Source organism: Populus nigra, chromosome 8 (genome assembly GCF_951802175.1).
Source record: "Populus nigra chromosome 8, ddPopNigr1.1, whole genome shotgun sequence".
Classification (NCBI taxonomy): Eukaryota; Viridiplantae; Streptophyta; class Magnoliopsida; order Malpighiales; family Salicaceae; genus Populus; species Populus nigra.
The window spans coordinates 17471499-17605947 of record NC_084859.1 but is presented as its reverse complement, the minus strand read 5'-3'; the positions used below and the strand labels follow the sequence as shown (position 1 = coordinate 17605947).

At 34.0% G+C, this 134449-nt stretch overlaps 12 protein-coding genes and 2 pseudogenes across 19 annotated transcripts; 6 read left to right on the top strand and 8 right to left on the bottom strand.

Moving 5' to 3' along the window:
- The first annotated feature begins 2839 nt into the window (after nucleotides 1–2839).
- LOC133701475 (RNA polymerase II C-terminal domain phosphatase-like 3) lies at nucleotides 2840–9461 on the top strand. Its single transcript, XM_062125403.1, has 12 exons — nucleotides 2840–3817; nucleotides 3938–4076; nucleotides 4226–4281; nucleotides 4374–4434; nucleotides 4564–6060; nucleotides 6462–7049; nucleotides 7153–7299; nucleotides 7381–7649; nucleotides 7757–7868; nucleotides 7951–8208; nucleotides 8464–8510; nucleotides 8617–9461. The coding sequence occupies exons 1-12, from the start codon at nucleotides 3231–3233 to the stop codon at nucleotides 8678–8680; spliced, it is 3825 nt and encodes a 1274-aa protein (XP_061981387.1). The 5' UTR covers nucleotides 2840–3230; the 3' UTR covers nucleotides 8681–9461.
- A 1547-nt stretch (nucleotides 9462–11008) lies between these two features.
- LOC133701290 (protein NETWORKED 3C-like) lies at nucleotides 11009–12609 on the top strand. The gene is made up of 2 exons (XM_062125155.1): nucleotides 11009–11178; nucleotides 11530–12609. Exons 1-2 carry the CDS (start codon nucleotides 11076–11078, stop codon nucleotides 12291–12293), a joined length of 867 nt encoding a protein of 288 aa, XP_061981139.1. The 5' UTR covers nucleotides 11009–11075; the 3' UTR covers nucleotides 12294–12609.
- A 7520-nt stretch (nucleotides 12610–20129) lies between these two features.
- Nucleotides 20130–26196, top strand: LOC133700490 (coiled-coil domain-containing protein SCD2). Its single transcript, XM_062124028.1, has 17 exons — nucleotides 20130–20693; nucleotides 21056–21234; nucleotides 21820–21895; nucleotides 22035–22076; nucleotides 22160–22222; nucleotides 22830–22879; nucleotides 22954–22981; nucleotides 23206–23277; nucleotides 23384–23494; nucleotides 23569–23629; nucleotides 23892–24008; nucleotides 24152–24273; nucleotides 24478–24547; nucleotides 24667–24708; nucleotides 24907–24947; nucleotides 25485–25611; nucleotides 25831–26196. Exons 1-17 carry the CDS (start codon nucleotides 20310–20312, stop codon nucleotides 25917–25919), a joined length of 1674 nt encoding a protein of 557 aa, XP_061980012.1. The 5' UTR covers nucleotides 20130–20309; the 3' UTR covers nucleotides 25920–26196.
- Nucleotides 26197–35610: 9414 nt separating this feature from the next.
- On the top strand, nucleotides 35611–38555 carry LOC133701188 (serine carboxypeptidase-like 45). The gene is made up of 10 exons (XM_062125018.1): nucleotides 35611–36071; nucleotides 36168–36269; nucleotides 36377–36472; nucleotides 36695–36787; nucleotides 36888–36967; nucleotides 37142–37423; nucleotides 37505–37632; nucleotides 37791–37883; nucleotides 37996–38113; nucleotides 38203–38555. The coding sequence occupies exons 1-10, from the start codon at nucleotides 35822–35824 to the stop codon at nucleotides 38350–38352; spliced, it is 1392 nt and encodes a 463-aa protein (XP_061981002.1). The 5' UTR covers nucleotides 35611–35821; the 3' UTR covers nucleotides 38353–38555.
- A 3272-nt stretch (nucleotides 38556–41827) lies between these two features.
- LOC133702325 (protein NEOXANTHIN-DEFICIENT 1-like) lies at nucleotides 41828–48752 on the bottom strand. 4 transcript variants are annotated; one of them, XM_062126649.1, is made up of 12 exons: nucleotides 48483–48741; nucleotides 47846–47965; nucleotides 47646–47729; nucleotides 47481–47544; nucleotides 47243–47289; nucleotides 46668–46722; nucleotides 44277–44315; nucleotides 43660–43828; nucleotides 42839–42902; nucleotides 42695–42751; nucleotides 42112–42312; nucleotides 41828–41995 (listed from the first exon to the last, which is right to left on the bottom strand). In XM_062126649.1, the coding sequence occupies exons 2-12, from the start codon at nucleotides 47908–47910 to the stop codon at nucleotides 41992–41994; spliced, it is 849 nt and encodes a 282-aa protein (XP_061982633.1). In that variant the 5' UTR covers nucleotides 47911–47965; nucleotides 48483–48741; the 3' UTR covers nucleotides 41828–41991. The 4 variants fall into 4 exon arrangements, with proteins under 4 accessions (XP_061982633.1, XP_061982632.1, XP_061982630.1 ...); XM_062126648.1 differs by having other exon boundaries at nucleotides 41888–42312; nucleotides 42839–42896; nucleotides 48483–48752; XM_062126646.1 differs by having other exon boundaries at nucleotides 41888–42312; nucleotides 48483–48738.
- A 680-nt stretch (nucleotides 48753–49432) lies between these two features.
- On the bottom strand, nucleotides 49433–51802 carry LOC133701985 (pentatricopeptide repeat-containing protein At5g13270, chloroplastic-like; annotated as a pseudogene).
- Nucleotides 51803–55362: 3560 nt separating this feature from the next.
- On the bottom strand, nucleotides 55363–60875 carry LOC133700327 (auxin response factor 2-like). The gene is made up of 16 exons (XM_062123823.1): nucleotides 60360–60875; nucleotides 60150–60262; nucleotides 59925–60023; nucleotides 59793–59849; nucleotides 59544–59699; nucleotides 59374–59458; nucleotides 58755–58845; nucleotides 58402–58566; nucleotides 58105–58224; nucleotides 57894–57969; nucleotides 57640–57808; nucleotides 57442–57555; nucleotides 56747–57345; nucleotides 56443–56633; nucleotides 56089–56293; nucleotides 55363–55791 (listed from the first exon to the last, which is right to left on the bottom strand). The coding sequence occupies exons 1-16, from the start codon at nucleotides 60439–60441 to the stop codon at nucleotides 55771–55773; spliced, it is 2343 nt and encodes a 780-aa protein (XP_061979807.1). The 5' UTR covers nucleotides 60442–60875; the 3' UTR covers nucleotides 55363–55770.
- Nucleotides 60876–69472: 8597 nt separating this feature from the next.
- On the top strand, nucleotides 69473–71052 carry LOC133701204 (uncharacterized). 2 transcript variants are annotated; one of them, XM_062125040.1, is made up of 7 exons: nucleotides 69473–69654; nucleotides 69727–69850; nucleotides 69937–69980; nucleotides 70070–70180; nucleotides 70290–70382; nucleotides 70486–70592; nucleotides 70683–70822. In XM_062125040.1, exons 1-7 carry the CDS (start codon nucleotides 69542–69544, stop codon nucleotides 70685–70687), a joined length of 597 nt encoding a protein of 198 aa, XP_061981024.1. In that variant the 5' UTR covers nucleotides 69473–69541; the 3' UTR covers nucleotides 70688–70822. The 2 variants fall into 2 exon arrangements, with proteins under 2 accessions (XP_061981024.1, XP_061981023.1); XM_062125039.1 differs by having other exon boundaries at nucleotides 69476–69654; nucleotides 70711–71052.
- A 279-nt stretch (nucleotides 71053–71331) lies between these two features.
- Nucleotides 71332–72472, bottom strand: LOC133701205 (light-regulated protein 1, chloroplastic-like; annotated as a pseudogene).
- A 568-nt stretch (nucleotides 72473–73040) lies between these two features.
- Nucleotides 73041–76944, bottom strand: LOC133700380 (inactive leucine-rich repeat receptor-like protein kinase CORYNE). Of its 3 annotated transcripts, none has more exons than XM_062123889.1 (4): nucleotides 76816–76944; nucleotides 75253–76734; nucleotides 74345–74661; nucleotides 73041–73538 (listed from the first exon to the last, which is right to left on the bottom strand). In XM_062123889.1, exons 2-3 carry the CDS (start codon nucleotides 76125–76127, stop codon nucleotides 74352–74354), a joined length of 1185 nt encoding a protein of 394 aa, XP_061979873.1. In that variant the 5' UTR covers nucleotides 76128–76734; nucleotides 76816–76944; the 3' UTR covers nucleotides 73041–73538; nucleotides 74345–74351. The 3 variants fall into 3 exon arrangements, with proteins under 3 accessions (XP_061979873.1, XP_061979872.1, XP_061979871.1); XM_062123888.1 differs by lacking the exon at nucleotides 73041–73538 and adding an exon at nucleotides 73738–74256; XM_062123887.1 differs by lacking the exon at nucleotides 73041–73538 and having other exon boundaries at nucleotides 73738–74661.
- Nucleotides 76945–79614: 2670 nt separating this feature from the next.
- Nucleotides 79615–88695, bottom strand: LOC133700379 (ADP-ribosylation factor GTPase-activating protein AGD3). Its single transcript, XM_062123886.1, has 19 exons — nucleotides 88133–88695; nucleotides 87544–87620; nucleotides 86806–86906; nucleotides 86487–86557; nucleotides 85866–85928; nucleotides 85413–85457; nucleotides 84623–84688; nucleotides 84485–84532; nucleotides 84259–84354; nucleotides 84128–84169; nucleotides 83044–83259; nucleotides 82821–82952; nucleotides 82493–82717; nucleotides 82236–82322; nucleotides 81830–82162; nucleotides 81121–81266; nucleotides 80925–81018; nucleotides 80279–80769; nucleotides 79615–80105 (listed from the first exon to the last, which is right to left on the bottom strand). Exons 1-19 carry the CDS (start codon nucleotides 88175–88177, stop codon nucleotides 79991–79993), a joined length of 2493 nt encoding a protein of 830 aa, XP_061979870.1. The 5' UTR covers nucleotides 88178–88695; the 3' UTR covers nucleotides 79615–79990.
- Nucleotides 88696–101645: 12950 nt separating this feature from the next.
- LOC133701703 (uncharacterized) lies at nucleotides 101646–104568 on the top strand. The gene is made up of 2 exons (XM_062125734.1): nucleotides 101646–102254; nucleotides 103201–104568. Exons 1-2 carry the CDS (start codon nucleotides 101862–101864, stop codon nucleotides 104116–104118), a joined length of 1311 nt encoding a protein of 436 aa, XP_061981718.1. The 5' UTR covers nucleotides 101646–101861; the 3' UTR covers nucleotides 104119–104568.
- A 585-nt stretch (nucleotides 104569–105153) lies between these two features.
- On the bottom strand, nucleotides 105154–107990 carry LOC133701704 (trihelix transcription factor ASR3-like). The gene is made up of 3 exons (XM_062125735.1): nucleotides 107007–107990; nucleotides 106634–106675; nucleotides 105154–105771 (listed from the first exon to the last, which is right to left on the bottom strand). Exons 1-3 carry the CDS (start codon nucleotides 107707–107709, stop codon nucleotides 105482–105484), a joined length of 1035 nt encoding a protein of 344 aa, XP_061981719.1. The 5' UTR covers nucleotides 107710–107990; the 3' UTR covers nucleotides 105154–105481.
- Nucleotides 107991–114275: 6285 nt separating this feature from the next.
- Nucleotides 114276–127899, bottom strand: LOC133700481 (histone-lysine N-methyltransferase, H3 lysine-9 specific SUVH4-like). 2 transcript variants are annotated; one of them, XM_062124020.1, is made up of 17 exons: nucleotides 127674–127899; nucleotides 126457–127157; nucleotides 125552–125617; nucleotides 124872–124934; nucleotides 124461–124515; nucleotides 124255–124364; nucleotides 122666–122845; nucleotides 121800–121898; nucleotides 120636–120734; nucleotides 120057–120097; nucleotides 119871–119959; nucleotides 117364–117523; nucleotides 116808–116913; nucleotides 116549–116731; nucleotides 115923–116159; nucleotides 115572–115685; nucleotides 114276–115088 (listed from the first exon to the last, which is right to left on the bottom strand). In XM_062124020.1, exons 2-16 carry the CDS (start codon nucleotides 127132–127134, stop codon nucleotides 115572–115574), a joined length of 2280 nt encoding a protein of 759 aa, XP_061980004.1. In that variant the 5' UTR covers nucleotides 127135–127157; nucleotides 127674–127899; the 3' UTR covers nucleotides 114276–115088. The 2 variants fall into 2 exon arrangements, with proteins under 2 accessions (XP_061980004.1, XP_061980005.1); XM_062124021.1 differs by lacking the exons at nucleotides 114276–115088; nucleotides 116549–116731 and having other exon boundaries at nucleotides 115429–115685.
- Between the last annotated feature and the right edge of the window lie 6550 nt (nucleotides 127900–134449).

The window sequence follows — 134449 nt, the reverse complement described above, 5'->3', positions numbered from 1 at the left end:
ACAACATTACAACACACGAATTCTTTTCATCTAATGTTTTGAAAACGCAACAACTACTGGCACAAAAACAACCCTTAAATTTAATTGTTTTATTTAAGGGAATTGCTTATTGTGTTTGTCTTGCTCTATTTCAAGTAAGTTAGGGCAGTTAGGCTATTGGTTTTTTTTATTTTATTTTATAACCCGGGGTATCTGGGTTAGCTTACGTGCACCACGACTAATCTCTGGATCCACTAAACACCCTGCAAGTCCAATAAGTAGGTAAGACATCGCGAGATGACATGCATACACATAGAAAATCGAACCCAAGTGTATAGGAAATGAACAAGATCCTTTTCCTGCTAGGCCACAATCTTAAATGCAGTGATTGTTATTAGAGCAATAAGGTGATTTATCCTAATACTATAACCATACATTTCTTATTTCAATGTTCTAAACGTTAAACATTCTTATCAAGTTTATTTTCAACTAAACACTTTCATCTTTATATAATGTTTAAACACTTGCGGAGATTTAATCCAAATGAAAGTTATCCATGAACTTCATCCACTCATGATTAACATTTATGACAGGTTGACAGTAACCTGATACTAATACCGTTTAGATTAGGTTTATTTTCTTACAAAATTAAATATTTTGTAATTTTTTTCAATGTTTATTTTCTTGTAGTTTATGTGGTTTTAAATTAGGTTGTAGTCAAGATTTCTTTTGGATTTATGATGAATTACATGATAATTACAAATTTTGCTACGTTTTAATTCCTTGTAATTATTTTTTTATCAAGTATTTTATAATTAAGTTTTCATTTGAATTTAAGGTGAATTGCATAATAACTCCAATTCTTTGGTTAATGACACTTATTTAACTACTATTTAGTTTATTAATCTTACAATTATTTGCTTAAATTAAGGGTGGGGCAAAACAAGAAAATAAGTTAAATTGCATGATTTGTTATCATTTTAAAAAATAACATCCAATACATGTTATGATTTAAAATTATAATAACTTACTATATTATAATTTAAAATCACAAAATGTATAAACTATACTATTTCATCAATATTTTTAATTTACTATGCTATTTTTTTTTTTAAATTCCAATTTTTCTATCGATGAAATTACAATGAATCAATCCTACATGTATATCTCATCATCGAGACGGCATTGACTAGTGCAAGGTTTCGCATTCAAACAAGGAAGCTACTTTTGTTTTTGCTATAACAGAAACCAAAAAAGAAGACAAAAATGTTGATATTTGGAGTTTTTGGAGTTTTTAATGTTGATATTTGGAATTTTGATTTTTTTTTTCAAATTTCAGAATTTCTATCGCGTAGAAATTGAATATTCCTTTCTTTCACCGGTAAAAAGGTGGATTGCGCGTCTTAACTCTTTATCGAATAGGGATTTTAAAGGATCAATGCCATCCATCCATGTATGTTCTCATGATTAAAAATTGAACTCCATCCGCCACCGCCGCCGACCACTGTTACTGGTCAGTGGCACCATTCATTACGCTCTAATTTTCTCACTTTATGTGTAATTAACTACAAATTAATCCCTCCTTGCAAATTAATTTTCTCACCGTGCACAGGTTTTTACTAATATAACCATTGACAATAGTTTTACTATTGTCAATGGTTATATTAGTAAAAACCTATGCAGGCATGGGTGAGTGAGAGCTAGTCACGACTCACGAGTTCAATAAATTTATTGCTATCTAAACTAGAGTGGTAACAAGAAATTTATTATCATCAGTATATCTAAAAGAGAGTGTTCCATTCCATGTAACTGGTATTTAGTAAGAAGAAAAATAATACACTTTGGTCCCTTGAGTTTTTTATTTTTACATATTTTGTTTCTGTAATTTTAATTGCTTACATTTCAGTTTTAAAACTTCACTTTTATCATGTGTTAGGCTATGCACGTTTATAGATGAGAGAAAAAATTGTCTAAGAGAAAAGGAAGATTAAAAAATTTTAGTCGGCCACAAAAATGCTAATTTTACTGCAATAATTAACACTCCCATCAATTTTCATTAAATTTACACTATCTAGCATAAATATTCTACAGCAATAATCAAGAAATTATTGCTGTAGAATATTTATGTTAGATAGGTTGAGAGTTTGATTTCATATACAAGGTACTAAGCTTAATTACCCATGTGTTGTTAAATTTTTATCTTATAGTTGAGTTCAAATGAGTTTTTATGGATGTATAGCTGAATTGATTTTTTTTTATTAATAAGTTTGTTGAATATGATTTGTTATATATATATATATATATATATATATAGTTGAATAGATCTTATCTTATTAAATAAGTTTATTAAATATGATTTGTTGAGTTGATTATTCTTTTAGTAAAGAGTTGAGAGGTTGAAAAAATTACCTCTGCCAAATTTTTTTAAATAAGTCTTAAGTGATTTTTCTAAATAAATTTTTTAATATGCTATTTTTTATAAAAAAATATGTATACTGTGCCACTATGAATTTTATTTCTAGAAAAAAATTCAATTAAAATTTTAGAACCTGATTTGATATAAAATTAAAATAAAAAAGAGAGTTTTTAGAAATATGATAGTGATTGTTTTTTAAAATATTTTTTATTTGAAATTTTTTTAATTTATTTTTAATACTAATATATATATATTTTTTAAAAAATTAATTTAAAAAATAAAATTTAAATTTTAATAAAAAACAAGTTTAAAATTCATCCCGGAGTTACTTTTGTACTTGAAAGATGACCTACCTTTTCCAGATCGATGACGTGTAGGGTCCAGATCTAAAACCCATGATTCGCATTGCATTTCCTCCTTACAATAAACCCTCTCCTCGTTCATCTTTCTTCCAACATCGTCGTCACCTATTCTACATTAATCCAAGTCATTGTTTTCTCTCCCTCTCCCCTGCTTGCTCTCTAAAAATAAAAAAGAACAGAAAAAATAAAACTTTTAACTTCACATCTCTATTTTTATTTACAACAACAAACAGATCTGAAATCTAAGATAAGAATTTTGAAAAGTTAGAAAGTTTGAACTGCAATTTGTTGATCTTCAGATCTTTGAAAAAAAGAAAAGAAAACGAAATCGAACCATTCTGTTTGTCTTTGTATTCAAGATTCATGAAATCTGTTAGATTCTTATCGATTATTTTTTCTTGATTGTGGAGTAGATGTTTAGATCCTGTTGAATTTTAGTATATTGAAAAGAAGAAAACCCTAGATAGGTAGCGATGGGTAAAAATGAGACCGCTTCCGCCGCCGCCAACGGTAGTGGTAAAATGGAAGACGTGGAAGAAGGGGAAATATCGGATACAGCGTCAGTGGAAGAGATCAGTGAAGATGATTTTAATAAGCAAGAAGTTGTTGTAGTGAAAGAAACACCATCATCCACTACCAACAACAACAACAACAGCAAACAGAAAGTTTGGACGGTGAGAGATCTGTACAAGTATCAAGTTGGAGGTGGATACATGTCTGGCTTGTATAATCTTGCTTGGGCACAAGCTGTTCAAAATAAGCCATTAAATGAGCTGTTTGTTGAGGTGGAAGTTGATGATAGTTCCCAGAAATCATCGGTGTCTTCTGTGAATAGTAGTAAAGAAGATAAGAGAACTGTTGTGATCGATGATAGTGGTGATGAGATGGACGTGGTTAAAGTTATTGATATCGAGAAAGAGGAAGGGGAGTTAGAGGAAGGGGAGATTGATTTGGATTCGGAGGGGAAGAGTGAGGGAGGAATGGTGAGCGTTGATACTGAGAAGAGGGTGAAGTCCATTCGTGAAGATTTGGAGAGTGTTAGTGTGATTAAAGATGACAAGTAAGTGTGTGATTTTGCTACTGAAAGTATGTGAATTTTTGTAGAAATGAAGACTGTGAAATACTTGGTGAAGGTAATTGGTTTAATGGGATTGATTGTTTTGTTGGGATCTTTTTGTAGGTCATTTGAGGCAGTTTGTTTGAAACTGCATAACGCATTGGAGAGCTTGAAGGAACTGGTTAGGGTAAATGAAAATGGTTTTCCCTCAAAAGATAGTCTTGTTCGGTTGCTGTTCACTGCAATTGGAGCTGTTAATTCGGTGAGGCACTTAAAGAATATTTTTTCTACTCAATTTCATCCTTTAAGGAGTATTTATCGTTTTGTACATTTTGGTAAAGCTGTTCTATTTAATGTTAATTTGTGATGCTGTTGGAAACTTTTTGGAAACTGAATTGTTGTTCATCGCAGTTTTTTAGCTCGATGAACCAAAAATTAAAGGAGCAGAATAAGGGCGTGTTCATGAGGTTTGGACTTTGTCATGTTCGTTATTTTGTTTCATCAGATTTTTCATACGTCAATTTTTTAGATGTCTCATCATTGGATCTTCTGGTTACAGGTTTCTTTCCCTTGTAAATAGCCATGATCCTTCGTTTTTCTCTCCTGAGCATACCAAAGAGGTGTGTGATTTCTGTAACTTCGACTTTAGGATTGGTAGTCTTTGTTTTCCTTCAAAGTGGCATGCTGCTAATTATGGGGGGATTGTTTGTATCTCCAAGGAAACATAAATAATATGTCTTTTTTCACAGATTGAGCTCATGGTTTCCTCACTGGATTCTCATGATATTTTGTCAAGTTCAAGTGCTGGTGAAGAGAGAGAAACACAGGTTTCTGGTAAAGTGAATGAGAGGGATAATGATTCCTTATCGAAAACTGCAGGTTACGATTTGACTACTATGAATAGATTACCTTCTGCTGCTGAATCTTTTGTTCATAATAAGCCCAACTTTTCAATAGAACCTCCTAAACCAGGTGTACCTAGTTTTAAGAGTAGAGGAGTTTTGCTTCCTTTGCTCGACCTCAAAAAATTTCATGATGAAGACAGTCTTCCTTCACCAACACGGGAAACAGCACCTTCTTTTCCTGTTCAAAGATTATTGCCTATTGGGGATGGAATGATTAGTTCTGGGTTGCCTGTGCCTAAGGTGGCCTCTTTCACAGAAGAGCCTAGAGTGCATCCCTATGAAACTGATGCACTCAAAGCTGTTTCAAGCTATCAACAAAAATTCAATCTTAATTCTTTTTTCACTAATGAACTTCCAAGCCCAACACCTTCGGAAGAATCTGGCAATGGGGATGGTGATACTGCTGGGGAAGTTTCTAGTTCATCAACTGTTAACTACAGAACTGTAAATCCACCTGTTTCAGATAGAAAAAGTGCTTCTCCTTCTCCACCACCACCACCACCACCACCTCCTCCTCCTCCTCCCCACCTCAACAATTCGTGCATTCGTGTTGTTATCCCCACTAGGAATTCTGCACCAGTGAGTTCTGGGACTAGTTCAACCGTGAAAGCATCAGCAAAGAGCAGGGACCCTAGGCTTCGATATGTTAATACCGATGCCAGTGCTTTGGACCAGAACCAGTGTACCTTGCTGATGGTGAATAACCCACCTAGAGCGGAACCTTCTGGAGCAATAGCAGGTTCAAGGAAGCAGAAGATAGAGGAGGATGTTTTGGATGGTACTTTGTTGAAAAGGCAAAGAAATTCATTTGATAATTTTGGTGTTGTTAGGGATATTAGAAGTATGACTGGAACTGGTGGCTGGTTAGAGGACACTGATATGGCTGAACCTCAAACTGTGAACAAAAATCAGTGGGCAGAGAATGCAGAACCTGGTCAAAGAATAAATAATGGAGTTGTTTGTCCTAGTACTGGTAGTGTTATGTCCAATGTGAGTTGTAGTGGCAATGTGCAGGTGCCAGTTATGGGAATTAACACCATTGCTGGAAGTGAACAGGCACCAGTGACAAGCACTACTACAGCATCCCTACCCGATTTATTAAAGGACATCACTGTGAATCCGACAATGTTGATAAATATACTTAAGATGGGACAACAACAGAGATTAGCATTAGATGGGCAGCAGAAGCTTGCTGATCCTGCAAAAAGTACATCACATCCTCCAAGTTCAAACTCGGTACTTGGAGCAATTCCTGAGGTGAATGCTGTTTCCTCACTGCCCTCAGGGATTTTGCCAAGATCTGCAGGAAAGGCCCAGGTTCCTTCTCAAATAGCTACAACGGTATGTACTTAATTGTATGCTTGAGCATCGTGAAATGATGATTATTTTTTCCAAGAATGTGCTTAGTTGGGAATGGAGCTAAGTTGAGTGGAACCACGTGCCTCTTTGGAGTGCCTATTCAGTTGGATTTTGTTTGATCTTGAAATTAGTTTCATATTATATATATATGTTTTTTTTTGTGTGTGTGTGCTGGAACAAGATCTTTACAAGTACAAAAAATTTGTTAAATTTTATTGACTTGGTCTTGATTGCTTTTCTTTCTCTGGTATAATACAATAAGTAAATATAAGTAAATAAAATAAAACCTGTTGTGATTAGTATTAAACAGTTAAAAGATTTTCAAAATAACTTTCCTAGTATGTTGAAGACTTCTTAATGATATCTGGACTTGGACCCTGCAGGACGAGTCAGGAAAAATTCGAATGAAACCACGAGATCCTCGTCGTGTTCTCCATAATAATGCACTCCAGAGGGCTGGGAGCTTGGGATCCGAACAATTCAAAACAACAACCCTTACATCCACCACCCAAGGGACTAAAGATAATCAAAACTTGCAAAAACAAGAGGGGCTAGCAGAATTGAAGCCAGTTGTGCCACCTGATATTTCCTCGCCATTTACAAAGAGCTTGAAAAATATTGCTGATATTGTATCTGTTTCTCAAACATGTACAACTCCACCTTTTGTTTCTCAGAATGTTGCATCCCAACCTGTTCAAATTAAGTCAGACAGAGTGGATGGCAAAACTGGAATTTCAAATTCTGACCAGAAAATGGGACCTGCTTCATCTCCTGAAGTGGTTGCAGCAAGTTCTCTTTCACAGAACACTTGGGAAGATGTTGAGCATCTTTTTGAAGGGTATGATGACCAGCAAAAAGCTGCTATACAGAGAGAGAGAGCAAGAAGGATAGAAGAACAGAAGAAACTATTTGCTGCACGCAAGCTCTGCCTTGTTTTGGATCTGGATCATACACTTCTCAATTCAGCCAAGGCAATTATCCTTTTGTTGTGTAAATATGGCCTTTTTTCCCTTCAGGATAACAGCTGACAAACAAGTTCTTTTGTATTAATTCAGCAATTTGTCACCCTTTCAGTTTGTCGAAGTAGACCCTGTGCATGATGAGATTTTGAGGAAAAAAGAAGAACAAGATCGTGAAAAGCCATACAGACATCTCTTTCGCTTTCCTCATATGGGGATGTGGACGAAATTGCGCCCTGGGATCTGGAATTTCTTAGAAAAGGTAACTTCAGTCAGGTTCAAGAACTGATTTGGGGCTTGATGTATTTTATGCAAACTAATGCAATTCTTGTTCTGCAATTAGGCTAGTAAACTGTATGAGCTACATCTTTACACAATGGGAAACAAGTTATATGCTACAGAGATGGCTAAAGTGCTTGATCCAAAAGGGGTTTTGTTTGCTGGACGAGTTGTCTCCAGGGGTGATGATGGAGATCTGTTGGATGGTGATGAAAGGGTTCCCAAGAGCAAGGATCTTGAAGGGGTGTTGGGTATGGAGTCAGGTGTCGTTATCATAGATGATTCGTTGAGAGTGTGGCCCCATAACAAATTGAACTTGATAGTTGTAGAAAGGCAAGTATCATGAATCTCATTGGAGACCATCATTTCTATGAAAGAATTTATTTCTATTGGTTGCATCATTTTTTCTCCCTTTACCCATTTACCCATCGGTGCTGTAGGTATATTTATTTCCCTTGCAGTAGACGGCAGTTTGGGCTTCCTGGTCCTTCTCTTTTGGAGATTGACCATGATGAGAGACCAGAAGATGGAACTTTGGCATGCTCTTTAGCGGTGAGGCAAATCTTGTACTTGCTCTGAGATTCTTGCTACTGAACTTACAAACCCTATATCTTTTGTTTTTTGTTTGAAATAGGTTATTGAGAGAATACATCAAAACTTTTTCACCCATCATTCATTAGATGAAGCAGATGTAAGAAATATCCTTGCCTCAGAGCAGAGAAAAATTTTGGCTGGCTGTCGTATAGTTTTTAGTAGGGTGTTTCCAGTTGGTGAAGTCAACCCCCACCTTCATCCACTGTGGCAGTCAGCTGAACAGTTTGGTGCTGTCTGCACGAACCAGATAGATGAACAGGTTACTCATGTAGTTGCCAATTCCCTTGGGACTGATAAGGTAACGCAACTGATTTTGCTCCGCTTTTCAGCAAGGATTGAAATCTAAATCAGAATTACTTCTAACCGGTTTAAAATTTTGAAAAATGCAAGATACTGCAGGCCCTTCTCAGGGAAAAAAGAGAAATGAAAATAAACTGGGTGATTTAATTCAGTCTTGTGCATTGCTTCTCCTTGACATTTGAAATGTCTTTTGGAAGGGTAAATGTTTAGTTGTGTTTTAAGTCAGAGGCATGATTTCTATTGTTTTGAACAGGTGAATTGGGCTCTTTCCACGGGAAGATTCGTTGTCCATCCTGGCTGGTGAGAGTGTTCTCTATTGTTGAATTTGGTTATGCAGCTTTGTACTGTTTTTCACATTTGACCAATGCCTTCACTTTTTCACCATCGACCCTCTTAATTATCACAGGGTGGAAGCATCAGCTTTGCTTTATCGAAGAGCAAATGAGCAAGATTTTGCCATTAAACCATAACAATCACCAACATGACCCCCCAATCTGTTAAAAACAAAACCTGATTAACATGAAATCAAGATTTCATTAAGTGGAGATGCATTATCGGGATGTGAAGGTGAAGTTTCGGGCCAGACAGTTTGACGTAATTTTGACTTTGGGAATCCGCCCATTTTGTTGCCAATAATCTGAAGAGTTCAAATGGGAAATGACTGAGTGTCGTTGACCCTTGTAAACTGTGGTGGCGACGTTGAAGGAAATTTACCTTCGGGGCAAGTCATGAAATTTGCCCTGGCAGGTGCTCATGATGGCTTAAAAAGTCGTGTGCGGTAATGGGAAATTGCTGGCAAGCCATCAATATACTATGGGAGAGTGATTTAAGGTCAGGAGACCAAAATCTAAAATTAACAAAGAAAATGACAGCTAAAGAGCGAGAAGTCATTTACAGTGAGGAGTGGGGTGAGGGGGCGGGGGGAATGGAGCTGCGAGGGATAAATGATAAATGGGCTGGAAACGCACCCTGCTCGTGCTATGTATAGGAATGAGATTGTTTTTAAATTATTTTTTTAAAGTTGCAGATACGAAATTCCGAGTGGGTAGTGGTTGTCACTTGTCAGTTCCATTTAGCGTATGTGGCCCGTATGCTTTCCGTATTTGGAGGTGGCAAAGTGTGTGAATCGCCTATGCCTTACCTTGTGGCAGTAGCCTCTATACGTTATCCTTTTTGTTGCTTTAATATCTTTTCAAATGCCTGGGGTAAAAATAAAAATAAAAATAGGTAAAGAAAGTGGAGATTGATATATTCTTGAATTGTAAATGGTTGATGGTAGTTCGCCGATATCAATTTAAGGTAAAGGGGGTCATGTAAAATAAAATTATGGATGATTTGTATAATAGCTTCATCACGATATTGTAAAACGAGTGCTCCTGCCAACTGGTACTTTGCTTCTGGTGAAGCCATGGCCTTTCTTCCTTGTCTTCTCGGCACAATCTATCAGGAGGTGCTATAAATAGGTTGGTTGCCGAAACTGGCAAGAGGACCCCGGGAACTTGAATCAATCGATGTTCCATATCAGGCGGCTGTTACTGTAGATGGTGGTTTCCCTTGCTTCCTCTGATGGTGGGAGATATTTAGAGCAAGCTGCCTGCAGTTTTTCGTTTTGTTGGGAGAATTGACTCCCCTTCTCCTCCGAGGCATACGATCTGGTTCTGTAAGAACTTGCTTTTCATGGCAAATTGGAATCTGCTTGCAATGGCTTTCACATTGTCAATCAGCCAATTAGGCAGACTTTTTAATATTAAAAGGCTAGAAAATGAATTTTATGTTACAATAACGATATAAATGCTCCAAGATATCGCATTCTGCATGCCGCCCGCACACAAGCTACCAGACATCTTACATGATATCAACTCCAGCTAGAGACTTTAAAATGAAAGCATGATAATTCTAAGAGAAATGTGGATTAAACATGGTATCAGGAAACTTTCGTGGTCTCACGTACCTTGTGTTCTCTAAGGAAAGTATTATCTATGAGAATTGTGACGTTTGTTAGTAAGTAAATGCCATAAAAGTTGTCACTAATAAATCTTCAGTTAATGATAAAATTCTTTTTTAGACGACTAAAAAATCGATCCGAAAGGCTGTAAAATTCTCTCTTTTGTATTCTGTCTTGTAGGAGAGAAATATGACCATCCATCAGTGTGCCCTAAAATATTGCTTATACAATAGGTAAAAGGGATTGAAGTAGAAGTAGAGCCCCCGTCAATGGACCTACTCGTGAATGAAAAAGCAGTGTTCTATTGGTTTTTTTTTTTGAATCGAAGCTTTTCTTCCCCCAAACTATTCCACATAAAAAAAAACATCTGATATGGGCTAAACCCACACAAAAGGCTTTCAGTCTAATCAAGCATAAGCAGGCTCCAACTCCAAGGCTTCAGAGTGAAAAAAAAAATAGAGAAAATACTTCAAACATATTGGGCGAGGATTTTCGTATCCCTGCCAATTAGGAATTCTCTCTTAAGGCGTGTTTTCCGTGGTTCAAACGGAGTTTTCAAAAGATTTTGATTTTAAATTATTTTTTTAATATTTTAAATTGTTTTAATATACTAATATTAAAAATAAATTTTACAAAATAAAAAAAATTATTTTAATACATTTTTAAATAAAAAAACACCTTAAAAAAATTTCTTTAATATTTTCCAAACATCCCAGGAGGGTTATTGGTCAAGTTGAAATTTAAAGAAATGGGGGTCCCTTGTTGTTGGAGTGTGAAAGAGTTCTAGAAGAGGTTGGTGTCCTTGAAGGTTTAACGCTCGTTATCAAATCTACCAATCTGCCTGCTTTGGTCTTATATCCAAGCTTTCACTTGACGAGGTTTCTTGGGACGGACCTTTCTCTGAGAAACAACTGTATTCAATGGAGGAGCAGGACAAAGATGACAATTCCGCTTCTTTTTCATGGTGGTCTGATAGCCATAAGCGTCCTCAACAATCCCAATGGCTTCAAGCTACCCTCTCAGGTTTTTCTCCCTGTTTCTCTAGGCTTTCATTCCTGATTCTTGAATAAATGTTTTATTCATTATAATGGTTATTTATCATGCTTTTTCTTTATGCAAATATTATTGCCATCTTCTCTCTGGATTACTAGCAATTCTTCACTTCTTTGCCAAGCTAAGATTAAAACAATTCCGCCTCTGCTTTTAATGACCCGTCTTGCTGCAAATTATATCCTTCAATGCACAAAAGGATTGCTATTCGCTAGGAGATACATCTCTTACCTCTCTAATGCTATCTTTATGGCTTCATTGGCTGGGATATCTTATTTTTAGGACAGTAGGCTAATCAATTGTGAAGTTTGTGACAAAATGCAGATTTGGATAACAAGACTAAAACGATCCTAAATATTATACAAGACGATGGGGATTCATTTGCAAAGAGAGCTGAGATGTTTTATCAGAGAAGACCGGAGCTTATAAACCTGGTGCACGACTTGCACAAATCCTACCGTTCTTTAGCAGAAAAGTACGATCAACTTAGATCTGAATGCGTTTATGTTTCCCATTTGAGATCAATATCATCCTCTTCGTCATTAAACTCCTCCAAACAAGTTCAACTCTTCCAGGCACGTAACGAAGAAAATGCTGGAAGCACCAAATCGGAAGCACGGACTTCCCTTCCTGACTCGGTTGCGGAGGAAAAATATAGCATTAGACGGGAAAATGAGTCCATGTCAAGTGAACAATACAAGATCCTGAAGACCGATCGTGATGATGACAGGAACGTTAATGGAAGTGGGCTGGAAAAGATCATTAATGGTATTGGATTGAATGGAAACATTGATGGCGGTGATTTCCAAATGAAAAGCCTCGAAAAGGAGAAACTGCGGAACGAATTAAGGCTTCAGGTCTCAGAACTTATAGATGATAGTTTGCAGCAGCAGAGTGAGCTAATAAGGAGAAATGACGAGAAGAGAGAAGTGATCAAGCATCTTCGTGCCCAAATCAGCAGGCTAATGGAAGAGAGCAGGGTCCTGAAGAGTTATCTACCAAGCTACAAGGTGGATATGAAGCGGAACACCAAATCTCATGTATCAAAGCTGAAGGGGCTAAATTGCATTGGCAATTTTGAGGGCTAAATGGCATTTCGTACGAGTTTCGGTTGATAACCTAATAATGCAATCAAATATCAGTTTAAAACGCCACCATTTCCTTAAGCTTTTTCGAATTGGCAGCCCTTCATTGCATTCCATTATAAAATGCCGAACTTCCTCTTCATCTTTTTGTCTCTTGTTTTCCTATTTTGTTGCAAAGTGATGCAACTTCCATGGTGTTCATTGGCTTTCATTTTATTTTTTATTTTTTACGAGATAACAATAATAGTTGTATGCAAGAAAGGATGTGCAAATAATTTCTTATCAATGATTTATTCGCATTGGATTTTATTTTATTAAATTTTTTTCTCTTGATTCGAGCATTGGATATTTGGATTTTATTTGACTGTTTAACATATATCTCTCTATCTTTCGTTTTTTGTCCCCTGAATTGCTTCACTTTTAATTCATGGATCCCTACGTGGAAATGGCGATTTCTAATAATGAAACAATTAAAAAAATAATAATTTTAGATAGTCACCTACCAATCAATTGGAATGGAGCTTTTATGCTATGTATTGATCCGAATTTCTTGCTGGTTGCAAGTCTAGTTTACGAGATGCACATTAACACAGCTGACACCAGTAGATAATAGGGTTTGTTAAATTTCAAAATCCTCAATATTTAAAGGTAGACTCTAAAAATATTTCATTTTATTCATCCATCTCTTCTTAAGAAAATTACAGTCTTTTATATATAAAAAACTAGAAAATTCTAATAATATTGAATAAAAAATAAATTAGGCAATCTATTCCCTCTAAATAGAAAAAGAAATTAAAATGCATGATAATATTGAATAAAAAATAAAAAATTAGGTAAGAAAGTATCATTTTTTCTAAAAAGTCTTTGCATTAATCTTTCCGAGATGAAAGGAACTCATACACAAGTTCAAATCTCAATCAACAAATGTTATCCACTATAGATATCTTTTTATATGTGATCCATTTCATTGTGGGTGTTCATTTTATTATGGATTCCTAACACAATATATTTGTACGGCTCGTCCCGTCATGGATTCCTTAACACAACATGCTCTGATACACATCCTCCAACCAAAACCACTAGGAATTTTTGGGCTATAATACCAATTAACGCAGCCGAGAGTGAGAGATAATAAAGTTTGTTACATGTCAAAACTTTTAAACACCATAATTACATGGAGACTCTCAAAATATTTAATTTTATTCACTCATGTCTCTATTTACCAAAAAACAGTTACAATCATTTATACCGAATACAAAAAAATAAACTAGAAAAAAATTCCCTTTAAATAATTAAATAAAATATGCATAATAATATTAAATTAAAAAACCATAAAACTAACTTAAAAAAATATTTATTTTCTAAAAAAATCTTGCATTAAACATGGATATTGAGTGAACTTTTGTGGTCCACTAAACAGCAAATTAACAATATTATATAAACATAGGGGTAAAGCTATATGTTCTTACTGTTGAGCAAGATAGACCCCCCCCTTTTCAAGCTTAAAAAATCATCACGGTATTATGAAGGAAATACATTTCTAAATCATTAGAAGAAGTATAGACGTGCGTGAAATCTTTAAAAAGGTAATAATTTGTGGGCATAGTCACGTGTGAGAATGATAAAATCAAATGAAAACAACATTTTCTAGTAGTAGTGTTTATAACCATCGATCTAGGGATAAATAAAATGAATGAAGGGTCAAGATGCAGCTATTGCCTATTAGAATTTAGAAACACCAAACCATCCCAATCTGAACGTTAAAATAAGGCCTTCCCATTCTATGGCTGCATTCTGGAAAGATATAGCAGATCTTTTTTTTTTGCAACATAAGCAATGCTGGTGTTTTAAAGAACTAAAAAGAAACTAAGATCTTGATCATTAATTTGATAAGTTCAATAAACTTATTTAATTTAATGATTTAATTAAAAAAAAGTATTGAAAAAAATAAAACAAATAAAAAAAACAATAATCACCTATAAAAAATAAAATGTTAATGTCACAAGTAAAGAATAAAGGAAAGCCCGTTGGAAACTCACGATTTCTTCATCGTAGGCATTACCATATCATCAGTGATGGTTCTAACATTAATGTTAAAGGCCGCATAATGGTATTAAAAAAAAACCATCCATGTGGAGCAACAACTCTTAAAATAAATAAAATAAAATAAAATAAAATATCATAAAATAAACATCTCATCAAATAAACGAGCCGTTATAAGAACTGTACAACCTTTGGCTCCACAACTCAATGTATCTTTCAATTTGCGGCAGTTATCATGTCATCGTCCCACACATCATCTAATATGAGCAAAAACTTCTTACCACCTAACTTGTCTATTTTGTGTATGTGTTGATTATGAAATTGTTGAACGTTTGGAGAAGTTCCCAGAATGGACTCAATGATGACTATTGTCAACCCTTTTATGTTGAAATCAACACACACACACACTCCCAAATCCGCAAATCAAACTGCCCTTCTATTCTTCCATCGTCGTAGACTAATTGAGCAAGCGTCGTAGACTAATTGAGATTTTAAACAAAAAGGCAGCATGAAATTTAGAGTGAAGTAAAGAGATATTTTAATACTAGGTATTCGGTTGTTTTTTATTTTTTTTATTTAAAAATACATCAAAATAATATTTTTTATTTTTTAAAAATAATTTTTGATATTATCATATCAAAACAATATTAAAACACCAAAATAAAATTAAAACAAAAATAAAAAAACAATTTTTTTTAAAATATTTTAAAATATAAAAATAAACAGATTAAAAAAAAATCTGCAATGCTTGGAACCTGATAAAGGATGGGATATGAAGATTCAGGAGATTTTGAACGCTGCATATTTGAATTTGGAGGGAAATATTGATTTTAATGAGTTCGAATTAATGATGCGATGAACTCATAAACATTAAAATTTTGTCTTTGAATATTGTCAATTATATATTCTTTAATCTCATTATTGTCTCTCAATGCTCTTCGATTCAAGATGCAGGATATCGTCATAAACCAAATTTACAGCAGCTGGTGGCTAGGGATGGGAAAGAGAGAGAATGGGAATCTTGCTATAATTAATATATATGAGGTAGTTTTGTTCTTTAATCAATTTTCAAATTTTATCATCTAAAACATATTACTATTCATTACATTAGTTTAATTACTATATTACCTCTTAATCATTTTATCTTTTGTTTTTGTTTTGGGGTAAGGTGTACTTTTTACTATGATATAAATATTTTTTTAAGGATTATGCAAGGTTATTTTGGTAATTATATTTTTTACTACACAATAAAATTAGTAATGAAACAATTGAATAAAATAATCTAAAGTCCTCTGCACAATGGTGTTTTTGTATTTGTATTTGATAGAATAATATAATTATTACATTACCCTTACCATGCAAACTTTTTAGCAGTTTGGTTGTAATTTAGCATTGGTTTGTTTGTTGTTATTGTTTAGTCCTGAGAGCATTTTTAGTTTTGTAAAAATAATAATAAAAAATAAATAAGTTGTTGACACGTGCTTCACGCCTATTAGACACTATGTTGCCTTCTAGTGGTGTGAGCAGCTGGTATGAGTGGCTGTAACCATGATTTTGCTGCATCATTTGATTCGTCTCAATGTCTTCTTTCTTTTTAGGTGGCGCATGTATGATGGTTTGCCGATATTTGACCCAAAATTGCTTTTCTTTCTTTCTTTCTTTCTTTTCCTTCTTTTTCTTCCTCGAGATGTATGCTAACCATTCAAGAAATTATACTAGCCCTTTATTTATTTTTTCTTTTGGTTCGGCCCCTCTTTTTTTTATTTACGATTGTTTTATTTATATTGATTATTTCTAATTGAATTTTATTTTCGATTTCATCTCTGGTTATTTGATTTTTTTAATTTGTTTTCAAATTTGTTCATCATTCTTTTAATTGCTATTTATTTTATTTTGAATCATTTTCTTAATTGATTTGTTTTTTTTCCTCCAATTCCACCCCTAGATGTTTATTTTCATTTAATTTTTATGTTAAATTTGGTCGTAATTCTTTTAATTTCTATTTTAAATCATTTTCTTAATGGATTTTTTTTTTACAATTCCATCCCTGAACATTTAATTTCATTTATTTTTTTATGTTGAATTTAGTCTTGATTATTTTAATTGCTATTTTTTTTGTTTTGCATTGTTTTTTTATTGATTTTTTTCTCAATTTCATCCCTTGATATTTGTTTAATTAAGAATCTTGTTTCTTTTTTTTTCGGGCTTGCTTTTAATGGGATCACCCTGATCTCATGACTTGAGTTATAAATCTGAAGAATTAGCCAAAATTGATTTTTATTTTTTTGAATATTTTTTTGCTGGTACTTTTTTTTGCTTTCTTATTTATAGGACCATCCCAATTTTATGTCCTAAGTCTTGTGCTTGATTTGTTAAATCAAGTTGGTTGCTGGGTTGACTCAAAGTTTTTTTGTTGGGCTTATAATAAACTTCTTGATAAGATTCGGATTCGGAGTTTCATATGTTGTAAGCTTTTTAAGATTTGACTTAAGATGTTTGTCCGAGTTTACTTGGTTATTACAAATATTTTTAATTTTATTCCGTATTATTTTTTAATTTTTGAAATTTGATCATTATTCTTTTAATTGATATTTATTTTATTTATGATTAATTTTTTTAATTTTTTTATTAAATTGCATCCTCCTTGGGTTTTTTCTAACAAGTTTTATCCTTTTTTTTTTGCTTTAGTAGGTTTTTTTATTAATATTTTTCTATTGATCTCATCATTTCAAATTAAATTGATTGAGAATTATGGTTATTAATTGAATATGGATAAAAATTTCATGGGATACAATTTTTAAAAAATAGACCAGGTTTAAGAGATTTACAAGGTTTGCTTTTTTTTTTTCTCTTTTTCTAAATTGATGTTTTCTTATTTTTTTATCCTTTTTTTTTTAACTTTTATTTTGTTATCTTTTTCTGTTTGATTCTATCGGGTTAGCCCTCAACAATATTTTTTTATTTCACCCTTATCATTTTTTAATCTATAAATAATCTATCATATTACAAATAATTTTTAATTTAACCTCCTTATGATTTTTTAATCTTTAAAGTTTGGTCCTATTTCTTTTAATTGTGATTTTTTTTGGATAATTATTTTTAGGTTTCATCCTAATCGGGTTTTTTCTTGTTAGATTTTAGCCCCATTCGTTTTTTTGTTGTTCCTTTTCTTTTGTAATTTTTTTTATTAATAGTTTTTTTTAACAATACTATCATTCAAAATTAAATTGGATGATATTTAAGTTTCTTGATTGAATTCGAGTCTATAATTTAATAAGTTGCAAGTTTTTTAAATTAGATCAAGTATAGAAGGTTTGCATAGGTTTACTTACCCTTCCTTTTTGTAAGTTGATATTTGTTGTTTTTTTTAATAAAATTTGACTATCTTTGTTTCCATTTTTCCTTAAGTTAGGTTAACATTGAGTTGTTTGATGATCTGAATAGGTCCAAGTGCGATTATTTTTTTTTCAGTTTATTTTTTGTTATTATTTTTTATATGTTATTTAAATTGTCAATTTAACAGACTTGGGACTTGAATTGTTTTTTTATCAATCACTTTTTTCATATTAAGAAAAAATTTGTTCAGCCCGCGACGATGTGCGACAACATATCTAGTATTGATCTAAGATGCAAAAAGTAATTTTATAAAATTTGAAAGGCAAGTGCAATTTTAAAATAGCAATAAAAAAATAAATGTCTAATATGATAAGGAAAAAAACTTAAAGAGGACGAAATTGTAAACAAAAATCAATTTTAAAAATTATCTCAAGTGAAATAAATAACAATTAAAAAAAAATAGACCACAATTGAAAGATAAAAAAATTGAAAGGGGATGAAATAATTTTTCTTCTTCGACGATGTGCGACAACATATCTAGTATTGATCTAAGATGCAAAAAGTAATTTTATAAAATTTGAAAGGCAAGTGCAATTTTAAAATAGCAATAAAAAAATAAATGTCTAATATGATAAGAAAAAAAACTTAAAGAGGACGAAATTGTAAACAAAAATCAATTTTAAAAATTATCTCAAGTGAAATAAATAACAATTAAAAAAAATAGACCACAATTGAAAGATAAAAAAATTGAAAGGGGATGGAATAATTTTTCTTCTTCTAATTTTATAAATTATTTCAAATAAAATAAATAGTAATTAAAAGAACATGGACCAAATTTAAAGAAAAAATAAATTGAAGAGCTGTTTTGAAATTTTAAAGGTTTAAGCATGAAAATCAAAAAGTGAGGAAAAAAAGAGACTATCAGCACTAAATCAAAGGGGCATTGACCACACACGTTGCTTATATCATGAAGGGGACGTCAAAACAATTTAAATGTCGCCACAAAATGAGATGTTTAGTTACCAAACAGTGATAACAAGTTTTTAAAATAATATTGATTTTTTTTTATTAAAATACCCATAAGTCAACTTAATACTAATAAAAAAAAACATGATAAAGATGAGAAATCTATGGAAGATAGTTTAATAGGTTTTGCTTTTAATGTTAATTAACTTATTTTACCATGTAAAAAATATTGAAAAGACTAAAAAATCTTGTTTGTAAGTTTAAATTTTATGATTTAAAAAGATAATTAAATTATTTTATTGGATAAAAAAATAAAAATAATAATCTATCCTCGTGTAATTTGAAAATAACAATTATATCATAGTAAAAATAAGAATTAAGAATAAATTTATCATTACAAACAAATCTGTCATCCATGAGTAGATGCAGAATAATTTAATGTTACGACAGCGGTCACGACCAGACTATACAGCTTAAAATATCAACCTAATGAAAAAAAATCTTTTTTTTTTTTTGATAAAATTTAAATAAATGTTGCCGAACACTGATTGTGGGAAGGCACCCACTCTCTGAAAATGATATGTTTCGGAAGTCTAAATGTATTTGTAGAATGTATTGCCGGCATTAACCCGCTGTTCTTTACGCTCAACCACTTCCACCTCTTGTATTTTATGGCATAGCATTTGCTGCTTGTATCTCAATTGAGTGCACTATAGATATAATTAACCATTTTGCGTTTAAATATTTTGAATATTTTAATGTATCAATGTTAAAAATAAATTAAAAAATATTATTTTAATATATTTTAAAACAAAAATCATTTTAAAAAATAACATTTATCCATGCCCCAACCAACCAACTATTTAGCTTAACATACCTTGATTAAATAAATCATATATATTAAGCATAAAAATCACTTAGTATGATCATAAAAACATTCTAACATGGGATGGAGATTCATCCCAATAGATCATCTGAATATATATAAATGTGAAAAATACAATATTTTGTGTTTTTGTACTTGAGATATATTTTGAATAGACAACACTAATCTCATGCCAATGCAATGGACCGACACATAGGACTGATCTTTTTTTATCCGAGGGAGCTCCACCATCCTAAAAAAAACAAAAAGAATGAAATCATTAGAGAATTTTCCAACAAATCACAGCCAAGCTTCAAGTACTTTCTTTAACCCCCAAAATAAATCAATTTTTTTAAAAAAGAAATTTATGAAATAATAAAACACTTAGGCCGACAAATACCTCATTAATGTGTTTCCTCGTTTTTGCTTTTTAAAGCTTGTTTTTATTTAAAAAAATTATTAAATTAATATTTTAATGAATTAATATTAAAAATAAAAATAATTTTTTTAAAATATTATTTTAATTAAAAAATATTTTTAAAAACGTTTTTACAACACTTAAAAAAAAAAACACGTTGCTATAAACAGTATTAAAGTTAGCAGTTGAGTTGAGACAAAGCTTACAACATCCAACATACCACCTCCACTTCTCTCTCCACAAACAGTGCAGCATTGCATTTCTCCACAAAGATCTAGGCAGCAAGCCAGCGCCTAGAAAAGAGTGTGTGGGCGCGCGCGCGCGTGTATATATATATATAACAAAGATCCTTGTATTTTTCTCACTCCAACTTCTACTACTCTGTTTATTCATGGACCGGCAAAGAACTGAAAGTCCGCTCTACACGCGCCAATGGACCAGCGACTCAGGCGCTTCTCCGACGGCGGCAATGCTGCCAAATGCGCGTCACGGTCACCACGCGCGATCCTCTTCCGCTTCCGGATTCTCCACCATCAAGCGAAACCAGAATGTAGCGGCTAAAGCTGCGGCTCAGCGGCTAGCTCAAGTCATGGCTTCTCAAACGGCTGACGACGACGACGACGACGAAGGCGATGATCTAGGGTTTCGTTACAGTGCTCCTCCGCCTCTGTCTCTCTCGAGGAATGCTAATAGTAACAGTAATAATGTTATTACTACTAGTAAAGCTTCGGTTACCACTGCGTCTTCAAGGATCAATAGATCTCCTTCACCTGCGGTAACTTCCTTTTCTTACTTTTTGTTTTTTTGGTTCATTTCTTTTTCACTGCAGCGAATATGTTTCGATTCTGATTGAAAGAAAATGAAGTGTTGATTTTAAACGAATTGAGGAATGATTTAATTGTTTGCTTAAGTAAAGGTGGCATTTAGCGGCGGGAGTTAAGTCGAGAATTATGGATTTTAGATTTGTATTAACTTCAACTTTCTGTAATTAGAGCTCTATAACTGGGAAATTAAGGTGATACTTAATTCTTTTTTGATATTGTGGTTCTTTCTTATACAAGAATGCATGATGTGTAAAAATGTGTAGGAAAAGTATATGCTAATTGGATTTTTTTTTATGGTGGGTTCTGAATTTAGTTAGCTAGGAATTTTGAAGAGACTGCGGCGGGTCGGTCGACATCAGCTGGAAGGCCAGCAATGTCCCTTAGAACTGCAGCAGCAGCAGCACCAGTGCCATTGAGCAAAGGATCATTGGGGACTGCGGTTTCTTTACCGCCGATAGATCCTCCGAGAAATGGGCATAGAGATGGTAAAAGGTAAAATGAGAGAACTAAAACATTCATTCTGCTTTAACAGTGGATGTTCAAATTCTATCCGAATGACCTTTTTCTTTTTTGGAAAAGAATTATGGAATTCGTTGTATCAATTATCAACTATGTGATGCTAGTAAGCTTTTTTCCATGTTTTTTTACCTAACCTGTAACTTAAGTTGTGGGAGTTTCTCGTAATTATGAAAACATGATGCCATTAATGGAAATGCAACACTTTTGTATGGGTTAAGTAGAGATATAAGGTCGTGGTTTCATGTAGTCTAGTCATGCAGCTTCCTGGTCTGGCTCTGAATTAAAGGAATATCTTGGTCTTGAGGCGTAGCTAAGGAACTGGACTCGTTTAGTCTCTTCAAGGCCTAGCTTTGAAGAGGGGTTGCCAACGAAAAGACAATGTCTTTTTCCCCCCCTAACAACCAAGCTCTATCTAGCTTGAGTAATGCCCTCCTTGGTTCTGAAACATGCATCACCTAGCAGGACCAATATTTAGATAAACTAGTCTTTGGCTTTTCACTAAAGGATGCATGATTTTATGATATGACAATTTGGAGGTGTGAATTGTCATGATTGCAGATTCTTGTCAGAAGTGGTAAATTTTAACTCAAAAGACACAGGAGATCAACACAAGGCTTCTGCACTCCGTGATGAAGTATGTACTTACACCAGATTCTTGCTATTTGTTTTTTTCCCCTTTATGTGCAACAATCAATAAGTATTCTCTTAGAGACATAAAATGGATTTTGTTTGCTATAGTGAAGATTCCATGATAAGATTGATTCATTTTGCAGCTTGATATGCTACAAGAAGAGAATGGAAATATCCTCGAGAAGGTACAGTTATTTTGATATTTTTCTTTTTCCAAACTAGTAATGAAGCCACATATGGTACAATTAAACCTGTATTCATTGTACAGCTCAGGCTTGAGGAAGAGAGATGCAAGGAAGCGGATGCCAGAGTCAAGGAGCTTGAGAAACAGGTGCTAATTAGTTTCCATATTTTTAAGCACGTCTTAAAGCCTCAGCATATTGGTATCTTGTTGCTTGACTTGCATATAGCCTAAGGGTGCATTTCTTACAAGGTTTGAAGATAAAAATATACTGTTGTGTTAATAATTATAAGAGTTTTCCCAATGTGTGCTTGAGGGCACACACATTGAAGGTTTTAAATCTCATTCCTGGTAAAAATGTCAATAAACAATGTGTTGTTGTTGATTTTGACAATTTTTCATTACAGAGAAAGAGTGACCTATAACTTCTAAGCCCGTGGAAGATAGAAAAAGAAAGAAGACGACCTTCTCTCCTCTGCAACCAATTCACCACTGCCCATTTTCAACCAAAAAAATTTAAATAACCAACCGCCACTAAAAAACTACCCTTTTTTACCCATATGAAACCCACCCTTAAAGCAGCACTCCTCATTCTAAACTTCATGCTGAACAGTGTTTTTCTTCTCTTGCTCTTTTACTTGATATTGGGTTTTTCAGGTGTTGCTTTGAATTTGAAAGCCTCACAGGTAATTCTTTCAGGTTCCCAACCTCCAATTTCATTAACACATGCACTTTGCTGCTTGTCCTGGGTCCGCAGGTTGCTGCTCTTGGAGAAGGAGTATCTTTAGAAGCTAAGTTGCTGAGCAGGTTAGTTGACAACTCTGGTGGTTCTTTATCTTTGTTAATATTCATGTAATGACATCTTGTGCTGTCATCTGCAGAAAGGAAGCTGCATTGCGGCAAAGAGAGGTAATGGGGACGTATTCTTATGCTAGACTTGTCAATTTAGGTCGCTGTCGCTATTTTAGCTTGCTGAGTAGGACAGACTAAGACTTTTATTTGGACCATTAAATCACTGGAACTCCCATGTTTAGACTTTTGATTCTGAGGTTCGAATGGTAGTAGGGAGGGGTATTTTGTCCATTTGTTTTAGGACCATGATGGTTTTCTTTAAATTTTGTTCTGTTCTTCAGGCTGCACTTAAGGATGCAAAACAAAATAATATGGTGGATAAGGAAATTGCATCTATTCGATCTGAAATAGAGGTGAGTATGTCATCATGTGGTCCTTTAATGCCTCATAGATATTTTTCTGTGTTGGTAGGTTCCTAACTCATCATAACTTTATGTGAACATTTCTTGCTTAAATCAGAATGCAAAAGATGAGGCAACAGTCATTGTGCGACAGCTGCGGGGAGCTGAATCTGAAGTAAAGGCCCTTCGTTCAATGACACAAAGAATGATATTGACCCAGAAAGAAATGGTTTGTATTGGAATAGATTCAAATGGCTCCTTAATAATATATTAGAAACCATTAATTGTGTATCTGCATTTTAGGAAGAGGTTGTCCTTAAGAGGTGTTGGCTTGCTCGATACTGGGGCTTAGCTGCAAAATATGGTAATCTACTGGTCAATGTTTTGTTTTCTTATGTCGTATTGGAAATGACCTTTTGTTTTTAAATTTTTATTGGTCTTTTTTTTTCTGCATGAATTATGAGGCAATATTGTAGTTTAACGAACTTTTCCCACAGTTTTCTGATGTGCCATGACTTATTTTAATTTACTATATACAATGGCTTGTTTAATATACTCGGTGCCTGACACCAAGCAGTTCATCCATCACATCTACCCATTTCATGTAATTCTTTTCATATTTATAGGTATCTGTGGGGATGTTGCTGTGTCAAAGCATGAATACTGGTCATCCTTAGCACCACTTCCATTTGAGGTTGTTGTCTCTGCTGGACAAAAGGCTAAGGAGGAATGTTGGGAAAAAGGCTAGTACTTGCTATTTGGCTTTTGCAGTTGCTACTGTGTTTTCACTGGATAACAGTTTTAATGGGATCAATGCGTTGGCTTGAACTGCTCTATTGTTTGTATCAAACTTTCTTTGGTATCTAATACTAGTAACTTTGAGTAGGTGACGAGGACAGTGAGAAGAGAAGCACACTTGCTCATGACTTGAGTGATCTAACTGGTGAAGGAAATATTGAGAGTATGCTTTCAGTTGAAATGGGTTTGAAGGAGCTTGCTTCCTTGAAGGTTTATGTTATTCATTACTTGTCTTTCAACCATATGCTTCCATCTTATGTTTATTTTTGAGTTTCAATATGATGCACAACAAGCATTGTTTTTCATTCAGCCCCCTTCCATCTTTATTAACTGTTATCTTTGAACTATTTAAGGTTTCTGGTTTTGCAAAGTGTTTTTGTGTTCTGATATTATATGTATTGTGTCACTTTCAAGGTTGAGGGTGCTATTGTGCTTGCACTGGCCCAACAGCGGCGAGCAAACGCTCTTAGACTGTCCATCTTAGGTATGAGTTGGCCTGTTGACATACTGCTGATGCTGGTTTAAATTGTTAGATTTTATTCCTTATCACAGTGTTGTTTATGCTATTGTATCTTGCTGACATGCCTTTTCTGTTTCTTTCAGATGTCAAATCATCTGGTGATCAGAAGTATATGGAAGCATTCGGTGAGTAGTATTTGGGCTACTTCTTGCATTTACCTTATAATCTACTTGGTTGAAATAAGTAGTGCTATTGCCACACTTAATGTTCACGAGCACTACCTTTCAATTGCTTTTTTTTTTCTTTCTTTTTTGGTCAGACCTATCATTTACTGTTTCGTGATCACAGTTGTATATAATTCAAATCTATCATTTTTCTTGCAGAATTGAGTCCAGAGGAGTCTGAAGACGTTCTTTTCAAGGAGGTCTGGCTTTATTATCATTTAACCACTGTTGTAATTTATTTTCTAGAATTATATACTTTATTTGGTTGATGGAACTGCATGGTGAAATATGCAAGTTTCCAATATTTCTGCGATTGATTCAGTTTCCTGATGTTGCGATTAAATCTTTTGGTGTATTGCTGTTGTTACTGGCCTATTTAGTCTAAACAGTGTTATATTATAGAGTTTGGTGTCTGGTTGACAATCTCAATTGGTGATTGACATTCTTCAGGTGCAGATCTGCAGAGAGAATTGATTAGTATCTATGTGCCCTTTTGGAATCTTAACAAATAAGCTGGTGTATTTCTTTATTCTTTCTTATCTGTTCCGTTTTTTCCTGTGAAAAAACCTACCTGTGAATGGCCCATGGTATCGAATCATTGACAGCTTCAAAAATTGTTAGTTTCTGCACAGTAATGTCCATGCATTTTCTGTCCTGATTTAACACCAACACAGATAAGGGAGGAGCAAATCTATGTGTCATGCTGAATCTGATTAAGTTACAATATACCTGCACAGGCATGGCTTACATATTTTTGGAGAAGAGCCAAAGCCCATGGTATAGAGGAAGACACTGCAAAAGAACGACTTCAGTTTTGGATTAGCCGCAGCGCACACTCGCCGAGTTCACATGATGCTGTTGATGGTAAGCTTCCCCTGTCCTTGATAGTTTGATGCTCGCATGTAGTTGCTGTACAGTTCTATGATAAGCACACACAGAAGATTGTATAACCGTGGCACTTTTACTGGTCTCACTAGAAGGCATTGTAAAATTACCAGCTGCCAAATCCTTTCATTTTACCATATCATTGACTCAGTGCTCTGATCTTGCGTATGATAACTTATCTTGAGTATTCCATCTCAGTGGAGCAAGGCCTAACGGAGCTCAGGAAGTTGGGAATAGAGCATCGACTGTGGGAAGCATCTCGTAAAGAAATAGATCAGGGCTCATAACACAGAAATCTTCCGGGTAACTGAAGGGCTCTGGTTGATGATGGCAAAACCTCACGCCATCAATTTTCTTCTCAATTTGTTTTACTGAGTTTTTCTTCTGTTTGTTGAAGCATCTACACATGTTGCAAAGAATTTACATATGTTGCGTGGCTCTGGTCCTCACCTGCTAAATGCTATATAAAGTGGTTCATCTGTTTAGATGTTGTATATATACACGCATACATCTACATACAGAGATGATATTTACATGAAAAAGTGAAATACAGTTTGGTTCAAATTGTAGCGAGCTTGCCATGGAAGCTTTGGAATTTTCAATCTTGTTTGTGTAACCTAATAATGCACACGGCTTAATTAAAGCTGAAAGGAACTAGCTATGCTCATTTTGATCAATCATCTTCATGTCACAAGACTAACAGAAATAACAAGAGTTGAAATTTTCTTTTTGCTTTGGCTTTCCTCGTCAGCAACCAAAAGGAGAACCTTCATGAAATAGAATTGTTAAGGTTCGGACAAATATTTGTCTGCACTGCAGTGGGGTCTCAAAAGTTTTGCTGGGTTCTGGCACAAAATCTGACAATTTAAGAGACAAGTTTAAATTTCGGAGGAAACTTGTGTCGGAGAGGGGAGGAGTCAAACTAGAAGGGAGCTGCGCTGTTTGGTTTGAGGACAGCTGAAACAATGGGGTTTTTAACGGAGGGTTGAGTCCCCGGTTATAGTTCCAAGTATCAGATGAGTGGGTTGGGATTCTATTCCTAAGAAGGGGCGGAGTTATTTGCATTGAATCATTCTGAGATCTAAAAACGGCAAGAAAATAACTCATCTTAGTTGCTCTTCCTGGTCAAAATTTGTTGAAGAAAAAAAAAAAAAGAGAGAGAAATGCGAAGCTGATATGACGCTTGGGTGATGAACAAGCTGATGCACGTAAATTGATTTTGTGACAAAATGGTGGTGGTGATTGTGACTTGAAAAAATAAAAATAAAAAAACTAGAAAGTGAATAGCAGAATGAGTCTCCTTTATGAAGGGGGCTGAGCATGAATAAAGCCATATGCTGCAGATTGGATCAATTTTAATAGTGAATGATATTTTTTTTTAAAGTATTGATATGGTCTGAATGAGGTTTTTTTTTTTTAAATAATATTGAGATGATGATTTATTGAATTGATTTGGGTTAACTTGTTAAATTTATTACCTGAGTTATAAGGCTGTGATAACTCTATAGAAAATAAATTAAATAAATTACGAAGATTATTTTTTAATCAACTCAATATTGAAGAATAAAATTGAAAAATAAAATAAAATAAAAAAAACAAGAAGAACTACTTGATTCAACTCAAGGTAACCTGCCAAACTTGTAACTCAGGTTATGAAATCAAGATAATTCCATAAAAAAAAATTACAAAGCCAATTTCTAACCTATCTAATGTTGGATGTGAAATTGAAAAAGAATCGATTAAAAAAATGATAAAAAGACAACTTAGGTCAATCTGGATTAATATGTTAAATCCACTATCTGGATCATGAGACCAAGATAAATTCAAAAAAAAATTGTAGAGTCCATTTCTAACATATCCAATGTCGAAAGTTGAAATTGGAAAAATAAACCTAATCCATGAAATCAAGATAACTTCATATAAAACAAATTGAAAAAACATTATGAAATCCAATTCCCAAAACAACCTAATATTGAAAGTTAAAATTAAAAAAAAACATTAAATAAAAAAAGATCATTGAGTTATTGGAGGGTGAAATTAAAAAAAAATATTAAGTTAAAAAACCAAAGAAATGAACAAAGTTAACTTGTAAAACCCGTGATTAGAGTCAGCTTAATTGAGGATAACCACATGGAAAGAAAATGAAAAAAATTATTAAGCCAAATTAAAAAAAATATTCAATTAAAAAAGAAGAAAAATGAATAGATTCAACGCTGGTCAATCTGCCAAACCCATAATCTAGATCATGAGATCAGGATAACCCCATAACAAAATCAAAAAAAATTATGAAGCTCAATTTCTAACCAGCTCAATATTAAAAGGTAAAATAAAAAAAATCAATTAGAAAAATAGTAAAAAAAAAAGAGTATAAGTCTATCTAAGTTAACATGTTAAATCTATAATCTAGATCATGAGATTATAAGATTATGAAGATTTACCTTTAATATATTTATTTATTGTTGTTGGTTGAAATAATAATTAAAATAAATTAAATTTATGGGGCGGTTATATAATCCAACAGAAAAAAACATTAGTTAAGTACAGTCTAATATTCAAGAAAAACATTAAAAGAAAAAAAAAATCCTTTCAGTGAACAATGTTTGGTGAGTACAGTGATGTTTTGTTAATAGACGGCCTTGATCCTTTTGACGATGCACTTCAGCTGTTGGTTATGTAAATAGGTTTTAAACTAACCTGTTGATATAGATAAGAAGAGAGAAAGAGCATAATGATCATGCTCTCCATCGAGAGCTCCTTTTTGTAGCCCCAGATGTGAATATTTTGTAAGATCAACTTAGATTAAATCCCAAAAAGCAAGTTTATGTGGAGCCACTTGGGTTTTGTCACTTCTCTTGTGTACCGTTATAAAATGGCAGTCTGGGTGGCTTGGAATCGTTTCGATTTGGAATTCGATAATGAGCCTTTTTATTATTATATTTTATAATCAACCTTTTAATATAATTTCTCACGCTCTATATTTCTCTCGCGCGAGTCTCTCTCCACTCCTTCTCTGCCCCTGTAGCTAAAGTATAGAGCAAGCTCACACCATACCCTAACCTTATACTAAAAAGTGTAGAGGCAGATTGATGTTTCGAGATGGTCATGTGCGCCTCAATATAATATAGGCATTACCTTCTTGATGGACACTTTAGGCAGAGAAAAATAAGCTTTTTTGGGTTAAAAGGTGCGCATGGGGAAAGAAGCGAGAAAGACTAACAATTCTAAAAAAGGTTAATTTGACCTAATCCTCTCCTATCTACCATTTCTTCGCTTTCTACCTAGTGACATGGTTAATCCCTTTTGTTTCCATTAAAATCTTTTTCCATTGGCCGAAGTTTACCGACTCCATGTTCAATTTGATGTGAAGCAAATCAGCTAGAAACATCCCACTAAGTTGTTTTCCCCCCACATTTCTTAGAGTGAATGATTGCAAGAGATTATTCTAAATGCACTTTAACGTCGAGAAAGTTTGTATGGAATTTAGTTCAGGCGGAGATGGGCCATCATAATGGACAAATGGAGCTTGGTTGAGGAGGTTCCAAGAGATGAATGTGAGGTCTGTGCCATACCTTTCCTTCCGAGGGTTTTGCCTTTTGTCTCTATAAATGGCTGGTCTCTGGCTAGGTGGAAAATTGTCATATACGTAAGCATGCGTGGCATGGATGGAAACAACTTCTCCACCAAGCTCAAGTGGAAATCACCCTGACCTCATCATCACCTCAGACATAGAGAGGCAAGGTGAGTTATATATATATATATATATATATATATATATATAACTCACCTTGCCTCTCTATGTCTGAGGTGATGATGAGGTCAAGGTGTGTGTGTGTGTGTATATATATATGAATTCAGTGTATCCTGGACATATTTATTGAAGTTATCGTCTTGTCCTTCCAGACAAAATATTGCATGGACTAATAAGGGTTATATAGTCTTTTTATTAAATTCTATCAGTGATTGTCAGATTAATTTGAAATAATTTTTTTTATATTTTAAAAGCAAAATAAAATAATTAAATTATTATTTAAAACACAATTTATTAAACTAAAATCTAGGGTCTTTTTTTAAGTTTTACTTTTTTAAGCACAATAAAATGACTCAATTACCCTTAAAATAAAAAATTTTAACTTGCATTCAATTGTTTTTTTATTTTTATCATGTTTTTTTTAATTATAATCAAGTTTACTTAAGGACAAGTAGGTCTTTTAATAAATATATAATATAAATAAAAAAAATGGCCAGCCTTTGGGATGCCTTTATGCTCTTCAAACAGTGTATGAGGAGGCTTCGGATGATTAAACACTGTCTTTTATGGTGGCATTTGAATAGTCTTGGCAGCCTTTCATTGCCAAGCCGAGCGTGTGGTTAACACATCTCTAATTTGACATCGATGACATTTTTTTTCAATTATTTTCTCTCTTTTTCTTAATTTCCATGTATGACCATTTAAATTCTTAAAACAACTATTCAATTTGTTTTTTCTTCGAATATGGTCCATGTTCTTTTGCTTGTTATTTTTTTTATTTAAAATAATTTATAAAATTAGATCTTTTTTTAACTTCACCATCCTTCAATTTTTTTATCTGTCAAATTTAGTTTCTATTTTTTTATTACTATTTATTTTGTTTTGAATTCTTTTCTTAATTGAATTTGTTTTTCATTTCCATCCCTCAAAACTTGATTTCAATTTATCTTTGTGTCAAATATTGTTCTTATTTTTTTTAATTGATATTTGTTTTGTTGTAAATCATTTTTTTATCAATTTCATCTCTTAATATTTTTCTGATCATAATTTTATTAAACGTAAATTTGGCTTCATAATTTTTTTAAATTTACCTTATATGAGGGGGTAATTCTGACTTCAAGACCTGAGCCACGAGTTTGAAAATGTAGCCCATGTTGACTTAGAATTTTTTTATATCCTTTTTTGCAATTATTTTTTTTTTCAATTAAATCTTTCAATATTAGTTTTGTTGAAGATTATGTTTTGTTATTTTCTCTCTCCTTCATTTCTATGTTGTGGGTTTGATAGATTAATCCATGTTAACTTGATGTATTTTTTTTATTTGATTTATCTATTATTTTTGTCTATTTCTTTTTTATTATATTATTAAATTAATCAAGTTTATTGGATTTAGTCAAAGTCAATGGCGTAACTCTCATATTTTTCTTTTTTTTTTTATAAAAAAAAACCAGTACCATTTCCTACTATTTTCTGAGTATTTCTTTTAATATTAGAAAAAATTTGTTCCGGCTCACAACATAACACGTAACATGGATCACCAATCTAATTACCTATAGTTCACCTTGTAAAATTAGTTTCAATAAAAATCCTTTATTTGCATTATCCTCCCCGATGTTTTGAGGAGTTCTTAGCTTCAACAAATGCTTAAAAGAAAGAAGTAAGTGGAGGTGCAAATTTTAGAATTCTCAAAAGGCTGAGAGTTTTCTCAACTTTTAGAGAAAAATACCTTTCTCGTACTCACAACCACGATAAAACTTATGGGACATTACAAACTCATGATTTTGAATTGATGCCACGATATTCTATGCTCGCAAACAAATGTCTGATACGTGATAAACTTCGAATATTTTTCACTTTTGACCAGATGGGCAAATTATAAATGATAGTTGCATTGATTTTTGGCTCATTTCTGAAACTTTTATAACTTTTACGTACCAATCATGTCTGTGGAGCTAAGTTTAATTGCATTCTGGAGGAATTTATAGACTTGAGTTCGCGCATCGTCCCTTTGAAAAGCAGAGGCATGTGCTTGTCATCTGCGGTTGTAGATAGAAAAGAGTAGAAAAAAAGGTATGGCATATCAGCCATAATTATGATCCGAAGATTGAAGTCTCAGATATCTTTGTTGCAGCACTCCAAGTATGCCTGTACGAGGGGAAAAGAAATATAGGAAAGGAGAGTTACAATATTCATTAAGAAAGTAACTTGGCTTTCTCCCTGTATGAAATTACAATAGAATCATCGAAAGGCCATGCATCGCCATGAGGAAAATATAAAAAAGTTGGAAAAAAATAAATAAAAGTGAAACCACGCTTATATTACAAGCCTCTCAAAAGCTTACTCGAAGCACATTTCCCAACCATGCCTGCCAGCCGACCACTTCTCATTTCTCCCTTTATTTTTCTCATTTTCTTTTTAAAAAAGTTAAAACGGCCACCAAAAACAAGTTACTAGGTACAAGATCACCTACGCCCCATAAGAGAAAGGGTGTAGAATTCATGTGTATGCACGTTGACAACTTTTCTTTTTCCTCTTCAATTTCCTCGATGTATTTTTTAGATTTGGGGGGAAAAATTGTTTAATTGCCTTGAGAAGACGGGAATTCAGTAAAGAGATCTTAGCTCGCATTGCTTTTTATATACGAGTAAGAAGATCAAATTAATTATTTTAGAGGGGGGAAGAAGAAAGCACTTAATAATTGCTTTGAAATAATTGATTTTGTTTTTTAATTGGCTGTAAACAATAGCTTGGTGAAAGCAAGCAACCAAAACAGGCAGTCAATGGATTTCTAGCTCATTGTGGTGAGCATAATATTTAATTAATTAAGTTCTTAATAGACGTGGTATGATGGTAAAGGGATTGAGATCTGCACAACAGGTCTCGAGTTCGAGTTAGGGTGTGTATCTTTTGTAAGAACATGGGACACTCGAGGTTTTACTCGCTCATCTGGGCCCATAAAATAATGTGCTTTCCAGGGGTAGGGTTTCCTGGAATCTAAAAAAAATAATATTTAATTAATTATATATTGTAATCTTTTTTATTTGAAAAAACCCATATAAGATTTATAACTAGACTTCGCAGAGAACATTATATAGTAGCTATACCAAACAATTCCGATAGAGCACTCGTTTTATCCTTAAGTATGGTTAATTATAGTGATTAGTATAAGGTTAAACAATTTGGATGATTTTATCTCACTTGTCAAGATCTTTACTTGGACTGTAAGTTCGGCTTTTCGTATTAAATATTCAATCTACCAGGCTTTACCATATCTAATGAAATCCTTTTTTCTCTCTCTCATTGATTGATTTAATTTAATTTTTAAATTAAATTAAAAATTAAAAAAAAAACTAAATGAGAATGACCATTCACTATGCTGGGATAAGTGGATTGCACTGTTCACCAATAATGCAATTTTTACCTTTCTTAAAGCACATAAATATACACTTAGGCCCTATACTCTTTTTTTTCTCATCTATGGCTCTGGTAGTTTTTATGTTTATATTTCGTTCATCAAACTTTATTTTTTTTATATTTTATTTTTTGACAATTAAGAAAATAGAAAACAAACCATAAAAAATAAAGAGAATATAAAAAGTTTTTCACTAGTCACACTCCAATCATAAAAAAAAAGTTTTTATGTTTAACATAGGTGTTTTTGGACCTTTATTCATAATAAGAAAAAAGTAGATAAACATTTAAAAAATTTGTTTTAATATGATTTAATTTTGAGTTTTTATACTCGTTAAAGCCTGTTATGGGGTTAAGAATTAATGAGGTTATTTAAATTTTTAATTTATTTTTTGTATGTTTTCGGATTAAGACAAGTTAAAGTTTGGATTTTGGAATCTTAAAACTCAAATATCTAAATTTTCAATTATAAAGATGAAAATAAAATCATGAAATCATATGATGGGTTTGACTACGGTGGCTCTTCCCTATTCTTTTTAATTTTTTAATATTGAAAAAAATAACATTTTCAATTAAAATAACTACTATGAAATTTTAAAATTCATGAGTTGATACATATATTTCAAATAAGATTAGAGATTTTTAATAATAATGATAGTAATTATTTTATAAATAATTATATATGAACTTGATATGCACATTTAAAAAAAATCATGAAATATTCAACGAAAAAAAATATTTAATTTTTTATTGCAAAGTTTTTATTAAATTTTTACAAATGAATTATTCCTTTATTTTCACATACGAAATAAAAATTATCAATGCATAATTTGTCTGTTTTTTTATAAAAAAAATCAAGCTATGAACAAAAATATATTTTTATATATGTAAAAAAATAAATATATAAACAAAAAAAGCTATTTGCTCGACATAGTTGTGTCTCAAAAAGTTTGTTGAAAATCTTTTTCATGTCAAAGATGCATTGAATTCCCTATGTTGGTATGAAAATAATTTTATCTTCATATATCATAACGAATGTTCTATACAAATCAAGTAAAATGCCTGAAACACATCCAGTCAAGTTTTTTAACGAATCTTCTATTCAATCAAGTAAAATCTAATTTATTTTCCAAGAGAAAAAGAATGATTGTTAATTTCTTCTGCCACGCAATGAATAAGAGATTGACCTAGATGAACCCTTCTGATCGGCAACCCGGGTCTTTTTCAGGTAGGGTTTTATATCCATTCTTATAACAAGGTGACGTAGCTGAAGTAGCTCCAGGGAGGAATAAAGATATATAGGGGCAAAAAAAAAAAAAAGGTTTGTCATAATGCTATCTGCTAGCGATCTACTACTCCTCCACTTTTCCTCCTCAGGGAAGCAATGCTTTATGTTTCGATGGCCCATGTACAGGTCCCATTAATGCCAGAAGCAGAGAGAAAGAAGTCTGGTGAATGAATGGGGTTTGTTGAGTGCCAAGAAAAGACTCTTTTACCTGTACAGAGATCAGACAAAATGAAAGGTTTTAAGACAGGTCAAACAAAGTAAAACACCCCCAAAAGATTCTTCTTTACTATGCAGAGAAAATATAAAGTTAGAATATTATTATAGCTTCAATTGCTTGTCCAGTACTATAGATGTGGTTTAACTTTCGTTGGATTTTATGTCTCCAGAAAAGGCTCGGACTCGCCAACAGTATCAGAGAAATATATATGTAGAGATCTGGGCTTGTACTTTGTTTGCATATGATGCAGGCTTGATGACTGAAGCCATTGTTTCTGGGAAAACCAATCTCATGAATAATGATTCTGTCCATCTCTGTTTTTGAATTTAAAAACCATTCTCTTGAGATCGAGCAGATTTGGTTGTATATGAGATATAATCACAGGTGCTGTCATGTTCATCAAAAAATGGTTGCCTGATCTGAGAAAAGAAAAAGAAAAAGATGGTGTGCCAGTGCCAGAAAAAGCTCCTTTATGTTGGAAGCATACTGTATGGTACCAAAACTGATACTATAATTTATGGTGTTTACATTGTAATTACTGGATATTTAAATGAGATAGACACAAATAACATTTTAAATGAGATGGACAGAGAAATTGATGGTTTTTTTTAAATAATAATAAAAAAGAGTGGGAATTCATATAATTTTTATTTTTCTATTTTTGTTTATTTCTCACCTATGCTGTAAATGTTAAGTAATTATAGCTTGAGCATCAATACTTTTGGTAAGGGTTTTTTGGGGTCATTTCTGGGTTTATAAACCCTAAATATAGTTTTGGTTATAGTTATGATTCATGATTTGGGTTTTGGTGGGGTGATATGATGAATTCAAATTTTAATTTTTTTTTAATTTCTAAAACAGTTGTTTCAACCTCTTTTGTTAGGATAATTGATCTAAATAATATTATTTTTATAAAAAAACATTATTTATTTGTTTCGGTAATTTAATTTAAATTTAAGTTGGTGAATTATCTGATTGATCCACTGTATTAATTTAGATTTATAATAATGTTTTTTATAATTGTAGCTTCTGTGATTAAATTCAGGTTTTAAATGAGTTATTTGAGAATATGTTTGAAAAAGGTTTTTTTTAAAATTTAATTTTTTTAATTATTTATATTATTTTGATATGATAATATTAAAAAAAATATATTTTTTTAATATATTTATAAATAAATTTTTAAAAGAACAAACACCACTTTTATATCTCCTCTGTCTTCCAGAGCGCATTCTCTCATTTCATTTTCACTTGACAGTCACACATCATTTGCTGACTGAAACATCAAGTCAGCACACATCTGTTTCTGCTCCAGCCCTCTCCTCTCAAAGGGACAAAACTTAATGAGTACATCTTAAAATTAAAAATAAGAAGAAGAAAAACCCCCAAAAACACACACTCCCTTTCTTCTCCCTCTCTACTCTTTTTATATAATGCCCCCCACTGAGCAATGTCTTAGCTGCCTCTCTCTCTTCTCTTTGTGCACTCTCTCTCTCCTTCTAGGTTCTTTGCAATCAAGTGTGAAGCCATGCCTCATGTGTCAAGAGAAATAATGGCATTGCCTCTAGCTTTACTTGTATGTTTTTTCATAGGAGTAGAGTCTAGTTTTTCACAGTTTGACAGAATCACTCAGTTACCTGGTCAACCTCCAGTCTGGTTCCAGCAGTATTCAGGTTATGTGACCGTTGATGAGAAAAAACAAAAAGCTCTCTTTTACTACTTTGCTGAAGCTGAACTAGACTGTGTTTCTAAGCCTCTTGTTCTCTGGCTAAATGGAGGTAAAAAATTCCAGCTTCTATCCCACTAATTCCATGCAAAAGATAAGAGTTTTCTGTTGGGCTTTGGTTCTCAATTTGTTTCATTGTTGTTTGCAGGGCCAGGTTGCTCTTCCTTGGGAGTTGGGGCATTTTCTGAGAATGGACCGTTTAGGCCTAGTGGGGAAGTGTTGGTCAAGAACCAGTATAGCTGGAATAGAGGTAAACAAAGTGCAAATGTTTATATTACAATATGATATTGATTTTGTTCTTTGCATTAAACAATACACAACGTGCTGATCTTTGAGTAAATAATCATTTTATCGCAGAAGCCAATATGTTGTATTTGGAGACACCAATTGGAGTTGGGTTCTCTTACTCTACTAATGCTTCTTTATATGAAGGTGTCAATGACAAGATCACTGGTATGTTTCCACCAAGTTCTTGATTCTTCTTTTTTTGTCTGTTAAGTGTAATGTAAGAATTTTATTCTCATCTCACTATGCCATAGCACTGTATAATTTCTTTTTTTGTTTTACAGATATGCCTATTTTTTAGTCGTTTACATTCTGAGTTGACAAAGGGTCACCTTTATAGACATTTTACCTCTCATTTTGAAGCTATTTTTGTTTTTGTTACCTATATAGCTAGGGACAATCTTGTGTTCCTGCAGAAATGGTTTGTCAATTTTCCACATTACAGAAACAGAAGTTTGTTCATTACAGGAGAAAGCTATGCTGGTATTATTTTCATGCTCAAGGCAAACTTTTTTTTTTTCAGTCAAAACAGGTTAGAAATAAATGGGGTTTAATCTTATACTTCAATCCTGTTCATGATTAGGTCACTATGTGCCCCAGCTGGCAGATCTCATGCTTCAATTCAACAGAAAGGAGAAACTGTTCAATTTGAAAGGAATTGCTGTGAGTAGTAATAAGAAAAATTTCTCCCTCCATTCTGTCAGTAATTCTGTTTTTTTTTTTTCGTTTGTATTTGTCAAACCAAATCTCCTTTTCTGTTAAAAGAGTTATTTTTTTTTTTTGATAATTCTATTATTCTTTTTTATTTTCAATTAATCAAGACCTATAAAATTGCAGATGGGGAATCCAGTTTTAGAGTACTCCACAGACTTCAATTCGAGGGCCGAGTTCTTCTGGTCTCATGGATTGATCTCAGATACAACATACAAAATGTTCACTACAGTTTGTAACTACTCGCGATATGTAAGCGAATACTACAGAGGTTCAGTTTCTCCTCAATGTTCAAGAGTGATGAGTCAAGTGACAAGAGAAACCAGTAGATTTGTTGACAAGTATGATGTTACCCTCGATGTCTGTATATCATCAGCTCTCTCACAGTCAAAAATCCTTAGCCCCCAGGTCAGCAAAATCTATCATTTTTCAACTGCAAAAATTGTTTGAGTTGACTCGCTAACTGTTCTATTTGTTCAATCTGACCAGCAACAACTTGGAGACAATATAGATGTATGTGTGGAAGATGAAACAGTTAATTATCTCAACAGGCCAGATGTGCAGAAGGCTCTCCATGCTCGTCTTGTTGGAGTCCGTCGATGGGCTGTCTGCAGCAAGTAATTCTCTATCACAGAAATGAATTTCATTATGTTGTGTGAAAGCAGCCAACAAGAAACTTCCAATTTTAGAATTTCATGGAAAAATCAATGAGATGACAGAAGCATTTCTCGTTTATTTTTCTAAGGTGTTTGATAATTTTGCTCTCACTGTTCAGCATTCTTGATTACGAGCTCCTTGACTTGGAGATACCAACAATCACTATTGTAGGCAGACTCATTAAGGCAGGAATCCCGGTCTTGGTTTATAGGTAACTCACCTTTTACCTTGTCAGTCTGCTGTATTCTGCTTGTGAAGTTGGAGAATGGAATTTAGTCAAGGTTGATCATAGAAATCATGAGACATTTGTTCCTAAAATACAGTGGAGACCAAGATTCTGTCATCCCACTTACTGGAAGCCGAACACTAGTTCACGGACTGGCAGAGGAATTGGGACTGCAAACCACAGTGCCTTACCGAGTTTGGTTTGAAGGGCAGCAGGTAACTGTCACATTGAAGATTACAATTTAAGAATTTGGTATGTTATTTGTTTTAACTGGATAGTATTTGATTGGTTTTCTTACCTTCAGGTTGGTGGGTGGACTCAAGTTTATGGTAATATCCTATCCTTCGCCACCATCAGAGGAGCATCCCATGAAGCTCCATTTTCACAGCCTGAAAGATCGCTAGTTCTGTTCAAGGCATTCTTGGGAGGCCAGCCTCTACCAGAAGCATTCTGATCTGCAGATCACTTCATTACAGGAAATACGTATTCAATTGTAAGTAGACAAGGGATTGCTATTGCAAAAGGCAGTTCTCAATTGCCCGAGAATGAGAATTGCACTGTACTGTTTGTTTCTTTGGTTTTTTCCATGCTTTGGAAAGTGAGATTTTTGTAAAGAACTCGAGTAAAGAAAGAACCTGCCTTGTTTTGTGTTTTGAACTTGACTCGGCTAGCTTGTCAACCCAAAAATTTATCGAAGTTACTCTGAAACAATGGTTTACTTGCACATAAAAGTGCTTCCCTGCAGAATGAATATCCACAGAATTTACATAGAACGGCATGATAAAGCAGTACACAATCCACAGATCAGGACCATACTACATGAAACTAGTCCAAAATGTTGACCATGGAGGCTGTTTGATATTTTATTCAACACTACACGCATGGTCAAGAGGAAACTCCAAGAGGTTTTGCAAGGGAGTCTTTAGACTGCTGGGGATCATCTACACGCATGGTCAAGAGGAAACTCCAAGAGGTTTTGCAAGGGAGTCTTTAGACTGCTGGGGATCATCTACAGCAGGGGGGCGTCGAGCTGCATTTTCATACAAGCTGCAATGCAAAGCTAGTAACTTCCTTTGAGCATTTTAATTAATAATTAACCGCACTTATATTGATGTTCCTTTCATAAATGACTTTGCTATGAGGTATGGACTCTCTGTTCAGACTTCAGAGAGAGGCCCCATGCATTTAATTATGAAAAACAAGGATTTCTTTCAAATAATTGAAACATGCCCTACAGTCTGGTGGCTGCTATAAAAGCTTCAATTTCTTACGAAAAAGCAAATAAAATATTTTTATATACATAATTCAGTGAAAGATAATAAAAATTTGATCCAATAGAGTTACGTAAAGAAAAAATCTTACAGCTAGCATGTAAGAAAAGATTAAAAACAAGTTGCGGATGTAGAAACATGATAATCTAAACACTGAATTTATCCATGAGAAGGGCGGTGATTCTGCTACATGAATAAATTACATGCTTCAAGTCGGGATAGGATCTTGAATCTGGACCATTGGATCATGGGCGAGTAGGTTGATAATCAACTATGCTAATAATTATATATGTATATTACTAAAACTTAATGCTTTCATGAGCGTATTGATCTTGGTATGCTCACAAAAATATTTTAGTTAATAAAAGAATATAAATGTTTGAATCCCATTATTTCTAAACAATTTCTTCTTTTTTTTAAGTTAACCTTTAATTTAACTTAGATTTGATCAAGTTAATTAAATTTTTTCAAATTAATTTTTATTCGGTTCAATTTTAATTTTAAATAGGGGTGATTATTTTTGGTTTGGTTCAGTTTTTATAAAAAAAAAATAACCAAACCGAAATTATTATTTTTTAAAAAATCAAAACCAGTTCAAATCAACCGGTTTCGGTTTGGTTTAGTTTTTAGAACAAAAACAGGTTCAAACCGGTTTTGTCTTGGTTTTTTGATTTGGCTCGATTTTTTTTCCGGTTTTTTCTGTTTTTGTTCGGTTCGGTTTTTTCGTTTTCAGGCTTATAAAACCGAAACCGAACCAAACCAGTCAATTTTTTTTTAATTTTAATATGTTTAATCGGTTTATTTTATGATTTAATTTTTTCAATTATTTTTTTCTAATTTTCTTAATTTAATCAATTTTTTAGTTTTTTTTCACATTTAATTCAAACATGTGAATGAAGTCGTTGCTCGATGCCTTTATAGCGGCGAACACAAATGTCACGCTGCGAAAACTCATTGTCAGCAAGCAAGCATTCATTCAATTCGGGAGCTGCTCCTCGATTCAAGGTGTATCGAGACCCCGTAACTCGACGCATAAAAAACTATCTATACTTTTAGGGGAAAACTCATTCTCAGCAAGCATTCATACTTTCAGCTATACTTTTTAGATACAGACTAGCTAAGCTGAAGTTCTGAACCGTGGGTTGTTTTTTTTCAATAAATTTTTTTTGATACGTAGGTTCCTCGATATCTTTTTTTTTCCATAAAAAATTATATTATAAATAAATTTTTTTATATAAATATCTAATTAAACAAAACGATAAATATATATAAAAATAAATGTAAAAAAAAAGTAATGATAATTAAAAATGAAACTGAAAAAAATAAATCAAGAGATCAATGTAAATTAAGATATTTGATCTTATAATATGAGATATTTACCGATTGTGTTTAATGAATTTATTTATTAAAATTAATTTTTTATTCAATCAAACAATAATAAAAATAGACATATACATAAAATTGATTGAATAAAATAAAATAAAATATTATACAAGACTGCACATATTATAAATATTATCTAATTTTTTTTTTTGAAACCACCGTCGACACATGTTGCATCAGGAGGAAGAGGATATGAAGGCTCTTTCAAAGGCACGACGAAATGGTAGGTTTGGCCATTGAAAAACGTCGCACGTGTCATCCAAAAAGCACATGTACTGGCATGTGGAGAGTACGCGCCAACAACTTTTTGAATATTTATATTAATTATTCAAAATAAAAAGACCAAAATTTCATCTATTAGTATGAAATTATATATAAAAAAACCACTATGAAAGGATGAAAAAGCTCTTAAACACATGACTTATTTTTTCTTGAATCCAAGAACAGAAATATCTTTTTACTATTTAAAAAAATAAAAAGATAGAAACACCCTTGGTCAACAGTTTTAGATTTTTTTCTTATTTGAAGGACTATTTAGTTATTTTACTATTTTTAAAAAGTTAAAAAGATATATATACCTTTAACCAATTTCTTAATGATAGATGAGCAATTTGAAAAGACTAAATTACCCTTACACCAAAGACTTCTTAATAAGAATAAAAATATAATTTTACTATAGCAATAAATAGTTTTGTGGACGATGATTTTTTAAAGTTTTGGTAATGCAATATCAAACATTTAATATAATTATTGTGGAAAATCTAATTAGTAGTATTTTGATCTATCTAAATAACAAAACTAGATTATATATAGAATAGAATTGACAATTTATGGAATAAGAATAACATTATTGAATTATATCACTTTTATTGCATGATGCACGTTGATAGTTCGTCCAAGATTTTGCTATCTCATTTCTTTCTAGAAAAAGCATTTCGAGGCAATGCCTCTAGAGAAAGCAAAGCACTTGGATAGTTTGGCCAAGTGCAGTCGTACGTGGGGCATCACCTTTTTTTCTTCCTACTCTTTGGTCTCACTTTCAAACTCCCATTTGAGAGGGTAAAAAGGGTCCCAAGTAACTACTGCGTGAAGAGTTGGAATCGGCACAATTTACCTTTTCTTTGCTCTTCCTTTTATTTCTTTATTTTCTTTTCTCATTAACTCATAGCTTGATTTCTTAAATAGGGCAAATAACTCTCCTAGTAAAGATATAGTCTATCAAGAAGAGAATATGGCAAAAGCATCCTCATTTAGTTTGCATTGTGCATCCTTCACTAATGAGAATTCCAATCTACTTGTGATCTTCTTTTTTATTATACCATCACACTAAGATAGTTCTTCGGAAAAGCAATCATGGATTTGGCCTCATAAGTAAACATCCTAGCTCTGCCAGACTTCCATTGTTTACAGTAATGACTATTTGCCACTTCCACTACTGATCATCTACCAACAACAACAAAAAAAGAGTAAAAACCAATACAAATTTGGCATTGATTACAAATATCAACGATTTTTTCGAACAATAATAGTGCCCTTAATCCGTGACTGTAGTTGCAAACCTGATTGTAGGATGCTGGGAAACTACAACAGGGGCTTCAACCTGCATTTTTAAGCAACTGAACTCTAAAGCTAGTATTGGCTTTGACAACATCACAGATATGGTCAAGTTCTGCCTCTCATGCTCACTCAATGACTCTTCAGCGTCTTGCTTTGATGTTAGAGATGGCCTTGATACTTTTGCTGCCCGCACTGCTCGTACTCTATCAGAAAAATAGTGCAATCAAAATGTGTCCATTCAAAATCAAAACCACTGGTGTCATCTTCACAGATTTTTTGCTGTGAACTTTTTCTACAGGTGAAGTGATCGTTTTTTTTATACTCAAAGGAGCTGTGTGAGAAAATCTCGTATTCAACATAGGCCAATCAATGTATGGAACAAGATGCTCTGGAGTTCTCCATTCTTTTAAAGCAACCATGAGTGATTACTTTTTAGGATGATCAGAGCAACTGGAATCCAGTTGTGTTCGATTACAAGTATGCTTTTGTTGTTACTAGACGAGGACCTACTCAGCCAAATTCTGTTCTCTCTCCAAAGCATATCCAATATATAAGTTTAACAAGTGCAAGAGTATAAAGGTATACCTGCATTCAATATTGCAAGAATATTTCAAAAGGCTTGGGTTATACTCTGTACGTCCACTGCAATTTCACAGCATATAGAGGCTATCAGATGACATGCTCATAGCGTATGGAGATTTTTAAACGCCAATTCAGATGAATATTTACCTGAAACTTGGTAGCGACATTTTTATTGCTGGCCCCTTCCATTTGTCGAATTTCATCCCTGGAACTACCATCAACAAGTCCATCAAGACAAGAAATAATCAATCACAAAAATCATAGTAAAAACTAAAATATAAGAAAACCAAAGAACGGGGATATCAGTTATGCGAGGACAGTGAATCCCCTTTCGTATTGGGTCAAGCTCTGGGAGCAAGTAAGCTTCCAAGAGGACATACAAGCTCTTATACATAGAACTCCACAGCCAACCAGAGAGAAATGATGTTATTTATGAGCTTTCCTAGGAGGAACTCAAAACCTTGTGATGAGAACAAGGTTGCCTGACAAGAAGTGGTTAATATCCTAGTTGTGTCATTGTCTACATTGATGCTTTTATAAGCCAGGGCCATTTTCCTGAACCTCTTAATGTGAGCAGAAGCTATCCTCTTAATGGATAGGGTCAAACTAACAAGTTAGCAAAACGACTGAACAGAGAAAACCAGCCTATGCCAAGATTACATCACTTAGAAGAAGCCTCCAAGCTTACAACAGGCACCAGATTCAATCTACGTAGGTCAGAAACAGTCACTTGTGTGATACATCCACGTGAACACAACTGAAAGATAAACAATTCTTCACGCTACAGCAAAGATCGAGCAAGTGCCTCCAACTTGACAAGAAAAATTGAGAAGGTTTTAGAAACTTATGGCATTGACAGGAACTTCGAGCAAAAAGGGTTGTTTATGGAAAAATACCTACTTGTACTAACAACAGCCAATTATAATTTTGGCTGTAGCTAGAAATAATTATTACTGTAGCATACTCACCAACAGCCGTAAGGTTGATGTTGCAGATATCAGTTGTGGAACGACCATTAGTTTCAGTTACTAGAACATCCATGCAGCTCTTTGAACTAAAACTTGCCGTGCCCAAACCAATCTTGTCAAGAAAGCCACTAAATTTGCTCTTTCTTTGCCTTGGAATTGCTGTGATTTTCTGTTTCAAAAGAGCAAATTATAAACATAAAACAAGTTTCGCATTTGCTGAAACATTGATGTAAACTTCTCATGGAATTTGCAGTGGTTCTTGCATTACTTTGATTAAAGTGAAGGTATAACCATGATCCATCGTAGAAGATAATGTATGGCACAACTGAATGCTTTCCTACATTGGGGGATAGCACCATCCTAATCAATATGATCTAACGAGGCATTATTTCAAGTATAATTCACTGTCATCAACTAGCACACACACCGGATGATTAGCACAGAGCTATCAACTGTACAAAATTATGAAATTTTCTGCATACTAAGAAGGATTTTTTAAAATTAAATAAAATTCACTAGAGCAAGGAGCAATTTTTTTTCCTTCTAATTTTCTTTATTCTTTTACATTGAAAATGAAAGTATAACTGCAGAAAATATGTACACAGAACAAGAATCACCTTGGAAAATTTGGCAACTTGACTGGGAAGCCCTACCTCCTGCAAGAGAACGTGAAAGAAAGATTAGAGATATGACAAAACTTTCTTTCAATTGCCAGCAGCTAAGTGGCAAAGAAGCACCATGATCGTGCATAATGTCCCAACATCAACTCACCAGGGCTGCGTCAGTTATAGCTTTAGGGAATATGCAAGCAGCCGAGTTTTATCTTCTACTTGCTCACAAAAACTAAAGACTTTTTTTTTCAAAAACCATGCAAATCAAACAATAACAACTTTGCTAGCAAATATTGGAGATTATATCCACTAATCCAGCACACACAAATATCTCACTATACAAAACTCGGTTACACCCAAGAAAATTCTCACAAAAAATATGCCATTCTTATTGATTTCTTCACAGCCTACACAAAAACAACACCGCTAGGACTACATAAATAATCTCGTGACTTCCTCATTTTCAGCATGCACACACACACACACACACACGCACAGAGAGAGAGAGAGAGAGAGAGAGAGAGAGGTTGCTACAAAATCAATAATAACTAGAAAAAGTTGTACTTTCCAAATTAGAACAATTGTTTATTTCCTCTTTCTACAAAGATTCCATTGTTCAGTTTAAGCCATATTTTAACAAATCTACACCTTCGCTTGTATCTTGCAAGTTTCTTCACGTGAAAATCTTCTCTAGTACCATTAACCATCAAAGCAAAACTAACTCTCTTCTTGGATGCAATTGAACACAAGCACCTATAACCACGAGAATCAAGTTGTTTAATTGGAATTTAACTCTTTTAAGTTTTGGTACGTGCAAGCATCTTCATTGTACCATCATGCATCTTAATTTTAACACTGCCAATCCCAGTAACTTCACTTTCATTACCATCTACTAGTGCTACAAAATCTCCATCATATTCTTTAATTATAGATATCAAACCATTCTTTCTTCGAACAAATATGAACGATGCATGCAGAATCTAAAATTCATGAATTTTTAAAAACTTCCGCACCTTTATGAACCATGAGAACATCATCATTGATCATTGCTCTCATCTTTCATGGCAATCGCAGCATCTCTTACTTCTTGTGACCTAGCTTCAATTCTCATAGGTCAGCTTTCATCTTCTCACCGTGATACTGAATATATTCATGACAATAAAGGAATTCCTACGATCTATTATTGATCTTGACCTCAATCTAAGTTTCCTCTATTAAAATTGTTCCTTCGAGATGTATCTCTACTATGATCAGAATGTGCTACAAGAGCACCACCTTCATTGTCACCACCACCATTAGTATGCTTGTCAGTTTTTTCTTTGAACGACAAAGCTACTTTTACTTCCTCGACTGAAAAGATATCTCAACCAAATAAAAAAAGCGTCTCTAAGATACTTGTTTGAATCTGGCAGGGAACACAACAATACAAGGACTTCATCTTCCCTTTCAACCGTAACATCAATTGACCTCAAATCCACAACAATTGAATTAAATTCATCAAGATGAGTCTTAATTGATGCACCTTCTTCCATTCATAACATAAACAAACAGTGTTTCAAATACAGATTATTTGTAAGGGATTTCATCATGCATAAAGACTCCAACTTAAGCCATAAACTAGCAGCAATCTTTTCACCAAGCATCAGATAAACAAATATGGATAGATGGCTAAGCTCTTTCGTCCATATCTATCCTTTGGTCATCCATCATCTTTGTAGGCATTTTCTCCATACCTAGCAATGACTTTTGCAACCTTTGTTGTGTCACACGCATCTACATTTGTCATAATTCAAAAGTTTTCCTTCCTTAATTAGGACACTTGTTTTTTTTCCCTTTAATTTCAACAAGAATCTCATCATTCAATTTGAACTGTATTTTTACTAAAAGAAAGAGCAATTTGCATCCAAATGTCTATCTTGCATTTAATTATTTTTGGTTCCTTTTGGCCTCAAAGATGTGTCAATGCTCTTAATGCATTGACAAGAATCTCATCGTTCAATTTGAACTGTATTTTTACTAAAAGAAAGAGCAATTTGCATCCAAATGTCTATCTTGCATTTAATTATTTTTGGTTCCTTTTGGCCTCAAAGATGTGTCAATGCTCTTAATGCATTGACAAGAATCTCATCATTCAATTTGAACTGTATTTTTACTAAAAGAAAGAGCAATTTGCATCCAAATGTCTATCTTGCATTTAATTATTTTTGGTTCCTTTTGGCCTTAAAGATGTGTCAATGCTCTTAATGCAATTTCTTTCAAATTACATATCATCTCACCCTAGCAAATAGAGACCAGCATCTTCAATCTATTCAAACAGTAAGGCCATAAGTTAACGGAATTCATTTATATTAAAATATTAAAATTCATAATTCCACAAGAAATTTGTTGACCTCCCACCTTTCGTCCATGATCACAAGCATCACCACTGTTTACAAGCACCCTGGCTGCCCATCTGTCGAGACAAGAAAAAAAAGGGCTTCTAAAATAGTTTAAATTGCGTTGATAGCTTCTAATATATGATGTCAAAGACTTGAAACAATCTTAGAAATGTGAAAAAGCAAACTGCTAATATCTTGAATCGTCTTTAGACCCACTGTATCGAAAACCAGGTGCTTCGGTTCAGCTTGAAAAACATGTCTTTGGGATGCTATCTGAACAGAGTACAGCAACTTGACCAGTTGCTCAGGCCACTTGACGAAAAAATATACAAAAATTATGATGCCTTTAGTTGATTCCTCTAATAATAATATTGTTAAGACACTGCAGGGGACATGCATGTTTCAAAGTTGACCGGCCCAATATAGCTCAAAAGGTTGTTATGATTGCCTTTATGGAACTGAGATGGAAAAACCAAAATCAAGATTCATCTGCTCTGGGCCTTGCTACTTTTTTACAAGCACAAAAAGATTCCTTGTCCACAATCACTTACAGTATATTATTAAGAACAAGAAGGGATGGGATGCTGAACTTACGCACAAGATGTTGGGGGGTTCCACACTGTTCCTGCAATCACCACAAGCTGCAGAAAGGGGGGAAACCAAAAGAAAAGAAAATCAAAACTTTCTTTCATTTCTGCCGGTGCTCAATGAATCAACCAAGTGCCTACAACTTTTCCCTTCTAGCTCATTGAGTCATGCCCTAGAAGAAATGTATGACCATAAAACCGAATCAATAAGTTTCTTAAGCAAACAGTTGTGAAGATCATAGAACCTCATCAAAAACCCCAGCTGGACTGTCTTCATAGCTAGCAAGAAAAAAACCTCCAAGAGTGTATCTGCAGTGCAGAAATGTGAATTAACAGTGAAAATTGGAAATCTTGCAACCCAACACTTTCCCTTTAAAGTTCAAACAACATTTACAACAAACAAACATTACCCAAATGCTTCAACTAATCTGAACTCTTTCGGAATGAATGCTCGAGCAGTTTCGGATTTAACAAGATGAAGCTGGTATAAGGCACTGAAATGGGAATCAGACCTTCATTAAACAATATTTATAAATGGGAATGATGTAAATCATACCAGTCACAGAAATATACCAAAAAAAAAAAAAGTTAAGACTTGCTGGATACGTGCCTGCCTTTAAATATCCAAGGAGGCTTGCCATAGCCTGAGGAACATTTTGTTTCTGCAACTTCCATGATTCAGTTAGGCTCAAAACAGCCAAGATTTGGAGATGCCAATAGTCTAATTGAACTGCATGAAAAATACGGCTAATGAAATTTAACGAAGTTGTATTGTTTAATTTTATTGAAATGAAATTCTAAAAACCGTAAAAAATCTGAATTGGAATAGGACTACATTTCCCTGAGTATCATAGCATACAATGATTGAAGACAAGTCATTAGATACATGGAAGACACAGAAATGCAAACTGTCGAAATGTTAAGCAGAAAACACACTTGTTTCCTTAGTCTACTTTGCTTTTTGGACAAAACAGGTCTCAGTGAGCATACTAAAGCAGCTAAATCTTTCCACCACCTTTAAATGGCATTTGTTTTTTTATGTTCATTTTTTATCAACCTCCATATTACATGAAAATTCACGGAACTATTCGAATTTGAGAGATACCTGATGTTTCAACATTAGCAATTCAGTAAAAGAACATGCATACATGCTAAAAAAGAAAACTGAAATCACCCAAAACAAATAAGCATACTAAATAAATAAAGGGAAGAAAAAAATGAAGAGACGCAGAGTAAGTAAAACCCACCTTCCCTGTACTTGATGAAGTGTCAAGAGTGGAGAAGAGAAACAGAGAGTCTAGCTTAGTGCTTACAGGCAGCTAGCTAGGATTTCAGTGCAAATAGCGTGCGAGAGTGTGAGAAGGACAGGGTATGGGGTAAGCAATCAGCAGTAGGAGCAGAGGTGGATAGGATTTTATCCATTCATTAATAATGAGCTTTAAGGCGCCAACTGAATTTAACAATACCATGCCATCATCTGTCTGTGTTTTAACTCGACCACTACTTTCTTTTGTTTGTTTCTTTCGTTAAATTTATGGTGTATTCTTCTTCTTCTTTTCTTCATCCAATAACTGTTTCTTCGATTGCTTTCACGGTATAATAATGACGCCACGCAGCCATGTGGGTTCATGTCTTTTATGCATAAAAAGGCTGCTTAAACATCTAACTACAAAACATCTTGCAACTCTGAATATCTTCACGAATTGAGATTAATTGTACCGAAGATATTGGACGTGCGTGTATTGTGCTGACAGAATATCTCGACTAAATGAATAATCTATCATGTTTCACTCAACGAAACACTCCTATGATGCAGCATAATCTCAGCAACAGTCTATTAATTTTATTGACATGTGAATTTTGGTGAATGGATCGTTTCCGAAGTGAATGAGCTACATGGGACTCGATTGCAAAAAAACAAAAAATAGCCTTCCTGTGTTGCAAAAGTAGGTTAATTTTTCTCAGGTGAATTCCTATTGTATCATCCAACCATAAAAAGAGGAGGAAAAAACCTACCTGCTATACATGTGATGATATTAAAGTGGTTAAAAATATGTTTTTTTTTTTAATAAATAAATACATAAGATAAAGCCCTTTTGATTATGTAATTGAGAACTCTTTATCTAAAGTTTCATTATCGAAAAATATTCAAAAATATATTAATCTTAACTTAAATATGTTCTAAAAGTATAAATAATTTAGTAGAAAGAATAAATAATTGTACCACTTATCGCGTTTTATCCAATATTGAAAAAATAACCAATCAAGTTGCCAAAGCAACCATGCGGAAGTTTCCTATGAACAGCAGCATCACACGGTGCCATGGACCCCCAAAAAAGCATAATCACACATTAATATAATCCAATCTATCGCAGTCATGCACAGAAAATCCCTAAGATTTGCAGCTTGCTTGTATTTGATACCCTCAAACGTGGCAGCTCACAAAGCCTCACCTTTACACTGTACATTCGTACTTTATAGCCCCACCAAAATATAATAGCATAGTATAGGTAATTTCGTATCATCATTTGCAAGGGCACCAATCTGTCACAGATGACCTTGTATAAACTATTCTCATACCATGATTGGTTCATAATGCACTTGCGAGGAATGACGGGGCTGCAATATCAAAACCCATGTGGTAACAGATCTTGTCAAGCAAGTCATGCGTGCACTCGTGTCAACAGTGGAGAGCACACAACTCTGTTCCACTTTCCTACTCTCCATGCATTATACTCTCAGATATTCAGTATCTATAATCCATATTGTTCCAAGGGCACCATATTTAGGAACTGTTACCAGTCAAGATTGATTTATGAGACGAATGAATCTGTTGTGATGCAACGTTGTGCAGGATCACCAGTAGTAACAGTCCCCTAACTTGAAGTGATGGAAACTGAAAGAATCTCTAACGATGATTTCACGTCGTGTGATCAACGGCACTTGTTTGCCAAAATCATGGCAGTCCTTGCAAGCCCTGAGGTTCTTGTAAAAAAAAAAAAAACAGGAGCATTTCTTGGTGTAGATATGAGACCAAATGCTATTGCAAATCTCTCACTATGGACTAGAGGCTGTTCTTTCCTCCCAGGCAAACCATCTGTTACACCTCTCAAAAAGTCAGTTTCATCTTTTATAACAGAATCATTCAATGCTTCCAGCTTCCAATTTTGAATAGGTATCTTCCGTCTGAGGGTGGTGCTTATCGCCCACTATAAACTGGTGCACTTTACCCTTGACAGGAATCCAGCTGCAGCTAACCTCCTTCCTCAAACTTCTTTGTGTCATCATCTTCCTAACACCAGCTGCTTCTTTCCATTTCCTAAATGAAGCATACAGGTTAAACACAAGAATATATAACCTGAAGTATCCTCTAGTTACAGTTGAAAGAGGTTTTCAGCTGCAAGTTCCCCAATCTCAAGATTCCTATTGGTTCAGCACCCACCCAACAAACATTTCCAACTCTCAAGATTCCAACCCAAGTTTAAGAATATGACCATGAATTTGCCTCCCAAAAACTCAACTCCCTAGGCCAGCACACGCTTTTAGAATAATCGAGAACACATACTCCTCCAATTCAACACCTTGATTGACCATCTTAGCAAACAAAGCCAAAGCATCCATTTGCCTCTCAGCTTGAGTGTACCCCACCATTAACCCAGTCCAAGTTAATGCATTCTTTTCACTCATTTTGTTGAAAACAAGCTCAGCTCCCTCTGACCAACCACATTTCACGTGCGCATCACTGCATAACCTACTTCTTACAGCATGAGAATGTATCATCTATTTACCAATCTCCAAATTGAAAGGATTTAGCAAAGACCGTAAAAGCCCATTATAAGTGGACCCGTTCGGTTAGCTTTAGCTTTATCAAAAACATCGTTTTCAGCATAAGCTGATATAATGGCATTCCAAGAAACCAGATTCCTTTCACTCATTTCATCAAACACGTTTTGTGCGTCAACTAAGCTTCCACACTCAGAAACATTGACAGCACTGGATTCTCGGCTAACCCAAATGGGACTTTCACTGTTCCTTGTATTACTTCAGGAATCAATCTCCCATCCAATAAAGATTTAAACTTTCCACACGCTTCCAACAAGCATCGATAAGAACGAGGGCTGACAGAAATACCAGCCTCCTCCATTTGTTTGAGAAATTCACGAGCTTCCTTGAGCTTTCCCTCTTTAGATAGAGAAATCAAGTGGACACTCTCAATTTGGGCTTTGTTATTATTTTCATGGGTTTTAAGTGAAGGAGGAATTGATTTTAGAGACATGAAGGCATTTGAGTAAATTTTGCTGCAGCTTTTATTTTTAGTGGAATCTTGTCATGAGCTATGATTAGTGGCTAAGGATTGAGAAATGGCGCTGCGAAACATTAGTGGACAATCATTGAATACAGGAATGTTCAGAAACTTTGATTTTTTGGACAATAAAAATATGTGAAGAACTCTTGTTAAAATAAGTTGTTATCGCTATACGGGAGCTGAAGAAGAAGTGTTGACGAAAGAAAGACAAAACAGCCGTAGCTTGTGTAATAACAATGCGATGAACGGCAAGTTGCTCATACGGGGATTTTTCTTTTTTCTTTTTTTTTCTTAATGGCCGTTTAATTTCATACCAGTTTCTATTTTTTATTGTTTTTTTTTTTGAACTAGAAATAGAAATATAAAGTTTTTTTAAAAAAGGAATATGCAATCACAATCTGTATCCACTATAACAACTTTTGAAAATCATTCTGCTCTGGCATGAATCAAGAGGGCTAGGCTTGGGTGCCCTAGCCCCAAGGTTACAAATTTCTGCCCCTCCCTGTTCTTGATTATAGCATATTTCGTCCATTTTTTTCCAAAAATTTTATTTAACCCCTAAAAAATGAAAAATCGATTCTTTTGTTTCAGAAGATTTTTACTTTTATTGAGATTTTCTCTTGTTAGTTCAAAAAAAGAAGAGGAAGAAGACATATTTTTTCTTAATAAGTTTAACATATAAAAACCTAGCTCTCCTCTTGATTGATTGACTACCAATTTAGTCCTTTTTTTCTAGCAAAAAAATGTTTGATCCTTCAAAAAGTAAAAATAACATTTATTTATGCCCGTGTATTAAAAATCATATATATATATATATATATATATATAAATTTTTAGGCAAAACAACAAACCTATTTGTATTTCTAGACACTCGTTGAAAGAAAAATATAGTTTTGTATATATTTTTTTACAATGCGTTTGATATTGGTTTCATTACATCAAATGACTTCACAGGTTTCATAGCTCAATATAAGTAAAACTATGCGTGCTTATTAAAGAATTCATTTGATAGCTTGAAGTAGGAGACAATGTTATAAAAAGTTTGATATTTTATACTTGAACATGATTACTTTAAGAGTGACTTTGATAGATGTATGTATTTGAAAAAGCTCTTAAATGGTTCATTTGTGTATTTGTTGTATATTAATGACATGTTAATTACTTTCAAAAACATGTTTGAGATCAACGATTTGAAGGATTGATTGAGTAGTGAGTTTGAGATAAAGGATTTGAGCACAACAAAGAAGATTTTAGTTATAGATATACACATTTAACAAAGCATTGAAAAGTTATACTTGTCACAAAAGAAGTATCTTGAGAAGATACTTGAGTATTTTGGTATGCAAGACTGCAAGTCAGTGAGTACCCGACTTGCAGCCTATTTCAGGTTATCTTTAGCTTTATCACAAAAAAATAAAAAGGAGAAGGAGCACATGCCTAGTCTTCCATATGCTAACGTAATCAAGATTACTATGTATGCTATGATGTGCACTCATTCAGATATTTTGACACGTTGTTAGTTGTTTCGACAAGTTTATAGAAAATCTTTATAAAGTTCACTAGCAAGCCATTAAATGGATACTCTATTATTTTAGAGGCGCTATAAATGTTGATTTGGTATATGAAAAGAGTAGTAACACTAGAAATGGTGTTGAAAGCTTTGTAAATTCATATTATGTTGATGATTTGGATAAGAGGAAGTCATTTACAGGTTATGTCTCACTCTTTTAGGGTGTGCCATCAGTTGAAAAGCAAGTTTTCAATCCATTGTTTCCTTGTCTACAATAGAGGTTGGGTATATGGTATTAACAGATGCGATGAAAGAAACTTTATGCCATTAGAAATAGTGTTAAGGGCATTGTAAATTCATATTATGCTAGTGATTTGTATAAGAGAAGGTTATTGACAGATGATGTTTCACTCTTTCAAGGTATGTCATTAGCTGGAAAGCAATCTTGCAATCCATTGTTGCCTTGTTTACAATATAGGCTAAGCATATATCATTGACATAGGTAATGAAATAAGCTTTATGGCTTAGAGGTTTAGTTTGTAATTTTGATTTGTCACATCAGTTGACTATTATATAGTGTGATAGCTAGATTGTTATTCATCTTGTCAAGAATCGAATATATCATAAAAGAACAAAACATATTGATATCATGTATCACTATATAGATATCATGTCATATGATATTGTATTAGTGAAGAAGATTGGTACATTTGAGAACTTTACAGATATATTGACACAAGTTTTCTATGTAATCAAGTTCAAATATTGCTTGTACTTGATTTGTGTAATACTTGAAAGATGTTTAGTGAAGGCAATTAAAAAAGAGTTCAAGTTTTGTAAATACTAAATAGGCTCAATTTAATTCAAGGTAAAGATTTATTGGGGTTGTCTTAAATTATAGATCCAAGTGAGAAAATAAATACTTACATATTTTTTTTTATATATAAAAACTTATGTGATTAGTTAATATTTAAAAGCCTAAAGTTTTTATATTTAATATTAAAGTTTATTTGTGAGCGCTCACATTTTCTACACTTCGCTAAAGAGGGGATAGAAAAATGAGTTTTGGGTTATTTTTGAATAAAAGTAATTTTATGGAAATTTTTATAATCTCATACTTTCTAATTGTAAATTTCTATGATTGTCTTCTCCATGAGTAAGTAAATCCAAGTTGTTAAACATCATAAATTAATTGTTAGTTGATTTGAAATTCTAGAACCCTTTCCGCTACAGAGTCACTTGGATTATATGATTCGAATCATTTCACATGATAAATCTTCTTTTTTCCCTGGACGCTTCACATTATTAGCTTCTTCTATGGCAGGCTCTCCATGGTCTTCGAACGAATGGAGTCAATGTGCAGATGATCTCACAAGGAGTATCCAAGGTCTTTCAAATGAACAATTTGTCCAGCATGTATGCATCGATGTCTTGGTTTTAACAAATTTTTTCTTTGTATCAGGTGAACATCTCTTTGATAGTAAATGACAGTGAAGCTGAAAAATGTGCGAAGGCCCTTCATCAATCCTTTTTTGAGAGCGGTGATCTACTCGAGTTAACACAGTCTGCAGGTTTGGGAATGGCTCTCCTTCACCGTTGCAAGTAGATAGTCGATGACCACTTAATTTAGTTAGTTGCTATAAGAATTATAGTGTCTTCTTGGCTGTTTTGATTATGTTAAAATGCCTTTATTTGGATGTTGCAACTGAGCATGGCCATTGAATCCTGCTCCTCTCGGGAATGCTTCTATTCGATCATGTTCCCCGAATTTATCTGAAATGGAAAAATTCCTAGCCCTGATTAATTGTTTTACACCTCTATTCTCTTTATTACAATTTCTCCTGTGTCCTTCCTTGTCTGTGAAACGATTTAAAGATAAAAACGAACCTCCTCTTTCAGGGAGAAGTGCTGCCGCCTATCAGATAAAACTATGCTCTGGCTATATCAAATTTATTCCCTGTAAGTTCTGGCAGGTTACCGACTTAATAATCACCTCTACAACTTTGCTCGTTCTAATCTACAAGCAATTTGTCTCTTTTCTTTTTCAATGACTGAAGCAAGCAAGGCCATCAAACCATCAACAGCGATCTCCACTCATGCACTTTGTTTTTTTTTTTTTTATCGTGGAGATCAATTTGAACACTGGTTAAACAACACCGAGCTTAGATTTGTGGCTTGCCTAATCTTTTTGTGCCACTGAATTACACAAATACAACAGAAGCAGGAAGGAAAGAAAAAAGCCCAGCCATTGTTGGTTGTTGCTTGAAGCACGGAAGGTGGCCAGTAAGAGGTAAGAGAAGGGCAACGATAATTAGTGAAATAATACAAACTGGTATAGGAAAAATATTTTTTAACAAAAAAAAAGACAGTGATAGGGCATTGCCGCCACCACCATCCAAAAACTGACGGGTACAGACAGACGAGAGCTTGTATCTAGCAATTCTTTTTCCGGGCATATATAACAGAGGAAAGGGTGGACAGCGTGCCCTGGTCTGCCCCTAGTATACATACATATCCAAGCATTCTAAGTGGACAGAAACAGCTGGTGCTGTTTTTCCACACCTCCCCCAAAAGTGACAATAAAAAAATGAACATTACATAGGCAGCGTTATCTATCTACCAAACAGACCATGCTGCATAAGATGAAAAGCCTAGAAGAGAGGCATCGCAACTGCCTCAAAACTGACATCTTGGCCATGATGCAACAACTTCGCTTGTATCACCTTCCCGGCCTCATTACCTGAAAAAACATTAGGGAATAAAAAGATTTCCTAGCCTGCTTGGTCTTTCCAAAAAGGAAAAAAAGAGGATGCCGCTGAAGTTGGAAAAGGTGTGGGAAAATCATTTGACCACAAAATGCAAAACGAAATTAGAAGTTTAAATCTAAAAGAAAATAGAAATACTTTTGAGTTTAAGGTGGTTCAACAAGATCTTGGTCGTTGATTAGCCATTAAAAATGTACATGCCATTCCCTGCACCAAATTTTCAGATGTTTCTCAAATTATGGTTTGGGTATCCAAGTAGATGCATCTCTAACCTTGCTGCCAGTCATGTAGCACAAGCCTTGGCACTCCGAGGGACTCACAGCTGGAAGATGCTTCGAAATTCGATTTTCCAAATCAACCATTTGGTCTGTACTTCGTGAATTTCCCTCGGCTTCAAGATTCAGGGAATGTGGCTCCATCCTGTTTATCTCCTCTTTAGTATAGATAAAGATCCTGCGGACCATGCTACAGAATTCCCTACATCATACAGAAAACAGCGACTTGGTTCAAGTTGCAAAAGTCTGGCAGGCTACATAGCATGATCATAAGATTAACACCGTGAAGAAGTGATTTGCTGATCAATTCATGTTCAAACAGAAAAATAGGACCCAGGTTTGAGTTCTTACTGCCAGGGATCATCTCCTACAAGCATCATATCATCCTCATCATCAGTAAAAACAATCAGCCAATCTTTGTTAGGAGCAACTAATTCACCATTGAATTCAAAAATCTGATCCAGTTCTGCTGTCAATTCATTGTAGCCATTAAACTTTGCCAGGTCCAGAGACCTCCCTACAGCAGTCCCCTGCTTGTGAACCTAAACCAATAAAGGCCAGACATACAGATTGCAGTTTCTTATCCAAAGTAAAGAACAAAATATTCTCAATAAAAGGAGTTTTACTCAATCACTGCATTAAAATAGGTAACAACCTTTACACATCTTCTTGCTGAACCACCCTCAGGCTTGCCCTGGACATCTTTTGAATATAAAGAAGAGGCTTGAAAAATGTTCTCTTGTTCCTCACATCTAGCATGCTTTGGATGCTTTAATTGCTCCAAATATCTATCAGAACCCAACAATTGTAGATAATCTGATGCAACATTGATTTGATGTTGTGGTTTATCCTCAGAGTGCCTGTGAATAGTGGCTGGTTCCAGTGCCTTAGAATTCCCAAAAAGGGAGACACCAAAAAGTTTGTAATTATCATCTTTAGCTGTTCTCTCATTACATTGTTGAAAAGGAAGATGCTGTGGTTTAGATCTCGATGGATGAGGAGAACTGTCCGCATATGGAAAAGGCAAGAACTGGCTTCCATGCTGTTGTTGTGTATCTTTATCTTTTGCCACCTGAACTTCCATGCTAGATGCCAACATGTTAAATGGGTGGCCTGTGTACATCATGGGAGCTGAATGCCAGTTGAACATGCTTTTTTCATCTGAAGTAAGCTTACTGGGTTGGTCAACATCATCAGAGTACAGCCCAAAGAAAGGGCGACTGGATTCATAAGATTTAAGCTGGGTTCCAGTTCCTGTTGTTGGGTTCATGAGTTTTGCACCATGCATTAATTAAGGAATCCTGTCATCTGGTTCAAATCTCCTATTATCAAAAGTGCTCTGGTCCTTACCTTGAGATAGAACCCATGGAGGATTGTGATTATTGTCCGAGTAATTCTTCCCAGTAGGCGTGTTTCTCAAGGTCAAGATTTCTTGTTGTCGCATGTGTCTTGAAGGACCGTTATCTAGTTGACATTAGTATAACCAGAGATATTCATAACCAGAAAATGACAAATGAAGTGTACAGACTTGTAGATTGCTAGTTATACCTTTCTTGGTAAGAGCAGAGGAGTCTGCAGATGATCTCACCGTGTTTGGACGGTGCCTTTTCAATCGGCACCCAGAAACGGGATCCATAGAAGGAGCCAAAGCAGGTTCTACTTTCCAAGGGGAAACCCTGTCTGGACGGTGAACAGGAGAAGTTTCATCCCAATGAACCTAAAGCAAGTGTAAGGACGTTTTAGCAAACACAAAGCAAAAGAAAAATAATCAACATTCCAATAAGCTATAGATATGCCACCACCTTGAGGCATCTCCAATTTGAGCGAGGCCACTTCTTTGGATCTGCCTCTTCGACTCCAATCACAGTGCCAGAGAACCTGGCCACAGGTGATGAAAAGACATATTAATGCCTCCCCATCCCCCTTCTACAACTGACTTTTTTTTATCTTTCCTTTTGCAGGTGGAAGTTCAAGTCCAAGTCATTTAAAAATGGGAAGGTTTCAAAATCATACCTTTGTTCGGGAGCGTCGTCTGCTTCAAATCTCATTTTGAATCTCATCCCTATAGTGTAGTTGATCTTGACAGACTCCATATATTTGTCAACTGGAATAATAAACTCAGCAGGACTAGTCCTGAAACAGATCGAATGCACGATGTAAACCATGGACACCGGACGAGCAAAATGCATATCATCCAGAACCCTACTCAATTTTAAAATATGTAACAATCTCACCAGTTTATATAAAGGGATACAAGGAAACATCTTTTGCCGATGTCAATAAATTGCAAATAAAGAACAAGTCACAAACCTTGGTTTATAATAGACGGTGAACATTGATCCTGTTGAAACAGCATGCCATGCAGTTGCAAGGATACCAATATGCATGCTGTGACTAGATATTACAGAAGAAGGGATTTTGCTTGGCTGTCTCAGGGCACGTCTTACCCCTACACGAAGCTCTTCAGTTTCACCCCTGGAAATAATAACCCAGAAATCAATGATGCTCTATTGATTTGCCATAGAATCAACTCTGACAGGTAAACCTACTAAAATTGTTTCAAAAAGGTGCCAAAACTATTCCTGGGTTGCAATGTGAAAATTCTTGAGGCAAGCTAGGGCTGGCAAGCTTCGAAGAGATTGGAAATGAAGATTATAGCAAACCTAAGAAAAATAAAAGCATCTCCTGCCACGAGCTTTTTGGCACTGACAAAGAGACTCCAACCACTTTGAAGAAGGTGCCTTCGTGGTTGACCTGCAATTTGGAATTCACAATAATGCATTACCAACTCAATTACATCAGATGAGAACTATTCCACATGGCAACTATAGCATGTAAATAAGCATGTACATTACCAAGGAATAGGTAATATCTTATCTAACAAATCAGGATCAACAAGCTGTAAAAATGAGACAATCAACTAGAACTCGACAGAAGATCAAAGCGAAAGACTTCTTGAATCACTTCTCAAGAGAAAATCTACTCATTTATTAAAAAGGAAAGTCAACAATTGACTAATTTTAGAGGAGCAGAGCAGAGCCAAACTGTTAGAGGGTAGAACCAAGAGTCCTAGATAACCAATCATTGATCCAAGGTTTTGAAAACATGCACAGAAGGGATAATCAATCCTTAAAATTGACAGTATCAACACAAATGAAGATAGAGCAAGCAAACTTCAACATGTACAGCGATGGTTGCTTAACTAGAGAAACCGGTAACAAGATGATCCGTAAAAGCACAAATCATATTCAAAGAAATCAATTCCAACCTGATAACAATTACCTCGAAATATATGGCGGAAACGCCACTCATTTCCATGCAAATCTTTGGCTGCCAACTCTTGCACTGGAGGTTGTAGGGACATGTCCTGTTAGAGAAACAATAAAGCCATTAATAACATAAACCCAAAAGAGACGAAACATCCGACATTGGAGTAGGAAAAAGAACCCGACCAATGGAGGTAGGCATTCATCAGCATGCCGTTTCAATACTGAAAATCCACCATGAGTGCTTGTATCCGACGCTGTAAGCATCTTACAGAAGGAATGCACCCGAGGACGTGCAGGCAGAGGCGGCAAATCCTCCTCCTCCACCAACTCCACATCTTGCTGGCAAGTTTGCATAATTTTAACAGCATTTAGATATTTTCAATTAACATCAGAAGATTTTAAATATCCAAGTAATACAAGAACAAATCATACTTGAGTTTCAGGAAGCAAAATGACTTGAGCAAACACTTCATCTGTATCCAGTTCAGCCTGCAATTAAAAAACGAGCGCATAAAATCCTAACTCAGTGAACCCTAATTCTACAGATAGTATCATTTATATTACCTTCAATTGAACATTAACGACACGACAGAGGATTTTCGGAGAGAGATTATAAGCTGGCATTTGCTGATCATCAGCAACCTGATTCGTCGATGCTTCAACCTACGATACACACCACAAAAAATAACATACAAAATATGCAAAAAAAAAAAAACACAGAGAAAGAGAGAGAGAGAGAGAGAATTATGGGTGTAAAATGACAGGTGAAGGAAGCAAATGAAAGCGAACCTGCTCAATATGACCTTGAGGAAAGTAGTAAACAAGCTCTCCTTGGCGAGGGACTGTCACTAACGGACCTGCACACGCGTGCCATAGCTCCTTGTACAGTGCATCTTCTGATCCTACTCATGCCGAAACAACAACAACAGCAATAATCCAGTAAAACCTAAAAAAATCAAAAGAAAAGGAAAGGAAATCATTGTGAATTATCATAGGTACCTTCACAAGCCACCGGAAAACTCCAGCTCCTGCTCGCAATTCCATTGCGGTTAATATCCACAGAATTACTTCCGTTAATCATTATTTTAACCAAAACTAATAGTATTCGTCTGTTTTTGAACTAGAAACTAATAATTAATTATTCCAGGGAATGATTCTACGGAAAGTGTAGCGGCAACAGCAGCAGCAATCAAAATGAACTTCCGCTTCACTTGAAGCAACAACAAGAGCCAGAACTTTAACGATCCGTTTGGCTTTACAAGAAGAAAAGGAAAAGAAATAGTAGTAAAATTCTGATCTAATAATAATAATAATAGTGTCCTGTCTTTGCTTCTCTGCTTCACTTTCTCTCTCTTCTGCAACCGTCTCAGCAATAGTCGCTGCCATTACCACTCGTACACTGTTTCTGTGTCTCTCTTTCTCTGTAAGCCTCACAAATAGTACTGCGCTTTTATTTTCGAAAAAATGAAATGAAATTTCTCTCTCTACGTCTGTGCCTTCAGTGAAGTCAGATTCTGCAATTATTTCAAACCTGTGGAATTATTGTCCGTTTCTAGGCTACCGGTACCTCAGGTTATCGCACCCTTCTTTGCGTGTATTATGGTACAGTATTTTTAATTAAAAATATATTAAAACAATATTTTTATTTTTACAGCATCCCATAAAAACATTTTTTTAAGAATAAATTTAATTTTCTCAGAAAAAAAATATTTTAAAAAACATATTATAACAAAAAAACACAAAAGCTAACGAATCACTGTAATCAGCACTGTCCTCTGCTTAACAGGCAATGTAATTAACAACCGGGGGAATCACCGCTTACGTTAGCGGCGCTGTTTATTACGTTTTGCGTGTCTATGTTTGATTGGTTGACACCGGACGACGTTTGTCCTTGGAAACGGAAAGTTGTTCTGATTTTGGGGAGAGAAAATTTGTCTCGTTATTAACATGCAGATAAGCGGATTTAAATAAGGGAAAAAATGTAGATGTCAGTGTACAGTGAATCACCTGCCACTGCTGAAAAAAACATGCAAAACTGAAGACACGTTTCAGGAAATTAGATGGAGACGACGACATTACAGTGGTGGGGATGGCACAAACGTGAAAAATGTAAGAGCAGAATTCATGCGACGAGATTAGATCAGACGTTATAATCATCATGAACCTCCAGGTTTTCAGTCGTCTGTTTTTTTTTTCAAATGCAAGCAACCAAAGAAATGGCCTTTAGCTTTTACTTGTGGTCCACTATTCATGTAGTGCATTGTGATGGAGAATGGAAGAGTTTTTTTTGTTTTAAAATATCTTACAATAAATTTTTTATTTTTTTTATTTTAATATTAATATATCAAAATTATCAAAAACAAATATAAAAAAACAATAATTTAAAATTTTTTTATATCAAAAACATTTTTAAAATACATTTATTAACACTGCAGTTGCACCTTGATTTTTGTAAATTTAAAAAAAAAATTTCTTCAAATTAATATTTTTAATGTTTTTTTATTGTTTTTATATTCTCATATTAATAATAAATTTTTTAAATAAAAAGTATTTTTTTAATATTTTTTTAAGTTAAAAATACTTTGTAAAACAATTACAATTCTACAATATCAAACACCACCACTATCCGTTTGGAATTGCGATCTAACCATGTTTTTGAAAAATAATTTAAAAAATTTTAATTTTTTTAATATGTTGATATAAAAATAAATTTTAAAAAATAAAAAATATTATTTTTAAATAAAAATTACTCCGAAAATCAACATTTATCACACTCCGCCTTTAAACATGTCTCGAGCACAAAAAGCTTTCACACTTGCAACTTCTCATTTCAATGCTGCAGGATGAGCCGGTTCATCACAAACAATAGGGAATGAAAAGAATTCGTTAATCAAATAGAGATCACCTCATATATAGCCTCTTTTTTTCTTTTTTCTTTTTTCTTTTTTTGCCCTTCTTTTTGCATGCAGAACAACAATAGGATTGAGGGTGGTGTGTGGAAATCACTAATTTTTTTTATTTTTCGGAAGAATATGACATAAACTCATAGAGAACTATTTTGATGGGCATGAAAAATGAGGATCAGTCTCTTGGATGATTCATAGGGTTGAGGGATTCAATTAACCTTTTTTGAGATTATTTTTCAAATCCCATGCATCTTCCCCAATATACAAAATTCCTTCTCTTCCATTTTTGCAGCTCACCAATTACAATCAGAAAGTTTTGATAGCCATCAAGAACAATATTGCCGGATACAGATAAAAATAAAGTAATGTTAAAAGTTGAGGCTATAAAAAAGTCTGCATTTCATATTTCTTTTCTTTTCTTTTCCTTGCCAGATAATCGGTTCTTGCGACTTGCCAGAGCATAGAAAAAATTCATTGCATTGGCCAGGGAAAAGCTCTGCACAAAAGTTTAGCATGTCCACTTGATTTGTCTTGTAGTAGCAGTGTTGAGTCATATCAACCCAACCAGGAATCTCGTTTAATAAGAAAAGAAAAGGGGAAAAAATCAGGGAGGAGGAGGAGGAAATAACGTTTGAGTTTGTTTGTCGAGCCAAAGTCGAGCACCGATGATCAAGCTAACCTGTCAGTCATATATTGCTTTGATATGCCAAATTTATATCTTGATTTTGCTGCTGCTTTATTTTGCTGCAGTCTTGAATATATGATTCTTTGAATAAGATGCTCAAATTATTTACTTCGTATATTCTTGTCCAAAGATATATAGTTGCCGCGTAGCAGTTGAAGTATGATCCATCCCTGAGTCATTTCATTTTCTCAGATGTGATACGGAAAGCATCGACTACTTTTCTGCCTTTGGACAATAATTTTCGCTCCTTCACTTCCTTTCTTCTTGTTTTCGTTCTTTTTTGTCCTTTTACTCTTTACCAAAAAGCATCAAGTTCATTTTACAATGCAAGTGCATTCAAAATTTTGTCAAGTCTTTTCCACAGATGATAATTGAAAATAACTGTAAATTTTGCTGTGAAGAAGACCTTTTACTGGGTGAACTTGAAGCCTCTCACACTGCATTTTACCGAAGCTAAGCTAACTCTTTCACTCATCACTGCCAATCAATATACGACACCCAGAATTGAAGGTGGTTTGCACGGTGCAATGGGCACGAAGGGTTTTATGATCATAAAAGATATGGCAGTACCCCATACAAGGAGACCATGAAATGCATGGTGTACAATAATTTTTATGACGTAAATAAATGGCTCTGTCCTTGCCCTGCTGGTGGTTTCAGATGGGGTTTCCCACAACGTTAGAGCTGATCGAGATAACCCACACGAGCTCATCAAGGTCCTTCGTGTATATGGAGAGCAGCTTAAACTTATTGTTGGCGGGTGGTTTAGAAATAAGCTTCAACCTTACCCAGCAATTGGATTTTCAGCTTGACTCATTAATTTTGTCTACGTTTCCTTTTCTCATGTTCATTGTTATGTTTTTTTTTTAAGTGCTATTTGATCTCGACGACAATGACTATTCCATATAAAGTCACCATGATCTGGGTACGGACTTCCTCCAGCTTCAAAAGCTAAGCTGAAAAAACAGTATTCGACGGAGTTTCAAACACTGTCATTATCTTCCCGTGATTCAGGCGTGCGCCCGTGCGTGTAACAGCTATGTATAATAGAAAAGCCATCTAAAACACATACAGATTGATTCCAATCATTGATAATTTGCTTGTTTTGGTGATATACCATCCCATATTCAATTTATCTTTTGCTTTTTCAATAAATATTAGTCATTGTTAACATTTCAACACAAACATGCTTTTATGGATTCTTGTTTTTTAAAAACAAAAGCTGCTTTATGTCTTAAAAAAAAATAAGGAAATGAAACTTCTTATAAAATTAGAAAATAAAAGTAGACTAAACACCTATCTAGGTTTACCTTTTTCCACTTTTTTTCATGTTAAGTAAAAATCCTGGATATATACTTCTTTTTCATCGAATCCCAGGCATGCTTGGAAGTTTTTTTTTTGTTTCACATAATAGTTTTTAAGATTGATCGGTCAATCAATTAAAAAAGATAATTCATAATCTTGAAATTTTTTAATTGTTGCTTTTTTATCTTTGTTTTTTTGCATGTATATTATTATTGATTCCAATGATAGTTCAATTATTTATTATTGAGAATCAATTTGCAAATAGTACTCTTTAATTAGACCTTCCAAAATTATCCATTAACATGCTATAATGATTATAATGTCCATCAAATTAAGAAATGACTGGTTGAACATGATTATCGGAAGCCATGTTTTTATTTTTTATTTTATTTTTCATGAAATGGAGCTAAAGTTGCTACTACCATGGAAGGAGAATATACTGGCCTGGATGTTGACTATCTAAGGAGTTTTGGTTCAGTTCTCGATATAATTCCCCTTGCTGATTTTATAACTAAGTTAAGCCCACGATGTGAAATTTATGGAAAACGTGCTTTGCTCACCAGTGATGAGACACGGATAAAACTGGCTGTCGGGGCTGATGTTAAAGCTTGGAGTGGAAGTTATTTGTTGCGTTTATATTTTTCTATGCAAGTTAAGAAGCTATTGTTGTGTTTATTTTTATGCGCAAGTTTATTGTTGTAGCTAGCTACTGCTATGTTTATTTTTCTGTGCAAGTTTGTTGTTGTCTGTGCTCGAACATCTGTTTCTACTGTTTAGAGTGAAAAGTTTGTGGTTTAAGGTTGTTCTGAGCTGCTTCTGCTGGAACTGTGCTGAGCTTCTGTTTCTAGAGGTTGTGTTAAGGTGTTGCTGGAGCTGTTTGAAAGTTATTGTCACTGCTGGTGCGAAGAATCTGTTAAACGCTGCTGCTGGAATTTTGTTGCTGTTGCTTTTGTTTTCTGTTGAGCTTGAAGGACTACTGTACGTCGAGCTGCTATATATTTCGTGAAGGATTTTAATATTGCTGACTTTTTTCTATGTGAACAGGCGCTATGGTTGTTGCTGGAGAAACATGAAGAAAGCAGTTGCTTCTGCTGCTGCTGCTGCTGCTGCTATGAGACGGTTGTTGCATCTGCATCCTCCTCTGTTGTTTTCGCTGCTGCGAAGAGTTTTGTTTTTGTAGCTGTGTATGAATTTTTAGTATCGGCAGCCCCCGAGCAGTAAATTAAAGCATTCATGTTTTAAATAGAAGTCCCACACATTTAGAGGTAAGAGACTAGAGAAATTTTTAGACGCATTACCTATGCTTATATTCCAAATCAAAAAAAGGAAAAAACTTGATGATAAGAAGAAAAATGTATTTTTCTTGATATTAATAAACTATATATAATTCTACTATTAAGAAATTTGTTATTAGCTGAGATGTTGTTTTTCTATGAAGGTGAATTTTAAAGAAGCAAATGTGTTAAACAAAATACTTTAGAGGATTCAAATAATAAAGGTGATTAAAAAGAGAAAATCCTATGAAGAAAACAACATAAATACATCTTGGAAGTTTAATCTTACAAAGTTACATTTATTTTCTTAACTTTTAAGTGGTTTAATCAAATGTCTATATATTTATTTCTCAAAAGAATATGTTTAGTAATTTTAGAGAAGTTTTGGATAAAAAATTACACCAAGTAAGATTAGTTTGAAGCTAAATAAGGATCCAGAAAGAAAATAAAAAGATAAACTATTCTTACTTAAATTAGGATTTAATCAAACATCTCAACATCTATCTTTTCTAATTAATCTCATAGGGAAAAAAATCTCTAAATATAAGATTTATATTTGATTTTCTTTTCTAACCAGTTTTAGGAGGTCTATTAATTTTATGTCTTAAATTGTAAGGACAATAAAATTAATTATGGACACTTGAAGAATGAGCGGGGGGGATGATCCCTTGAATTCAAGCGGTGTCTTTTGGGGGCTACCCATTTTTACTCGAATTCAGTTACAAGCTTACAGGGAGGATAGCAAGAAGATGACAAAATTTATATTTCTATTTACACTCTTAACATCATAATTTTTTTTTTATTATTAATACGAGTGTTCGGATCAGCTTGTGTATATCTCAACTAATTTCATGGGTGTTGAAGTTAACGACTATATAAGCCTCCAATAATCATCATATTAGCAACCACATGACTCGAATCTAAAACTACAGAAAAAACAATTTTCTTAGTACCAAAATTTTATTATTGGACCATTTATTAAATGGTTTTATAATTTATTTTTGTTTTTTTTTTAGTTTAACGTGGGTGTCCGGGTCAGCTTGCGCGTACCTCGACTAAATCCACGGGCTCTGAAGTTAACGACCATATAAGCCTTTAGTGGCTATCATATAAGTAACTATAGGGTTCAAATCTAAGACCACAGAGAAAATAATAATTTATTTATTTTTGATAGAATAGAGTGAGGAGAGAGAAAATAAATTCATTACTGTAAAGATAGGAATCAATTTAAAAAAAAAAAGTGTTTTAAGAAGTTGGGATATAAATAATTTTTCAATATATATATCTTTGTGTCATTTTCGTAGCATTTTTAAGCAATTTTTTATTCAACCACGTATATAATCAAATAATTTTTTTATCTAATTTTTTTCCCAAACTGCAACAGCAAAATCCACAGTTATACCAAACAAATAGTAAGGATTAGACTACAAGTCACAAAGAAAAGACGAGGAATCCTTCCGTGCAAGTATTAGCTATAGTTATATACTAGTTATTTCATTTCGTGATTCACTGCAGGTCAATTTTTTTTTTTTTTAAATGCAGATCTTCTTAACACATGTTCATAAATTAAAAAACAATAAATATAAATTAAAAAGCTTATATAAGTATCTAACTAAAATAAATTAAGAATCATGTATATTAATAAATAAATAAAAGTCATTAACGATAAATAAAGATGAAATTGAAAAAGTTGAGAGAGATGTAGATTAAAATATTTAACCTCACAATACAGGCTTTTGACATGGTTATGTTTAATGACTTTGTTTATCAAAATCAAGTTTTTATTTAATCAAATGATAATATAAATAGACACACGTGAAATTAGTTTAATAAAATAAAAGTGAAAAAAAATATCATGCAAGGTTATACATATTAAAAATATTATCCAAAAATAAATATTTTTTATTTATAAGTTTTTTTTATTTATATAAAACATAAAAAAATTATAAATGAATTATAATAATCTCTTCAAACATTAAATTTATAAAATAAATTAAAAAATAATCGTTATTTAAAAAAGACTAAATAAACAAAATAAAAACATTAGAGAGAAGAAGTATTAATTTAACTATAAATTAGAAACTTATTTTAAAAAAGACATCAACTAAAAAAATAAAATTTTAAAAAAACAACAAAAAAAAAAAAGAAAAAAGCAAGGCATTGTTGGCCCTAACAAGCAAGGCTAGCATGTCTAGCGCATTTGATTATTTTTTTAATTGTTGATGGGGAAGACAACATGCTCCTGATTTTTTAAGAAAAATTAAAGTTAGGATACACACCATTTGGTTTTCCTGAAAAATCAAAGCTGATATTTTTTACTTAAAAAACAATTTTTCAACTCATTTCTAACCTAACACACCTAGAAAATACTCTAGATACTTTGATAAATCCATTCATGTCTCAAAAAACAATAAAAAAAACTCAAACTCAAATCGAGACAAAAAATCTTCTCAAGCTTAAATATGTTTGTGAGGCAATTTAAATGTGAAAAAACACTTAATAGAACTCTTTTTGCTAAATAAAACTCGTTGACACTAAGATCCATTGTTTTTGTAGCTAAATTCGATGTAAACAGTGATTTTTTTATAACAGAATCCGACAATTTTCTCTTTCATCTCTCAAACTAGGAACTTAAAAAAATAAGAAAAATAAAGTTTTGGATTAAAATTGATTTTTTAAAAACTTCAAAAATTAGAAGGACCCGAGTTTTATGATTTGGAAAGTACAATGACTAAGTTGAACATTTTGCAAAGAAGTTCAAAAACACCACTTATCTCCTCCATATGTTTTACTTTGCTCATTTGTTTTTTAATTTTGTCATTCCTTAATAATTTTAGTTAAATGAGCTTTCAATTAGGTTTTTAAATGATATAATTAAAAAAAAAAAAAAACACTCATAATGGACACAGTAGTGCCCAAGAGTGTGTCTACAGTGCTTAGATGAAAAAATAAGTATTTAAGCAAACCCAAAGTTTAAAATTTTGCGTAATCATTTGCATCAATTCCGGACAAGTAATTTGCTAAGTTAATAATAAATGAATTGGTTCCTCGTTAATTGTCTTGAATAGGAAACGTTAAATTCATCACACAAATTCCTCGCACATAAATCTACAAATACGTTTTGGTCTCGAAATTTTATAAAATATAAAGTTTCATTTACACACTCTCTCCGTGTATAGTGGTGTGGTTATAAGGGAAGATGTATAGAGTTGCTAATTGAAGAAAGTAATTAAAAGAGAACAGATCAATTCAACCAAGGATACAAACAATATTTGGAAGAAAAGAAAAGCAAGCTTTTAAGAGGTTGTTTGTAAGGACAATATTTGTAATTACAGTAATAGTTGTTTTATAAAATAAAATTTACCTAAAAAATATTAAAATAATTTTTTTAAAAAATTAATTTTTGACATCAACACATTAAAACAATTAAAAAGCATAAAAAAATTAATTTAAAGGAAGAACAAATTCAAGTTTTGATAAAAAACAGGTTGAAACTCACTCCTAAATATCCCTTAACTCGAATGTCAATGCAATGTGAACAAAATTATTTAAGGGTATTTGAAAGTGCGGTAACAATTGCTTTTTAAAATATTTTTTACTTAAAAATATATTAAAAAGTTATTTTTTAAAAAAATTATTTTTAATATTAACATATTAAAATAATAAAAAAATATTAAAAAATTAATTTGAAACTAAAAAAACTAAATTTTTAAAAAACACCGATTCATACTCGTTTACATTTCCCGTGGCATGCGGTCAGTTGCATTACCCCAATTTCATGTGGAAACCGTGGAGAAAGTGCATTATTATTAAAATAATCATGTCTATATACTATTTAGTGACCTCAAGCCCAAGAGCAGAGCAAGCATAGAATCATCACGGGCTTTGAAGATTTTCAATTTTTGGGCTCATGAAGCCTTTCCATATACATAGGCCATCCCATATCTTCAGCTAGCGAACCTCAAGGCGCTTTGCAAATTTACCAGTGAGGCATCTCCATCTCTAACAAGGATGGTGGAGGCATTCTTCTCTACGACCCAAATGGACTTCGACTTCGCTCACCACCACTCCCTGTCCCAGTCGCAGTCCCACCCATTTATGCTTCTTTCTGGGCCTCCTTCCTGGTAATCGATTATCCTCCCCCGATTTATTATAGTTTTCCATGGTGTGATTATTTCAAGTGAGTGAATTTGCAGCGGGAAAACGTCTCTACTTTTCCAGTTCGCTTACAACGTCGCGTTAGAAGCTGAGGATGATCGCAAAGTGGTCTTCATATGCCACCGTAGCAGGATAGAAAGCGCCCCTCCTTTTCTTTCTCAGGTAAGAACAAGGAAGTATTATTGTTTCTTTGTTTCTCTGGGGTATAACCATCTTCTGATAGAGTGAATACTTCTTAAATGTTTCAGGGTATTCAACCGTCTTCTGATATCTTTAAACGCATTCAAATGAAGTAAAGAATCCACGCACTGTTAATTATCTTAAGCATGACTTGCATTTGAGCTACAATTGTAATCATTAATCGATTCACTTTTTTGAAAGGTATGTTGAAGACGATGAAGGAATCAAGAAGTATTTTGCTGCATTCCACCTGCATGATACATTTCCTCTATCTGTGGTTGTTGATGATTTTGGAGACTTTTTCTATGAAAGGTATTCCCTTTTCTTCATTTCCAATTCTCTCCCGGTGTGAGAGGTTATGTACTGAATTTATTATGGTTAACTTCATTTGGGTTTTCTTACTTTCCGAAATTCTTTGAAGGAAATGTCAAGAGAGATATGGTAATCCTCGTGGAAGAGACTTAGCACTGGTTCGGATTTTAGCTTTGTGCCACAATGCAGTAATGTCCTCAAAGTAAGCTTTTTTAGTTACTACTGCAACTGTACTGCTTGAGTTTCATAATCTTTTATTAAAAGTTAAAACTAGAGATATCTGATTTAAGTTGTTGGAATCGCAGTGACAAAGGACACTGCAAGCTTTTGATCTCTGATACACACCATGGAGACTCCCCGAGGTTGCTCTTCCTCTATAAAAGATGGGTTCCATCCATTTTCACGATCAAAGGTTTGTTCAACAAAATGATATTTATTTTGTTTTTTGCTGCCTCCGATATCATATTGGTGTGTCTCATTTCTTTGTTTGCAATATGGCTAGATTGACTGGCTGATTGTTTGTACTGAAGGTGATGGCAATGGATCATTTCTTCTAAAAAATTACAGCAACGTGGGAAGTGACAACACTGAGAAAATGAAGATTGCAAAGTACTCGTTAGTTTATCAGCGCCTAATGTTGGAAGGGATAATTGAGGATGAGGAGATAGACAATCATGCTGTTGTTAGTTCTAGTGTAGAGCAATTAATCGCCGCTAAATGATGTTATATGATTCCAACAACAGTACGGGTATACTATCAACGAGCAGTTTTTTTGGATTATGTGACTTCTAGTTCCAGTTTCCAGTAAAAGATGTGCCAATATGTGTTTATCTATACCCTGGTTTTGCAAATCGAAATGTTCATTTCCAGCATTTGATAGTTCTAAACACTTGAGCTGAAGCGTGCCTTTTCTTTTGTAATTAGTCATGGTTATTCCTGCAACTAAAGTTTACAGCACTCCCATTTTGGTTATTTCTTCTTGCATTGTTTTTACCCTCAGTCGCGCTTCTAGTTTCATTAAAATTGTCACTAGATTTTACAAGATGAATGTGAATTCGGTCAAATGCAAGCCACGAACTCGCACTTCTGCTGTGGCTTGGCTCGTTAAAATGCTTCGCGTAGTTTCAATATCCGATGCAACTGAGATAACCTGAACTTGAAATGATCATTTTCCCTCTCTATTAACTTCATAATCATTTCCAGCCCTGCGCATCACAGTGCACAAGAATATTTGATAGTATAGAAAGCTAAATTCACAATAAGTTTACTTTCAAGAACTTTAGTATGGACGCTACCAAAAGATCCATATTCACAGTCAAAGAAAAGGAAGTCACGAACATGGTAGGGTGACACTCTTATTTATTTTTCTTGATAACTCATCCCTGATATCCAGGGTCACAGAACTCTCCTCCAAGATCATCACAGGCCTCCTCTTGGAACACCCTGTAAGGAAAAAAAAAATCCTCGTTAGAATCTCAGATTTTTGGATCAATTCTTCTAATTGCAAATCTTTAAAACTTGTAAAATGAGAAATGGGATCCTAAAGTCTTACGTCTTGGGACTATTGTACTCTAAATATTCTCTGTCAATCTGCTCTGAAGTGCTGCGAGGAGTATTTCTAGCATCTGGTTTGAGCTTCACTTCAGGATACATCTCAACATCGTAAGCTTCCCCTCCTATTGTCTCACAAAACTCAGCTGGGAAAACACTGGACAAAACACGTAAAGAAAGTAAATTGTTAATGATAACTTCTAAAGTTCAAGAAAGGAAACTGAGGGTGATGGAGGATAGAACATACGAGGAAAAGGAGCTGTAAACAACTATTGAGGTGTCGTTTGCCGCTGGGGAACTTGCTTTGATCGGGGGGGCATTTGGGAGTCTGTAACCTCGAGACGGCCCTCTGTGGCGAAGCCAAGCTTTTGTTAGGTGTTACGGGAGGGACAAGTGGTGGTGCAAGAAATATGGCCGCCTGCATTTTCTATGAACCGTTTGTGGAATTAGAGCTTGAAGCCACTAAGTTTGGTAATACAGACCTCATTAAAAAGCATCAAAATATAAAACTTTCAACAGAGCACCGCGTTGCCAACAAGCACCTAGCCGTTGTAATTCTATCTTCCTCTTGTGTTCATGGAGAACCATACTACCATAAAATTAATTCATTTAGTTCTGGTTTGTTTGATTTGATAATTTGATTTTAAATGTAGTTCGATTTATTTGCTAGCAAATATTGAAATCCAAAAAAATCAAAAAGAGAATTTGATATTTTAAGCTCGTATCTTTAACCGAAGTTTATGAAAAATCGTAACGAAAAAATTATAAACCAAACCAAACAAACTAAAACAAATTAAAAATCAACTATAACATATAATGCTAATATTTAGTATTATAGTAGCTATTGTTTTTTATTTAAAAATTAATTAAAATAATATTTTTATTTTATTTTGTAAAATTTATTTTTAACATTATTATATCAAAACAATAAAAAAATTAATTTAAATAAAAAAAAACCTCGGGTACCTAATTTGTTAAAAAGAGAAGAAGAAGAAGAGCCCCGTGCCATCCTTGAAACCTGACGACATGGTTTGCACTTTGCACACTGGTCGATATACTGTCACAGACATATCATTTTACCATCCTCCAATGCAATAATTAACTTGGGATCAATTATTTCTCCGAGTCTGAAATCTCCAACTATCCAAAAAAAAAAATTTACATCTTACAAACGACAAAATGGCAACAGGAAGAGTTGCTAGCAGCCTGTGACCCGGCCTTGCATAAAAATTTAGGGATTATCTGGTATGGTAATATTATTGTCATTTTTTTAAATATATGAAAGCGATACCAAAATATATATAAAAAATAATTTTAAATAATTTTTTTTTCCTTTTGTAAATCACCGTTTGTGCGTTCCCAAATAACGCAGCAAGTGCCCGTGTAAATCCACAAAGGAATGGTTGGTAATTACAGCTGTAAGGGGCAATTGACACTTTCTATTATTACTCAACTTAAAGCCTTTCGCACCATGTTCCTGCTTTTGGTCCCGGAAGCATGACCTTTCCGATCTCTCAGTATCCCATTTCATGCTTTTTTGCAGGCTTTTCATGCTCCCAAGGCATACCCACATCATCAGGCACATTTTACCATATACATGCTCACTGCTAGGCTCATCCCGTCAACTTTCTCTCTTCAATATAAACAGGAGAAATCCCAGAAAGACATTTACAGGAGACACATAGCTGGAGTTAATGATTCCAAACCATTAAGTTCAGCTAAGTTCATACTAGAATATATGCTGTAGCGCTTTATTGGTGGTAGTAACATGCATGCGTGAACTGTCCACATGAAGAAGATATTCTAGCTGTTTAATGAATTAAAAAGGCAAAGAAAAGGTGTCATTCTTAACCCAGATAGGAGAAAAGCAAGAATAAACTGCACTGCATTCAACTTCAATGAAATGAAAAGAACAAAAAAACAGTTTGGATGGTCTTGCGATATTAAAATGGCCGACCCAAACCCAAACAAGTTCCCAAATGAAAAGACATATTGCCAAGCATGTATTGACACGTTGCATATGCAATAACTCGTTCTATCTGATGTAGTGAAGTTTAAAGGTTCATGAACATTGACAAGTTGCCCACACAGGCAACATTCAACAAAGATCAATCCACAATTGGATCTAATTTGATGCAATAAAGTTTAAAGGTTCCTGTTGCTTTGGAATTGACAGCACCCTTAATAGACAAAGTTGATAAACAAAGAACCGCGTGATTTTTTAAGGTAAAAGGACGTGCAATTTCCAAAAAGTTTCGTTCAAACAAAGACAGCCAACACAATCCCACCATCGTTAGAAGAGAGAACACGATAATGCAGATTGTGTCCCACGTAGTCGATTGATGATGAGTTTTTTCCTCTAAAGTAATCTCCTTGACTTACCAATCTTCAGTCACAGAACTGGTTAGGTATACAACACTGTAAACTACTGTATGATAATTAGCAGAACTTACAAATTCAAGAATTGGTGGAAACCAAAGAAAAAAAGCAACCATAGGGCTCCACATCATGACCTCTTTACCAATCTGAGAAAAGAGTTGGTCCACATGAACTGCAAACCAAAGAACTCAACAAAATTCCAATTTGACCTGTGTTTTTAGCGATTTTACTTACATTTCCTTTAAAAACTGTGCAGTTGGGATAGCATGGGGACAAGCTCGTCACTTGAAGGCCTATCTGCAGGCATTTCTGATTGACAAACAACAGCAATTCTCACTGCCATAAGCATCTCGTCTTCCTCAACTTCTTCCCCAAGAAGACTCTTATCAAGCGCCTCTCGCGCCTCCCCTGCTTGTTGCAAATGTCGAAGCCAACGACCCAAACTACCCCCACTAGCTGTTTCCCCAAGGAATGGATCTGTAGGGTCTCTCCCAGTTAGCAAAACACCCAATATCATCCCAAAGCTGAAAACATCACTTTTATCCGAGTACCTATCGAAATTGGAAATATCCATTCATCTTTGTTATATAACCACATAAAGAAGTTTTAGCTTTAAAACAAAGCATGCATCAGAAATAAAAGAAAGCAATCATGCATATCGTAAAAAAATAAAAGCTAAAGATAATGGCTGAACACGTTCTAAACCCCAGCAAATTAGCATCAAGAAATCCCAATAAAAGCACACCGGTTGGAGACCTCTTAAAGGTACTTTAGCTAAGAGAGATTAATTTTGTTTATAAAGGTCCTTGGCGAATTCCATCTGCTTCCCATTCGTTTATTAGCGAGATTAGCTTTCACTTTAGTCAGATGATTCATCTTGTTTACAGCCTAATAAAACAGTTGAATCTTCAAAGACACCAAAGAGAACCATGAAGCAAGTTAAACGTTAATATAATTAACTATCAGATTATTAAGCTGCCAAAAGAAACGCAATAGTTAGAAACCATTCAGATGCAGAGACCATGCATAGTGATGAAGATGAAGCTCCCACATGTTTGAACTTTGAAGTATCACAATTACAAGTCATCGAGTCATATCATAATTACCGCTGAATAGAAGTGCAGCAAATTAATTTCATGTACCTGCAATCTTGGAAACACTCAGGAGCGCTATATCCAGACGTAGCTCTGTCCAAATTAGGCGTAAGCTTAGCCAGTCCAAAATCAGCCAACCTTGGTTCAAACTCAGCATCCAAAATCACATTCCTTGGCTTCAAATTATAATGCAAAATCTGAGGGGCGCATTCAAAATGAAGATACCTAAGCCCTTTAATAACCCCAACGGCAATCCGAAGCCGAACTTCCCATCCAAGTTGCAACTCATTCTCTCTCACTCTATTCATTGCATCTTCAAGACTCCCGGTTGGCACATAATCATAAACCAAAGAGAACCTATCTGGCTCGCGAACATAAGCCCTTAAACTCATCAGATTCCGATGTCTCAAACTAGCTAGCATTTCCAGCTCCTGCTGTATCCTTCTCTTTACTGATTTGCTCTGCCTCTCAGGGGAGCCAATCTCAAATGGCTCGAACCTCTTGACAGCAATGGTTAGCCCATTGTCCAGTGCAGTCCTGTAATACTTTCCATTGGAGCTTGAACCTAGCAATTGATTCTCATTTTCAAGAGCTGATTGAAGACTTTTAGGAGTGATTTTTGGAGAAAATATAACTGGGCCTTTGAGAATCGGAGATCTCTTCATGTACCGGACCAAGAAACGGACTACAAAAGCAAAAACAACGGCTCCTGTTAATCCAGTCAAGACTCCTAAGAAGATGCTTACAAGTATTCTCTTGAGTCCACTCTTGGATTGGGTTGGAGTAGAAGGAGATGGAGGTGTGACTTTACTACTTTCTTGACATTGTACACTTGCGTAGTACAAGCAAAGAACGAACAGAAAAAGCAGTGAAGCTGTGACTTTGCTATTGCTAACTCGAAGACTGTATCTTCTTTTCTCCATTAGGACCTAAAAGGCCTCAAGACCTCCCACAGGACCCTATAAATGATACCACAAGCTCAACAAAATCTCCACAGCCCACATCTTCAAAACTCTTTATAACTCAAGATTTTCGCTTAAACCCAAGAACCATTAATCATAAAGCTTCAATCTTTAGCATTCTCAAGGACACCAACTCCAAGGAACTTGAAAACGAGAACCCAGGAGTTTCAAGAGGACCAGTTTCTTAAAGAAACCCCATCATATATATTAAGCCATATTTGTTAAGAGAACTTTTTTCCAAGTGCTGGAAACTAAGGGATAATATGAGATAAAAATCGAATCCCAACTCAAAATCTTCACCAGAAAGAAACCAAGAATCTTAACGTCACTGATTCCCACTTCTTCGGTGAATTTCACACTAAGAGAGCTGCACTCACACTGTACGCATTGGTTACTGCCCTCAAAATACACCACATTTCACCAAGGAAAAGGTCCTCAACAAACCCCAGAAACACAAAAACATCAGAAATGATACAATCTTCTTTTCTTCTAATAGTAAGTCAGAGTAGTGACTATTCGTTTTCTTTGACTACCTCAAGAACAAAATCAAAAGGCCCTCAACTGCTTGCTGTTATAAAGAAAGAAAACAGATAATATAATAAAAAAGTAGCAGATAGAGAAACAAAAAAGAACTACAGCAGCTACTTACTAACTAAAGCCTCCTCCTATGGGAGTCTTTTTCTTTTTCAGTTTCTCTCTCTAGAAAATAAACAACACATTCAATGTGTGAGACTCTCTCTCTCGCTCGCTCGCTCTCTCTCTCTCGATTTTCTTACAAATGAGAGAGGGAAGGGGACTCTCAATCTTTCTTTTGTTTCTCTTTCTCATGAGGACAAAACTTGGTAGGGGTGTTAGAAAAAAAAAAGATTTCGTTTATAATATTTGTATTATTTGATGATTCATCAAACTCGGAAAATATAAATATTATTAATGATAATAAATTAAAAAATTTAAAAACAAATATTGCGGATTAAATAATAAATTATATTTTTTTAAATCTAACTAACTTGATTTAACTTATATATAATTTATTTTATTGTTTTTGCATTTAATAAGATACAGAATTAAAATTTATTTTTATTTTATTTAAAAATATTTTTACTTTAAATTTCTTGTTATTGGGTTTTCTAGTAAATTTTTTTAAGATAATAAAAGGTAGCTTATCTTTTTACCCGAGTAAAAAGATGTAATAATTTAAGGCATCATGATAATTATAATTAACAAGTTTGTCTAATATTATATTCAAGCAGCCCAAATTTTAAAAAAAAATGAATAGATTATATTTTTTAATTTATAAAATATCCAAAAATAAATTGAATACAATTTTAAATCCATCCTCAACAATCCTAAAACTCGGGGTTCCCTTCCCTTTCCGCCTTTCAGAAGACCAGAGCAGAGCTGGGTCCAGAGCCATGTAAGGACAGGCATCACTCGTGTCCTTATCACCAGGCCGAAAGCGAAACATCGAACTCTGTTTGGGTGCGAGCGAGCGAGGGACAGCGTAAAGGAGGAGTTCATTTGTTGATGTCTTGATGAGATCTTGACCGTTGATATGGCAAGGAAGGAACATCACGGGAATCTGTGCTGGAATGAGGTTTTTACTTTTTATGATTATTAAACAAATGCCACTGTCTTATCGTAGGATTTGTAATTGTATATTTCTTTTCTTTTCTTCACCCGAGAAGAAGTGCATTTCCCTGTCCTTCTTTCTTTCTTTATATATATATATATATATATATATATATATATATATTATTTTGGTAAAATTATCCCCTTTAGTCACAGCTATTATTATTGATGCTATTGTTGAATTTCCTCATATTTATCATATGTTGCTGCTAAGTTATCTCCATTAATCATTTGCTTGTTGTAGCAATACTCTCGTCTTCAAAAAATTCTTTTCGTCAAGAATCAATTTTGAATTCTGAAAATTGTTCGGACAATTCTTCTAATTCTTTCCAAGTGGCATCCTCTTCAAATAATTTTGTTTACCTCATCACAATTGCACTATTGCTTTTCTTCATCATCTTTCTATTCAATATAACGAGAATGTTTGATATTACGGTAATTATTATAATTATAATTTGAAAAAAATTATTTTATAAAAAGTATTTTTAATTAAAATTGGTTTGAAAAAATATATTTTTGTTAAAACTATAGTTGAAATTGAGGTTGAATAAAAAGTAATTTCATGTGTTTGGTTAGGAATGTTTTTGAAATTAAGGTTATAAAATAATTTTAAAAAATAGATATTAATATTTATAGTTTTTAATTTAAATACTGTAGATTTAACTATTGTTATTATATCGTGAAATAAATCATACTTTATATAAAAAAAATTTTATTGTTCCATTAAATTATCTACAATTCTATTACATATAAAATTCATCCGACAAGAACTACAGTTTCTATGATTTTTTGAGCGTGCAATAAAATTAGATAAAATATTATCAAGAATAAAATTAAGATTACAGTACAAATAAATTTAATTCATCTTAAACTTATTTTTTAAAAAAAATAAAAATTATTATTCACATTTACATGGATAGTGTAAATGAAATCAATTAACTACACTTATTTTTCAAGAAAAAATATTAACTAGTTTTTTTTATAAAAAAAGTAGTATTCACAGTGCGACTATTAAAAAATGCTGCACTTTCACTGAACAGTGCAGCATGTTGTAACTGCAAGAACCAGGTAGCGCCTGCTTTTGTTTTTTAGCATTTCAAACGTATAATTTAATGAACCTATGAATAATAACTTATATTTCTTTTTATTATCAAATATTATTGGATTTGCGTTTTAAATAAAACACAAACGCAGCAACGTAGAGAAATCTCTAACAACATGTTTAACCTTAATACTGTCACCCTCATCTGTCATTGGTAGTACTCAAGTAATAATTATACCATTGTCCGACTAATTAACGTCAGTGTTAGTTATTAATTGTTAACGTTAACCAGTCCCCTTGGCTGCTTAACTCATTACAGTGTCGTATTGCAGAGAACACCTCCCTTGAACGGTTGGGTATAGAGACCTGGGCAGAGCAATTTCAGGGAGGACCAGTTCCTTTCACCCTCTTTTCTTTTATCGTCAGGTGGAACGTTTCCTTCAATTGACTCCCTCAATCCTAACTACTCTTTCCTAAATCAATCACGAACCGGCTCCCTTTCTCAAGTCTGACAGCACTGCCGCGTATCAGGTCATCAGAGATATGGCTGGTCATCATACCAGGGCTTTTCTTTAACCTGCACATGCCTGTCAGGTACGTTCAAGTGTCTAGTCAATCACAGGCTGCTGGAGACTGTTCCAAATTTCTCAATTCAATTCTCTCAAGTTATTAAAAAAGTTGGCTTTCAGTTCAATTCCACACCATTTATCTAGCACTTGATTCTAATTAAAAAATTGGAGGGTTTTTTTATGTTTTTCTGGGTGGTGCAAACTTCCATTCACAAGAAAGCTTCACTAGAATAAATCAAATGTACAAATACACAATGCCCTAAACCTAAATCCTCTCAGCTCCACCACAAAAAGTAACAAAACAAGCTGATTAAACATAACCATTTCACATAGCAGACCCTTTCGTTCTCACCAGGGGGGGATTATCAATACAACCTTGACCGACTAATTTTGCAGAGATGCCCCTGGGGCAGGCATGCCAACCTACCACTCTCCTCTATTTCAAACCCTGCTTACATCTTCAATGGAGATTAAACTTATAAATATACTTACAAAAAAAAAAGCATAATACCACAGCCAATTTATGTTTCAACTCTCCAGCTTCATTGTAGTCACCAATCAAATATATTCCTCTCCTGAGCATGTCAACCATTTGAGTCTGATAATAATGCAAGGACCTCACTCTCATCAAAGCCGGACTCTATGGCAAGCTCAAGCGGGGTTTTACCTTCACCATTAACAGCTCGTGGATCTGCTCCCCTGCAAATGCATTAGGACAATTTAGTAAAGCATTTCATAGATCTTAATAATGCTTTTTTTTTCCCTTGTAGGAATGCTGGACAGAGTGATGCGCATATCAAAGATGATAAGTGATAAACTGTATGGCACATGCGTGATGTAATCATGACAAGACATGGATTAGTAAAATTCACCTTGAGAGGAGCAATTTTGCAAGGAAAGGTCCGCCTCTGAGAATACAACGGTGGAGCGGTGTCTGACCTCTAGAATCGGTTGAATTTATATTCGCACCGTACTGTAAGAGGAGTTCTAGCATGCCAATGTCGGCTGTTTCACAAGCAAGGTGAAGCAAGGTACAACCATCTAGATCCTCCAAGGTCAGGCCTTCACTTGACCCTGCAAAGTTTAAAGAGCTAGTGGAAGACCTATCCAATGAATTGCCCGTTGAGTAGCTAGAGAGTTGTTCAGGGTTTGTCTGCTCTTGCAATAGCATCGCTTTAGCAAGTGTTAGGGAAGAGCTGCAAGATGCTTGCTCATACACAGCACTGACATCTGCTTCATGATGAACAATAAGACGGTATACAGCCTTCTTGTCATTGGCACGAACAGCTTCCCAGATCTGTTGGGCCACTGATTGACTATTTTGTTTGTCTCTAGGCTTGCGAACAAATACCTTTTCCGCATACTGTCATCCAAAAGAAACCAAGATTTCACTTCCAAGTTCTAACATGTCCACAATAGCTTATCCCAATCATAAAAAATAAAAAAACCATGAACAATTATCTGCAACGAAAAGAACAGATTCTAGAAGTGAAAGCTAGGGACAGTTATTAGTTAAACCTTTGCATGGATAAACTTCTCCTTTACAGAGATAGAATCGGCAGGATTGGGTTTGCCGATAAAGAGCAGCTGTGGTTTATCGGACTTGAACGAGCTTCACCAGCAGAACATTCATGAATATTAGCAACGAGTAATAGAAGTAATTATATACAGCTTGAGATAAAAGGGAATGTTTATTTCAATGATGGTTCTTTACCCTGTGGGGATGAGTTCAACCTGCAAGGCACTTCTTGATTGCAATAATTCCTCCCAGACTGAGTTAGCAAAGGCATTTCCCAGAGACTGGAACAATCTTATGACTGATGGCTCCCACACCTTGACATCGAGTGTAAGTGACCTTACCTGCAATTAAATTCAACAGATTAAGAGCTGGACCGATGAACATACAATATTAATATCACCAGTAGGAATTAACAATGGACATAACCAGAGCACCTTCAAGAATAGTGCTGTCCATAACAATCAGCATATACTCAAACCCTGTCTAATCTGCTAAGATAATTATCCAATTATACAGCAACTTTGCCAATTTATTTTAAGATGAAAGAGATAGACGCTTAGGACCAGCATACAATCTTCTGGTTGTTGATAAAGTGAAAAGTGAAAAACAGAGTAATTGACAAGTCAATCAAGTCATCCCAAAGTCTGTCCACCTAGCTAATATTCTTCAGGCTACTGAATCTGGTGTGAATGAAGGAAAATGATAGCAAACTGCTTTATTTAATGATTATTCTAACTGCTCGAAGCAGCTTTCACAGATACTGGTCTATATTGCTGTCCAACAAGCGTTTGATACCACCCACATTCTTCCAACATTAATGGCATGATGTTTATTAAGAAATAAGTATGGCTCACAAAGCAATACTGCAAAACATCAAATCTTCCAAACTTGAAAAGAAGTTTACCTTTGATATATGTACACCAAGATTACGGTGAACACCAGAACATTCAATGCAAATAAGAACTCCAAGATTTAGAGATGCCCAATCTGGCTCAGGGGCGCCGCAATCAGCACATTTATCATTTCCACAAACTCTTTGCAACACATCAATTGGCTTCTCTGCACTGGTTCGTTGCTGTTGCGAACTTCTGAATGCTCGTTCATGATGTAAGGCGGCATGGCTCCTCTCAGATGCATATTCATCAACAGCAGAAGGATCAAAATCAGTACTTTCAAATGAACTACTCTCACTGGCAGACCGATGATGACCACTTCCCAGGGGACTAGCCGAGAGACACTGAAATTTAACAAAACTACACTCATAAAAAAGTCTTGAGAATTAAAATGCCAACAATGCTCTGAATAGTTACCCTCTCAGGAGCTTGTGAGCTTAGTAGTGAAGCAATAACCCCTGTTATCTTTTCAATCCAATCCATTTGATCCAGTGCACTCTCTGCCTGCACTGACATGCATAAATAGGCATTGTTAAGGATCTATTGCAGAAAACATCCTTAATTACACAACATCTTATCCGTCCCTGCCAGAATTCAACAATGGTGATTATATTTAAAATGCAAGGCAGCTTTTACTCCCAAGCCACATGTACAAGATACATCCCACATCATACCTGCAATGTGTAGTTCTTCGTTGGTGAGATGATCCTGAAGCAAAATCGCAGATCTGACTGGTCAGCATCGACTTTGATTGTTGATGTAAGAAGGTTCACGGTGTGATGAGCAACAGACTTTTCATCATGCACTCCACCATGATAGTGAGAAGAAAGCCATCGACTTAACAATCCAGATCCAAGCTCAGAGCTGTTCCTTTGACCAGAAAGTTGACCGCCAGAACCCTATAAAACATATCAAGCATGATGAAAAAATCCAGTAGGCATCAAGAACAGAATAAACTTCAAGCACTCTATACATAAACTTATTTTTCACATAATTACTCACTGAAGGTTTGCTGCTCTGTTTACGATAGTAATAAAGCATTCCTCGGCTATCAAGAACAAAAAATCTTCTTTTCCAGTCACCTCTCAAGCTTGAGGATCGTTTTGACAGATAACCTTGTCTGATAGTTTGAACCTGAAAGTTTGCTTCTTGTTTTAGAAGTAAAATTCACCTGGAAAAGAAGGATCTGTAAAAGTTCCCTCATAGGTGTAAAAGTTCTACACACCTTCCCCTTTGCAGCGGATTGCATAACAGCCTCTATCATTTTGTGTGAACTTCTACCAATGGCTTGTATACCGTCTCCATTTGGAGATCCATTAGAACCATTGGAAGACCATCTACTCTCACGATCAATTTGTCTCTTGTACTCTTGCATCCTTTCATTGAGAGATGCCTGCTCATAGTTAGATCTTTCCCTTGATTGTTGAGCATAAGTCAAAACCTGCAAAAACAACAAGAGAAGTCTAGTTTCCATGAGTCAACTAAGAAAAGACTAGTCATTTTTTTTCTTTTTTTCTTTACCATTGTGCTTGCCCTGTGCCATGTTCACCCAAGACCTTACAGTTCAACATACAAAATTAATGACATGTAGGAAGTCCAGAAAAGTTAAAAATTAACCAAAATCAATTCCCGTCAAACAAGTTTAGGCACATAAATGCAAGTTGAATACTTAGATATTAGCTAGTCATTTGAGACAACCAACCCTGCCAAAGTCTCGCCTCTGTACACATCCTCATACTTGCCAGTCCACAAATATTTACTTGTATAAAATAGAGCCTCTTCAAAATTGTAGGGGTCACCACACCAACCTTCCTCACCATTCAAACATCCCAAAAGCTAAGATTTATATTGGAGCACAAGATTGTGAAGCTTCTAAGATGGCCAGAGCTCACATATTATTGTTGGTTGATTCTACGAAATGCATTCACAGTGTAATGGTATTAGCTTCTTTGCTGGACTGTTGGTCTCCAGGCCTGCCCTATAGAAAAGAATGAATAAGGAGAGGCCTATCGATGAATAAGCAACTCGAATACATCTCCTTTCACCACCCTCCCTTGTCAGCCCTCACTTAAATGGCAAAGTCATTTGATGACTAAAATCCAATGGAGCTTCTGAATGGCATAATCATCCTTTTATTCTTCTTCTCTTTCCTTCTTATTCTTTCTTTCTCTCTTTTTTTTTTGGCAGGAAGTATGAACAAAACATAGTCTTCCTCAAAACAATAATCAGATTTCACATATTTTGAATATAATGACATGACTATTGGAAGAGTTGACTGTAATCTACAGAAATACATAGTAATAATAAACCTGATGAATGTATGGCTCCATTTGATGCAAAAGCTCATAGCCCTACAAGCAACAAAGGTTTTACATGAGCATATGCATGATAAAGTTTAAAGCAAGTCCATAAAGTACAGAAGTACCACCATGTGTCCTACCTGTTTGAAGTAACGAAGATGTGCATCCATTGTCCCACTGACTGCTTCCAAAAATTCAAACCTCTTCTTAGCTTCGACATTAGAAATAGCAGTTACCTGGATGCAGAGTGAGCAGATTATAAAATCCAAGTTCTTGAAATATCAGAATAGGTGTTAATATTAACTATATTAAGTTTTTTTAAAAAAAGGAGTGGTAGATGAAGTAGCTAGTTTGGGTTTTACTTACTAGATTGAAGCGAGCTTGCTCAAACACAGCCCTTGCATTATGAAGCTCCTGGTATATATCAAAACTCAATTAGAAATATAAAATGGAGGATGTTCAAGATCACAGCCATAGATAAGAACCGCAGCAAAATCATAATACCTCCTCTAAAAGAATAGCCACATCAGACCTCGTGCCTTTCCTCAGTGACAGAAACTTCTCACGAGCCTGTCGCATATGTGAACATTAACTACAAACAAAAGACTATTTTGCATAGATTCAAGTATGGAACTTCATGGCTCAAGTTGCATTCTGTATATCCACCCTATTAGCAATGGCCATGTGTAAACAACTCGAACATCCCCAAAATCTAGTTAACAGTGCATGAGCAAGTCATCAACGTGATGCAACATCCATGCTACTGTGGATACTGCACATCTTGAGTTCCTATTCCACAGCTCATGGTGAAATATGTGTAACATACCAGGCCAAACAGAGCTTTGGAAGCACAAAGTCAATTATCCTTCAACAACTAAAACCTTACCTCCCAAAGCAACATAAAGTGTGTGTGTGTGTGTCTTTTCTTTTATGTGTGATGCAGCAGATTTCAGCTCAATTCCAGTTAGTGTATTGAATTTGTCGGCCTAAAAGTTGTGCAATTCAATTGCATGCTGTGTTTGACTTCACTTACCATTGCAGGTTGCAAAGATAGCTTGGGATGATAATAAACTTAACTGTAGCATTATTGCAATAGCAAAGATTTCCTTAAACTGAACAAAGACCATTATAGGTTCATCCCAACATTTCTGACTAGCAGTCAACTTCATAGTTAATGGCACTAAGAGTCTAGAATTATTCTGAAAAAATGTTAAATTACCATGATAAGTTCATTCAATCAAATGGCATCTAAAAAGATGGCAAGATATTAAAAATCTTATAAAGAGGGAAATACCTGGTCGTAAAGAAGGCTAGCCTTGTCAAAACGCTTCCTTGCTTCCTGCATTAAGAGAAGATTTTTTAAAGTAGCAATTAAACACAATATCCAGAAATTGGGGAGCATTAAAGTGTACAGACACATCAAATAAAACCATGAAAACAAATTTGCAATTTCACAACAGGGAAACCATAAAACTCCTTAGAGATCTCACAATAATCAAGAGTTGAACAAACAATTTGGAGAATGTGGATCTGATGGGAGAGAGCAGCACAGAAAGTTGGATGGCTATCAATAAATCAATCCTAAATGGTACTATATTTAAGTTACAATATAAGGAAAAGTCACATCAGAGCCTTGCAAAATTTATATTTTGCATGAACTTGGTTGCTTGGCCTTCCCCCCAGATTTGCATGACATTCATTGACCATCATAAGGAGACAATGATAGGCATTTGGCAATATTAAGTACCTTCACCTCAAGCAAATCAATGTTGACAAAGTGTAATAATCTGTCATTCAGCATATGTTCAACCTGAAAAGCAAAAGGAAAGGAGCTCAGGTCACACCAGAGAACAAAACATTTTTTTTCTTAAGAAAGAGCAAGAACTGGATCGTTTTCTCCAGATAAGCTCAATAAATGCCAGCTATTGTACCTAAAATTCTGTGTTCTATGTAGCATGGGTTCAAATACTCTATTTGAGCTCAGGATTACTAGATGCCTATGCTTTCTCCAGCTGATTATCTAGGACTTGCATTAGATGTGAAGTTCATTACAAGTTTTTATCATCAAGAAGTTCTTGTATGAATGATCTTATTTTACTGCTCTATTTGAAAAGTTATGTAGAAAGATCCCGTTTATCAGGTGCTCAAATGGGTTGTAAAGGGAAAGAAGTTGGACATGTATGCAATGGTCTTGCCCTTTGACAACAAACTTCAGCATATGAACTAAGTACAGGATTGTAACAGAAGTGACACATTTTTTGAAGTTCAATTAACTAAGCTTAAGCTATAACAATAAGAACAGAATCACTTCTAGAAAAAGAGATGTTAATGTGTCAAGCATTCAGTGCAATAAATTACAAAATGTTACCTGGGATCGGAGAACTTCTTTGTATGTCCCAATTTCTCTCAAGGCTATGGTGAATTTGGTCATAACAGGGCCTACATTAGCACAAGATGTTCGATCAATAATCTCAATAAACACAATTAAAATTTCAACACTACCAAGATTAACAGGGCGAACTAAGACATCCTACAAACTGAAATGAGCACTGCACTTGATTGGCAACAACTAATCAAGCAACAGAGAAGAAAAAGTCTTGGTGCTTGCAACTCTCCAATGACACAACAGAATAATGTCCATCATCATCTGAGCCACAACAAATAAATAGAATTTCAAGTAAAAATACCTCCAAAAGCCAAGCTAATAGGATCGTTATGCCCTCCGCCAAATGTTTCTAAAGCACTAGCAAAACCAACGTCCCCATCATATGCCTCCCCCAGCCCTTCACTGCAAGTAAGGAAAAAAGGATCACAAAGGTAAATTCTTCACAAACCCATTGCTTGTAACATAGATAAGTGAGAGAAAGAAAGAAAATGCAACTGCATATAATGCCAAACAGATTCACAGTCTTGACTAACTTGGAATATTTGAACAAACTTGACCACCTTAAAAAAACATAAATTAATATAAAAACTGTTTTATCTTTAAGCAGGGACTCTTAGTGATGAATTTCAGTACTTGGGGTGCTATGAAGAATAAGAAAAGGGACGCGGTTTCAGGTTTCAGCTATGAATTTGCATTCTTAATTTTGGGAATCATATCCCGCACTCCTGCCTATGTCTAAATAACTGGGTTCTGAAGCAAGAAAATCAAATCCAGGAATCATGAGCCCTGTAATGCATAGGTCCTTCAATTCAGGTCCACATGCAACTTGCAACTAGAAGTCTAAAAGAGTGGTGGGTAGTTTACAAATTCTTGAGTGACTGCCAACAGCTGCTAGCTTTTATTATAGTGTCAACTGATCTAAAAAAATAAGAATATAAAACATTGCAAGGAAATTCCTTCAATTAGCTAAATACTATGAATAGAGGCTTTTCTTTTTATAATGCCAATCAAAGCAAAAATCAAAACGTAGAGAACATACGTGTATTTTCTACATCCTTTGTAGAACTTTAAACTTCTCTCCCTCAATGATTCAGCATCTTCTTCCAGTGATTGTATCTGCTCCACCAAATAAATTATCAAGAGCCCGCTATACTACGGGACAAGCAATTTATTGCAAAATAAATTTGGAAAAATATAGTTTAGAGGGGAAAAAATATAAAAGGAAAGTATCAACAGGAGACATATTGGAGTAGCAATGGTAAAGCCGAATTAATAATGCAGATCTATTTTCTCCTAAATATCAGACAAATTACTAAAACAATTCAAGCACACACCACACATGATCATATTCATTCCACAAATAAAATTTCCTTTAATAAAATAACAACAGCAATAGATATTTTATTTCTCTTTCCTTGAATAGATGCCCTGTATTTAACAAAACACAATCAATTAAACGTTCTAATTCATTTTCCCTTAAATAAAATATTAAAACAACTGGAGAAATCGAAGGGGGGAAATGGACACCACTGCTACAAGTAGCTGGCAATCATCAAGGTTACTTTAACAAAGCTTCAATTCCTTACAAAAGAAGCACACGGAAAGAGAGAGAAGGCAAGAGCACAAACCTGCTTTCGAAACATAGGAGAGTCATCGAGCTTTGTGAAATGCATTTTTGATACCTCGATTCTTCACTATTAACTCTAATTAACATTCCAACAAATGCTCGATCGAACCTAACATCATCACAATTGACTTGAGATCTTGCCTTCTTTCACTCCGATCCCAGTCGCCACTTCTTAAAAATATACTAATCAAAAACTTTAGAGAGCTCTTATTTTTACATATTTTTTTATCTTCTTGCTTTTTTTGCTTGTTTGTTTATTCTGGTTTTTAAAAACCCTAGGAGAGTGAACAAAAGAAGAAGAAAGAAACCCTAGGCGAGGTAAGATAACACGAGATTTGTGTGTGTTTAAGGAAGTCTTGGAAATTGAGTGGATCTATCAAGCCACTTCATTCATTAAAACATGGAATTGTCGAACGGACAGACACACACACAACAGCACAAAAGCATAGATAAAAGCACTAAACACACCGAGTGAGAGAGAGAGAGAGAGAGAGTCTCTGTTTTTTTTTTTTTTTTTGGATTCTTTTTATTTTTCTTTTGGCCAAATTGGGACTTTACTTTTCAGTTTTGCGAGCCAAATTTAGTGGAGAGATGGCGATTTTAACAGAGTTCGAGGATTAAGATTTCCCACCAAACAACGTCGTTTCAATCTTCAAATCCAACGGTGTCGTTTAGCAGCGACCATTCGAGTAGCTTGCGATCGGTCTGAGAGCTACTGACAGTGGTTACCTTTACACGGTAAGAAAGAAGCATGGAAGACCAGTTTCATCAACGCCCTTTCAAGCGCGTGTAGTCTTCAACCAGTCAATACCAAAGTACCTAAGCAACGGAGCCAGTAAATGATAAGAAGGTGAGTTTGAGTGGAGGCTTTGGGCGTGGGGTAGAGGAGCATCGAATCTGAAAGATGCTGCTGTCGAGCACACTCAGCATGGGAAGTAGCGGGCCCCAGACAAAATTTCTCTCTTCTCTGCTTACCATTCTCGAGTGGAGACACGAAGAAAATGATAGCACCACCAGTAAGTACTGCCCCTGAAAAGGAAAAAAGAAACAAGAAAATGGATTCAAAATATTTATTACAACTTAAAAAAATTATGACAGCGATACCACTTCCTCCTTCCGTATCTTAAAAACGGAGAAGCATCCTTCCTTCCTACGAGCTGCTGGGACCCGTATACGACGACTACTCGGTGATCACGCACACCGTTGAGGCACCATGTTGTGTTTTTCAAGTGCTCTTGACAATACCCAGAAAATTACAGGACCCTCCTGTTTGTTTTTGAGAAAAAGTTTTTTTTATCAATTAAATGAAACCTCGAGATAATTATATTTTATACTCAACGTTTATATATGTTGGCATGGATTGTAAGCTACGTGAAAATAAAAGTTTCTTAACTAATAACGCAATAGTTGTTGAAGAGTGGTAATTGCATGCATTGAAATGAAAGAAAGTCCCGGTAAGTGTTTTGATATGGTACATAAACCTCCAACAAACGCGTCAATCTTGTAAGTTAAGACCTGTCATGCATATTTGACAATGTAGATCATAATCTCAAGATGTATTCAAGCAAGCATATACAAAAAGTGGCATGGAAAGTACGAGGAAAAAAAAAAGGTGATTATTCTCCCGCAAAACAAATCAAAGGAATCAATGGTGTCAATCAATTATCTCTTTTCTCTCTTCGTTACTTGATGCTGCTGCACGAGCGTGGCAGGAGTCATGTCAAAACGGAATATATATATATATATATATATTTGTTAATTGAAAGTAAGTACTGTGGTGGGTTAAGCAAAAAAAAAAGTATATGTTATTTTAGAGTCTATTAATTGATCTAAAAACACTTCACCTGCCTAGTGTGATGCTGGCTTTTTATTGGCTGTTTAGAGCATCAAATTCTAGATGGAACTAGTTGCTTGCCCTGCTTCATTGCGGTTACGGATTCGAGAAGTTAGTAATGTTTTTGCAAGTTTTTTCTAGTAAACATTAATCTCAATCTGATATAATTAAAAACAAATCTAGTTGTTGAAAATCTTAAGCGTGCTGTTTTCTTTAACATTTTAAAAAAAAGGTAGATCTTGAGGGACTTTTATCTAGTGTCATTAATCTTGGTATAGTAAATCAACCTTTGTAAACCTCAAGTTAAATTTTTTTAAAATAACATGTAATTAGAGTATATTTTAAACAAGTTTAAATGAATATTTAAAATTACACAAAATAAGATAAAATGAAATAAAAATCATTAGTAGCGGACCCTTAGGGTCGAGAATAAAATAAGTATAAATTTTCAATTACAATAGAGATTTCAAACGAAAGAAAATAATAAATAAAATAACTAATAATGTAAATCGAGGATGAGATAAACTTACAAAGGTTAGTTAAGAAATACAAATAAATTTGTTTCAATTCAGTATACGATTTTATCGAAAACTCGGAGAGTTACCTATAACTGATTAAAGAGTCAGTGGCAAAAATGTAATTTTGAGAAAAATTCCAGCCCCCTCCCTTATATTCAACCCGCTAGCCATAGATGAAAGAATGAGAGCTTCTTATTCTTTTCTTCATTGTTTTTATGCAAATTTCTTGTGTACAAACCAAGTTTAGATTGTCATATATAGATTACTGCAATTTAACTCGTGAACACAAGATTAGAGTGTTTAAAGTGAAAGAAAGTGAGGGTTGGTGAGAGAAAACAATAAAATTGAAAGAGAGAGAGGAGAAACCTGCAAGGAGAAGGCAAACTGGGTTCAAACTTATTTGGTAGGGTATCTCATACCCTTTAATAGAACAATTAAGAATAGAGTAAATTAGTGATGGTGATTAAAAATAAATCCAAGAATTAATAATGCAATACTCTAGGGCCGAACAAAATTGAGGGAATAGGAGGGAGGAAGATTTGAGTAAATGTTTTGAAATTTCATGTTGTTTTGATGACATGTGTGTGAATTATAATGGAAAGAGTGAAATTGATCTAGAAGGTAAATGTACTGTATGATTTTATTATAAGCGCATAGGTTATATTATAAAAATTTAGAAAAAATATACACCTTGATGTCAAATACTCAAGTTTATATGAACTAATATCTAAATAAATGAAAGAAATAAAAATAACTACAAGAAAGATTATTGAAATTCCAAATAGTAGGGTCGACCATGAAAATATGTTGGCAAGAGAAAAGAGTTAAATGAAATTGTGAAATAAAATGTCCAAATATATATATATATATATATATATATATATATATATATATATATGTATATATTGGTTGAAAAGTGTATTTGTGAAATATTAAAGAATTGTGCAAGAGTATGTGATAGTATTTGTTGAAAACAATATGTTTTGGATCGGTATTTGAAAAGTTTGAAAGTACTAGTTAATGAAGGTATGTATTGATCAAATAGTCAATATAGAAATGGTAAAATTATAAATGGGTAGAGATACTAATTGAAGAAATAGTTTAAAATTTGGACATGAAGAATAAGATTGATAAATGGATTGATATAAGTAACTTTTTTTTATTGGAAAAAGCACCGATAACAAGACTCTCGACGAAACAAGCAAGATTGATAGAAGAAGCAAATGGATGCTCTTTACCCTACACTTTTTATTTAAAGAATAATATCTTTAAATTATTTATCTTTATTGTGTCTTCCATCTCAAATAACAAAAACAATAAATGTAAAAGACCATAAAAGAAAAAGAAATGAGAATTATAAGAGAATTCAAAAGGGAAATCGATAAACTGAACACGTTCTATTGTGAGGAAACTTATGAGTCGGTCACATGAGTGAGGGTCACCGATTGAAAATCAATAAGCCAACCATGTAAGTGGGCATGTCGTGAGTAAATTGATAAACAGATCACATGAGTGGGGCCACCAATCAAAAATCGATAAGTTGACAATGTGAGTGAGGCTATCGTACAAAGATTGACGAGTCGACAACATAAGTGGAGATCATCGGTTGGGAATTGATCAATCGTCTATGTGAGTGGGCTTATCGTAAAGAAATTAATGAGTCGGTCACATGAGTAGGGATGATCGATTAGAAATCAATAACTCGACCCCGTGAGTGGAGCTATCACAAGGAAATTGACAAGCCGACCACATGAATACAGGTCACCAATTAAAAATTAATAAGCTAACAATACGAGTAGAGTTATCATAAGAAAATCGACGAGAGGTCATTATAAGTGTGATAGGAAAAGTAAATCACTGGAATAAGATTAATTAAAAGTGAAGAGTTAGAAAGTAATTAATATGGTCAAGGATTGATCAGGATAGAATACAAAGGAATTGTGTTGTTGATAATGATGAGGTGGAATTTATGGCAGTGATTTATATAAGTTGGAAATTATTGTATATTCTTAGACTATTTCTGTAATTTGTAATTATAGCTTTTATATATATATAATCTAGATCAAACACACAAAAAAACTAGAATATATATATATAGACTTATTTATTAAGGGTAAAATAATATTTTTAATTTAATCTATATATATTTTAATAAACACTAAACACATATAATAAATAGATTATTCTACCCTTAATTATATATATATTGAGTGTACGAATCATCAAAATTTTAGATAGACTAGGTGATGAATGGGTCGCAGTAAAGTCTGTACCCTGCCATGCTTACCAGCTACAGTAAACAAAGTTTATACATTTGTCTCTTTAAAAATATCCATCACTGTTAAAGAAAAAACGAAAGGCATATCTTCACCTTTTTACTGCTACCATACAGGATCAGCATCCGTTACGAGCTCGTACCGTTTCTCGTAAAAAAATATTATTTTTCATATTCACTGCACAGCTATTTTTCAAAGGAATGAAATAAGTAAATTATTGTTTTTTTATCCACATGCTCACCGTTTCATATCCATTTTCTTCAAAGATTGATTCTCTATGCATGTGTTATACGGTACATGCGTTCCTATCCTAAGCTCCTCAACGAAGAAAAACTTAAATTATCATCCATTCATCGTGATTCTTTTCGTGATAAAAGATATTCTCAAGCTAATTTTTATAATCTTTTAATGATAAAAACATCCTCAAAGCTAATTTTTATAAGCTAAAATTCAAAGAAAAGCTCTCCACTTCCTGAAAAAACCGAAAGGGAGCAGGGAGAAACTCTGTGACGACAACTATGGCCTACGTTGTTTTCTTTTTGACCAGTTGCCTTCTTTTCTTCTCTTTTTATATGTTCACAGTCAAATTTGTCAGGTCAAGCCTTAACTTTTTGAAGAAAATTTGGGTGGCTCTAGATGCTATCTGCATCTCGTGCCACCGTATTTGGCATTTTCGGACGGAGGACAAGGCTTTGCAACAGTTCATAGCCGGCGTCTTGATTCGGTCGGAAAGAAGGAAAAAAAAAAACTATCCTTTTAAATCGAATCATTAAAGTATTCAATGTGAAGCAATATGACCACTCTGTCTAAGATCATTATCCAGCACTAGACGGAAAATATTAAACCCCCTCGAATAAATGTTGTTTTATCACCAAGAAAGAAAGTTAAAAATCCAAAACGTCCTTCTTCATTTTTTTATGTAAGAATTAATCACAGGTTTTTAAATTTGATTCTATGCTCATAATCAAATGGACCAGGGTAGAAATTTTAAACAATAAATTTATAATTAAATTTCGTTTCAAAATATAACAGATTTCAGATTTCTTAATTTTTTTGGCTGTAGAAACCATTGCTTTCAGGTGGTTTTGACGTTTTTCATGGATAGCGAGCAACTATTTCTTATGGAGGCGGAGCATTGCTTAGCTCGGGATACTTGTTTATCTAATTAGGATACTGTTTTCTTTGGAAACTCAATTAAAAGATGACCTACAACTGGGGGGTCAAATTTGTTGCGTGCCCGTCATATTTTGCCGCAGCTGGCGAAACGCTCAGGCAATTTGGAAACGGGTGCTGCAGCGTTTTATGTCATGTTTGAGAATGAGATTCTGTTAGCAGGGATAAAAGTATTTTTTATTTAAAAATATATTAAAATAATTTTTTTATTTTTAAAAAATTATTTTTGTTATTAACATGATCTAAAAATATAAAAAATATAAATTTTAATAAAAAAATAAATTTTAAGGTAACGCGTTGTGCCCTAAGTGCCAACCCAGTCCTGGACATTACCTTATACATCTAAAAAAAATGGAATGAAGGATTTTTATAGTGATTCATTTTTCATATAAATAGAGATGCGACTATCTTTATTTTGAAAAAAAAATTATTTCAATTACATCCTTTAATTGTCTAATTAAATAGAATTAGACGACGAAGGAAAACTGTCCCTGATCAACATGCTGTACCCTACATGGCTCCATCCATTTCCGCTGGGCCTGGTGGTGACGTAATTTTCTCTGGGTCCAATTCTGGGCGCTAAAAAAATTGCAAATCGTTCCTGTGCTCGGCTTGATTCTATCCTCCTCGAAAGGAAAGCCACCATGTGGAATAGCCATGGTGGCGGTGTACGAATTCTTCTTTGCTGGGGACATGATCTGCTAGAAAAAGCCTATGACTTCTGCCACCAGAGTGCTGTCCACTTTCCTGCCTTCCAGTTACCAGGACTGATATTTAAAACGGTATCCAATAACATCAATGGCTGTGGTGCACGGATTGTCGAAGATTCATTTAGTTTTCGAGATAATAATTGACCACTGGTGCACTGGGCGAAGTGACCAGGTTGAGAATAACTAGTTGGTGGCACCATCGTTTTTTAATTTTTTTTTTACTTGCCGATGGGTTTGCAACTCAAACTAAAACTTGAGTTTTAATTCTATCTTTATTAAAAAAAAAGTTGATGCATCTTTTAACAAATATATAATATTATTTAAATAATTTATAGAAAGGCGCGTGGGAATTTTAGGAAAGTTATGGCGGCATGTGCAGAGGCTTTGCTTGGCCAAACAGTGCTTCTAAGGTGGCAATAGAATCCTCTCAATGGTCCTTACCTGCCTAGACAATGTGTGTGACTTTATCACCCCCACTTCGCCATCAACGATCATTTCTTTTTGTTTTTTCTCTCATTGTAGAAAACCATGTTGACCCTAAAAAAATATTCAATGAAACCCTTAAATTAATTTTTTCTTCAGATTTAGTTAATGTTTTTTTATTTAAAATAATTTATAAAATTAGGGTTTGTTTTCAATTTCATACCCTATGAGTTTTTTCATATGTTAAATTTAATTTTTATTTTTTATTACAGTTTATTTTATTTAAAATAGTTTTTAAATTTTTTTTTTAATTTCACCCCCTTAAGTTTTTTTCTTATCGAATTTTATCCTTATTTTTTATTGCTATTTTTTCTAGTTTGATTTTTTTTTTGCGATTTCATCATTTGACATTAAAATTATCCGGTGTTGAGCTTATTAATTGAATTCAGATCCAGAGTTAACGGGTTGCGAGTTTGATATATTAAACCGGGTTTGCTTAGCTTTTTTCCCTTTTTAAATCTTTTTTTTCTTTTTATTTCATCCTCCATTATTTTTTTTCACTTTCTACGAGATTTTTCAGTCGTTTTGAAAAAAACACAAGTTGCCTCGTTTTTTTTTCTAGTCTTTGCTAGATCTAGCTTTTAAAAAAATAAAATTTAACTAGATTAAATTAATTTATTTCAACTTTTCAACATTAAATCTGTCTAGTATTACCTTGGGTTTTTTTCTCGTCTTTGTTAAATCTTGCTTTTTTAAAAGGGATTTTTTTAATTAAAGTAAATTATTTTATTATTTAACATTAAATTCATCAGATATTGAGTTTTTTAGTTGGACTCGGATATGAAATTTGATGGGTCACGAGTTGGAGAGATTAAACAAATTTTAAAAGGTTCACTCGGATTTACTTTTTTTTTTTTTCAGTTCCATCCTCAAACATTTTCTTGCATTTTTTTTTCTGTTTTTTATGAGATTTTCCGTTTGTTTTGGAAAAAAACACGAGTTGCCTTAGACTTTCTTTTTTTGTCTCGGTTGAATTTAGCTTTTTTTATAAAAAATTTTGTTTTTAAATTAGGTTAAATCAATCGATTTAACCTAATTTAGCATGAAATACTTGTTTTATATTATTTTTTAGTTTGTTTTTCTTCTAGCAGCATAGGCAGTTTTTTTTTATTATCTTAATCTTAGATTTTTCTTATCTTATATTTTCCTTACTTATTTGAAAACATTGATGTCACGCTTCTTACATTGTAAAAATAATTGACCTAGCGCCCGAGAGCCATCCAGCTAGTTTTATCAATGCATCTACATATTCCTTAATTTTCTCTCTCTCTCTCTCTTTTTATTATTAGAAAAAGACACTTTTTTTCTTCTTCAAACCGCCAGAGGAATTAAGCGGGAAAACAAAAACCAAAAGCAAACCTTACTGTTTTTGTTTTTGTTTTTGGGCTCGGAAAAACGGACCAAACACGGAATAACCAAAAAAGGAAATGGTAACCATTATAATTATCAAATAATACAACAGTCTGTATACTAGAGATTTTTTATTGAAGAGGAATTGAAATATTATTTTTGGGACTTAACGTAGTTACTTAAAGTCATTATAATTAGTGCTATCAAGTTTACGACACAGAAAAATAATGTTTATTGTGTGATTAGTGCGTTCATAATAATTTTTATTTTTAATTTAAAAAATAATTTTTTTTCCTTTCTAAAGTAATAAAAAACATAGCAATTAAGAAAATCACAAAGAGATTATATAGTATTTCAACGTCACATTAAATAAATCCACTTAACAGTTCATAATTATTTCCTTGTTAATTACAAAGTAAATAGTATTTATTTTTGTCAAAGACAATAATGCGCCTTTTGAGTTGTAATTAAACTATATTACAGTGACAATCAAAATTTTGGAATGATTAGTTATTAAATGATAACAATTCATGATTTAAAATAAATATAATTATAATATCTTCAAATAACCATGTAACAAACATGATCGGTAATATTTTGGAAAACATAGAACACATCCCATCCCTTTACACTCCAGCCTAAATTCACAGAATTCTTAAAATCTGGACAGAGAAAGTCAAAACTCACGCCCAATATACTAGGCCACGATCTCGTAGACACCCAGAAAATCAAAGAACATGGCCCAAAATGCAAACCACCACACATAATTGTAAAACCCAACAAATTATCTCTAGAAATCTAAGAATCGAAATCTGATCGAGTCAATGCTAGCTGAATTTGCTAGAACTTTATTCCGATGAAACGGCCAAGTTTTTAGTGACCCGACCAAACCAGGGCCGACTCGATTGTAAGCCAAAAAAAACTAACAGCAAAACACTGTCGTTGTGTAAAATTCTTTAAAACATCTGTTCTGTTTGTATCTATTTTGATTCAGAGATTGTTTCTCATGAAGCTGTGGACTTGCTCCTCTAATTGACTCCATTAAGGTGTGTCATTAATGGGTATCTTTCAAATTTTGTTTTAGTATTTTTTACGAGATTATGATTTGCGGGTTTTGTTTTTAGGATGATATAATTATGTGATCAGAGATGGAAAAGATTAGTTACGAGAGATTTGGTAAGGTTTTTGGAGTTTATTGCTGAATTTGTAGTTAAAAGGTGTCAGAACTTAATTTTAATAATGCTTCTGATCATAATCCGATATACATTTAATTTATTTAGTTAAAATATTAGGTGGATAATTAGTTTGGATCTTACAAAAAAAAATCAGAAAATAAATGGAAATTAGTCATGATTACACAATTTAAATAAGATTGTTAATTAGATAAGATGGTAAAGTTTGACAATACAATTTAAATAAATAAAAGCTTAATTAACAAGGAAGTTAAAACATCATGAATTGATTTTTATTAAGGGTGTGATGTGTCAATTTATAGAAAAATTAGAGGAGATTATAATGTATTTTTTTTTTTTTAGTTTAACGTGGGTGTCCGGGTCAGCTTGCGCGTACCTCGACTAATCCCACGGGCCCTGAAGTTAACGACCATGTAAGCCTCCAGTGGCCATCATATGAGCAACCACAGGGCTCGAACCTGAGACTACAGAGGGAGCAAACCTCTTGATCCCAAGCTTTTACCACTGGACCACCACCTAGATGATTAATTATAATGTGTTTTTGTTTTTCCTGATATTGGTTCAAATAAGATATAATGATATATTTAACCTTTTTATTTAAAATTGCAAATTACAACTTTAAAAATCCTGTTTTATAAATACATATCACTATATATATATATATATATATATATATATATATATATATATATATATATATATATATATAAACAGAACAAAAAAGATAAATACAAGAAGAGCAAATAAAAAATCCTTAAAGAAATCATTTAGCAGTTGGTTAAATAGTAAAAGATTGGAACCAAAAGGTTTATTCTCCTTGTGGTCTCAGGTTCAAGTCTTGTGATTGCAAATATAATGGTCACTAAAGACTTACATAATTGTTAACTTTAGGACTCGTAAGATTAATCGAAATGCATGCAAGCTGGTTCAGACAACCACGTTAATAATAATAATAAAAAAAATCCTTAGTGAAGAGATATAGATAACAGATAAAAAAAAGAAGAAGAAAAAAAAAAGAGAGAGTCGTTCATCATCATCTTCCAAGAATTATCACCTAAAAAAGAAAAACTTAGCCCCTTAATTTTATCTCTTTCCCCTACCGTGACAAAAAAACAAAAAAAACAGCCACCCAAACAACAACTTCCTGCAACAGCTCAAGTTCACCCGAGCAGAAGAGGACCCTCAGGTACAAATCTCTTACCTTTCTTTATTTTCCGTGCATAAACTGTTTAAAAGCATCATCCTCGCATGTTTTAGGTTCGACTTTCTTGCTCTTTTTTTACCCGGCAAATCAAAATGTTTGTGCAATGATTAGAGTAATGAAAAAAAAAGGGACTGATATATGTTTAAGTTCCTTCGTGGAGCCCTAGTTAATTTTTGCTAGAAAACAAGTTACTAATCGGAAAGGTTGGTGTTTTCATTTACAAAGACTGCTCTTCTCCGGAAACTGTAATCTCGCTAAAGTCCACTGTCATACAACATATGTCGGTGGCAAAGTTTGTTGCTTGTGACTCCTGGGTAGTAGAAAGTCCTAGATTAAGGAACCATGAGGCTTCAGTTAGTTTTTAGTTGCATGACTGTTATGGTTTTTAAACTGTTTTTATTTCGTTTCCAAAGATAACTTGCATGTGCGTATCTTTTTCTTCTTCTGTTTTTTTTATATTGTAGATATTTGGGTCATCTTATGTATATCTTAATTAATTTTTTGAGATTCTAAAATTAGTAATCATATAAATTTTATATAATTTATAATATTTAAATTGATAATTTTTAAAAACAAACTAAAAGATAACAAATTAACCTCTGCCCTTCAAGATTGCAAGTGCAGTATGTATCTTTCACGTAGTCACAACTTTGGTTTTTATTAGCTGGTTCTCTTTAGAAAGCTAGGCGGGCGGTACAGACATTAGACCGAGATACTGTGTTGGATATTTCATTTAGTATGATGAAGCAGCTTGTTATAGTTAAGATTTTAATATTTATATTTAATTTTTGTAAATATTAAAATTAAATAAAATCTACAGAGTTGTATACTTTTCCACCTCCAGTTCTTTCTCTTCTTCGATTTTTCTTGTTAGATTATTATTTCATATTTTTAATCACTTTTCTACCGCATCACTTATTATTTCTTTTTTTCTTCTCTTTCTTTGGCTTATTCTTCTCACAGCTCATTACTTCGTCTTTTTAATCATTTTTGTCCTGCATCAGTGGGGCAGGACTCTTGGGATGTCAGGTTTCATGCAAGAGAACTTTTGTGTAAATGGTAGATGCTTCGGGTTTAGCTTAAGACAAAGGTTTCTCTTATGGTTTTTGTGTTGTATTATGATTCTGGGGAGAAAAGGAAATATGCATGTTAGCATGGACCAGTTTCAGTTTTCTTTTTTTTATAGTTTAAGTGTTCGGACCAGCTTGCGCGTACCTCGACTAATTCCACGGGCCCTGAAGTTAATGATCATGTAAGCCTTCAGTTGTCATCATATGAGCAACCATAGGTCTCAAATCTGAAACCACAGAGAAAACAAATTTTCTAATTTCAAACTCTTATCACTGGACCACCACCTAGATGGTTCCAATTTCAATTTCTTATTTAAGGATAATGTTATGGCAAGGCATACGAATCATTGAAAAACAAGTACTCGGCATCTTGTTTGGATTTGTGGCATGTAAAATTCATAGAACGTCCAATGTCCTTAGGTCATATTATTATGAGAAAAAAGAAAAAAAGAAAATCTTTTGTTAACAAATTCTCTTTTAACTGAAAATCATTAAACGGCTAAATAACTTTCATTTTGTAAGGCCAAGTTTCTTAAAACTTCCATCTTTAACATGGAGGCGAGAACGAAGACAGCAAGTAACAAATTCTGCAAAACACATACAGTAAGTAAAATTTGAGTCAACAGTAATCGTGTTAATGATTTACATTAAGATAAATATAATAAATATATATTTTTTTTATACCGTAGGTGTCCGGGTTAGTTTGCGCGTACTTCAACTAATCTTACGGGTTATGAAGTTAACGACCATGTAAGCTTCCAGTAGATCTGAGATTTATGAAACTCGAACCGGTGATCTCTAGAGTTTGAAATTAATAAATATATAAATTTTAACATGTATAATATTGACCTATTGAGTTGATATAGTAATACGTGGATTAACTTGGAGACATGTGACCCAAATTCTTTACCGAGTCGGATATACTTTTAATATAAAATGTCGTTAGTAATTTACCCTACCATTTCAAAAGATATAAAATGGATAGTTCAACCGTTTATGTTTCAAACGACAATATTAATTAGCACTAGAGATGCTTAAGAGCTTTTATTCGTATAAAACATATGCAAAAAGCTATAAAAAATAAAACAACGTGGCATGGTTCGAGGAACAAATTCAAGGGTACATAAACCATTAATATTTACATCTAAATTCATATCTAATAATAAGACTTAAATAAGTTCAAGAAAGTGATCACTAATCTTAAATTCTTAAGAATCCAAAACAAATCACTTTCACAAAGCGAAAGAGGAATAAAGAGAGATGATATGTTTGACTTTAGATTACGTGGCTTCTCTTTAAAGGTGCTAGAGAAAAGAAAATATTAAAAAAAACTTACAATATCATTTCAATAATAAATAAAGATAAAATAAAATAAAAATTCCAAAAACGAAAAATAAACAGCTCATGGTATTTGTTTTAGAATCAATTGCTTTTGACTTTTTTTTTTTCAATCTTCTATGGCTTTTCATTCAAAAGCATGATTTCAAAGTATTTATTAATATTTAAAAACTAATATCACTCACAAATGATCTTACATTTATTTTAAAAATCTATAATTTTATAACTTTTGACCACGTTTAGAGAAAAAAAAAGGAAAAATTATATATATAAAAAATAAGAATTACAAAAAATTAAAACGCTGTCATTTCGTAAAAGTCATTTTCGTTTTAATTGTTTTGTGCACTCCAATAACCTAAGGTCTTTTATCGGGTAACGGGTAAGTTCTGAACCGAATTTGAACATGCACACGCACCGATTCAGAACTCCTACAGTTAGTACCACAAGACGGTGCTAGGTCTATACCGTCACCCCCTCTCTGTTTAACCGCCACCGATCCGAAAATAAAAATAATGCGAAAATCTCACTCGTCAGAGTTTTATATTTACCGCCACCGTCGTTGATTGCAGGGAGGAGAAAGAATGGAGAACAGTTTCAGAGACCGAGTTGATAAAATCTTCGGCTCTCTCACGCCCTCTTCTTCGTCTAAACCACAACCTTCTTCGTCTAATCCACAACCTTCTTCGTCTCTCCAATCAGGTTTATGGTCTCTCACCGACGATGCGATCGAGAGGAAAGAGTGGAAGAGAGACGCTTCTTCTCTCTCTGCATCCTTCGATAGAGACGAAATACCGTGCGCCGCGTCTTTTGACAAGTTAAAAAAGGGGAGGAAAAAGAAGAACTTTGAGCTTGATGATGACATGGATGAGCTTGATGATGACGAAGACGATGGAGAGTTGAACCGGTCGGAAGATGGTTTGGAGGATTGGGAGATTCGATCCTCGATTGGTTTGGACCCTACTCTTGATAATGAGGTAGAGATTTTTTCTTCAGTCTGTCATGTTTTTGTTATCAATTTTCTTGATTTGCTCTTCTTAGACATCAGAGCTACGGAATTTGCTTGCTTTATTTTCTTCCCATTAACAAATTAGTTTAGGCATCCTAGAAAGTTTTGAGAAGACAAATGTGACAATGCAGAAATTCTGGCTATTAAAATTTCAATAACTGGAAACAGTATATCTTTGGATTTGTAGGCTTGGCATGATACTAGATCGAGTAGAATGCATTGCTCATGTATTCATTTTAGTAGATGCATAAATTTTAGGTTGAAAATTTTGGTCAGATTCTTATTTTGCATAGCATTATTTCGTGTGTGCGTGTGCGTTTATTGTTTCTTCTTCTTTGGCATGGCCGGCGAATGATGATCGAGGGACACTATGTTATTACTCTGTCACATGTGAAGAGAGGTCGGATTAGGCTAAGAGGCTGATTTTTTATTTTGATTTTGAAAACCATGATCCCTATTAATGGAATCCCACTGAACACACTTTCTAGTCTGTTCAATATTTCCTTCTTTCTTATCCCTTTCAATTCTAAGAAATACAGAAGAACTTCTGATGCTTTAATAAACCTGTCAATTCTGCTTCGAGTTGAAACATACCGTGTAGCTGAATGAAGAAGTCAGAGTATCTTCATATGAAACAATCCCTAGAAAGCTCTCTAGGATAACCAGAAGGATGGAAAGCCTTTCCCCTAGTAGGAGTCTTAGGTTATGTATCAAATTCCTAGACTGGGAAGTCTGAAACTCCTGAATCTATTATATTTAGATGATTATGAATTGTTGGATTGTGAAAAGAAGAGAGACTAGAACTAATTTTATTCCTATACTTCACCGTCTTTCCTTAGATCTACTTGGTTTCTTTCTTGCTTAGCTGTGACCTTTAACGGAGGCTGACATATTACTGGTTTCAACTGATGCAGGAGGAAGAAGATGAGTATGATAAAGTGGCTGAGGGAAGAGAAAATGCTGGAGAGCGCATGTATATGAAGGATGTTACTGATCAAGGGTCTTATTTAAACTATTACAATGTGATTTCCAAGTCATTACATGCTAATAGGGATTCACGTGCCAATCACCTGGGAGCAGAAATTAGGCTGCAAGAAGATCAAGTTGAAGCTCAAACACTAAATTCTCACAATGATTGTGATAAAGCTATAGAATGCCAGGCAAAGGCATCCAACGAATGTGGTGGTGGGCAGCTGAAGTCTATATTGAAAAGGAAACAGTATAATTCAGATTTCAAGTCATGCAAACGTGTCAGGTTTGAACCTGGTTGTGGAACTGTGCATAAAGAAGAAGCATCGGTAGAAATTCAAGACATTTCCATCAACACCTCTTCAGCAAATGATTTGGTTTCAGAAGATCGATCCTTCACTGTTCAGAATGCTCCTGGAGTTCCAGATTATTTAAGGAATCCTTCAAAGTATACCCGTTACAGTTTTGATCCATCCACTGAAGTTGATGAAAAATCCAATACTCGAGCTTATATGGACTTTAGTAAGCTGGTCAAACATTCTAAATCCACAGAATCAGAGCTGGAGGAAGCTTCATCTGATCTTCCAAAATCGGTGACCTTTATCCCAAAGAAAAAGGCAGATGAAATAAAAGCTGTAACTAGTGACAGCATGGTTAAGCAGGATAAGGGACATCATAACGATCACCATGCGAATGCCCCAAACTTCCCTATTAGCATTGCAGCTGGGGAATCCCAAGATTCTGAAGCTGGTGCTGTGGCGGAAAATGAACCAGAAAGAAATATCGTAGACAGAAATAATAGTTCCCATAAACCTGCTCGCAGGTATCGAACAAAGTCAAGCTCGGATGACTTTGATCCTTGATATATTTTGAGGTTTTTGCAGTCCTACTTACTAGATTTCACGAAAGAAATCTCATTGCACTTTCTTATTACCGACCTTATGCCTCCATAGAACCCTGTTTCCAGCAAGTTTTGGGCTGGCTTTTTTTCTACTACCATGCAGTTTATCATGAAAATTTGGTTCATACTGTAAAAGAAGGGGATAGTTAAGTATTTGCGTTTCCCCTTGAATGAAATCCCAAATTATTATTGTACAGGAGCGGATCTCTTCGCTTGATTTATGTTGTTCTGTTGGAATGAAGCTCCTGCATCAGCAGATTGCAGGTGTCGTCTGCCAAGCTTGTTTTTATCCGTTGTTTTTATTTCTTGATGATCTGTAAAATTTCTGCAACCCGACATGTTAGATTTCTGCACAGAAATCTCATTTTGTTTTCCATAGTGACTTCATGCAATTCTCCTTAGTTTTGTTTCACACGATTCCAAGCCTGGCTGCTTTCCCTATTATGCAGGTTTGTATGATAATGAAGATTTGGTTTACAACATGTATGATATCACAACTCATCATGTGCAGAATCAAACTCACATTTCATTATTTGGTTTATGCATGTCATGATGGAAATTCAGCTTCGACGAGTACATTTATTAATGTTGCTGCATCACCAAGTTGCAGATGTCGTTCAAGCTTGGGTGGTGCCATTTTTTGCACTAGTGTGAGAATGTATGCTCCTTGTCAGTTTAAATTTTCTGATAGCTCTTCTGGATCGAAAACCATGGCTTGCGTTTTCTATTCATTGGTACCTAGGAATAACAGGAATCTCACTCGACTTGTGAAAAATAGCAATATGCTTTTTCGAAAATTAGCAATATATTCCATCGAGAGTGGCCATCTGGACCTTGTAGATATCAGAAAATACCATATCACAATTGATTTACAAGCATCGGTAGAGGGCCAAAAATTCGAAACAAATAGTACTTCGACAATTTACATAGAGTGTAGGCATTGAAAGGCCTGTACGAGGAACTTGTCCATTTAAATGACAATAGAGATCGCAATGCATGTAAGGAATGCCTTCTGTAGCTTAAAATAACGAGTAACCTGTACAAATCCCCAAACATACAAGTCATAACAATAAAGAAGCAGAAATGCGGTGGTGTATATGCTTATCTCTGAGTTTATTATCTACCCAAGGACCCTATGGCCTATAATGGCACTGGAGCCCAAAAAGTGGGGAACTGTAAGGAAAAATAGTAAAAAAAAAAAAAAACAAGGTGTGAAATGAGGTCCTAAGATAAATCATCAAAATCAATTCACCAATACTTCACCCCCCCAGCTAAATCTATGGAACTAGGAACTTGTTATGTACACATCACCTATCTGGCTTTAGCTACAACTTATCAGCTATTTTCCCAAGGGCATCCGCAAGCTTATTAAGAACAGCAACCAAGCCATCTGCATGGTCCTTCCTCTGCTCCCGGTCCAACTGATAATTGGTGTTCTGAGCTTCAAGCTGAGCGGTCAGCATCTTGCCATTCCTTTCCAAGACATGAATCAAATGGCTATGTGAGCTGACGGTTTCCTCACCCCCATCTATTGCAAACCGTTTTCGTTTCCGATCCTCATGTGAAGCAGAACCCATCTCAGGATTTGTAGAAGGTCTCTTATCATTTAGTGAACCTGCAACGTGCAAAAAAAGATGAGCACATTTCTCTGTATGTAAAACAGGTCTACGGTGAAGTTTTAAAGACCAAGCCAAGATGCAAAATGGTTAATCACCAACTTTTTCTCAAAACCAGCAAGAGAAAAAAACCCTGAAAGTTTCATACAAATATACATCAGTGCTGCTCAATTGACTATTTTGATCATCGAAGCAGCTCAGTTCCGGGGGATGGAAAAATATACACACTGGTGCAGGTACACAAACTCTAAACAAGGAAGTCGATTTTTTTTGACAGACTACGGTTGTAAAAGAACCACTTTCTATATTGAAACAAGAATTCCACAGAAACCTTCCCGGTAATAAAACTTCACGATATATAATGCAATTAGTGGTGACAGCACAACTGAAAATTAGTAGCCAACAAAACCTTGGAAAACACAAATGACATGAATTAAAGGCAGATTGTGACAAACTGATCTAAAAGTCAACTCGAAGTCCGAGAAGACACTAAAGATCACGGGGTCACAATCAAGCCATGACTCTTATTCCACATGATCATTATTTTTTCATTTGAAACAATCATCCCTGTTCAGGTATTCGTCACAAAGAGTCTGCTACGTATTCATTCACATAAAACATAGTGATTCGAAAAAAGAAGAAGTCCTTGCTAAAGTACATCTAAGATTTAATTAGCGCTCGTCCTAACCACATAGTCCGGTGGAAGGCTGGAGCTACGACTCCACCTCCACCTCACACTCAATCATGAATAAACTTGCAGTACTATCAGTGATTCCATAAAAGAATATGGATTGAGAAAGAAGCTCAAAAAACATAGCCAATATGAAAAATAAACAACCATCAGACCAGAGCATTCATTACCTTGAGCTTCACTTGCTTGTGGAGCTGGTTGGTACTGTTTCTCTGTACACGACAAGAAGCCAAACAAAGAGCTAAAAATATCAGCAACAATATCATTTCGCCCGGTTAAAAACTGACAATCTAAAATCTTTGTTATGGATAATAAATAAATAGAAAAGAAACGGGTTTTTTTTTTAAAATAAAAAAAAGTCCACACAAAATGGCCCGTGTTAAAATCCTACCGCCAACTTCATAGCATCATCATCTACCACTAAAAATCTCAAATCTTTAGTAACCAAACAAAATTTACAGAACCAAAACCACAATTATTATATAAACCCAGAAACCTCGAATTTCCAAAAAAAAAAAAACCCTCCAACTCCAAAAAAATTACCTGAAATCGGCGTCGGAATAGCAACCGCCGCCTTTATCGGCTGCAACTCCTTAACTACCGCATCCGGACTCCTTCCTCCTTCCTCTTGCTCAAAATCCGAAAACAACCCATCCTCCGCCGCTGCACTCCGTCCACTATCAAAAACCACCCCCTCCGCTACTGTCTCCGCCTCTACCGCCGCCGAAGATGGCGCCAAAGCTAGTGCCAATCCCTGGACCGTACCACCACCACCACCACCATCGAGTATATCATAGACCTCCCTATCAAAAAACCCAGGCAACTTCCTTTCCCTTCTCAAATCATTCCTCATGAACCAAAACGACTCCGTTTCATCTCTTATTGAAGCCTCCCATTCCTTTATCTTCTTATAATCACCAGCTAAATTGCTCCATCTTTTACGACACTGAACCGGTCCCCGGTTCACCCCATGTTTTTTACAGTAAGTAGATACTGAAGCCCATTTTGGTTCCACTTGACCCGGCCCGATGCCCATACCCGACGCCCGACCTCTTCGGACTCTGTTTTCTGCCACTCTCTTGCCCTGTATGAGTACTAGGATTTCTTGCCGGGTCCAACGAGGGAGTCTCGGTGCTTTGTTCCCGTCATCTCCGCCGTCACGGATGCTGGTGTCAACGCCGTTAGTTCTTTCGCCGTCAACGGAGTTTTGAGTTGGGGTTAAGTTTAATTGCTGCTCTAGAGCCATAATTAAAGAAAATAATGAAAGATGTATTTTTTTTTCTTATAATTTCTCGAAAGGCACGTGACTTAACGGAGGGTGGGGGAGTAACGGCGTTCTAAGGAAGAGCCGTTACGGCGTTTAGAGGAGGAGGGGTCATCAATCGCTCATCCTCCCCGTAATAACAGAATTGAGAGGAGAGAAACTGAAGAGAGGTTTTTTGCGTTACGGGATTGGTGTGGTACTTTTCTCCCTCCCTCCTCTCTCTCTCTCTCTCTCTCTTAATTTTTTATTATTTACTACAGAGGTATTGACCGAGTGGTGCCTTTCAACCCCTAATTAAGGGTAGTCAATTGTGTGATTGATCAAGGGTTACATCTTTAATTTCTCAATTAATTAGGGGTGGTTTGATAAGCTTAGGGTATAGTTGATTTTGACAAGGGGTGCCCTTCCTATTAAGTACTTTTCAAGGGCCCCTTAACAGGTCATTATCTTCGAGTAAAATATGATTAATTCTAACACGTTTTATTGGGCCACCTCTCACTTGCTACGTATCTTTTTTTCATCAAAAATGTGTTGATTCTCTTGCCCACGGTTTCGCAAATGCTCTTTAATTAAATTAATTAACATTTTTGTTTTACGATCAATTAATAAATATCTTAATCCTAATTGGACAGAGATCTTGAGAGAGAGAAAAATAATCTCTACATTTAAAATAAAATATAATTATTCCCTGAAATTTTTCTCTACAAGTGCAAAAGATTCTACTTTTTTTTAGTTTCCTATTCAGCCATGGTGTGGACTAAAATGCTGATAAGGGCGTCCTACCCTACCACTAGAACAGATCTGTCAATCTCTACCCCTCTAATCTCACTCAATCTTTTTCCCTAATCTTCACTTATGAGCATGCCCCATAATTTAAAGCCACTTTTTGCTGGCTAGATTTGGAAGGAGAGAGTTTCATTTGGTGCATTGCCTCCTTTTCCTGCCTTTCTTTTCTTCTTATCGTCTTCCTGGCTAATGAAGTGAATTAACCCATCTGGTTTCTTGATGAACAATACATTATACAAGTGTTTGGTTGTAGAAGAAAGCTTCTTCCACATAGGAGGGGCAACGCAAGGATAGGGGGGGGGGGGGTTAGTGAAGGGTCACATTCTTCCTGCGATGCAGTGGGGACCAGGTTGATGATCATGGCCCCTCCATTTTCATGGGCTTATTTGTAATATGAAGAGAGAGCCTAACCTATAATTGCTGCGTTTATTGGTTGATCCTCTCTGACTATATATGTTTTTTCTCTCCTGTTTTTGGTCCTCTGGTTGAAGGAAATGGTTAGCAAACTTCATGTCAGCATCCCTCGAGCATGTAATTGATATTTACTGTGCATGCACACGATTGGAACACTGATGGTTTGTTTAAAATCTAAGAACAAAAGATAAAAAATTATCTCAATATGATGTGCTCAGTGATATCAAATTGGGTCTAAAAATATTTAGACCTTGTTCTAACATCTTTAGTTCGCACAGCTAATTTCTGCTTTATTCAGACTGTTAAGTGGTTGGAGCTCTTCAGTAACTTGCATTTACAAGACCTAATATTTCTTTGATCAACCTATGTATATGCTTTCGTTTGAGGATCATTAACTTGAAGTTAAATATATCTTATGTTATGTTCATTCTACATCTCATTTTGACTTATCTTTTAATGCCTATTAGAGTATCTTATTGCATGGCTTTAACAACTCTAATTGGTTGGTAATTTCGATGATCAAAATTCTATGATTTTTTATTCTATATATCTTTATCGTTATCTTATCTCTTAAAAGTCTAGTAAATAGAAAATAATTGTTCGATCTTCTACGAGGACTGAATATAAAACTATTGCTCAGTTACTGTAACTCTTCTTCTTATTATCTAAACTTGACTATATGTTATCTTCTTTTTCTATCTTATGTTATGATAATCTTGGAACAATTTATTTTATAGCTAACTTGGTTTTTTATTCACGCATGAAATATGTTAAAATTAATTTTTATTTTATTAGTTATATGATTGCAAAAGGAATTGTAAGCTTAATTTATAGTCATTAATGATTTGATAAATGATGTTCTTACCAAATATTGAGCTCTGTGCATTTTGCTCCTTTTTTTTTTTCTTATTTAAGTTAGGTGTGTACTCTCACTCAACTTGTAGAGGCATATTAAAGCCCAATACTAGAAAGGAGGTCTAATAGATTTCCTAACTATACAAGAAAACATATTTTTCTTGTTTTGTATTTTTTTTTAAATCTAGTTTGAGACATACTTTTCATGTTTTGTATTTTTCATGTTTGTGCTAGGGTTAGTGTGCGAGCATGCACATTTATAAGCTTGTAATGTACCAAAAAATAGATTAAATCTAATACAAAAATTCACAACAAAGAGCCAGGCAAATTATTTTCTGCCAAATTCTCTTCTTTATCTCCCTTCCTTTTCTTTTCATTCCCTTATTTTTAAACACATCAACTTAAGAAGAAGAGTCGCACCTTCATCAAAGGATCTTCAACCTCATCACAACACATTAAAAAAAAAAAACACTGATTTATTGATAAAAAGAAAAGTACACGAGCAAGAATTAACTATTTTTAATGATTATACTTGTTTTAAACTAGTTTCTTGATTAAAAAAAAATAGTAAAGTCTTTCTCAATTTAATTTAAAGCTTTCTAAAACAATGTTAGATATTTTGCTTGAAAAAATTAACCACCCGATTAGATTTGATGCTACCAGCGCAATCACATGATGTTTTTGATGACTTAATTTCCACCTCAAGGCTGATGAAATCATTGTAAGAGATTACAGTTACCTCACGCAAATGGCTGGTTAATTAAGCAGCATTCTAGCTATGGTCACATGCATTGTCTAGAGTAATCAACTAAAGCCAAACAAATTATGCTTAATCCTTGATTAGACCATAGGACCACACCATGATCAAGAATCCCAACAATTTCTTGAACAACTCTTGGTCTTTTTTGTGGCTTGTGGGACTGACAGCAGGTGTGGGTCCAAAATGGTTTCTTAATCACCAAAATTATCTTCTAATTATGGCGTTTGCTACTAGAACCAATTAAGGAGTAAGTGATGTTTCCCACGCTGAATATTATTGATTTGTAAACTTAATCACAACTCAAAGAAAAAAGAGCATCTCTTTGTGCGTGACCTGTTTCGATTGGATTGATTGGCTTCTCGATGAGTTAGGCATGGTCGTGTCTACTGGTTACTTTTCGAGGCCAAATTAATGGGAAGGTAGTCGTCGTTGGATCTCCGTGTTCCACAGTCTCTATGCAAGATTAGCCGAACCACAAAAACACATAGCTATGGCCCAGAGAACTCAATTACCTTTTTTTGTGTTTTTTTTTTTTCCTTTGAGAGGGTACAAAGACCTTTAAACTAGACAATGAAATGTAATTCTCTCATTCTTGATTCGTTTCTGTTTTTAGAATTCAACCTGAATCTTTGATCTAAACCGTTGAATTTGGTTATTTGGAGACATGAGGTAGCGAAATCATTTAACATTAGTGACTGAAAATAGAACTGTACAACATATTTATGGGGAAGCTAATGATGCCGCTGATTAGCTCGTTAATTTTGGTTTGTTCAAGCATCCTTCAGGGATGATTTGACTATTAACATCTTTCAGAGAGTTTGTATTAGTTTTTTATTAGAATTTGATTGGACCAGTATTTCCTTATTTGTTTTTGTTTTAGACTTTTAACCCCAATTTATATATAAAAAAACATCATGGAAATAATTAAGAAAAGGAAAACAAAATTTTTCATCATAGAAGTCAGTCCCATAAGCCATAAGAAACAATATATCTCAGCAATACTACTTAACTAGACAAATTTCCCCTTGCGTCGCTGACTTGATAATTGAGCATGCCTATGGGGTTCGGTCTCAAATATATAGTGCTAATAGGAACGTTTCAAACTTCATTTTGATATATATATATATATATATATATATATATGAACTTGAGTGTGTAGATCAAGGTGGTTGGGTTTTGACTTAGTAAGCATATACGTCCGTGAAGTCCAAACTTTCAATTTGAGGATCATAGCAGCATGCTTCCTCCTAATATCCAATTACAACAAATGGGATTATTTGTCAATAAAAAATGGTGCTGGCGAGGTTTTTGTAGCTCAAGAAAAGCCTAATAACAAATATTTATTATCCCACAGTCCCGAGACGATGAGTTGTTGGTGGCATGTCACCCTAAGTAATGGCAACAAGATGGTTTCAGACCAATTTTCGGCCCATAAGATATGGTATTAGGTAACAAAAGATAGAGTGATAGGCATGTGTCAATGCATCATTGCCCTATTTGTTGCCCAGGTCTTCCATTTAGGCAAATACATAAGAAATTTAGAACACGCAATGTGGTTTTACTAATTTGTGAATAACCCGTCAAGACACGCCTGCTAGGCATGCCTAGTCCATGGCATGCAAGTGAATATATAGCTTTGCATGCATTTTTCTCATTGTTTGACGGGTCCAAGTAAAAGACAATCACAAGCAGTGGAAGTGGGCCAATAATTCACCACCGAAAACGCATTTGATCAGTTCTCGAGTTAAAAGGTAATTGGTTGTGGGCGATTATAACGTCTCTGGATTGGAAGAAAAAGGAGTTGGATCAACTTTACTCTTTCGTTTTGGTAAAAGGGATCAACGTGTGTGCCGTCGTCAACAAGGCCATGTATTTGTAATCTCATCGTTGACAAAAGACTAACACAGTAACAACAGGTCGGAAAATGGAATCTCCCCAAAAGAAAAACGCAAAGTGACCGTTCATGTAGCCACCAGCACTAGGAAAAAAGCAAGAGATGCATACCACACCTTACAATTTTTGTGCCTTCTTCAATGCTTTTATTCACTTGTTGTAAACAAATAATCAGGACCACATAGAGAGCCGTGGTTCGAGGAATAGGCCAAATGGATTCGGCAAGATCAGAGAGGATTGGTTTAGTCTTTTTGACTCTGGCTCTGTGTACTACTATTATCTTAGAGCCAGCAAATTGTTTGCGCCTTGAGTGTGCTCCATATCAAGTGATTCACAGCCAAAAAGATAGTGAAATAAGATGTTACAGAATGGCTACTTGGGTTTCCACTTCACCAATCAACTCTCGACTCCTACAGGGACGCAGCTGGTGATGGTATCAAAATTTTAGCATCTCTCTCCCCCACGAATTTAAGTATCCTTCAGTGGAAGAGATCACAAATCACTTTTTTGTTTATTTAAGCTCTCTTTCCCTCGACCAATGGATCAATCTTGCTTTTGTTTGTTTGATACAGTACAGTAAAAAGAGGATGATACACCTTCACACAATTTATTCTTCTAGCTATGTCATTTGTGTTTTGCTAGGAGTCCGATAAAAAAAGAGAGAGAGAATAATATCCAATCAATGCGATCACATTTTATAGAAATAGAAAAATCAATATTAAATAATGAAAAAAAAATTTACAAAAATAAACAAAAAATAACAGAGAAAAAGAAAAAAAATTATGATAATCTTTAAAAAAAAATGAAAAAAATCACGAAATCTATTTTTTTTAAAAAAAAAAACCAATGTTGAATTATAAGATGGAAATGATTAAGAAAAATAGCATTTATAAGCTATAAAAAAATTTGAACCCACCTGAGTCAACCCTTCAAATTTATAGATCATGTTATGAGATTGGAATAAACTGACAAAAAAAAAATCATGAAACCTAATTTAAAAAAAAAACTAATGTTAAATTATGAGATGGAAAAAAAATTTTAAAAAATAATAACTAATATCTACCTTGTTAGCTTATAAAACATATGACTTGAGCTATAGAGAGAGGATGCCATCGAGAATTTAATGACATAATGGACGGTAATTCTTCACAACTAGAACACGTTGCAATGCTGTCAAAACACAACAACATCCTTTCACACATTGCCATATGCTCAGCACGTGCCTAACAAGTATCAAATTTTAATATTTTTTAATTACTGTAAAAGACCAATTTATCCCTCCTCTAATCTGGCTATGACAAAAAAACACACATGAAAATACAAAAAAAAAAAAAAACCAAAAGCAATCTTAAATTAATTTTGATACAAGGATAAGTTTATAATTTGATTGTGCTAAAAATATAAAATCAAAAAAAAACTTTTAGCAACCAATTATCTAATGCTTTGCTTTTAAGGACAGCGAAGAAAGATTAGAAAGACTTTAATACCCCCAATCAAAATAAAAATAACAAATGGAACTCATGGAAAATATCTTAACTTAGTTTTCCAGGCTGATTTGTTAAAGGACAAAAATGACAATCTACTATAACAATCCAGCTGCAATGTTTTCCCACAACCTATAAGTTTTGGTAAGAGGTGTTGCATTGCCATATGTCCATATATGACTTTTAATTTAGTATAAAAGATAATGCACGTTTGAAAGTGTGATAATTTTTTTTTTAAAATGTTCTTTATTTAAAAATATATTAAAATAAAAATAAAAATACATTAAAAAATATTAATTTAATTTTTTTAAAAAAATAAAATATTTATAAAAATACAGTCAAACCACACTATCAAATACCCTACAGGTCTCAAGCTTTAAATAATTTAATAATAAGCTAATCATTTGCCACACTAGTGCAATTCATAGGCTTTCAAAGATTCTCTCCTCCATAAGCGTGTGTGCCTGTATGGAACACCACCTGACCAATTCTCCCACACTTAAAATTACAATCACATCCATGCTTACCTGGCCTTGAAGTTTTGCTAATGAATTCAACCTTGTTATGGATCATGTGTCAGCCTCTTTGCCTATATTCAAGGAAACAATGATCAGGCAGCAAACATCAACATGACAGCTCCAGTTCGGGTAGATATGTTTCCATCAACGGGAAGTTCCCACAACACAACCTTAATTATGCACTTCTATTGGCCACCAAGCACCAATTTAATCCACCTCCCCCCCCATCAAGCACATCCAATGAAGCAGCCTAAACACCGGTATGCAGCTTTTAAGAGGTTTGGAGGTTTGATGAATGATAGCAACATCCATGAACAAGTCCCCTTGGGGATCATCAATAGCGAAGACACAGTGAGTTTCCTGTGATTTGCAGTGTTGCTGGCTACAATTCGCCCTATGAGTGTGAGAATCGTGCTAATGAAGTCATGCTATGATTTGATTAATATTGACTAACCATTTGTACCAACAGTAATGTAATGGAAGGAAAAGGCAAGAAAAGAAATGAGCCATCTTTATCAAAGGATATTACCCAATTCCTTGGGATTTCCCTTTTCTGGTGCACAATCGTGCCACCCTTTTCTTTAGTTACCCACAGAAAAATTAATTCATACCAGGATTGGTAATTGGCACTATACGCGCGGAAAGTAGGACCTATCATTTCAAACATTGGATTTTACGCAATCCAAAAAAAATAATTATTAGTGTAGTGAAAGCATAAAACACATATAGTTCTGACTTTATCAAACAGGGAAAAAATGATATTAATTGCTCTTTGCTTTCATTACATTTCTACCCAAGTATACACCGATTTCGTTTTGACTATAAATAACTAATACTTATCATAAGACCCTGTGGAGGAGGCAAGATGCAGTCCAAAAGGCCGTAAGCAACAGGTAGGGGTGTAACAAAATGCAACCCCTTGATAATTACCAAAGAATGACAAGAAATAAGATATTCACCAGAAAATATTATTAATTTGATGCATCTCAGCTAATCAAAACACATCAAGCCAAATAAATTATCGTATATAATAAGTATTCTGTACAAAGGAATACCAAGCAATGGTGTTATTTATTTATTTCAAAAGAAATGTGTATACAAACTGTAATCTAAGTTTATAAACCTTTGTCTTACCTAATATAAGCGCCCCCGACACTCATCCGTGCCACAGTAGCATGGCGACTGTTTTAGTTTCCCATCAGGACCAACAACGCTATCAAGCGCGTAGCCATAGTCATAAGTAAGTTCCTGTTTGCAACATAGAAAAACCATCTTTTATTCTTAAGTTGTTGTCAACGCCTAGGAGATGACATATCACATAAAAAGCAAGCCCAGGTTATAACATCAAGCGAAAACAAAAACTATTTATTACAATACCAGGTTAACATGTGGAAAAAAAAGGAGCTTATAACAAATATCCAGAAAAAAAACTCAAAAGACATCGAATCCAAAGTGAATGGAAGAGAAACATAAATGGAACTTTACTTGCATAGGAAGTATATCGTCTGCTGCAAATAGCACAATTCGAGCAAGTCGGATATCATGGTGGGTGCTCAAAATGCACTGGACAAATAGGTTGGGCTGACAACTATGATTAATAAATCTGGTAACATTACCATAAGAGATCGCATCTATGCAAAACTCAGATTCACTTTCATCCATCTTGACATCTACTTTCTTCAGAGGATCAATTGCAGGTGCAGACCCATCACCTTGTCGCCTCTGCAAGAAAATACATTTATATTCCATTGCGAAGGAACGAAAGTAATGGAAACACAAAGGCTCTGGCAACGAGCACTATAATAAGAACCAAGCTAAACAAAAAGTAGAATGCATATTCCAAGCGCAATTTGGTCTTTGAATAAGAATGAGAACAAGTTGGTAAATAGCGCCACAGGTTAACAACAATTGATATTTACTTGTTAACTCTCAGTGTTAGCATGCAGAAAGACCACTGAGACAAGTACTTGCAAAATATTGTCCATGACCAAGTATATAAAGCTATCACAACAAGTTAGTATTATAATTTTCATGCTTCCCACAATCCCATGTCATACACAGGTTAAGACAAGATATGAAAATGATATTTCCTTGAATGATGGTACTAGTACCTCTCTTCCCCCTATTTCATTCATTGTATGCCAGCAGTCAATATCAAATATAAATTCATTCCCAGAGACGTTATCCAATTCATCATTCCTCCTAAGAATTCCAAAGTATTCACACACTGGAGCACCAGAAGGAATTACATCCCAAGACCTAACAGCCCATCCTTTGTCTGCTGTACGATAGACCTGTTCAAAGAAAATTTCCCAATAAATATGATGACTTATGCTGAAAAGAAATTGGTTCTTGATTGTGTGTAAATACCTCAAGTTGGTACTTCAATCCACGCTGAGAGACGCGGTTAATGCAACTAGGTCCACAGCTACATCCAGGACCACATTCAAACACCACATCCTTTGCTTCAATCAATCTGAAAATAAATATATTCAAGAAGCAATATGGGCAAGATGAAGAATAAACACATCAATCTTTATAAAACAAAAGGACTAGATCAGACAATTGAGACGTGATAAAGGATCATGAAAAGGTCAAAATATAGAAGAGACAACAAGGTATAAGGTACACCTATAATGGAAAGGCTTAAAGTGGTAAAAAGTTTTTGTGCCTCAACTTCTCAAAAGTTTGGCCCAAAAAAATCAGAGAGAAACTAATTCATATGACCGGATCCATCTAGTTTTTTGGCTGGGACTTGGGTGAGTTGAGTATCAGCACAAATAAAAACAATTGGTGTGGAAAAAAAATATCTCATTGTTTCCCCTTTCTTTAATAAGCAAAACTTCATTTATTCCAAAATGAAAATGTACCATTCTAATAGGCAACCAAAAAAATGAATTTTATAAGAACCACATTCAAATCTCACCTGCCACCATCTATGTCCACGTATGGAAAGTCAAAGCCATTAAGTCGAGCACAAGAACAAGACCTTGGATTTGTACATTTTCCTTTACAATCACACCCAGAGGCACTTGGAGGAATGATCACATTTCTTGCAACTTGAACAGACTTGATATATTTAAAGCCTATAATTTCAAAATTAAATCATTGACAAAGACAACATAGATAAATTTGTTTAATTTATTTACATGCCAACAAACAAGAGGAGACCAATCAAATAAGAAAAAAAAAGGCAGACTAAGTAGAAAAGAAGGGGCACAAAAATCACCTAAAAAAGAAAATAGAGAATTTCTTTTGGCTAAAGGAAAGAGTTTTCTCTACTTAAGAAAAATACAAGAAATTTGTGTTCTAACAGCAGAATTCAAAATATAATTTCTAAACCTGAAACGAGCAAGTTTTGTGTCTGCATTCATGTCAATGATACATTAATGCATAGTATTATTAGTACCACATGCTTACATCAAACGTACCTGAAAAGAAAATTGCAACAAACTAACCATCACATTATCACACTTGTTCACCAGAACTAAATGCTCCAGTTCACCAAACAACATGTGGAAAAAACAACAAATGCAATAACTACCCTGCAATGGTGTAAAGTCACTTTTGTTGAACGGTTAAATCAGATAACTAGAAACTCTTCTTTTATTAAACAATCTATCATGTTATGTCAAACTGTGGCTAATATCTCCAAGCAGTGCAGGCACCAGGAGCAGCACTTCGGGCCAAAATGACTTTAAAACCCATGTGAGGCATCAATGAATTACGTATTATGCCCATAACCAGCATATTTAAGGACTGCTCGGAGATTAAAAAGCAAACACGTTGATGAAGATGTCATCATATTCTTTTTATTTATTTTTCATTATGATGTATCATTGTTATTTATTTCATGATATGTCCTGGCTGCAATGCTGTCATTAGTTTAACTGTAAACAAGACATGTCTGCCATGCTCGGGAACAACAAAGGAAGACCAGAAAGACCACCATCTTCCTTGTATGATGGTGGTCTTATACTTGATGAAAGTGATGATTATGACCTACACAAATAAAATTTCAACTCTTATATTTGATGAAAATGATGATTATGACATACAAATAAAAATTTCAAGTAGTTTTTATACTTTTAGTACATTATGATGGAGTCCTTGTTTAAAACAATCTCTTATAAATACTACCAATAACCAGCATATTCTCAAAGTACAGGAGAATAGAGTGAAAAGTTATGTTTTAATGGCTTGATGATTTGTTTGGATGCTATTAGATATTCCAAACTAAAATAACAGCTTATGTGGAAGTTGGATCTGAAGTCTTTGTGCCACCACGCAATCTGGTATTATATATTATAAATCTCTTAATATAGGTCACTTTACATTTTATATTAAAGTTGGAAATCTTGCTTCTCTCAGATGCATGACAGCCACTTAAGCCTAGAGCCCCTGCGTACTTAGTGCTAGCACTTTTATTGGCAATGCTTGCTAATGGGATTCAGTGACTGCCCTAACAAAGGTCAATTCCTTCAAACAGAAAATTATGTTCCATTGAAACACATACCATTTTTCATGGTACGCTAAAACTTTTATCGGCAATGCTTGCTAATGGGATTCAGTGACTGCCCTAACAAAGGTCAATTCCTTCAAACAGAAAATTATGTTCCATTGAAACAAATACCATTTTTCATGGTATGCTAAAAGAGAGAATGTTTGAAAAGGTAGATGTCAAAAACTTGACGAAAGCCAATGCTATAACTGCAACAACTGCCATCTTATCAATACAGTAAGACCTAATTGAGTAATAATAATAAATAAGACTATTACTAACTTGGTACTTGAGAAAGGTATGAAATCAACATTAAACATTAAAATTAAAAGTAGTGACTACCATGTTCCTAGAACCTTGAGATTTGTAAAATGTTAGATTAGCGATTGAGTTACAATCAAAAAGAAAATCAAAGGGCTCAATCTTGCAAAATTAGTTGAGAGAAAAACCAAGTTGTTGTGTTTCAATATTAAACTACGCTATCTCAAGTTTTGTTGCTGTTCACATTTAATTGCTATAGCCTATAGGTAACTTAAAATAAGCAAATAATAGTAAAAAAAATGTAATTCTATCTTTTATAAATAAAAGCTTCATAGCTTTTCATCTCCCTCTCCCAGCTGATGGAAAACTAGATCTAGGATTTGAGTCTGATATCCAAAAACAATCTTGTGAGACTGTAACATTTTTCAAGGTAATAAACACAAGCAATGTGATGCTAAAAATTGTCTTTCATGTGCATCATATACTAAAATGAGCATGGAATGCAAAAGGTAAATGATTTTTCGCATTGAGAAAAAAAAATTTCCTTGTGACGCAGCACTCGCCTGAAATATATAAGCAAAGCTATTTTTGATATATATATATATATATATATATAGTCTGTCTAACAGATCCACTTCCCTCAGAAAAGCATAAGTTGGTCAGTAACTTGCCTGGAGGTGCTATAGGAGGATTATCAATTACATTGATAACAGGAATAGGTATGTCTTCTTTCCCAAAAGAGATGTCCTCACACACCAAGCTTGGAAAATAAAATACTTCTGTCAGTTTACACAATGTAAGCATGCACATGAAAATAGTACATATTCAGTTACATCACAGCTCTACAGGTTTCATACCCATGCAATTTGCCGATAGTTCTTTCTTGTTCAAAACAAACCTAAAACAGAAGCAACAAATAGGTTCAGGTAATACAAATGACTACCAAGGTGAACACACTGGATAATGAAAACTCAACATAGCAATGTCTGAAAAGCACATAGCTTAAAACTACTGATTTATTTGCAGTAAAGTGTGGGACATATATCACCACATCCAACTACAAATTGGACTAAACAAGCAAATATTAGAGGGAAATATACTATAAGATGGTGTTATTCTGAAAAAAAGAACTTACACGGAACAAAAGGAAAGAAAAGGGGGGAACAAAAACAAGGAGGAGCAATGTTCATGAAAGCATAACTAATAGAATTCTCATTGCACATCAGTAAATGATATTTGAAATTAAAACTATTATGACCCATGAAAAAACAGGTAAACTCTTTTTTTATGTTATAAAATAGGATGAAAAGGTCACCTCATCTATCTCAACTAAACAGGTAAACTCTTTAAGTTTATTAAATAGGAGCAATATTAAAGCATATCAATTAAACAGGTAAACTCTTTTTTTAGGTTATAAAATAGGATGAAAAGGTCACCTCATCTATCTCAACTTTGGGCTGCCCTTGAAGTCGTTTCAAACAGTACTTAGAAACAGTAAATCCAGAAGCCCTTTTAAAAGACCAGCAACGTACAACCTGCAGACAGAATGAAAAATTAGCTGAACACATTTTAGATTGTCATACCAAAGTTGAGGCACGTTCAAAATCTTACACGTGCAGCATAAACCACGCATTAGAATGGCTTCAGGTATCATTGACCAACACTCGTCCAATATTATTAACTCAGCCATGTAGCATTAGTAAAAATAATAATGAACACATCACTTAAATCATGAAAAATGTAAATGATTTCCCTCTATGCTTATCCAATACTCAAATATTCGATCCACTTAAAAAGAATGCATTGCACTGTACTCTTTGTTTTTTCTTTATTATTCAATTACGCCATTAGGTAGTGAACCATTACTTTCTTTCCTTAAAATTTCCTCAGCAGTTAAACAGTTCCAAATATTTTTCAAATCTTTCATTTCCCTATGACTCATCAAATGCTAATATTCAGAAAAATGATGGTTCAAAGACCACTTTCAACATACACACACAAAAACAAAAGGCACTAATTGCAAAGAAAAGCTTCAATATTTCAGGCTTCAACCTACCAAAATATCCGTTTGACCATCTAAACAGCTCAAGAAACAGGTCACCAGGATGCAATCAAAAATTCATTTCTAAGAAATCAGAGCTATGAGGAAAAACAATTAAAAATAAATTGCACTAAATTTTTTCTGGAACATGCCTCCATCAATCTGTAAAATGATGCAAAAAACACAGATGCATCAAAATTGACAGTTTTAAGGGGGAAGAAAACGAGATTTTGAATGAGTCTGCCATGTATAAAAAGCAATAAAAACAAAGGCTTTTCCAAACTGGAAGCCAATTATGAGAAGGGAGGCACAGGGAAAAGACATGCACATGATGTGATATATTAGCTTAGGAAAGGCAACAGAATTAATATTTGGTAAAACCTTTGGCAATTGCAAGTTAGAAATTCAGCCATTTATAAGATTAACGTCTTTTAGAAAGCCCAGAATATGTGATTAGGATGTAGGCACAAGTAGATCTTCAACAGATACAATGCAAATACAATTTTACATGCTAACCATATAAAACTCTTTAAAGCAAGTAAATTTCAATAATGCCAACCTTGTACAAACCACAATATGTGTAAACTTTGCCACTTTGATTATCACCACGTTTATGCTCACAGATGACCCTGACAGGTACAGATTGCTCCATATTATTCTGCAAGAAGATCAAAATGAAAAATGAGTAATAGATTCCATAAAACACACAAAAAGGATTTAAAAGTTGACCACATATCTGTACCAAGTAACAGTGAGGACAGTTGAGAATACATGAAGTTAGATCGAGATGGATTCCCAGTCATGAAATATTGACATTAACAAGTCTATTGCTATTATAACCATCAAATCATAACTTAGAAGGTTGTTTACTACCACTAGAAGATTTAATCAGTTATGAGAATAAATAAGCTACATGAACAAAGTTCAAGAAAGCAGCTCATACAAGTGGTTATATCAATATGAACAAAAAGCATCTGTTTAGAGTGGGGAAAGCACACAAAGGGATCCCCATGGTTTGCGTGTTTTTTAAAATAAATGAACAAAACTGAACACTGATCAGTGATTAGTACAAAAATAATAAAACATATTTCATAGAACCAAGTAGGAAGTATCATTTCACCAATAGAAAGAAGAATTCAGAAAGAAAGAAATTTCTGTAGCTTCAGCTCAGTCACTTTCCAAGTATGAACATAATTACATCATTAATATAGTTCCCAAACTCTCCACCATGATGGACATGTACGGAGATGAATGGTCACTAGGAAGGGGATGGGACCACAGTCAAAACCCTAACCGCCCTGTCTCTCTCTTCATATGAAGAGCCTTAAAGTTTTACTTTGCGCTCATTAAAAAATATAAACTAATAATGTAATATAACAAGAATATAGATCAATATCATTTAACTACCATAAACGCTTATAATACCTCAAGAGCCAAATTACTACAATGCATAACTTGATCTTTAGTTTGACTCTTACTACCATTCATGTTGTTTCTGCCTTGGCCTGTATACACTACTTCATTTAAACAATCAACACCGTCTTGATATTGTCCAGACAAAACGATTGCCACTGCTACCAGGCTGCTATACTCATTGTTCTTACCCTGCACATATTACAAGAGATAATTGAACATTAAAGAGGTGCAAAAGTTTGCATTGAGTATAGTTTTCATAAACCCTAATGAAGTTAAAACATCTGGAAAGCAGCAAGCATTAAACCAGAAAAAGGGAGCAGTTTGAACAAAGATTTAAATAGCAAGTAGAAGTGTCCCTTTCTTTTTTCTGCTTTAATGAAGTTAAAACATCTGGAAAGCAGCAAGCATTAAACCAGAAAAAGGAAGGAAAAGTTTGAACAAAGATTTAAATAGCTGGTAGAAGTATCCCTTTCTTTTTTCTGCTTTAATGGTTTAATGCTGCTTGTTTTCCAAATATGCTAGTAGTTCGCTTGTACTTGGATTTGACTGAGATGTGCAGAAATTTGGGTTTAGAGGCAAAAGAAGCCCATATTTGTTGTTTATTGGTTACACTAAAAGTAAGCTTAAAGAAATTTTTTCAGCCAGTTGCAAGAAAACGTTACTTCATTGATGATGATGCTCAATTCATTTGACAAAATGTTTCAGCTGTTGCAATTTTCATTTCGTTAACTATTGGGTGCTATTTCCTATTCCTTGGAGTGCTTTTATCACCTTTAGTTCAGCTTATGTTTACTCTACTGCAAACAGGGTCACAATTTCATGAGCAATCCCAACCAGGACCGCATTTCATGGGCAAGATTGCTTGTCACTTTAATTCTTCACTTTGTTTGATAAACTAATCTTCCTGGATGATGAATAAGCAGAGGGAACACAAATAGAATCATAAAGAATTTCTAGCAGATAAATACCTTCAACAAACACAAGCATCATCCCTCAAGTAAGCAGAAATTAAAGCATAACCAATTTCTTTTCACATTTTTCACATAGTCATGCATGTTTTGAAATGTTCTAAGTTACTTCACATAGCAATTCAACTATATGCCATGAATTTATGAAGCAATTTTAGATTAATTTTTTTCCTGGACTCACTGCTCTTCATTGATGCATGGACACTTCTCAAGTCTCAATTCTTAAGTGTCTAGGAAATTCATGTAAAGGGATGTTCTAATCATAGATATAAATATAACTTTCAAAATTTTCTTCAAAACATGTAAGAGATGATAAAACTAATTTGACAAGTCAGTTATTAAAGCACCACAACTTGAACAAAAATGGCAGAAAATGCCATTAAAGCCCTATAATCTTAAAAGGATAGCAATTGATTATTAGGGGATGAGGTTCCAAGAAATAAGGGTGGAGGTTTCATATCTCGTATTAAAATGAGAACAGCCAAAATACCACGTTTCACTATGTATGACTTCCTAGCACAGGAAAAATGAATCTAGCAGACCAGAGCTATGAAAATTAAATGAGTATCATAAAGGAAACAGGAAAATGTATTTCTTGCAATCCAAATAAAAAGAAATGTAGATGCAAACCAATTTGCCACAAAGCTTGCGTATGTAATCAATTCCATTCAACCAATGTCCACGGAAACCTGTAGCCACCATATCATCTCGAGAGAAGAATTTATGCCCAACAGTAATACCTGCAAGATGCTCATAGCTAAGATATATTCATGCATATCAAGGCAAATCAATGCAAAAAAAAAAAAAAAAACATAATGCAACTATGATTTACCCACCAGGTAGATAAGCAACTTGTTTTTCAGTGTATGATTGTTCATTCTTCTTTGACGCCTACCATGAATGACCAAAAAAGAAAGAAATCATCATTGTTCCATACATAATAACAAAAGAGAATGATTCAAAACTCCAACATTATATGAGAGAAATAGACGGAACAGATTTTCAAAATGATTTTGACAAATGGTCAGCTCATGCAGCTGGGAACTAGCATTAGCAACACAACATAGCATATGTGCATGATAAAAGACTAATCATTCATTATGATTAAATACTTGCACGTCTGCTGGTTATGTGTATTCACCACCTTTACATCAAAATAGAGCAAAACAAATCTTGCAAAGCATTTCATTTTTGTTGGCTAATCCACAGCTATAAACTTGAAGGAAGTAGGATTGCTATAAACTTGCCTCGGAAATTTCCTTCAGAATTGGTTGCTTTGAAGTACACTTAGCAGTGGATGAATTTCCCTTCTGCAAAGTTTTCATAGCATTAGCATAACAATCACAAAGACCAAGATCTTCCTCGAGAGAGATGAAATGGAGAAAGCGGTCTCTAGAGAAGTGGGCACATGATAGTCAATTTGTTCTACATAAATGGTTCTATTCACCAAATAATTTTTCCAAAAGAAAAGGCATAATTTTTTTAAAAAATATGAGATATGATAAATTACAAGAGGAAAAAATGGGAAGTTATTAGTAATTTTTACCTCAAATTATAGCAAATACTGTACAGCTTTAGTCATACAAATGGCAAACAAAAAGCATATGGTAGAAGAAGTTTAGTTAAAGGCTTAAGCACAAGAGAACAAATGAACTGCAATGTGCTTCCATTCCATGTTCCCCCGTCATCTTTTTATAGAGAAAATGTTAAGTGGAACCAAGGAACAAGAATCTTAACACCTATTTGCATTAGTCCAAAACATTAATTAAAAACAACAAAAAGGGAAATGCATGTTACCATAACTTTTTGAGTATATTGACTAGCATCCCAAGCTTAAGATTTGAATATAGTCTTAAAGGAAAAGATCAAAGCCCACCAGAGAGAAAACAGAGGGAGGGAATGAAAATGAGAAGGCTCGCATACTCACATTATCAGTATAATCAGCAACCTGAGGATCTCTGGCCTCTACCTTCTCATATCTCTTCTCTTCTTCCTGCGTTAGCACCAAGTAGCTGCTTAGCATGATCCCAGATTAAATTACTTACAAAGAGAAATCAAGAAATAGAAGCTATCAATTCCCCAAAATAGTGAACTACGGGTTTTCTTGAAAAAATTATATTTCCAAATAAGGTTATGACTATTTATCAAAAATTAATTAGCTATTGAGAAACAAATATTTTTTTTTTTGTAAAACTAGCTAAAAAAAAATGATGCATCGTCACACTTTATCACACAAGCAATGTTACAAGACATATTTAGCATTAGTATTGGGATCACGTATTCCAAAGTACAGTATATTCAGAAATTTATCAATGCTGAATGAAACTCTGGATGCCACTCCATCTTGGACCATTAACACATCAAGCTAAAAGGCTGAGAAGTAAATTTCCTAATTAAGTTAATGAAATGAAACACAGTAATCGGATTATTCTGTAAATGCAAAAGCTACTATTTCAGCGATTTGTTTGAACTTTTCCCCAGGTGAAAGTTTTGAGAGCATCATTAAATCAATGTACACCAGTTATTGTTGCAACATCACTTCCTATTGACAGCATTCCATTTTGTAGTTTAAATCGCAGCTAAAACACAGACCAGCTATTTTTTTTCAGTCCAGTTAAACTACAGTCACTGTTTCATTCTTTTATTTGCATTCCATAAACATTCAAGTCATTGCATTTAAAGTTGCACTGCCACAACAAAACAGTGCCTTACCACTATTTAGCCAAGAAGAGGAAACAGCAAAGGAATATTTTGTAATTTTTAGGATTGCTAAAACAAATACATAAGCACCCACTTATAAGTTCCATAAAAGATCCTTATAAATGCAATCACCTGAACACAGCTAAGGTGATGATTATTAAAAGTCCTTGCTGTCTCTTTCACTGCTGTACAGGCCTTCTGTTTGATACTATCAGCTACAAAACTTTGATAGTCCGTCCATTTCAGATTAGCATTGTTTTCTAACTCAATTTCTGTGTCATCAAATTTAAAAGGTAAGGAACCAAGGGCCAGACCACTTCTTTTGAGCCCGTCTTCTCCGCCTTTTCTATCGATATCAGGTAGCCATTCTTGCATTGGATGATTAATGAAGCTCCATCTCTTGCCAGCATTATCTCCAGGGGATTCTAAATGTCTCTTCCGATTATAATCTCCAGTTTCTTTCTTGCACACATCATGTTTAGGCCTACTCTTATCAGGTATACTTTCAAGTCTTGGACACCATCTTCTCTGTCCATGCCCTGTTGACTCTCCTTCAACTTCTTTCTTGCAGATGTCGAGTTCAGGATCATCTAACTTCATGCTCTGACCTTCATCATAGCACGGCCTTTTCTCTTGAGGCTTATTTTTAAGCCTAGGACTGCATCTTCTCTCTAGAGACCCCTTGGACTCAACTTTTTGAACTCGTTGTGCAATGTTCTTTGTCACAGAAACGTCAATTGCTTCACTTGAAGGTTCTTGCTTAATACGTTTATAACTGGGAATCTTGCTTTCTTTGCAAGGACTCTTCATCAGTTAATCCCAATATCCGAATTCTACATTTAGAAAAACAATCAGCATGCTTTCCAAAGCAGGAATCAGGAACTGGCAACCCTACTAGATCTACCTTCTAATTCACATATTCGGTATTTCGAAACTCTACGAATTTAATCTCTTATAGAGACAAAATTAAAAAAATATATATATATAATGGCTTCAGAAAAAAAAAATATAGTACTTTCAAGAACCCAGAAGAAAAAAGACAGAGAGACTGCATAAAAGAAAAACCCAAGTCCTCAAATATCCTACATTGCATTAAAGAAGTAGTAATGCCGATTAATTTCCTAAAGAAAATTCCTCCTACTCAGTGCAGTACATTGACAAGCAAAATCGAAAGAAAAAAAATTCTGTATCCAGGATTTGCCGAGATTCAAAAAAAAAAGTAAAGAAACGGATCAATGCAAGTATAAAATTGAGTTGGTCGTCGAAGTCGAAAGTCTGAGACTTTATTTATAATAATAATATATAAAAAATTGCTATGTAAATCGAATTTCAAGTCAAGAGGAACGTACCAGCAGGAGCAATTCCAGAGAGAACACTGGAGAGAGGTACGGAGAATGTGAGAGAGAGTCAGAAAGCAGAAAACCTCGGGACTGACGTAACGTAGGGTTTTTAAAAACCAACGGAATTTGGATTTGAGGATCATTCAAGGCAAAAACACCCGGCGGGAATTCTAGCCAAGAAGAAAAGACTTGCGCTGTCCACTCCACTCCTTGCTGCTAGATGGGGTGTGATGAGTGTTTGTTTGGGTTGTTTTTTAAAAGATGTTTTTAATTTAAAAATATATTAAAATAATATTTTTTTATTTTTAAAAATTTATCTTTAATTTTAAAATTAAAAATATAAAAAATCAATTTTATTAAAATTCTGGAACACAGTCCCAAAAATTATACTAATAAACTGTTTTTTTGTTTAGACGGTGTTGGGATTTTAGCTGGGTTCATCTAGATGTTAGTTTATTAATTTTGAGGTCAGGAATTAAACCTGAAATTAACTACAAAAATTAAAAAGGAAAGTTTTTTAAATCAAAAAGATTTGTTACCCGACCAGTGATGCTAATTTATTTTTTTTATCATAACGTTTTCTTAAAATACTCAGAAAATTATTTATAAACATTTTTCCTTCCTCTTTAAACTCCTACACTGTCTCAATTTCTCCGAACCTAAATATTATTTACTTTTACGTTATAAAAATATTTTTAAAAAATTTCAAATTTTTTTTACTTTTAATTAATATCATTTTAATATTTTTAAAATATTTTAATATACTAATTTTAAAAATAATTTGTAAAAAATAAAAATACATTTGATATATTTTTAAATAAAATATACTTTAAAAAACACTCATAATCACACTACTAAACAAATTAATTCACCTACCATAAGTAAAGTGTAATAAATGATTGATCTTATACAAATAAAATAATTCTTCGTATCATTAAAAATTTGATATAATTTAATTTTTTTTTTGTTTGTGTGAAATTATTATGAAATAATATTTTTTTATTAATTTTATTACGTGCTATAAAATTTAAATTTTATTATGAAGATTTTATTTATTTATTTATTTTTGTTGATTCAACTTAAAAATCTTTTTTCTTCAGATATATTCATTGTGAGAAAGTAAGGTACATTTTTCAGATTGGCAACATGGAGTTGACTTCCCATTGAAGCCCACTTGTAGCTTGGGCCGGTCAAGATAAATTCATGCCACCAGTAGATATGCTTGCCCAATAATAAATCCACCCGAGGAGCAGGATAAACTGGATCGAGGTTTTCTATGAATGTTCTGCGCTATATATATATATATATATTTCATTTAGAAAATCATCAACATAATGGAATGAAATCTGAGTATAGTGCTAATTAAAAAAAGGATAATAGTTATTCCTACATCATTTATCAGCACTACGTTTGCGGGCTTGATTAATTTATAAAATATATATATTAAAAATAACATCTTGTTTTTAAATATTAATATCAATATATTGAATAAAAGTAGTCAATTCAAGTTAATATATAAAATTTATAATCTGAATTATGAGATTATAATAATTTTATTAAAAAATCAAAAATCATTTTGAAATTTAAATTCTCAATCCAATATTAAAGGATTAAATTGAAAAAAATCAATTAAAAAAATAAATGACCCCAGTTAACCCGAGTTAATATGTCAAACCTGAATTATGAGATCGAGATAAGCCAATAGAAAGTAAATCAAAATAAACTATAAAATTCAGTCCTCAATCAATAAAGTGTTGAATGATGGAATTGGAAAAAAAATCAGTTAAAAAAATTAAACTCGTGTCAACAAGGGTTAACCCGTGACTTGAGCCATGAAACTACGATAACATCATAGAAAGATAATTAAAATAAACTATGAAACTTAATTCCCAACCAACCTAATATTAAAATATGAGATTGAGACAAAAAAATTCAATTACAAAAAAAAATCCGAAAAAATCTCGAGTCAATTAGGTTAATTCATGAAAGCCGCGACCTCAAGTCATGGGATAGCTTTATGAAAAGACAAAATAAAATAAATTATAAAATTAAATCTCCAACAAATTTACTATTAAAAAATAAAAATAAAAAATAATAATAATTTTGCTCTTCTCCAATCAAATGTATTACTCTTCTCTAATACTGAACATAACCTTTTTCAGCAAAAAAAAAAGAGAGTAAATCCCAGAGAGAGATTAGCCTGCGAAGGTGCGTGGAACTTGTAATTAAGCAAGTTTTTAAGTTAATTGGCTATGAAATGGATCTAACCGGATGGGTACAGGAATATTGATTCGTCCATGATTACACAATTGCTATCTTAACTCGTCGTTCACCTATGCGGAAGCCAACTCCTGTGCTAGTGGACTGGCTTAGTGCCGGAGCTGACCTGACCTGGGAAGAATATATATCTTAGAGCCTCCGAGGTTTTCCAGGGAGATCGTCGCGAAGGATTTTTGGTGTGGAGGTGAGCTCAGATCGTGTTTACATGCTCTGCTGAATTCTTTCTCTTTGGGCACTTGGCCCTTGTTGATCATCGCTGGCCTCAAGCCCTGTCCATCCATCAGTTGGAAACAAAAATAAAAACAGGTTAATTCGTTTTTTTCATAATTAAAAAGGTGATTCATATAATTTTCAAAGGGAAGAGTATTTATCTACAAGGTGTTCGATTCAGCGCTGGAAAAGGAGGGGGGGAAAACACAAGGCCATCTCGTGCTCAAATTAAAAGGAAAAGAGAAGTGTAATTATACACCTTGTCCATATCAACACTTCCATTCAGTCAAATATTATACAGCTAAGCATATAGATATAGTAATAATTAATAAAGGCAAAGCATCATTGGCTATCAAAAACCTTAAAAAAAGCTGCTTAATTCAAAAGAGAAACCAATCAAAAGCAGGGAAGTCCCGAAAATCAACGGCTGATGGTCCATAAAAAATAATTGAAAGAACCAATAATTTCCCTGGATTTTTTTATATAGGAAAACATTAAAATGTATTGGGATAGGAGTTAGCAGGGATTAGATATATAAAAACACACGTGAAAGTAAATATAGGAGAGAATCTCATAGGGTGGCCATGGCTAATCGAATAGAGACAGCAACGAACCCTGAGCAATCTATCATTACACTCACATGCTTCCCTCTCTAATCATTCTCTCTATTTTAATTCATCAAGCTCGATTCTTTAAGCCCTTTATTCTGGCAGACAGTAATGTTCCTTGTGCCTCAGACAATGCTGTCTGTTGTCCTGGCATTGCCACCTGTTTCGTAAATTCACGAAGCTGGCCATCCTTGTCAATTTCTTTTCTTTTCTCACAGAGACCAGGCTGTCTGTGTAGTGGTCATATACAGGCATTTTAGATGAGGAAGGAGATGACTTCCATCTGGGAAAAGGTTGTGAAGCTATGAAAGTCGACATCGTCATGTGACTAAACAGCATCAGATAATTAATACTGTCCAAGTCTTCGATCAATTCATTAATTTCAAAGTTTCTACCACGTCAAATCATCACCCACTTTGTTTTTTCAATATTAAAGCGTATTTATCACAATTGTTATTTTTAAAAAAATATTTCTAGTTTAAAAAAATATTAAATTAATATTTTTTAAGTTTTTTTTGTGATTTTAATGTTTTGATGTAAAAAAATATACAAAAATAACTATAATATATTTTCAAATAAAAAAATAATTTACATCATAATCTCAACCACCCCTGTCACTACAAATTTGATCTACTGAAATAAATTGATTTTCCTGAAATACGCTCTTGGCACAAATGTCAAGTAACCAGTGAAATTTTAAAACAAAAGTTTTCTTACGATATTATTACCTGCCATGAGTCAAAACAGAGTAGGTAACCATTGGTGTGTGTAATATTACGAACACACGTTATACAGATAAAATTGTTATTAATTCGGAAGATGATAAGGTATATACGATCGTGTGTTTTTATTAATTTGTATTTTCATTAATAAGAATATTTATTGCTATCAAAATATCACAAGAAAAAAGAAAATCAAAGTACAAAATCACTGGAAATAGTCGGAAGTTGTCTTGCGGCGCTGCATCGGGGTTGTATTACATGCATGGTTATGTATATTACAAACTATTTAGTTGGTGCTTACATTATAAGAGTTTGAGAATAAAATATTTATATTTTATATAACTTAAAGTTCAAGTTTTATCATTACTAATAGAAACAGAGTTAGGAGGGTTGGTAGGGGCTCGGATCCTGTAAAGAAATTTTTTTTCTAACCCCTCCTTTAATAATATTTATATTTTTAGTCTAAATAATAAAACAACTAATATTTTGTCCCCTTTTAATTTTATTTTTTTGATTCCATCCTTGGTTGCTAATATAATGGTTCCTAGAGACTTACATAGTTGTTAATTTTAGAATTCGTGAGATTAGTTGAGATGCGCACAAACTAATCCGGATACCCACATTCATTAAAAAAAAATAAAAAAAATAATTACAGTAACAGTACACTAATTTTCTTGGTTAAATATATAATTTTTTTTCATTTGAGTGTTATTTTTTTTGAAATTTTTCGATGAATATCCTTTAATATTCATCGAAAAGATATTTTTAATTAAAAATTTCTTTTAATAATAAAAGCCTTGTAATTGTTGATGAGCAATATAAGTTTTACTTCGAGATTAAAAACTATATATTTAATGACCAGTCAAAACTAGTAAATAAATTTTTGATACGAATTTGAATATTTATTATTCTAATAAAGAAAATCAAGCATTTGAAAAACAAATAGAAAAAATAATGAATTTTTATAAAAAGTATTTGACTGGGACGTTGGTGTGCTAAAATAAAAAAATTAACACATTAGAAAATCTGAAAGTTGGCGCATTAACACTGCAATTATTCCTTAGTAAAGGTCAAAGAACATACAAGTGAAACATTAAAATAATTAAGTAATTGATTATAATTTTTTTTTAAAATGATGTACTCAAATAAGAAAAATTAAAAATTCATGTATTCTATTGAGAAAAAAGTCTTGGTGCTTTGTATCTAACATCCATTGGGCCTCCCTCTTTGTATGAAATTAGTATACTAATAATGTAATTATCTCATAGTAATTAATTAATGTATATGCACGCTGTCTACTTGTACCTTTGAAATAATTATTTCTTCTTTTTTCACTTGAAAAGGAAGTATATTTGTTCTCTCGTCCGTCGTCTCTTGTATTAGCATGATATATCCGTAACAATGGATAATAATAAATTCAAGACCCGTCCTCTATCTTTCCTCTTGCACTGCACGCATGTATAGACTATAGTGATCGACTATCCATATCTTTCCTTGAAAGAGAATATTTCTCACAATACTGACGATAATTTATTTAATTCTATCATCAAGAATAAATTAATTGCTGTGCATTTTTCAACCCGTAAATCTGTTGAAAATTCAGTAGTGAAGTCGTCACGGAAACTTAGGACTCCGAATGCGTGCGGACATTTGATTTGAAGGGCATTAATCATCAAGTGCGGCTAGGGATCGATATTGTATTCCACGGAGAAGATCTGAGCAGGAAAAAGAAAATATGCCGAACCAGGAACTTTTTCCACATGGAAAAGAAAGGAGGAAGCGAATGAGTCCAAATATCAGTAACTGTGTCAGTTTCAAAATCAAAACACGCCTTCCCCTTTCAGGAAAAAACTATGAATACGTTTGGAATGTGTTCTTAAAAATTTTAAAAAAAATTTGGTTAAAATTTAATATGTTTTATATGTTTTAGATTGTTTTGATACGCTGATGTCAAAAATAATTTTTAAAAAATAAAAAAAATATTGATATACATTTCAACACGAAAAGTTATTTGAAAAGCAACCACAAACACACTGTCAAATACTCTCTGTATATGGTTGCATGTAATTAGATTGTTATTTTATGCAATAGTCAGCCTAGCTATATCTAGAGCAGCGTTGTTTTTTATATTTTTTAAAAAAATTTAAAAATTTTATTTGTTTCAAATTAATTTTTTATTTATATTTTTAAATTGTTTATGTATTAATGTAAAAAATAAATTTTAAAAATTAAAAAAATATTATTTTAATATATTTTTAAATAGAAAATACATTAAAAAACATCTATTACAAAAATATTTTAAAAAAGTTATCCATGATCACGCTGCTGTGCAGGTCTCGAACGGCGCTTCAGGCGTGACACATCATTGGCTGCTTGTGCGCCAAATGGTGATCCAAGATGCATGGTCAGGTGCCAATGATCCGCGACTCCTTGTTCGTGCATCGTAGAGGGCGTCTAGCATGGAAAAAATTTGATTTTTTTTTTTGTGTTTTTAATATTTTTAAATTATTTTAATATATTAATTTTAAAAATAATATTTAAAAATAAAAAAATATTAATAATATATTTTTTAAAATAAAAAATACTTTTTTAAAAAACTACAATCACATTTTTAAACACCCTACAATCACACAACCATGATAGCGCACCTGGCTCCATAACCGGTGCTACTCTTGTCATGACAGGTAAGGCAACACCTAAGGATAGCGAATTTTATTGTATAATAAGTCCTTTTCACCGTTTTCAATTTCATTATAATTTTATTTTAAAATCATAAAAAAAGACTTATGCCTATAACTATTCCTAAGCTTTCCGTGGTTTTTCAATTAATATATTACACAGGCTAGTGGGATATAAGCACTCTGTGTGCATGTTATTATTATTATTTTTAATGTACTTTTAAATTTAAATCCTAGCAAATTAACAAGAATATTTAATCATTTATTATATACGATTGTGGATATAA

Excerpts from the sequence above, each read along its gene's own strand:
- LOC133701475 (XM_062125403.1), top strand. The coding sequence starts at position 3,231 with ATGGGTAAAAATGAGACCGCTTCCGCCGCCGCCAACGGTAGTGGTAAA. Across the intron at positions 4,077-4,225 it reads CAATTGGAGCTGTTAATTCG|TTTTTTAGCTCGATGAACCA; the intron begins GTGAGGCACTTA and ends TGTTCATCGCAG. Across the intron at positions 6,061-6,461 it reads CTTCTCAAATAGCTACAACG|GACGAGTCAGGAAAAATTCG; the intron begins GTATGTACTTAA and ends TGGACCCTGCAG.
- LOC133701290 (XM_062125155.1), top strand. The coding sequence starts at position 11,076 with ATGGAGGAGCAGGACAAAGATGACAATTCCGCTTCTTTTTCATGGTGG. Across the intron at positions 11,179-11,529 it reads GCTTCAAGCTACCCTCTCAG|ATTTGGATAACAAGACTAAA; the intron begins GTTTTTCTCCCT and ends GACAAAATGCAG.
- LOC133700490 (XM_062124028.1), top strand. The coding sequence starts at position 20,310 with ATGGACCGGCAAAGAACTGAAAGTCCGCTCTACACGCGCCAATGGACC. Across the intron at positions 23,278-23,383 it reads CTATTCGATCTGAAATAGAG|AATGCAAAAGATGAGGCAAC; the intron begins GTGAGTATGTCA and ends TGCTTAAATCAG. Across the intron at positions 23,495-23,568 it reads TATTGACCCAGAAAGAAATG|GAAGAGGTTGTCCTTAAGAG; the intron begins GTTTGTATTGGA and ends TCTGCATTTTAG.
- LOC133701188 (XM_062125018.1), top strand. The coding sequence starts at position 35,822 with ATGCCTCATGTGTCAAGAGAAATAATGGCATTGCCTCTAGCTTTACTT. Across the intron at positions 36,968-37,141 it reads TCAATTTGAAAGGAATTGCT|ATGGGGAATCCAGTTTTAGA; the intron begins GTGAGTAGTAAT and ends ATAAAATTGCAG. Across the intron at positions 37,884-37,995 it reads ATCCCGGTCTTGGTTTATAG|TGGAGACCAAGATTCTGTCA; the intron begins GTAACTCACCTT and ends CCTAAAATACAG.
- LOC133702325 (XM_062126646.1), bottom strand. The coding sequence starts at position 47,910 with ATGGAAGTTGCAGAAACAAAATGTTCCTCAGGCTATGGCAAGCCTCCT. Across the intron at positions 47,545-47,645 it reads AGATTAGTTGAAGCATTTGG|ATACACTCTTGGAGGTTTTT; the intron begins GTAATGTTTGTT and ends TCTGCACTGCAG. Across the intron at positions 42,752-42,838 it reads ATGTCGCTACCAAGTTTCAG|TGGACGTACAGAGTATAACC; the intron begins GTAAATATTCAT and ends GTGAAATTGCAG.
- LOC133700327 (XM_062123823.1), bottom strand. The coding sequence starts at position 60,441 with ATGATTAACGGAAGTAATTCTGTGGATATTAACCGCAATGGAATTGCG. Across the intron at positions 60,024-60,149 it reads CTCAAGGTCATATTGAGCAG|GTTGAAGCATCGACGAATCA; the intron begins GTTCGCTTTCAT and ends TGTGTATCGTAG. Across the intron at positions 57,556-57,639 it reads CTCTGCTCTTACCAAGAAAG|ATAACGGTCCTTCAAGACAC; the intron begins GTATAACTAGCA and ends AATGTCAACTAG.
- LOC133701204 (XM_062125039.1), top strand. The coding sequence starts at position 69,542 with ATGGTGGAGGCATTCTTCTCTACGACCCAAATGGACTTCGACTTCGCT. Across the intron at positions 69,655-69,726 it reads CTTTCTGGGCCTCCTTCCTG|CGGGAAAACGTCTCTACTTT; the intron begins GTAATCGATTAT and ends GTGAATTTGCAG. Across the intron at positions 70,181-70,289 it reads GGAGACTTTTTCTATGAAAG|GAAATGTCAAGAGAGATATG; the intron begins GTATTCCCTTTT and ends AATTCTTTGAAG.
- LOC133700380 (XM_062123889.1), bottom strand. The coding sequence starts at position 76,127 with ATGGAGAAAAGAAGATACAGTCTTCGAGTTAGCAATAGCAAAGTCACA. Across the intron at positions 74,662-75,252 it reads GAGTGTTTCCAAGATTGCAG|GTACTCGGATAAAAGTGATG; the intron begins GTACATGAAATT and ends CAATTTCGATAG.
- LOC133700379 (XM_062123886.1), bottom strand. The coding sequence starts at position 88,177 with ATGCATTTCACAAAGCTCGATGACTCTCCTATGTTTCGAAAGCAG. Across the intron at positions 86,558-86,805 it reads TATTAGCTTGGCTTTTGGAG|GCCCTGTTATGACCAAATTC; the intron begins GTATTTTTACTT and ends GTGCTAATGTAG. Across the intron at positions 82,718-82,820 it reads AACAGAGCAGCAAACCTTCA|GGTTCTGGCGGTCAACTTTC; the intron begins GTGAGTAATTAT and ends TATGTTTTATAG.
- LOC133701703 (XM_062125734.1), top strand. The coding sequence starts at position 101,862 with ATGGAGAACAGTTTCAGAGACCGAGTTGATAAAATCTTCGGCTCTCTC. Across the intron at positions 102,255-103,200 it reads ACCCTACTCTTGATAATGAG|GAGGAAGAAGATGAGTATGA; the intron begins GTAGAGATTTTT and ends CAACTGATGCAG.
- LOC133701704 (XM_062125735.1), bottom strand. The coding sequence starts at position 107,709 with ATGGCTCTAGAGCAGCAATTAAACTTAACCCCAACTCAAAACTCCGTT. Across the intron at positions 106,676-107,006 it reads TATTCCGACGCCGATTTCAG|AGAAACAGTACCAACCAGCT; the intron begins GTAATTTTTTTG and ends TGTCGTGTACAG. Across the intron at positions 105,772-106,633 it reads ACAAGCAAGTGAAGCTCAAG|GTTCACTAAATGATAAGAGA; the intron begins GTAATGAATGCT and ends TGCACGTTGCAG.
- LOC133700481 (XM_062124020.1), bottom strand. The coding sequence starts at position 127,134 with ATGAAGAGTCCTTGCAAAGAAAGCAAGATTCCCAGTTATAAACGTATT. Across the intron at positions 120,735-121,799 it reads CATATTGTGGTTTGTACAAG|GTTGTACGTTGCTGGTCTTT; the intron begins GTTGGCATTATT and ends TTCTGTCTGCAG. Across the intron at positions 119,960-120,056 it reads ACTATCGGCAAATTGCATGG|CTTGGTGTGTGAGGACATCT; the intron begins GTATGAAACCTG and ends TTATTTTCCAAG.